Source organism: Coregonus lavaretus (genome assembly GCF_964263955.1).
Source record: "Coregonus lavaretus genome assembly, chromosome: 30".
Taxonomy (NCBI): domain Eukaryota; kingdom Metazoa; phylum Chordata; class Actinopteri; order Salmoniformes; family Salmonidae; genus Coregonus; species Coregonus lavaretus.
The window spans coordinates 27,058,477-27,175,931 of record NC_140017.1 but is presented as its reverse complement, the minus strand read 5'-3'; the positions used below and the strand labels follow the sequence as shown (position 1 = coordinate 27,175,931).

The window sequence follows — 117,455 nt, the reverse complement described above, 5'->3', positions numbered from 1 at the left end:
TGATGTTCCTTCCAGAGTGCAGGATCAAACCGTTTTTGCTGTTAAAGTGGGATGCTTGGGACAACTCAACTAAAACGTTTAGGTAAGGGTTATGGTCAGGGTTAGATCTATGGTTAGGGTAGGATCCCACTTAGCATCTTCTGGGGTCAAATGGTAGGCTATGCACAAAATTATACAATGATTCAGAGACAGGACATGCATGGGACAGTACTACAGGACAGTAGCATGCATGATAGAACAGCACCTATGAGTTTAGAATTTATTTAATGACTAAAATCAGTCATTCTAGAGCTGAGACCCTGTGACAGACACGATATTGAAACATATGAACATCATCATGCAGAGGGGACATATGCACTTTCAAAATCAACTGCCTGTCTGAAGCGTGATTAATCCGGAACTGAATGTAAAAGGGTGAATGTGTGGCAAAAATGTGAACTCAATTTCAAATAAGTGTCAAGTGTTTGGCCTCTACATTAAGGTGTGTTTTAGACCGTTCCGTGTCAAAGGCAAAGTTGAAATCACAGGTGGAACGATCATTTTGGTATGTCCTCTCCCAGCTGTTACCGGATTGAGAACGTTCTGACAAAGATGGTGGCTAAATAAAGATGTCTTACTCAGGCAGTTTACCTTTGGGGAAAAAATGTCACAATTCCGGTTTGCTTAAGGGGTGGCTCTCAATGCGATAGCAGCTGGGTCTTGTCGGCTTAGTTCATTGACCGTTTATGAACAAAATAATTAGGGAGTGGGCTGTCTCGCTTCCGTCTCTGATTGTGAGCTGTTTCCGCCGCCATTGCAGGTTTGGACTGAGATCAGTGCTTAAGCCACTGCCATCCATTCAGGCAGTGGAGAAAACGCACAAACATCCGGCGGCTACACTTGACATAAGATTTTGGAATCACGACTAAGATAATATTTCAAATAACACCTTGATTTGACGTAAATATTACTTGTCTGACTACGATTTACGAATCGGGAAGTCGTAGCTAGCACAAAGTGCTAACCTAGCCAGTTACTGTAGCTGCTTAGCTAGAATTTCAGGACTCCGTAGAAGCAAAGGATAACCGCAATGGCTCAAATACTACCTATCCGATTCCAGGAGCACCTGCAGGTATGAAAACAATATAGTTAAATACTAGTCGTGACCAGGGAGCGTAGCTATCGCACTAACGTTACACACCTCCAGATCTTTCTCGGCTGCTTGACGATTGTCGCTAACTAGTTAGCTAAGATAACTGTAGCTAGCAGTCCAACACCCGCAACGAAATGAATGACCTCTCCTCCCCCGTTGTCATGTTATGCTAACTAGCTAGCGAAAAGACTACCACAGTGACAGTCAACTAGCTAGTTAACTTTCTAGGGTTGCCATCAAACGTAACGTTAACAAACTGCTTTCGTATGATAGATACTATTTTTATTTTTATTGGCCTGCTAACTCAAACAGATGTCATGTTAAGTAATGGCTAGTTACTTAACTAGATAGATAATGTTTCTTCGTAACAGTCCATTCAATAACAGCCAGATGCATGTTGCTATGTCTGCTAGTCAGTCTGACACTGATCTTAGATTACCTTGACACTTCATTCAAGTAACGCAGGTGTTCAGTAAGCTAAATTGGCTTAATTAACAGACAGTTGTTCTATGGTCAAAACAACATAGCTAGCTAGCTAACGTTACCTAGCTAGTTAGTATTATTTAATTTGATGTAGCTAGCTATACCGCCATAAGATGATAAAAGGGTAATGCGTTTCAGTCTTTACAAATGGCTAACTACATCCCGAATCATCATCAACATAAAATCATAATCAATGAACCTGTGCATGGGCCTTAAAGCCAGTTAGCCCACTGAACTAAAGCGTAGGCATTAGTTCCAGGACAGGAGCCAACACGTTTTCAGGTCTCAGACAAGATTACTCTCTCATTATGCAAGTGTAGTTCACCAAACCACCTCTGCAACACAGTCATACAAACAATTGTTTTTTCAATAAATCATTCTAACAATGTAATTCCATTTCCTTTAGCTCCAGAACCTGGGGATCAATCCAGCTAACATTGGATTCAGCACCCTGACTATGGAGTCTGATAAGTTTATCTGTATAAGAGAGAAAGTGGGCGAGCAGGCACAGGTGGTCATCATTGATATGGCCGACCCCAACACTCCCATCCGTAGGCCCATCTCTGCAGATAGCGCCATCATGAACCCTGCTAGCAAAGTTATTGCCCTCAAAGGTAAGGACTTCCACTGACCCCAACAGCCTGACCTGTTTCCTTTGACTCAACTAATATGTACAGAGGCTGTGTTTTTAACAACTGAATTCACCCAAACTAAGTGGTTAACTACAACTTTATTGACTGCTGTAGACCATCATTTCCCTGTGTGTTGCTGTCCTAATATAAAAGGCAATTTGTGTACATTTGTGTTTGTCAGCAAGTTATTGATCTAGACCTGTCACATTCTGCTTTGCGTGTTAATGACCATATACAGGCCTGTATAATTTATATTTTGTTGTTAAAATCTGCAGTAACATTTCTTGTAATTTGCTATTTATAGTCTACATTTGAAACAATTGAACCCCTTTGTACACTGATAAAATTGTCATACTATCATGAATGCTTTGTCTATTTTTGCTTGTTTTTGCTCTTTTCGTTTCTTAATGCTTTCTTATATGTTTGCAGACGGTGAGTTGGATTTTTATATATCATGAGTTGTGGAAGTTGTAATCATGTTTGCACTGTGTTGGAATGTCTGCCCAGTACTGTATATGTTATGTTTACATAGGAAGGAGTGTTTGAAAGTAGAATGGATGCACAAGGGGTTGATTAAAAAACAGCAAGATATAGGATAAATGGCAAACAGAATATGGAAATACAAGGAAGTTCATCAAGACCTCAAGGGTTAAGGAAACAAATACCTGAGTGGCGCAGTGGTCTAAGGCACTGCATCGCAGTGCTAACTGTGCCACTAGAGATCCTGGTTCGAATCCAGGCTCTGTCGCAGCCGGCCGCGACCGGGAGACTCATGGGCGGCGCACAATTGGCCCAGCGTCGTCCAGGGTAGGGGAGGGAATGGCCGGCAGGGATGTAGCTCAGTTGATAGAGCATGGCGTTTGCAACGCCAGGGTTGTGGGTTCGATTCCCACGGGGGGCCAGTATAAAAAAAAAAAAATGTATTCACTAACTGTAAGTCGCTCTGGATAAGAGCGTCTGCTAAATGACTAAAATGTAAATGTAAAAACTTCTGTGAGTATGCCATGTGCCAATGTGCACCTTTATGTCGACAAGTCCCCCTTATTGCACACTACTGTCTCAATGGCCTAGAGATCGAGGCTATTGCACAGGCTGAGATGGTGAAACATTCCTCTGAAGCAAGATCCTTGTGATAACTTTTGATAATTTATTATTCATGCCCCTATTATGACTAAATCCAGTTTGAGAGCTGGTCTTGGCCTATAGGCCGAAGTAGTCATGGTTTGCATGATTTTGTCAGTGCATCCTTGACTGCAGTGTAAGAAACTTGCATTCAGAGAACACATTTATTGCAGATCCTACAGGAAAATCAGACTACAGGAAAATCAGATATGCAATGCAATATTTATTTCAATACTAGACTATGGTAGCCAAATTCCTTTGTAGATTTGTGATAATAATAATAATAATAATATGCCATTTAGCAGACGCTTTTATCCAAAGCGACTTACAGTCATGCGTGCATAAATGTTTTTGTGTACGGGTGGTCCCGGGGATCGAACCCACTACCTTGGCGTTACAAGCGCCGTGCTCTACCAGCTGAGCTATAGAGGACCACCCGTACACAAAAAAATTGTGATGATTAATTAATGTTGAATTGACACCCCCACCCCTGTGTATTGGTCTTTATGTAGCATAGAATGTATTCTATTTGAATTGTTTACTTGTCAGGCAAGATAAGTGATAGAATATTTGTTTTGCTCTGTGATTTGTAGTCCAAGTGTATAGCATTACACAACAGGACATGTAGGCCTATAGACTTAGGCTGTGCTTTTCAGTGGTGAAATTTGAAAACTATAGCTGGTTCATCATAGGCTACAGCCACAAGAAATGAATGAATAGGAAACTCTTTCATTGCTCCAATAATAAGCCAGAGTGGCGCAGTGGTCTAAGGCACTGCATCGCAGTGCTAGCTGTGCCACTAGAGATCCTGGTTCGTATCCAGGCTCTGTCGTAGCCGGCCACGACCGGGAGACCCATGGGGCGGCGCACAATTGGCCCAGCGTCGTCCAGGGTAGGGGAGGGAATGGCCGGCAGGGATGTAGCTCAGTTGGTAGAGCATGGCGTTTGCAACGCCAGGGTTGTGGGTTCGATTCCCACGGGGGGCCAGTATGAAAAAATAAATAATAATAATAATGTATGCACTCACTAATTGTAAGTCGTTCTGGATAAGAGCGTCTGCTAAATGACTAAAATGTAAAATGTAATTGGAAAGCCTGAAATGGAATTGGTGTCAGTCAGTGGATCCCAGGACACTTCTTGTACCTCATCACATCTGTTTGTGTTTTGTGGTCTTGCGTTAATCTGCATTCAGACCCAACCCAAACTCCCTCATTCATCTCAGGATTAATATTGGGTTAGGAATCCTGTAGAGCTGCTTGAACTCCAGATTCACACACCTGAAGTTCACTTATGACGAGGCAGATACAATGTTAGGACTTGAATAGAAGGGCCTTATACAGTGCCTTCATAAAGTATTCATACCACTTGGCTTTTGTTGTTAGTTGTTAAAGCCTGAATTCAAATTTAATCAATTTGATTTTTTTTCTCACCCATCAACACACACTACCCCATAATGACAGTGAAAACATGTTTTTAGAAATGCTTGCAAATTGATTGAAAATAAAATACAGAAATATCTCATTTACATAAGTATTCACACCCCTTTGCTATGACACTCCAAATTGAGCTCAGGTGCATCCAATTTCCTTTGATCAGCCTTGAAATGTCACTACAACTTGAATTTTGGCAAATTCAATTGTTTTGAAATGATTTAGAAAGAAACACACCTGTCTATATGAGGTCCCACAGTTGACAGTGCATGTCATTGCAGAAACTATTCCATGAAGTCCAAGAAACTGTCTGTAGATCTCTGAGATAGAATTGTGATGAGGCAAATATCTGGGGAAGGGTATAACACAATTTCTAGAGTGTTTTAAAGTTTCTAAGAGCACAGTGGTCTCCATCGTTGGGAAATAGAAAAACATATGGAACTACCCAGACTGGATAGAGCTGGCTGTCTGACCAAACTGAACAACCGGGCAAGAAGGACCTTGGTCAGGGTGGTGACCAAGATCCCAGTGACCACTCTGACAGAACTACAGAGTTCCTTGGCTGAGATGGGAGAAGTTGCCAGAAGGACAACAGTCTCTACAGCACTTCACCAATCTGGGCTTTAAGGGAGCGCGGCCAGATGGAAGCCACTCCTGAGAAAAACGCACATGACCTCACGCCTGGAGTTTGCAAAAAGGCATGTGAAAGACAGAGCATACGGCACAAGATTCTGTGGTCTAATGAGAATTTTTTCCTCTGGCCTGAATGCAGAGCGCTATGTCTGGAGAAAACCAGGCACAGCTCATCACCCATCTAACACTATCCCTACCTGAAGCATGGTGGTGCAGCATCATGCTATGGGGATGCTTTTCAGCGGCAGGGACTGGGAGACTGGTAAAGAGGGAGCAATGAATGGAGCCCAATACAGGCAAGTCACTGATGAGAACCTGCTTCAGAGTACAAACAACTTTAGACTGGTGACAAGATGTATGTTCCAACAGGACAATGACACCAAGCATACGACCAAAGCAACGCTGGAATGGCTTCAGAACAATAATGTGAAAGGCCTTGAGTGGCCCAGTCAATGCCGGTTAGACTTGAAGATTGCTCTTCACTGCTACTCCCCATCTAATTTAACAGAACTTGAGAAAATCTGCAAGGAAGAATGGGAGAAAATCCCCAAATCCAGATGTGCAAAGCTGATAGACATACCCAAGACAACTCAAAGCTGTAATTGCCGCCAAAGGTGCTTCTACAAAGTATTGACTCAGGAGTGTGAATACTTATGTAAAAGAGAGTTTTCTGTATTTCATTTTCAATAAATTTGCAACATTTCAAAAAACATGTTTTCACTTCGTTATTATGGGGTATTGTGTGTAAATGGTTGATAAATCTATTTAACCCGTTTTGAGTTCAGGTTGTAACACAACAAAATGTTGGAATAAGTCAAGGGGTATGAACTTTCTGAAGGCACTTGTTTGTAAGTTAGTTGTCAATTCACCCAGTCACTAGAGGTTGCTGCTTATTAGCCTCATCTGGATTGGTCATGTCTTTTGCCTTTTTGTATTGAATCTTTTCATAAATGAATGCAGATCTTACCATGTTATTGGTTGTCCGTTGTGGTCTTGCTTTCTACATTGCAAGTGCTGTTTTGTATGGTCATTTGGTGGTACTCGCACCGAACCATGACTACCAATATTTCTAAATCAAGTAGAATTTGGTATTACAGTATTTTCATTTCCCATATAGTCTGATGTTTGTGTGTGGGGATTATAAATTGACATTAGTGGCGATACAGTGCTAGATCATCATATCTTTTTCTGTGTGAATTTTCAGCCGCCAAAACCCTCCAGATCTTCAACATTGAGATGAAGAGCAAGATGAAGGCTCACACCATGACTGATGACGTCACTTTCTGGAAGTGGATCTCCCTCAACACAGTAGCACTGGTCACAGACAACGCCGTCTACCATTGGAGCATGGAGGGAGACTCCCAGCCAGTCAAAATCTTTGACCGACACTCCAGCCTTGCAGGCTGTCAAATCATCAACTACCGCACCGACGCCAAACAGAAATGGCTGCTTCTCATTGGGATTTCAGCACAGGTACTGAAATAGAAGTATTATAATGTATTTCTGGTTGACGCTAGCTGTAATCCACTGAAAAGTGACTTGCATTTTTATTTTTTAAATCAGTTGGTCATAGAAGTTCATCCGTGTGAGTGTCCAGACTGTAATGTACAGCAATACGCTGACCCGATAGAGGCCTATTGCTTGTTTTTTGGCTGTATTAAAGCTTGAACAGCATCATGAATGTTCTGCCCTGATAAGGCTTATTGTACCACTGGAAAAGACTGCTGTAGCACAAGCTCTTATACAGTATGTCTATTCCTTCATTTCAGCAAAATCGTGTGGTGGGAGCCATGCAGCTGTACTCTGTGGACAGGAAGGTGTCCCAGCCCATTGAGGGCCATGCTGCCGGCTTTGCCCAGTTCAAAATGGAGGGTAACACAGAAGAATCCACACTGTTCTGCTTCGCTGTCCGAGGGCAAGCTGGAGGAAAGGTAGGACTCTCTGCTCAGCATGGACATGGAATAGTCAGGAAGGGCTGTAATTGAATGGGAAAAGAAAAATGGAAGAAGAAGACCAGGAGATGTCGTTGTTGTTTTTCCTCTGAATATGTTTTTCCTTTTCTAGTTACACATAATTGAAGTGGGGACCCCACCAACAGGCAATCAGCCATTTCCAAAAAAGGCAGTGGATGTGTTCTTCCCTCCTGAGGCCCAGAATGACTTCCCTGTAGCCATGCAGGTACTGGAACCACTTCACAGTAGATGGACAAGCACTCAAACCTGTTCCATACAGACATGCAGGCCCTCAGCATTAATACCCGTTATGACACAGGTACTGAAGCCTTGTCTATCTGTCCTCTAGATCAGCTCTAAGCAGGATGTTGTCTTTCTCATCACCAAATATGGCTACATCCACCTGTATGACCTGGAGACTGGCACCTGCATCTACATGAACAGGATCAGTGGGGAGACCATCTTTGTTACAGCCCCACATGAACCAACCGCTGGCATCATTGGAGTCAACAGGAAAGGACAGGTAAGTCTCCACTGGGTAGCCGGGAGTAAAGGGGAGTGTTTTAGTCCTTTTATCAGGAGTAACCAGATACCAGTGGGCTGATCAATGAGTTTCCTGTCCAAAACACACAGAGCCATTAAATATTCAGGAGGATGGAAAGCTGATCCATGTCTGTAGAGCCCACTGCTCCAGCTCTCCTCCTCAGAAATCACAAATACTGTATACTGTACCTGTGTGATGATGCCTTGAGAGTCCCATTTACTAAACAGGGTGTGTGTTTGTGTGGCAGTGTGCTTTTGTCTCTTAAGAAGTATGATTGACATGTGCGTGTCACTTGGTGAACTTGGCTGAGGGAAGCCTTGTATATAACTGCTCTAACGGTGCCTCCAGCAGAGAGCAACATGTGAAACTCACTCACTCTCATATACAAACACACACACACTCACTCTCATATATATACACACACACACTGCTCCATGGGGATGGCTGTCTGTGTACTTCAGGAATCTGACAAGCCTAATTCACAAATGCCATTCTCTAGTCTAGCAGCAAATTATTTTTACACATTCAATTAAATTCTGAATAGATATGTGAGTTTAACAAAGGAATGATTTATCAATTTTGTTACAATTGTCTGTACATATAAACTAATGTAATATTACACATATTCATGTCTGTATAGGAGTGGAGACTCTAACCCTGTCTGTGTGTTAATGTGTTTGTCCAGGTGTTGTCGGTGTGTGTGGAGGAGGAGAACATCATCCCCTACATCACCAACGTGCTCCAGAACCCAGACCTGGCCCTGCGCATGGCCGTGCGCAACAACCTGGCCGGGGCCGAGGAGCTGTTCGCCCGCAAGTTCAACACCCTGTTCGCTGCAGGGAACTACTCCGAGGCTGCCAAGGTGGCCGCCAACGCTCCCAAGGTACTGCCAATGCACCAAAACGCCCAAACGATGACAGAATCATGATCTGGTAACTGTTTTGTGGATGATATTTCAGCTGCAAAACACATTTCTGTCCTGTGGATAATGTTTTTTCCTACTACTGTCTTCTATCCATCATATAATCACACTTTTTAAAAGTAAAAACTGTCCTCCTCTCCAGGGTATCCTGCGTACCCCAGACACCATCCGTAAGTTCCAGAGCGTGCCGGCCCAGCCGGGCCAGACCTCTCCCCTGCTGCAGTACTTTGGCATCCTGCTGGACCAGGGCCAGCTCAACAAGTTTGAGTCTCTGGAGCTGTGCAGGCCCGTCTTACAGCAGGGACGCAAGCAGCTGCTGGAGAAATGGCTCAAAGAGGACAAGGAAAGGAAACCATAGTTAATATAATAAACTGATACTATAGCTATGTTCGTTGTTACGTTTGGATGTTCAACATTGAGCTTTACAGTTTTATGTTCCAATTATGTGTTGCTCAACATATAGCACTGCTCTGGTCAAATATCCCTGTAACTATTGGGCTGGTTAGGACTTGGTTAGAAACCGTGTTGGTTAGGAATTTACAGCTTGTAGCGTGTTGTGAATTGTCTCAATGAATGAACATCGCATGTATTTTTCTACAGCTGGAGTGTTCAGAGGAGCTGGGGGACCTGGTGAAGTCAGTGGACCCCACTCTGGCCCTCAGCGTCTACCTTAGGGCCAACGTGCCCAACAAAGTAATTCAGTGCTTCGCTGAGACCGGACAGTTCCAGAAAATTGTCCTCTATGCCAAAAAGGTTAGTGGTGTTGTTTCTATTCTTATCTACTAGTCCTTTCCAATATAACATTTGACTTGACACAAAATGGAATTCTGTAACATGGTCAAATTAGATTGTGTTAAATTTTGAACTATACGATGTGTTTTCCGTATTTCTCCTCTAGGTGGGTTACACCCCAGACTGGATGTTCCTGCTGAGGAACGTGATGAGAATCAGTCCAGAACAAGGTCTGCAGTTCTCCCAGATGCTGGTGCAGGACGAGGAGCCGCTGGCTGACATCACACAGGTCAGAGGGCAAAGGGCCAAACGTCTTCACCACCTCAACCCTTCATTTATCGTCCTATTTCCCTTATGTTTACATTTTCTGAAGGAAAAAAACCTGGTTCAGTGCTGCGCTGTAAGGTGTCTGTATCAGATGATGGCTGTATACAGTAACATTAATAATGTGTGGTAGCTGATATATTGTGTCTGTCTGTCTCCCTGTTCAGATTGTTGACGTGTTTATGGAGTATAACCTGATCCAGCAGTGTACCTCCTTCCTCCTGGACGCCCTGAAGAACAACAGGCCTGCTGAGGGGCCTCTGCAGACACGCCTGCTGGAGATGAACCTGGTCCATGCCCCACAGGTACACACACACATCACATCCCATACTCACACAACACTTACACAGCAATTTTATGTTTTTATTTTAATTTTATTTAACATCGTCATAAGTGTCACTCTTATTTTCCTGTCTTCCACTGACTCGTGGACTCGATTTTAAATTAATGTATGATGTTTTTCCTCTTCAGGTGGCCGATGCCATCCTGGGCAACCAGATGTTCACCCACTACGACCGTGCCCACGTTGCCCAGCTGTGTGAGAAGGCTGGCCTGCTGCAGAGGGCACTGGAGCACTACACCGACCTGTACGACATCAAACGGGCCGTGGTGCACACACACCTGCTCAACCCTGAGGTATAGGACACTACCTAACACCCAATCACACACTGCATGGAATAGAATGTCCTTGACCAGAATGTTCATAGTCTTGGAGAGCAGTGTGTGTGTGTGTTTGTTGTGTTTTGCTCTTAAGAAACATAACCTTTATTGACTAATGTGTGCATCTTCTGTCTGTGCACTGACTCTGGATGTGTATTGACTCTGTCCTTCAGTGGCTGGTGAACTTCTTTGGCTCCCTGTCAGTGGAGGACTCTCTGGAGTGTCTTCGGGCCATGCTGTCGGCCAACATCCGTCAGAACCTGCAAATCTGTGTCCAGGTGGCCTCCAAGTACCACGAGCAGCTCTCCACCAACTCCCTCACAGAGCTCTTTGAATCCTTCAAGAGCTTTGAAGGTAAGTAGACCATACACCTAATGCAAACCACCTAGTCTTGTCCTCACCTGCATGGAACATGGTCATGACTGTCTCAACAACCACATAGTTGTTCTTCCTACCTCTCTATCTGTATAGGGACTAAGTTCTGTCTCTGTTCATTCCAGGTCTGTTCTACTTCCTGGGTTCCATCGTTAACTTCAGCCAGGACCCAGAGGTCCACTTCAAGTACATCCAGGCCGCCTGTAAGACGGGACAGATCAAAGAGGTGGAGAGGATCTGCAGAGAGAGCAACTGCTACGACCCCGAACGAGTCAAGAACTTCCTCAAGGTAAGGGAGAAACGGAGGCATACTATAACATGACATCACAGTTCAGCTTACTTCAGTCTTTATTTGTTCAATTACCCTGAAAGCCAGGTCTGGCTGTTAGTTTGATTCTGTGAGCTGATATGAATCTTTCCTCTCTTCACAGGAAGCTAAGCTGACTGATCAGCTCCCCCTGATCATCGTGTGTGACCGCTTCGACTTTGTCCACGACCTGGTCCTCTACTTGTACCGCAACACCCTGCAGAAATACATTGAGATCTATGTGCAGAAGGTACACAACCTCCTATTAACCTGCGTAGAACTTTACAGCTTTGTTATACACACTGAATTAAAGGGTCACTACCAGTGTACGATATGTTATTTTTCTGTAACTAAAATATATATGTGTGTATCAGGTGAACCCCAGCCGTCTGCCGGTGGTGATTGGAGGGCTGCTGGATGTGGACTGTGCTGAGGATGTGATTAAGAACCTGATCCTGGTGGTAAAAGGACAGTTCTCCACTGATGAACTGGTGGCTGAAGTAGAGAAGAGGAACAGGTAAGGAGCATGGGGACAGGGAGAAGGTCTCAGCCCAGACTGGCTTTATATTAAAGTGGCCTGTCTTGCGAAGACTTGTTTTTGTCCCCAACTGCAGCAGTAGTGCATTTAATTGTGACATTACTTCTGAAAGAGAAAGTAGGATGAAGTGGTGCTGTTTGACCCAGGTAAAAGTGGAAATATATCGAGTTTATGAGCGCTGAAACTTGAAGATGTATCTGTGTGTTGTCTCCAGACTGAAGCTGCTCCTGCCCTGGCTGGAGGCCCGTATCCACGATGGCTGTGAGGAGCCAGCTACCCACAATGCCCTGGCCAAGATCTACATCGACAGCAACAACAACCCAGAGCGCTTCCTGCGTGAGAACACCTTCTACGACAGCCGCGTGGTGGGCAAGTACTGTGAGAAGAGGGACCCCCACCTGGCCTGCGTGGCCTACGAGAGAGGACAGTGTGACCAGGAGCTCATTAATGTGAGTGGGGAAATAAGAAATACATTTGAACTTGACTAGTACATTGAAATGGTAATTTAGCAGTGTTTGCATATGTTTTGCCTCAAATACTGATCATCTTACATTTCCTGTATAGGTGTGCAATGAGAACTCTCTGTTCAAGAGTCTGTCTCGCTACCTGGTTCGCCGTAAAGACCCTGAGCTGTGGGCTAGCGTGCTGCTGGAGAGTAACCCGTTCAGAAGACCCCTCATCGACCAGGTATGGGCCTCTTCCTGCCTGTTAGAAACGCAAACATCATCCTCACTAAAGCCATTGTCCCAACCTCTGCCGCGATGTCCCACCTACACTTTGCTCGTATTTCTCATGATGGTTAAATTGTTATTTGTGACCCATTTTGGCTCCAAGTTTGCAGAATGGTGGCTGTATTTCCTCCATTCTGGAGTAATGAATGTTTATTATGTGTCTATCTTTCATCCAGGTTGTTCAGACTGCCCTGTCTGAGACCCAGGACCCAGAGGAGGTGTCAGTCACAGTCAAGGCCTTCATGACTGCAGACCTCCCCAACGAACTCATTGAGCTGCTGGAGAAGATCGTTCTGGATAACTCAGTCTTCAGTGAACACAGGTACTAGGGCTACTGCAGCTCTGCTACCTGTGCTCACTGGCAGACTGAGCTGTCCATTGTGTGTCTGCTCTTTCAATACCAGGAAGGTTTGGAACGTTAAACTTGTTTGTTGTTTTACTTTGTCAATGCTGAGCAGAGTTCATCTGTGTTTTTATTCAGAAACCTTCAGAACCTGCTGATCCTGACAGCCATCAAGGCGGACCGTACCCGTGTGATGGAGTACATCAACCGCCTGGACAACTACGACGCCCCCGACATCGCTAACATTGCCATCAGCAATGAGCTCTTCGAGGAGGCCTTCGCCATCTTCAGGAAGTTTGACGTTAACACCTCTGCCGTGCAGGTCAGTGGTTGAGTCTTTTGCTCTGGGAAATGGAACGTTGACCAAAAGGTTGCTGGTTCTATTCACATTGTGGGCAATGCTACTGTTCTGCCAGAATTCTACAGATGAAGAGGTGAACTTGACTAAAGTTATTTCTGTATGTTTTTAGGTTCTGATTGAGCACATTGGGAACCTGGACCGGGCCTATGAGTTTGCTGAGCGCTGCAATGAGCCTCCAGTGTGGAGCCAGCTGGCCAAGGCTCAGCTCCAGAAGGGTCTGGTGAAGGAGGCCATCGACTCCTACATCAAGGCTGACGACCCCTCTGCCTACATGGAGGTGGGTCAGGCTGCAGCTCAGAGCGGTAAGAGGCAACATATTTCCACGTAATGTCCAGCATATGACCAACATTAGGGTTTTTCAATGTAGGTTTACCATTGGAGGTGAAGGTATTCACATGCTGTATCCAATTTGGAGGAAAAGTAGTCTGAGTACCAGTCTCTGTAACATTCCACTCCTTGTGTCATATGCCAAAGAGACTGGCCTTTCTGCAATCTCAACGTTCAAAATGCAGCTGGATTTCCGGCGAAGTTGCTCATTGGTTGTAGGAAATCATTCATATTTCCCATGACAACATGTGGAGCCTCGAAATTAGAATTTAAAACAAAGTCAAAAAACAAACATTTAACTGATAGCTAGGCACGTTTTATTTTGAGGCTTAAAATCAAAGCTAAGATGTTTTGTGGTTGGAATTGCAGTATGTATTTAGTTTGCGAATTTAGATGTGAGCTAGCAACTTTTGACCAACTGGTTTAGTCTGGACAAACAAAATGGTTGCCGAGCAACCGGACACCAAAACAATCTGTTGAGAGAGAAAAAAAGTGATAGTTCCAATATTTGCATAAGGATAGCAGTGAGGTTTATTGAATCACAATCAAATCCTGATTCAAATTATAGAATGTTCAGAATTGAAGAAATACCAGTATCTGGCAAATGACAGAGTACAAGGAGTGGAATGTAATAGCTGAACAGAGATGGCAACCAGGCTAGGGGAAAAGGGCTTAGTGAAGTGAATAGAAATGTTCCCGTACTATCCTCAGGTAACTGGGAGGACCTGGTGAAGTTCCTTCAGATGGCCCGTAAGAAGTCCCGTGAGTCCTATGTGGAGACAGAGCTCATCTTCGCCCTGGCCAAGACCAACCGCCTGGCTGAACTGGAGGAGTTCATTAATGGACCCAACAACGCCCATATCCAACAGGTACGCTCCAAACACGATATACACACACCGGCACACACACATGTTTACCTGACACATCCTTCTCCATCACTGCTGACCAGTATCATACCTTTTATTTATTAAGTCTTTCTCTATTCCAGGTGGGTGACAGGTGTTATGATGAGAGGATGTATGACGCGGCCAAGCTGCTCTACAACAACGTGTCCAACTTCGGGCGGCTAGCGTCCACCCTGGTCCACCTGGGCGAGTACCAGGCTGCCGTGGATGGAGCCCGCAAGGCCAACAGCACCCGCACCTGGAAAGAGGTGTGCTTTGCCTGTGTGGATGGGAACGAGTTTCGCCTGGCCCAGATGTGTGGCCTGCACATCGTTGTCCATGCTGATGAACTGGAGGAGCTCATCAACTACTACCAGGTAAGGCCCATTTGGTTCAATTAATAACAATATTCACTCTCCTAGCAATGGCCTTACCCAGGCAAGAGTTTTTAACCCAATCATACCATAGCATGTGATAAATGTGTTTTTAATGGTCCTGTGTTGATTGAAGATGCCATGGTTGTGTTTGGCTGTTTGTCCCTAGGACCGTGCTTACTTTGAGGAGCTGATCACCATGCTGGAGGCAGCCCTGGGCCTGGAGCGGGCTCACATGGGCATGTTCACCGAGCTGGCCATCCTCTACTCTAAGTTCAAACCCCAGAAGATGAGGGAGCACCTGGAGCTCTTCTGGTCCAGAGTCAACATTCCAAAGGTAAGAGGGAGAGGAAGAACGCTGCCATATAGATGCCTATATGCAAGGAGGTTTATATGCAGAATTATCTGCGTAGTCTTCCTATTTTGATATTTGTTCATATGTTATTTGAATGCGGCAATGTGTGTGTGATTCAGGGAATGTATCTTAGTGTGCTGTTTGGGGGGGGTGAAGATAATGTTAATGTGTGTCTGCAGGTCCTGAGGGCTGCAGAGCAGGCCCACCTGTGGGCGGAACTGGTCTTCCTCTATGACAAGTATGAGGAGTTTGACAACGCCATCATCACCATGATGAGCCACCCCTCAGACGCCTGGAAGGAGGGACAGTTCAAAGACATTGTCACCAAGGTAACTGACTGACTGCAACAACACGCAAGCTCAGCAGTGACTGGATGTCATGTTTTAGATTTGCAAACATTTCGTGTTCGTCACTCAAGGTTAAGATGTACTCCTTGGTCATTGTATTAGACCAAGTATTTGTCACTGAATAGAAATCCACATCCTGCAGCTGAATGTATGATGCTTTGTCGTTCCAGGTGGCCAATGTGGAGTTATACTACAAGGCTATCCAGTTCTACCTGGAGTTCAAACCATTGTTACTGAACGACCTGCTCATAGTGCTGTCACCACGACTCGACCACACCCGCGCAGTCAACTTCTTCATGAAGGTAATGGGACGCTACTCTGTCCGTAGTTGATAGCTTCCAATCTATCTTGTATGTCAATATTTGGCATTCAGAACGACCTGCTTGACTGTCCACTGACTGAACTTTTCTCTGTCCACCTCCAGACCAAGCAGCTGTCACTGGTCAAGCCGTATCTGCGATCAGTGCAGAACCACAACAACAAGGGTGTCAACGAAGCACTTAACAACCTCTTCATCACGGAGGAAGACTATGCGGTACTAAGATATTTTAACATACGCTTTGTTTTGCATACAGTGGAGAAAATAAACTGTGAACACTGAAATGACCATTTGTGAAAAAGAAATGACTTTCTCTCTTGTTGTTATTCCTCTGTCCTGTCCAGGCCCTGCGTGCCTCCATAGACGCCTACGATAACTTTGACAACATCACCCTGGCCCAGGGCCTGGAGAAGCATGAGCTGATTGAGTTCAGGAGGATCGCTGCCTACCTCTTCAAAGGCAACAACCGCTGGAAGCAGAGCGTGGAACTCTGCAAGAAGGACAAACTCTACAAGGTCCAGCTTCTCCTCAACTTTATATCAAATCATATTTAGTCTACAGACCAGTGACCATCAGCTCATACAGATGCCCATGCTGCTGCTGTTTTTGTAAAATGTGTGGGTCATAACATTGCTTTTAGATATGTCACTGTCTGAATTCTCTCCCCTTGTGTCTCCCCTGTTTTGATGTGTATATCTGTGGTGTTTTTTGTGTGTAGGACGCCATGCAGTACGCATCTGAGTCGAAAGACGTCGAGCTGGCTGAGGAGTTGTTGGCGTGGTTCCTGGAGGAGGACAAGAAGGAGTGCTTTGCCGCCTGCCTCTTCACCTGCTACGACCTGCTGAGACCTGACGTGGTGCTGGAGACGGCCTGGAGGCACAACATCATGGACTTCTCCATGCCCTACTTCATCCAGGTCATGAGGGAGTACCTCTCCAAGGTGGGTTAAGTTGGCCACGACTCGGATGGCAGTTCAACCCATAGGGTATTTTATACAGAGTCTGGTAAGGGTTTTTTAGTGCTTAGGCTATCAGTGTCTCCAGTGAAAAGTAGATACTGTTAACATGGTGATGCAATTTGAGGTCACCTTCTTTTAGGATATTTTAAACGACCACAACTTCAGCCGATCTCATCCTGTTCTGTTTATCTCGATCATGTTACTGGTAATCATGTGTTCCTTTTTGATTTGGGTTTTCATCTCTGCTACTTTTCCATACAAATGTTAACGTCAGGAGATTCATACTGCTTAGTATTCTCCATGCCATATGTATTTGTCATATGGCAAGAAATACCAGAAATATCACTTCTTGTGATAAAACAACATGGTAGTATAGGCTATAGTCTACTGGGATCTAGGACAAACAGAACAACATGGTAGTATAGGCTATAGTCTACTGGGATCTAGGACAAACAGAACAAATTAGACCGCAAAGTAAACCAATTGTACAAAATTATGCATGTTGTATTATGCTTACTATAATTATATTTTTGAAACAAGTCTGCTGATATAAAATATCTATTTGTTTGGTGAATATTGTAATTCTAAATTAAAAGTACCACATCAACAATTTCACTAGAGCTTGCATTTGTATCAGAAGGGGCTTATTTCTACCTCTCACTGTGATGTGTCTTCTGTTTTCCCTGTTGATCTGATGATTCTACATTTGTTCTCTCTGTTGGGGGAGAGTTTCAGTTTGTTTTTCTTCTTAAGTTGCCTCTGAATTCCCTTTCAGGTTGATGCGATTAAGGAAAAGGTGAAAACCCAATCAATTTCCAGTGATTCTTTTTGACCCCCTGTAGTCTGTAGTTCGGAGGAGTGAAACTAGAGGAAACTGCATGAGTCTGTCCCCTCCCCATGTCACTGCTGCTTCTGAGTCCACACCTTGACTAGATAGCCCACCCAGAGTGGTCTGGAGTGGGGCTCTCCCACCCTGCCTCTGGGGAGCTGCTGGGAATGCTGGGGTTTGGAATGGCTCTATTAGCTATTGTTCTTTGTTCCAGGGTTGAATCAGTGACTGACCAATCAGGATTCAGGAACTCATTCACCCCAGCAACACCCAAACAGACGGATGTTTAGTTCCATTCCATTGTGGCTGTCCACATAAACCAGCAAACTCAGTAACTGTCCAGGAGCAGTGAAGGAGTGCTCTACTCTGGATAACCTACTGTAGTCAGACAATCCTCTCCCTTAGAACTGTAGATACTAATGGAAAACTACCACTGTCTGTAATATCACTGAGCTGCATTCTGCTGTTGGCTTGAGTCTGTGAGAATCTGTACCACTTGCCATTTAGTGGTCAACCTTTGTAGGGTAATGGGGTTTGATTTGTACTGAAATTAATGTTAAAACAGCCCTGGGACCACATTGAATTGTTCAATGTTGTCCTTATAGTGAAGGTATGTAGCCTCATATTTGGGCTATGCACAGCTGTAGACTGCTGTAAAGTGGGATTATAGAACATACTCTTTATGGAAATTGATGAAGTGACAATTTTTTCAGAGTTCCTTCTTATGTAACTGTTTACGGAATTAACTCTCAAAGTAAATATCCTCAACAAATTGTAACATGTATATAGATGTTTTTTTGTATGTTATTATAATTGTGTTCCTTTTATTTGTTATTACCGTATTTTCCGCACTATAAGGCGCACCGGAGTATAAGCCGCAGCAGCTAAATTGAATGATGTGTACATATATAAGCCGCACTGGACTATAAGCCGCAGGTGTTTTAATGTTTAATTACCATATGTAAGGGTTCGTGCACAGAGGGGATTGTCGGGAAAGAGATGGCTGCTTGAAAACTTCCTTTGCACAAACTGTCTCGCTCTCGTAATGTCTGTCTGTCTTGCTCTCGTTCGGTCTCTCGTTCTGTCTCTCGTACCACTCTCGGTTCCACTTTTACTTTTGCGCGCTACCTGTCTCACTCTTTTCCGGCCTCCAGCTTTTCCTGCTGGAGCCCGCCGCTTAAAGGTGGGGGGCGCGGACCGGTCATAGAGCCCATAGAGTTAAAGTTGGTGGACTGTAACCTGTAAAATCCATAGATTTAGGAGGTCTTCTAGTGGCCGTTAGCTGTAAAAATCCATAGATTAGCCGCACCGTTATATAAGCCGCAGGGTCGAAAAATGGGGAAAAAGGCGCGGCTTATAGTCCGAAAATTACGGTAGTTGCACTGTAGTTTCTTTGCTATTCCAGAACTGTAAAGTGTGGTCTCTTCAATGACAAGCAGGGTACTGTGTGTGGAAAGCGTGTAACGTATTTGTAGTGTTCAGGGCAAGCATGTGTTTACCCCTCCATAGCATTAGCAGCACTTTGGACAGGCTAGGAGACATCGTTGTTGGCTGTGCCTGCTTCTGGACGCCTTGACTGGCCGTACAAACCATCCCTCCATCCTCTCACTCCCTCCACTGTGGCTCTCTGCCTCTCTCATGCACTCTTCTAAACAGAGAAATGAACCTTACTGCTGCTTCAGCATGTCTCTTTCCCCTTCAATGAACCAACAGCCTGTTTACCTGTATCTTAAAACAACGTATTGACTCTGTTTTGCCAGACAGCAAGTATGTAGAGAACTGAACCCTACGTTGTGATCTGACAGGAGAGAAGTAAATTCATAGATGACTTATCATGGTTTTGTTGAAGTGATATTGTGAATTTTCAGGATGCATAGGTTGTGTATTTCACTTACAGTGGGTAAAAAAAGTATTTAGTCAGCCACGAATTGTGCAAGTTCTCCCACTTAAAAAGATGAGAGAGGCCTGTAATTTTCATCATAGGTACACATCAACTATGACAGACAAATTGAGAGAAAAAAATTCCAGAAAATCACATTGTAGGATTTTTAATGAATTTATTTTTTATTATGGTGGAAAATAAGTATTTGGTCACCTACAAACAAGCAAGATTTCTGGCTCTCACAGACCTGTAACTTCTTCTTTAAGAGGCTCCTCTGTCCTCCACTCGTTACCTGTATTAATGGCACCTGTTTGAACTTGTTATCAGTATAAAAGACACCTGTCCACAACCTCAAACAGTCACACTCCAAACTCCACTATGGCCAAGACCAAAGAGCTGTCAAAGGACACCAGAAACAAAATTGTAGACCTGCACCAGGCTGGGAAGACTGAATCTGCAATAGGTAAGCAGCTTTGTTTGAAGAAATCAACTGTGGGAGCAATTATTAGGAAATGGAAGACATACAAACCACTGATAATCTCCCTCGATCTGGGGCTCCACGCAAGATCTCACCCCGTGGGGTCAAAATGATTACAAGAACGGTGAGCAAAAATCCCAGAACCACACAGGGGGACCTAGTGAATGACCTGCAGAGAGCTGGGACCAAAGTAACAAAGCCTACCATCAGTAACACACTACGCCGCCAGGGACTCAAATCCTGCAGTGCCAGACGTGTCCCCCTGCTTAAGCCAGTACATGTCCAGGCCCGTCTGAAGTTTGCTAGAGTGCATTTGGATGATCCAGAAGAGGATTGGGAGAATGTCATATGGTCAGATGAAACCAAAATAGAACTTTTTGGTAAAAACTCAACTCGTCGTGTTTGGAGGACAAAGAATGCTGAGTTGCATCCAAAGAACACCATACCTACTGTGAAGCATGGGGGTGGAAACATCATGCTTTGGGGCTGTTTTTCTGCAAAGGGACCAGGACGACTGATCCGTGTAAAGGAAAGAATGAATGGGGCCATGTATCGTGAGATTTTGAGTGAAAACCTCCTTCCATCAGCAAGGGCATTGAAGATGAAACGTGGCTGGGTCTTTCAGCATGACAATGATCCCAAACACACCGCCCGGGCAACGAAGGAGTGGCTTCGTAAGAAGCATTTCAAGGTCCTGGAGTGGCCTAGCCAGTCTCCAGATCTCAACCCCATAGAAAATCTTTGGAGGGAGTTGAAAGTCCGTGTTGCCCAGCGACAGCCCCAAAACATCACTGCTCTAGAGGAGATCTGCATGGAGGAATGGGCCAAAATACCAGCAACAGTGTGTGAAAACCTTGTGAAGACTTACAGAAAATGTTTGATCTGTGTCAATGCCAACAAAGGGTATATAACAAAGTATTGAGAAACTTTTGTTATTGACCAAATACTTATTTTCCACCTTAATTTGCAAATAAATTCATTAAAAATCCTACAATGTGATTTTCTGGATTTTTTTTCTTCTCATTTTGTCTGTCATAGTTGACGTGTACCTATGATGAAAATGTACAGGCCTCTCTCATCTTTTTAAGTGGGAGAACTTGCACAATTGGTGGCTGACTAAATACTTTTTTTCCCCACTGTATATTCAAGATGCTGCTTGCTTGATCCTGTGAATTATCAGTCTTGTCTTTTACAATTCCTGCTCTGAGATGCTTAACAACTAATCAAGAGGACCGACATGATAAAGATGTGCCATATTTGCTGGTTGACAATTTAATATAAATATAATCTTTCCGTTTAGAGCATTTTTATTATTGTGGTTTCCAGTTGATTCATTGTATCTGTTTGTTGTACTTTATGGCAGGGAATGTTTATTGTTAGTGTTAGCATTGTGGTAGTGCTTGTAATCCCTGGTAGTTCAGTTTCTGTGATGTTGGCCCATATTAGAGCTGTTGAAATGGGTTTGGTTCTCTACATACAGTCCAAACACATGGAAATAGATGCATCTAGTGGCTGGATGGTGGGACCATTATACATGTTTTGTTTAGGCCTAGCTGTGTGTATCTAATCTGAAATTAGACTCATTTACAACCCTAATGCTGGTCAAGCTTGGTAGCTAGTAACACCAGTAGCCACTAGTGACAGTGCCTGACTAAAAAACCCTCCCACACCCGTAGCATGGCCTGCCTCTTGCGGCCTGTTTTAATCTTGACTTTATTCGTCTCTGCCTGTCAGGAATGGTCCCATCGGCCAGCCAGTGAAATAACCCAGAGGTCAGTTATAAGGGCGTCTCATTAGAGCTCCCCTTGCTGGTTGTGTCTGTGGTTAACATGCTCACCTCTCTGCCTGCCTCTCAGGTCGACAAGCTTGATGCCTCCGAGTCTCTAAGGAAACAGGAGGAGCAGAACACAGAGTCCCAGCCCATTGTTTATGGTACGACGACCTGACCTCTACATAACCCTGCCCCTCTATTGGTTGAATATGTTAAAATTGAGCTTATTATGCTTTGCTTTGTAGTTTTAGCACATAGGCAATGTTAACCCTTTAGAGTGTTTGTGTTAGTAGTTTTGTCATGATCTCATGCTAGTGTCCTCCGTGTTTGTGTTGCAGGCACGCCCCAGCTCATGCTCACTTCAGGCCCTGGTCAGGCCGTGCCCTCCCAGCCTGGCTACGGAGGTTACGGCTACCCAGCAGCACCCGCCGGTTATGGCCAGCCTCCCCAGCCTGGCTTTGGCTACGGCATGTGAACGCCCACCACCCCCGACCCCTGAGTCACCTGTTTGTCTCTCCTTGTGTTCCTCACCAACTTACCATGCTCTTCTATTCACAGAATAAACATCAAGCAAACCTGCGTTCATTAAATTATTTTTATTCTGCTCTCCCTTAACTGCAATGAATGACTTTTTATTTGTATTGTTTTGAACAGAAATTTGACCATTTTCTCTTCACATTCCATATTTATGACTACTGAACATTTACTATAATGATGATTTTTGTGTGTGATGTTTTTTTAATGGGTTTATGTTATGTAAGTGGACTTTAGAAAGAAGCAAGTAACCTTTTGAAGTAGTTTGGGCATCTGATTTGCACTGTCGTGAGAAGGAACTAATAGAAACTCTTAATTTTGATGTGCTGAACAGCTTACATTGTCTGTCTGTATAATGCATTTCATTATTGTATATTCTGAAAAAAGGTTACATATAATATTTGAACATATATTGCCACTACAATGGCTATAGCTAGCAACACTAAGTAACAATAGTATATTCTGCACAGGCGTGTAGCTTTATGGAGTTTTAAATGCATAGATGTATGTATCTGAGTGTGAGTGTATGTTTGTGATCTAATGATCTAAATAAGAATTTTAATCCCCCTCGCCCAATACTGGCTCTCCAGTCAACCCCAGTAGATGTTAGTCCTCCTTTGTTGGCTCCGTGTGTTTTAATCTAGGTGACCTTCTGTTGTGCTGTGTACAGTGCTTGTGTGTGAGACTGTGTCCGTGTATGTGCAGGGGGATCGAAGGCTGACTTCAGACCTGTACGTGTGTATTTACTCACCACCCTCTTTGTGCTGAGGTCTGTGTATGCCAGGTGTTGTGGTGTTGTAGGTCACCATATTTTTGTGTGTACATAAGAACGATCGTTTAAAAAAGTGGAGATCGGGCTCGTCCTCCTCCACAGCCCTGTCCCGTTTGGTTCGGTCAGTGCGATTGGCTCTGAGAACTGGAGGACAGGTCTGTGCTCCTTTGGTGTCCTAATGTCAACTTGTTTAGATCAGTAACACTCCTGTAGGTTATGTATTTCGATGGTTATTATGACGAATTAGATCTCAGTACTACAGCATACAGTTCTTTGTCAAGAATGGTCTGAAATAAAAGCCTGTATTTACCTCGATGTATTCCCAAAGTGCTTTTGAGCTGTGTGTGTAAAGTGTCATCCTAATCTCTGAACATAACTTTCTATTATCATGCATATTAACAATACAACATTGCCATATAGAGGAAATTATATCCTGTAGCTAAAGGAATCTTGGGTCCTGTATGACTGGAATCTGTTAGGCACAGTCCAATTATTTTATCCTACAAAAAAGACATGGCATAACAGAATTTGCATTTTCACATCACATTTAAGTCAAATAATCAATTTTTATTTTTACTTCAATCAGTTGTTGAATAGTTCATGTGCACTACTTCAGGTCACGCCTACAGTACAATTAAAAACGTTCATAGTTTAATGTATACAGTCATCTTTATTCAGAAATTATCTAATGATCACTAATACAAACGCGCTAGACTAGATTTCTACCTTGTACCAATTATTTTCTCCTTTCTACCCTGTCAGAAAGTGCGAAGTCTTTGATAAAGATCAGGGGTTGTGTTGTAGTATGTCAGTCATGCTAGTGAGCCAGAGCAGGGAGAGCATGCACCCTTCTCTCCACTTCATTGCAATACTTCTCTGGAAGTCCAGCAGCCCTACAAGTAAAATGATCAAACATGAATTACAAAACTCTAAACCTGACCATCCAAAACAAAGCCACCTGGTTTACTGTTGCTTTCATGTAATATCCTCTCAGTTCCCCTCAATTCTACGTACCACCTTGTCCCTGTAAATAGCTAGTCCCCACCCAGTCCCTGTACTTACTTGAGCTCCCTGAGATTCTTCTCCTTGATCTCATTGAGGCGGATGTATACGTCCCTCCACTTCACCTGCCTCCTCGAGTTTCTTCTTTGTGAAGAAGGACGGAGGTCTGCGCCCGTGCATTGATTATTGACCACTGAACAGGGAGACGATAAGATTTAGTTATCCTCTCCCCCTCATTCCTTCAGTGATTGAATCAATGCATGGGGCGCACTTCTTCACCAAATTAGATCTCAGGAGTGCGTACAACCTGGTACGTATCCGAGAGGGAGATGAGTGGAAGACCGCATTCAGCACAACCACAGGGCATTATGAATACCTGGTGATGTCCTATGGTTTGATGAATGCTCCCTCAGTTTTGCCAGTCCTTTGTGAATGAGGTGTTTCGGGACATGCTTGGTCGCGGTGTAGTGGTCTACATCGATTACATCCTGGTGTATTCCGCTACGCGAGCCGAGCATGTGTCCCTGGTTCGCAAGGTGCTGGCCCGACTGTTGGAAGATTACCTTTATGCTAAGGCAGAGAAGTGTATGTTTTTCCAGCAGTCTGTCTCCTTCCTCGGATACCGCATTACCACCTCAGGTGTGGAGATGGAGGGAGATCGCATTTCAGACGTGCGTAATTGGCAGACTACAACCACGGTTAAGGAGGTGCAGTGCTTCCTTGGCTTTTGGCAAGGTCGCAGCTCCCATTACCTCCCTGTTGAAGGGTGGGCCGTCCCGGCTCCGCTGGTCTGCTTAGGCTGACCTGGCCTTCAGCAAACTGTACTGGCCCACCCCGATTCATCACTACCGTTCGTAGTGGAGGTGGATGCTTCCGAGGTTGGGATAGGAGCTGTCCTGTCTCAACGCTCAGGTAAGCCACCTAAGCTCCGCCCCTGTACGTTCTTCTCGAAGAAGCTCAGCCCGGCGGAGCAGAACTACGGCGTTGGTGATCAGAAGCTGTTGGCTGTTGTCCGAGCCTTGACAGGGTGGAGGCATTTGCTCGAGGGGGCGAAACACTCTTTCCTCGTCTGGACGGACCACCATAACCTGGAGTACATCCAGGCAGCGAGAAGGCTGAATCCTCGCCAGGCGGGCCCTATTCTTCACCCGGTTTGATTTCACTCTATCATACATCCCAGGTACGAAGAACGTGAAGGCAGACGCACTGTCCCGGCTGTATGACACAGAGGAGAGGCCCAGCAACAACACCCCCATACTGCCGGCCTCCTGCATTGTGGCGCATTATGCATTATGCACGGATCCCTCTCCACCACAGTGTCCAGATGGGCTACAGTACATGCCTGCTCTTATCCATGATCGTCTGATCTACTGGGCACACACGTCACCCTCCTCTGGTCACCCAGGTATCGGCCGTAGAGTGCGCTGCCTGACCGGAAAATACTGGTGGCCTACCTTGGCTAAGGACGTGAGGGTGTATGTCTCCTCCTGCTCAGTGTGCGCCCAGAGTAAGGCACATAGGCACCTCCCAGCTGGTAAGTTACAACCTTTACAAGTTCCACAACGACCATGGTCTCACCTAAGTGTTGATTTTCTAACTGATCTTCCCCTCTCCCAAGGTAACACCATTATCCTGGTCGTTGTGGACCGCTTTTCTAAAGCCTGCCGCCTCCTTCCTCTGCCCGGTCTCTTCACGGCTCTACAAACTGTGGAGGCCCTGTTTACACACATCTTCCGGCACTTCGGGGTACCAGAGGATATAGTGTCTGACCGAGGTCCCCAGTTCACGTCCAAGGTCTGGAAGGCGTTCATGGAACATTACATTTACATTTACGTCATTTAGCAGACGCTCTTATCCAGAGCGACTTACAAATAGGTGCATTCACCTTATAGCCAGTGGGATAACCACTTTACAATGTTTTTTTGTTTTTTTTGGGGGGGGGGGGGTTGGAGTAAAGGGGGGGGTGGGGGTAGAAGGATTACTTTATCCTATCCCAGGTATTCCTTAAAGAGGTGGGGTTTCAAATGTCTCCGGAAGGTGGTGAGTGACTCCGCTGTCCTGGCGTCGTGAGGGAGCTTGTTCCACCATTGGGGTGCCAGAGCAGCGAACAGTTTTGACTGGGCTGAGCGGGAACTATGCTTCCGCAGAGGTAGGGGAGCCAGCAGGCCAGAGGTGGATGAACGCAGTGCCCTCGTTTGGGTGTAGGGACTGATCAGAGCCTGAAGGTACGGAGGTGCCGTTCCCCTCACAGCTCCGTAGGCAAGCACCATGGTCTTGTAGCAGATGCGAGCTTCAACTGGAAGCCAGTGGAGTGTGTGGAGGAGCGGGGTGACGTGAGAGAACTTGGGAAGGTTGAACACCAGACGGGCTGCGGCATTCTGGATGAGTTGTAGGGGTTTAATGGTACAGGCAGGGAGCCCAGCCAACAGCGAGTTGCAGTAATCCAGACGGGAGATGACAAGTGCCTGGATTAGGACCTGTGCCGCTTCCTGTGTAAGGCAGGGTCGTACTCTCCGAATGTTGTAGAGCATGAACCTACAGGATCGGGTCACCGCCTTGATGTTAGCGGAGAACGACAGGGTGTTGTCCAGGGTCACGCCAAGGCTCTTCGCACTCTGGGACGAGGACACAACGGAGTTGTCAACCGTGATGGCGAGATCATGGAACGGGCAGTCCTTCCCCGGGAGGAAGAGCAGCTCCGTCTTGCCGAGGTTCAGCTTGAGGTGGTGATCCGTCATCCATACTGATATGTCTGCCAGACATGCAGAGATGCGATTCGCCACCTGGTTATCAGAAGGGGGAAAGGAGAAGATTAGTTGTGTGTCGTCAGCGTAGCAATGATAGGAGAGGCCATGTGAGGATATGACAGTGCCAAGTGACTTGGTGTATAGCGAGAATAGAAGAGGGCCTAGAACTGAGCCCTGGGGGACACCAGTGGTGAGAGCACGTGGTGCGGAGACAGCTTCTCGCCACGCCACTTGGTAGGAGCGACCGGTCAGGTAGGACGCAATCCAAGAGTGAGCCGCGCCGGAGATGCCCAGCTCGGAGAGGGTGGAGAGGAGGATCTGATGGTTCACAGTATCAAAGGCAGCAGACAGGTCTAGAAGGACAAGAGCAGAGGAGAGAGAGTTAGCTTTAGCAGTGCGGAGAGCCTCCGTGACACAGAGAAGAGCAGTCTCAGTTGAATGACCAGTCTTGAAACCTGACTGGTTTGGATCAAGAAGGTCATTCTGAGAGAGATAGCAAGAGAGTTGGCTAAAGACGGCACGCTCAATAGTTTTGGAGAGAAAAGAAAGAAGGGATACTGGTCTGTAGTTGTTGACATCAGAGGGATCGAGTGTTGGTTTTTTGAGAAGGGGTGCAACTCTCGCTCTCTTGAAGACGGAAGGGACATAGCCAGCGGTCAAGGATGAGTTGATCAGCGAGGTGAGGTAAGGGAGAAGGTCACCGGAGATGGTCTGGAGAAGAGAGGAGGGGATAGGGTCAAGCGGGCAGGTTGTTGGGCGGCCTGCCGTCACAAGTCGCAAGATTTTATCTGGAGAGAGAGGGGAGAAAGAAGTCAAAGCATAGGGTAGGGCAGCGTGAGCAGGACCAGCAGTGTCATTTGACTTAACAAACGAGGATCGGATGTCGTCAACCTTCTTTTCAAAATGGTTGACGAAGTCATCCACAGAGAGGGAGGAGGGGGGTGGGGGGGGGGGGATTCAGCAGGGAGGAGAATGTGGCAAAGAGCTTCCTAGGGTTAGAGGCGGATGCTTGGAATTTAGAGTGGTAGAAAGTGGCCTTAGCAGCAGAAACAGATGAAGAGAATGTAGAGAGGAGGGAGTGAAAAAATGCCAGGTCCGCAGGGAGTCTAGTTTTCTTCCATTTCCGCTCGGCTGCCCGGAGCCCTGTTCTGTGAGCTCGCAATGAGTCATCAAGCCACGGAGCTGGAGGGGAGGACAGGGGACATAGAGAGTCAAAGGATGCAGAAAGGGAGGAGAGGAGGGTTGAGGAGGCAGAATCAGGAGATTGGAGGGAGAAGGATTGAGCAGAGGGAAGAGATGATTGGATGGAAGAGGAGAGAGTAGCGGGAGAGAGAGAGCGAAGGTTGCGACGGCGCATTACCATCTGTGTAGGGGCAGAGTGAGTAGTGTTGGAGGAGAGGGAGAGAGAAAGGGATACAAAGTAGTGGTCGGAGACTTGGAGGGGAGTTGCAGTGAGATTAGTAGAAGAACAGCATCTAGTGAAGATGAGGTCAAGCGTATTGCCTGCCTTGTGAGTAGGGGGGGACGGTGAGAGGGTGAGGTCAAAAGAGGAGAGGAGTGGAAAGAAGGAGGCAGAGAGAAATGAGTCAAATGTAGACGTAGGGAGGTTGAAATCCCCCAGAACTGTGAGGGGTGAGCCATCCTCAGGAAAGGAACTTATCAAGGCGTCAAGCTCATTGATGAACTCTCCAAGGGAACCTGGAGGGCGATAGATGACAAGGATATTAAGCTTAAATGGGCTAGTGACTGTGACAGCATGTAATTCAAATGAGGAGATAGACAGATGGGTCAGGGGAAAAATTTAGAATGTCCACTTGGGAGAGATGAGGATTCCTGTGCCACCACCCCGCTGACCAGATGCTCTCGGGGTATGCGAGAACACATGGTCAGACGAGGAGAGAGCAGCAGGAGTAGCAGTGTTTTCAGTGGAACATCTGGGGGTCTCGGTCAGCCTGACCTCTGGGTTCCACCCCAAGAGTAATGGGCAGGTGGAACGGGTAAATCAGGACGTGGGTAGGTTCCTGCGGTCCTACTGCCAGGACCGGCTGGGGGAGTGGTCGGTGTTCTTGCCATGGGCAGAATATGCCCAGAACTCTCTCCGCCACTCCTCCACTAACCTAACGGCTTTCCAGTGTGTTCTAGGTTACCAACCGGTTCTGGCACCGTGGCACCAGAGCCAGACCGAGGCTCCTGTGGTGGATGACTGGTTTCGGGTGCGCGGAGGAGACGTGGGATGCTGCCCACGTTCACCTCCAACGCACCGTGCGTCGTCAGAAGGCCAACGCTGACCGCCACCACAGTGAGGCCCCCGTCTTTGTACCGGGGGATCGGGTCTGGCTCTCGACCCGGAATCTGCTCCTCCGCCTGCCCTGCCGGAAGCTGAGCCCGTGGTTTGTGGGGCTGTTCAAAGTCCTGAGGAGAGTCAACGAGGTCACTTATAGGTTATTACTTCCCCTTGATTACCGTATTAACCCCTCGTTTCATGTGTCTCTCCTCAGGCCGGTGGTAGCTGGTCTGCTCCAGGAGTCTGAGGTGCGGGAGGTCCCTCCACCTCCTCTGGACATCGAGGGGGCCTCCGGCGTACTCTGTCCGTTCCATCCTGGATTCGAGGCGTCGGGTGGGGGGCCTTCAGTACCTCGTGGAGTGGGAGGGTTACGGTCCGGAGGAACGGTGCTGGGTCCCGGTGAGGGATATCCTCGATCCCTCCATGTTACGGGATTTCCACCGTCAACATCCGGCTCGCCCTGCTCCGCGTCCTCCTGGCCGTTCCCGAGGCCAGCATCAAGGGGGGGGGGTTACTGTCATGACTTCCGCCGAGGCTGCCTCCCCTCCTTGTTCGGGCAGATTTCGGCGTTCAGCGTCACCGGCTTACTAGCTACTGCCGATCCATTTATCATCACTCAATTTGTCTTGTCTTCAATCACACACACCTGGTCCTTATTCCCTCATTACTCATTGTATAAGTGTTCCCTCTGCTTCCTTGTCTGTGTGGGTGATTGTTTATTGTGGAGGTTAGTGAAGCTCGGTGGTGCTCGTGTATTTTGTATCGAAGGGAGTATTTCCTGTGTGCCTTGTATTTTCCAGTGCGCCTGTTTTGTGCCCTGGAGTGTGTTTGACGCATTTCTGCGTAAACCTGTATTTTGCAGATTAAAGCCTGTTATTCTGTGATTTACCCTCCTACGCCTGACACCTTCAACACCACCTCATCACAACCACACCATTATGTTGTTTATTATTCGTTATGCCTAACTGCATTACGATTCATTCATTAATGATATTGCAAGAGTTGCAAGAGTACAAACAGATCTGAGACCAGGCTAATTCATGAGTAATTTCTAACTGAAATTCAAAGTGGAAATACATTAGCCTGGCTATAAGAATGTTGTACTGTACAAGGAGACTTGTCTCTAACTAATAATACCTCCAGCTCATCCATCTGCATCTTCTCCAGGTTCTCCAGCATCTGCTGGCCCTCCTGCTCCTTCATCTCATTCTGCAGCATCCTGTCCTCCAGACGCTCCTCAATCTGGTTTATAATCAGCTGCTTTCCCCTATAGACACACACAGGGAAGACAGCTGAGGCGTTACAGTTTGGAAGAGAGATGTAGTGTATTTGGCTTTAAATGGGCCATTGTGTTGGTGTGTATGTGTGTGTGAGCATGTGTGCCCTCACTGGATCCTCTGGTGTTTGCGCAGCTCGTCGATCTGCTCCTGGGCCTCCAGGGCTCTCCTGCGGTCCACCTCCATCATGGCATCCAGACGCCTCTCTTCCTCCTGCAGCTCAGCCAGGGTCTGCTGCCTCTCCAGGATCTGGGCATCCCTCACCGCGTGGCACTGTGCATCCAGGATCAACTGGCCACAACAATAAGGTACCATACACGACACGCACAAGGACACAGAGATGGAAGAGTCTGGACAGGGCATGGGTAGAATAACTGGGGAAATGTGTGATATTGCAGTGATGTTGGGACTGAAGCTGAGATAAAACAAATAACAAAGAGTAGTGAAGTAAAGAGAGAGTGAGCAATGAGAGAGTGACCGGTTGATTCTCTTGCTGTACCTCATTGAGTTTCTTGACCTCGTCCTCCTACTCCATCCTCATGGTGTTGGCCCTCTCCACAGGTACTGAGCTCTTTCCTTGGCCTCGGCCTCCAGCTCACTTAGGCCCTGGTTCTTCTGACGAGACAGGTCAGCCTGGCGGATATGGGCCTTCCTATCCTCAGCAGCATCCTGGTCAGGAAAAACAGCAACATTGGAACAGTGCAGAGGTTAGTTTGATGTATTGCTGTTACATCTCCACAAGGGTGTAGTGCTGTAGCTGGGACCCTGTACTGCTGTTAGTCACCCAGCTTTCATGTGGCAAAGGTTGCTTACAAATTCATCAGGTACATTCGTCCTTTCTCACCATAGCTGCTTCTCTCTCCCTCCTCTGGGCTTCCAACGTGGACTCCTGCTCCTTGGTTGAAACCCAAGAAGCTGTTGCGATCCACTTGATCACAGTTGGGCGGACGATGACAGACAGCCCAGACGGATCCTTACTTGGGATCCTGGCAAAATGACAGCATGATTTGTTTTTATTTTGTAATTCACCACCACTTGTAAAATGTGATTGTGGGATATGTTTATTGGTGCAATGTCGGTTTATGGAACTGGATAGCATTCTCTTTTATAATAAGTAAACAGTAATAAACACTGCCAAGTGTAGTACTGGTATGTTCACAAAGCATTAGACTTGATGATCACATCAAGTAACCGAATGAGAAATTGAGGTATTGACTGATACTTGTTCAGGTCTCGGATGAGGTCCTTTGTGATTATGCGAACTGTCTCTGGTTTCTGAGTCTTCTGACTTGGAGCAGATCTGGACTGGCACCAGGGTCTGAAATGGCCACCCATCTCAGTGTCCTTGACATCGCAGGCTGACAGTGCCTTGAGTGAACAAATTCAACATACATTTACACCAATTCTCTATTTCTCTCTCTCTCACACACACACACACACAGACTTTGTACAGTTCAATTGTCACATCTTACTGCTATGTGTTTTATCTAATGCAGATCAAAGAAATGGCTGACATATGGCCCACCTGTTTTGGGGTTCCAAAGAGGCTCTCATCCACATGAGAGGTGAGGGCCGGGTGCGATAGCGACATGAATGGGAGCTACCAGAGAGCCTAGATGAACACCCTACACTCTGTGGCTGCGAGAAAGTCAACAGTGTTGGTACTGGTAGAGTTATACAGTAATTTAAAGTGTGTACAAACCAGCAAATAATTGCTAGCTGCATGTAGCTACATATGACTGTCATGAATGTAATTTTTATGTCATGCAAGATTGTGGGCCTGTCTCCGATTCTACTTACCATGATGATCGTCAGAAATAGTCCACTGTCATCAACCAAAATAAATAGGTAAAATAAATATTGACAGCAAAGTCACCATTATAAAAACACAACGAATATCCAAGGTTGTGAAGCCCCTAGTTACCTATTTTTCGGTCTTTATTATGGGAGAAGTGCTTGGCATATCGCTAAAAATAAGGTGTTTTGTTGTTGTGTATCCATGGAAATCCCCATCTTTAACAGGGAGAGTCCACGTGGCCTCTGTGCCTGCCTTCTTGACACAGACAGATGAATCATCTCGTGTCTTGGATACTTTCTATCAAGGTGAATCAGAGGTGATTTGATACAACAATGTTTGGTTTCAGTGCATACACGCATGCAGCATGTGCGATATTATATACAGAATGTACAATGCATGTTGCTATGGTGGAGGTGGTGCATCACACTTTGTGCTCACTAAGTGGCGCCAAAGTACCTAATCTCTGTAAACGAGACAACCCAGCAACTATGTAACACACCATCATGACGACAAATCGTAGTTCATGGCATTTTCGATAGAAAGTTAATGTATGTGGTGGCGTGGTTATTGAATTGAATATCGGGCTTGGTGTACAGAGATTGAAAGAAATAGCCCACTGGGCACAGACGTCAATCAATTCAACGTCTATTCCTATGTTGGTTCAAGTAATGTCATTGAAATGACGTGCAAACAACGTTGATTCAACCAGTGTGTGCCCAGTGGGAGGCAGTTTGTGTTAACAAGAAACGTTGACTAACGAGAGAGGTAAAGAGCGGAAAACAAACTGCATGCAATTTAGGAAAAAGTAAAATGTATTGTACAGAGCCTTCAGAATGTATTCACATCGCTTGACTTTTTCCACATTTTGTTCTGTTACAGCCTGAATTTAAAATAGATTACATTTTGTCACGAATTCAGCCGAGGCTGCCCCTCCTCCTTGCTCGGGCAGGTTTCGGCGTTCGTCGTCACCGGCTTACTAGCCATTACCGCTCCATTTATCATCACTCCATTTGTCTTGTCTTGTCTTGTCAATCACACATTTTACATTTTAGTCATTTAGCAGACGCTCTTATCCAGAGCGACTTACAGTTAGTGAATACATATTTTTTTTTTTTTATACTGGCCCCCCGTGGGAATCAAACCCACAACCCTGGCGTTGCAAACGCCATGCTCTATCAACTGAGCTACATCCCTGCCGGCCATTCCCTCCCCTACCCTGGACGACGCTGGGCCAATTGTGCGCCGCCCATGAGTCTCCCGGTCGCGGCCGGCTGCGACAGAGCCTGGATTCGAACCAGGATCTCTAGTGGAACAGTTAGCACTGCGATGCAGTGCCTTAGACCACTGCGCCACTCAGGAGCCAAAGATACACACGGTACTCATTCCCTCATTAGTCTGTGTATAAGTGTTCCCTCTGCCCCCTTGTCCTTTGTGAGTGATTGTTCATTGTGAGAGTGACTTTTTGTCTGCTAAATGGCATATATTATTATTATTACTTTTTCCTTGTATGTAGCCAAGGTGGATTTTTCCCTTGTGCTAGTTTCGTTTTGACGCTTGCTGCGCTTTATTCATGTACACTGAATAAACTCTGGATTTCGGTCTTTTACCTCCTGCGCCTGACTCCGTCATTCACACCTCATCACACATTTAGATTTTGTGTCACTGGCATACACACAATACCCCATAATGTCAAAGTGGAATTATGTTTTTAGAATTTTTTACAAATTATTTAAAAATGAAAAGCTGAAATGTCTTGATTCAATAAGTATGCAACCCCTTTGTTATGGCAAACCTAAATAAGTTCAGGTCAGGAGTAAAACTGTGCTTAACAAGTCACATAAGTTGCTAGGACTCACTCTGTGTGCAATAATAGTGTTTAACAATTTTTTAATTACTACTTAATCTCTGTACCCCACACATGCAATTATCTGTAAGGTCTGTCAGTAGAGCAGTGAATTTCAAACACAGATTCATCCACAAAGACCAGGGAGGTTTTCCAATGCCTCGCAAAGAAGGGCACCTATTGGTAGATGTGTAGAAAATATATTTAAAAAATAACAGACATTGAATATCCCTTTGAGCATGTTGAAGTTATTAATTATACTTTGGATGGTGTATCAGTACACCCAGTCACTACAAAGATACAGATGTCCTTCCTAACTCAGTTGCCGGAGAGGAAGGAAACAGCTCAGGGATTTCACCATGAGGCCAATGGTGACTTTAAAACAGTTACAGAATGTAATGGCTGTGATAGGAGAAAACTGAGGATGAATCAACAACATTGTAGTTACTCCACAATACTAACCTAAATGACAAAGTGAAAATAAGGAAGCCTGTACAGAATACAAATATTCCAAAACATGCATCCTGTTTGCAACAAGGCACTAAAGTAAAACTGCTAAAAATGTGGCAAAGAAATTAACTTTATGTCCTGAATACAAAGTGTTATGTTTGGGGCAAATCCAACACAATACGTCACTGAGTACCACTCTTCATATTTTCAAGCATGATGGTGGCTGCATCATGTTATGGGTATGCTTGTCATCGGCAAGGACAAGGGCGTTTGTTAGGATAAAAGAAACGGAATAGAGCTAAGCACAGGCAAAATCCTAGAGGAAAACCTGGTTCAGTCTGCTTTCCAACAGACAGTGGGAGACAAATTCACCTTTCAGCAGGACAATTACCTAAAACACAATGACAAATATACACTGGAGTTGCTTACCAAGATGACATAAATGTTCCTTACAGTTTAATTAAATAGGCTTGAAATTCTATGCCAAGACTTGAAAATGTCTGTCTAGCAATGATCAACAACCAACTTGACAAAGCTTGAAGAATTTTCAAAATAAACATGTGCAAATATTGTACAATCTAGGTCTTAGAGATTTACCAAGACAGCCGTAATAGCTGCCAAAGATGATTCTAACATGTATTGACTCAGTGGTTTGAATACTTACAGTACCAGTCAAAGGTTTGGACACACCTACTCATTCAAGGGGTTTTCTTTATTTTTTACTATTTTCTACATTGTAGAATAATAGTGAAGACATCAAAACTATGAAATAACACATATGGAATAATGTAGTAACCAAAAAAGTGTTAAACAAATCAGGTCTCTCCAGAGATGTTCGATTGGGTTCAAGTCCGGGTTCTGTCTGCGCCACTCAAGGACATTCAGAGACTTGTCCCGAAGCCACTCCTGCGTTCTCTTGGCTGTGTACTTAGGGTCGTTGTCCTGTTGGAAGGTGAACCTTCGCCCCAGTCTGAGGTCCTGAGCGCTCTGAAGCAGGTTTTCATCAAGGATCTCTCTGTACTTTGCTCCGTTCATCTTTCCCTCAATCCTGACTAGTCTCCCAGTCCCTGCCGCTGAAAACATCCCCACAGCATGATACTGCCACCACCATGCTTCACCGTAGGGATGGTGCCAGGTTTCCTCCAGATGTGAGGCTTTGTATTCAGGCCAAAAAGTTCAATCTTGGTTTCATCAGACCAGAGAGTCTTGTTTCTCATGGTCTGAGTCCTTTAGGTGCCTTTTGGCAAACTCCAAGTGGGCTGTCATGTGCCTTTTACTGAGGAGTGGCTTCCATCAGGTCACTCTACCATAAAGGCCTGATTGTTGGAGTGCTGCAGAGATGGTTGTCCTTCTGGAAGGTTCTCCCATCGCCTCAGAGGAATTCTGGAGCTCTGTCAGAGTGACCATTGGGTTCTTGGTCACCTCCCTGACCAAGGCCCTTCTCCCCCGATTGCTCAGTTTGGCCAGGCGGCAAGCTCTAGGAAGAGTCTTGGTGGTTCCAAACTTCTTCCATTTAAGAATGATGGAGGCCACTGTGTTCTTGGGGACCTTCGATGCTGCATACATTTTTTGTTACCCTTCCCCAGATCTGTGCCTCGACACAATCCTGTCTCGGAGCTCTACGGACAATTCCTTCGACCTCATGGCTTGGTTTTTGCTCTGACATGCACTGTTAACTGTGGGACCTTATATAGGCTGGTGTGTGCCTTTCCAAATCATGTCCAATCAATTGAATTTACCACAGGTGGACTCCAATCAAGGTGTAGAAACATCTCAAGGATGATCAATGGAAACAGGATGCAACTGAGCTCAATATCGAGTCTCATAGCAAAGGGTCTGAATACTTATGTAAATAAGGTTTTTCTGTTTTTGTTTTTTTATACATTTGCAAAAATTTCTAAAACCCTGTTTTCACTTTGTCATTATGGGGTATTGTATTAGATTGATGAGGAAAAACATTTATTTTATCAATTTTAGAATACAGCTGTAGCGTCACAAAATGTGGAAAAGGTGAAGGGGTCTGAATACTTTCTGAATGCACTGTAACTAAGTACAGGATCCCTAATGTAAACTGGATCTCAATTTTCCATTGGAAAAGCCTATAAGACTGTCTCACTTTAGCTACTCCATACTGTCCTACGGTTGCTATGGTTGGTAAAGCGGGACAACCAAAAAAATTATTGAACTACAAAATATAAACATAATATTGGCAACTTTATTTATTTTGATGCTACTTGATGGCCAACAGATGCAAATGTATCATTCTCCACATTTAATGTCAGTTTAATTGAGGACTTTTCCCATAATAGAAGCACGCGAGGGAGTTCCATAACTTTAATTATGCCATTGTAAAATACCATTTGATACAATAAATATGTTGAAATGACTATATCACTGGAGTCAATGCAAATCAATTTCTATCACAACTGACGATCAATTGTTAGAAGGCATTAGATTGACGGTAACAGTCAGTCAGATTAGGCAACAGGTTTTTTTTTTAAATACAAAAAAGAACACTGGCTGTTGACAAGCATATTCAGTTCATATACATATTATTAATATTTAATTCAGTGATTGAAATTACGACCCCATTCTCACTAGCCTATTCCAGAAGATGATCGATGCTTGACTGCCGTTCGACAAATACAAATATTCTCGCTATAATAATCTGATAATGTAGACTAGTTTACCCGCACAGCCTACCCGCACTGTATCTGCGAGCTGTTGGCTAGAACGCACGTGCAAAGACCAGAGTAGGCACATTTTGCTATTGAAAATGCAACGGAAACACATTTAACTATAGATTTTTATTCGGTACATGAAAATGTAAGCGAAAAAGTATATGTTGTGTGCCCTACGTCATCACGCACAGATTTGTATCTGCAACAAGTCAGTTTGGAAACACTACTGGTGGGAAAATGCGCATATTTTCATTTATGTGGATTTTAGAATATTTGCATGAAAATCTGTTGCTAATTGGATGGAAACCTAGCTAATTATGCATTTTCACACAGAACAACCCACAGTGATAATGGGGTAGTGTCTTGTGCTGATGGTCATCTCTCTTCACACACTCCCTGGGCTGAGGAGGATCCACCCTCTGGGCTTGCAGTCACCATTGGACTCTCCAATGAATCATTAACTAAGAACACTCAATAACATCCAGGCACACCGGCAGGTGAGGGGCAGTCGGGATCAGCAAGAGGTGGGAGAAAGATATATAAGAGGAATCAGGAGTGTCTTTTAATTTTTTTTTACAGACTGTTGGACAATACAAGCAGCGTTACTGGAGATAACAGCATCTGAGTAGGTCAATTCCATTCTTGCCTCTTCCCTTTGGCCTTTGTAGAACTCGGATAAGGCAGGGGAAATCAGTCTTTGAGTAGAGAAGTTGACCATTAACCCCAACTATTGATTACAGCTCTCTCCCTCTTCTAACCAGCTCTGTACTGCACTGTGGACACCAAAGTTCAGTCACTGGTGGCAGAAGTACTACACCCTTGAACAAGAGGAGCCTTTCCCCTCCTCTGTAGTTTTGTTTTATAATCCTATTTTATTTAGCACTTTTATTCTAAACTGCAAAAACCATGGCAACCGCAGGGTATGGATACTACCGCACCACAATTTTCCTGGCCATGTTTGTGGGCTATACACTGTACTACTTCAATAGGAAGACCTTCTCCTTTGTGATGCCCTCTCTCATGCAAGAGATCAAGCTGGACAAAGATGACCTGGGTAAGAGAAGCCTCACTATTGTATTTTACTCTGTTTCTGTCTTTCATGTCCCTAACAACAATTAACAACTAAAGTTTAGATACTGCTGATAGTGGTCTGACTGATTGGTTTAATTTAATCGTTCTCTGTCCACATTTCTAAGCCAGCAACAATCATATGGGGAGATATCAGTTAATGCTTTGTGTATGTTGATATTAGTACCGAAATCAATAAAACATTGTTCTGCCTCTGTATTGTGTGTACTACCCCTCAGGCATGATCACTAGTAGCCAGTCTCTGGCCTATGCTATAAGCAAGTTCATCAGCGGGGTGCTTTCGGATCAGATCAGCGCCCGCTGGCTCTTCTCCATTGGCCTGTTCATGGTTGGTGCCATCAATGTGGTCTTCTCCTGGTCCTCCACTGTGGCCGTTTTCTCTGGCCTCTGGTTCCTCAACGGCCTGGGCCAGGGCCTGGGGTGGCCCCCATGTGGCAGGGTGTTGCGCAAGGTAGGACCACAAAGTAACACTGTACTCCACAGGATATGAAGCTGTCAGACACGTATCAATCAACTGCCTGCACTGTTAAAAGATTGGTTAGTCAGTGTACTATTTTGTATATCCCTGTCCATTCAACACCAGTCATGTCAAGCCATGCAGCACATCACTAGTCTGATATTATGATATGTCATTCCCTTCTGCCCCTCAGTGGTTTGAGCCCTCTCAGTTTGGGACCTGGTGGGCGATTCTGTCCTGCAGTATGAACCTGGCTGGGAGTTTAGGCCCCATTATTGCAACGTTGATGGCCCAGAGCTACAGCTGGAGGACAACCCTGTCCATCTCAGGCCTCTCCTGTTGTGTGGTCTCCTTCGTCTGCCTGCTTTTGATCAGGAACGAGCCCAAAGACGTGGGCTTGCCCAACATCGACGCTGGGGGGGCCAAGAAGGGCAAAGCAGGTCAGAGCTGGGACCTAACCTCATCTTGTCCTGTGGTTGAAACATTGCAAAATGTGTGCGACTGTGACGTGCACAGGTTTTCGTTTGAACGCATGCCTTTTTGTGTATTGTCTGCATGGGCAATTGTGTGTAAGGTCAGTGACACTCTGTGAGAATGGACTCTGCACCCAGTGTGCCCCTCACACGCTAGCGTGAACGAGTTCAAGATCATGCACACTCTAAGTGATGTGCTAGTGTGACTGAAACCTCTCTCCCTTACCAGGCTCATCCATTGATGAGACCACCTTCAAAGAGTTCATCCTGTCCCCCTACCTGTGGCTGCTGTCTGTGGGCTACCTGGTGGTGTTCGGGGTGAAGACGGCCTGCACTGACTGGGGCCAGCTCTTCCTCATCCAGGACAAGGGCCAGTCAACACTCATGGGTATGGAAGTCTGATACATTAAGACCTGCATAGCTGCCTCTTGTTAAGTTTACCTGAATGCTGCTCTTTTTCACAGGCAGTTCCTACATGAGTGCCCTGGAGGTGGGAGGCCTTTTGGGCAGTTTAGCTGCAGGATACTTCTCTGACAAGGCTGTGGCACTAGTAGGTTGACAGTGGCATCATACATTAATTCAGAGCTCTATACAAATCAATGCAGTGTTTGTAAGGTACCGTATTTCTTTTTGTACAGCAAGGCATGAAAAGCCATGGAAACCCCCGTCATTTTCTCTTGATCTCAATGATGGCTGGGATGTTTGGTTCCATGTATCTATTCCGGGTCACTGTCACGCCAGACAGCCCAAAGGTATAGTAAGCACATTATGTTCCTCAAAACTCATTTCAGCCAATACACTATTAGTCTATGTTTGTTAGTTCATGTTTTTCTTTTTTGTGTTATAAATTCAGATGTGGATCCTCTTCTTGGGGGCTACATTTGGCTTCTCATCTTATGGACCAATAGCCTTGTTTGGCGTGATAGCCAATGAGAGTGCTCCTTCAAACTATTGTGGAACGTCACATGCTATCGTTGCCCTAATGGCCAACAGTAAGTTTATCTCAACCAAATTCTCTCAAATTCTAATGAATGCTTTTCTCAAAATTTTTTGTAAAGTATTCTGGTGTCTTGGATTTACTAGCAGTACCAGACAGGTAGTTCAACAACTAAATCCATATATCCTATTTATGAGAACCAGCCGAATTTACATCCCTGTATTGTTTTCAGTTGGTGGCTTCTGCTCTGGACTGCCGTTCAGCACCATCGCCAAGCACCATGGATGGGAAATGGCCTTCTGGGTAGCAGAGATCACCTGTCTTGTCACTACCATCAGCTTTTTCCTGCTGAGGAACATCAGAACCAAGATGGGTCACGTCCCCAAGAAGGCTGACTGAGCACTACACCTCATAACTGTCTGCTGTCAATGTGGGAAATTTAGGATAAGAATGTACATTCTTATTTATGAAGTGTTTTTGATTTGAAAAAGGCTCAATTGAATTGACGGGAGACATGGTCCTGTATATTCTTGTTTTAAGAGATGGTGAGACATGGAGTTGAGCGAGGGATTATTTATTTTCACTGAAGATGTATTCAGACAATGTTCAGATGCAAGTACATCAACCATGTTGTGTTACTTAAATCTATTTTCAATGCTCATGGCATAAAATAGATCCTAGATTCACATATTGAAAATGTGTCAGTTTGATTTTAATTTAATCATTTGAAACCAAGACACTTTATGGTCAAATGTTCTGTTCACTTTTTTTTTATGGCACTGAACACGTCTTCTTATATGGGTGTAATCTGTTTGAATAGACAAGACTTGAATAAAATACCTTATGTTGTGGTTGATTTTAGTTACTTTTAAAGGATTGCATTGGAAAGAAAGGCTAGAGATTATGAAAATGTTACAGTGGTATTTATTCATAAAGTATGTACAAAAACAAAACATTCAGTATTTACATTGTATCCCAGTATAGCATATCCTTCTCATATACAAGTTATTCAACATTAGTTCTGAAATATCAGCACTGCTTGGAGACATGCAATGTACTGTAGCTTCCCAGTCACAACAAACACAATTCAATGGATTGGTTTTTAAAAAAAAAGAAAAAAAGAAAAACAGGAGCAATTGATCCTCTGGATTTGCCTTGGTACACATCTATCAGGTTTGTTCCTGCTCAAGATCCAGGTCCAAAGTTACCAGCTTTCTCTGCTATCTCCAATGCACCCTTCAAATTCTGATCAAAGAGTTCACACCTGTAACAAGAGAGGGCAAAAAATATATCTCACCATGGTTGCTCATCAATGACTTGGCTAACTGATGAAGACTTGTGACAGAGACAGAGAGCAGATATTTGACATGTGACAGTTACCTGATAGGCATCTCCAGAGAGTAGAAGGGGTTCTTGAGGGCAAAGTCTGAATAGATCTCGTAAATCTTCCTGAGGAGTGCATCAATGCCAGACTGACGGGGGTCTGCCAGCACAATGAACTTTACACCTAATTTTTTAAAAGTTGACACAGGCAGATTTCGTTTTTTAAACCAAGAGCATTGCATGTAGGCATCGCACACAGTGACTGATAGCGGTGTATGAATGCATGGCTTTACCAGTGAGTGTCTGAAAGCAGTGCAGTTTAAACATATCAGTCTCCAGCATCTCAATTCCTGAACTGCCAACTTCAGGGGACAGCTGTGAACCAATAGCAAACAACCTAGGAAAGAGTACAACACAACATACAGCAAGATCATGGAAAAGCAAATGTCACCATCCATAAAGGATTTATTAATGTTAGAAGCTGACAGCTGTAATCACTTAAACTGTAACTACTTACGAATGAAACATTGAAGCCAGCATCAGTTTTTCATTGGAACTCAAACGAGCCCTTCCGAACCGTATGGACACCGGATAGTTTGTTGAGTCTTTCAAGTATTCGACGATCTCCTTCCCGTCCGCCGTGAACTTGCCGTTGACATCCACTCCATTGATGGACAGTAAAGCATGGCCCACTATATTAATAGAATAATGCTTGCACAATGTTAACAATAAACAGAAGCATGCACAATGCAACATTTGAGTTCCAACCATGACATTCACAACCAGTTATCACTATATAATTTTTGTAAGCCTTGATGTTATCACTTGACTGTGGCTGACAACCTACTGTACCTCGGATTCCATCACGTTGACCAAATGATACAACAACTTTCTCATCGTGGATCTTTAAAACCAAATCTAAAGGATAGCTGAATGTTTTCTCTGCTTCTGCTCTCGGTACATAATTGTCATACTGGTAAATTAATCCCCCAGCCTTATTTACAACGTACACACTGAATATCGCCATCTTTGCCTTTTTCTTCACAGCTGACAAAATTGTCACGTGACAGGAAATATTTGAGTCAAAATAAAGTAAAATTTTCAACAGAGGTAACTTTACCTGCGTGTTCATTCGTATGATTTTTTGTTTAAAGATTGCATCTATATTTATTTTGCAGATCTGTTTATTATTCATGCTAAAACCAATAAATAGAAAAAAGGATAGCAAAAACAACTACATTTCCCAGTACCGTACTTCAACATCCGCATGTACGGGTTCTCTTAGAGGCTTGTTCACGGGTTGAAGGTCCTTTCACTCCGACATCTTGACGGTGGGACATCATGGTAAGGGCATAGCGTGATTTTTCATTAAATTCGATGGCGAACAAAACATTTTACTCGGAAAATGACAGTCTGGATAGAACCGGATGCGTAGTTGGAAAATATTATTCGTCCGCAGCGTCCTGACCGTGGTTATGGATGGAATAACTCCATTTGATATTCCAGTTGGCCATGCTTCGTAGTTAACGTTACATGCGGCTGGCAGTACTGATGGTGCACTGCATGATCAGCCGACCATAAGATCATGTTGCCTATCGTGGCCCCTTTTGTAGAGATCTCAGTCCGACATTTCCCACACAAAAGAATCAATTGATCAGATTATGCAAACTGCACGCCAGTTCTCTGCAGACCACTGTTGGCCTAACTGAAGCCGGTTGTTGACTAACAAGTTAGCTTTCAACATGTAGCTAGGCCCTAGTTAGTTAGCTTAGGCTTATCTAACGTTTTAAATTTGTCACACTAAAATGTTCAAGGTTAACATCCTATTTGGTTCAATTCCAATTGAGGGACTCGTGGCTACCTGAATTCGCTAACCAACGTGTTACTCTTATCTTCTGTTAAGAAGTTAGTGCACTTAAACATTTCCAGCTAACGTTAGCTAGTTTTGGTAAAAGTGTGTTGGTTAATTCAGCATTAGTTGGATAATGGTACTGCGATCTGTATTATTCCAGCCTCCTAAGGACGCCAAAGGGAAGGGGAAGGATTCCGGGAAGTCCAAAAAGGACAAGGATCCAGCCAACAAATCTGGAGGCAAAGCCAAAAAGAAGGTATGTCCTGGTATCTTGATCTTTTTGGGGGCGTTTAGATATTACTTTGTGGTCATACTGGTTAAACTGTCAGGAGTGTGAGCAACATCAACAACCTCTCCATTTCCCCTGAGCAGAAGTGGTCCAAGGGAAAGGTGAGAGATAAGCTCAACAACCTGGTCCTCTTCGACAAGGCCACCTACGAAAAATTGAACAAGGAAGTGCCCAACTACAAGCTCATCACACCAGCAGTTGTGTCTGAGAGGCTAAAGATCAGAGGCTCTCTGGCCAGGGCTGCCCTCCAGGAACTGCTCAGCAAAGGTAAACTCTGAACCCTACTCTGATTCTCAAGCAGTGTTCACTCGTAGTGAAAGTGCGTATAGTACATGTTTGTCAGAATAGGCAGGCACCCTTTTGTATGGATTCCTTTCTGGTTCACTGCGCTGTCATGTCTATCTACAATATTATCTGGTTCAATTTTGAGCTTTGCTACAGTGAACCCGAAGTTTGAGTCTACAAGGCACGGACTCTCATGGGTCTGCCGCAGAGCCAACTGGTAGATACTTTTACAAAGCTGTTAAGCCAGCATTTCAACAACTCTTACTACAAAGTGAACATGTTTTCTAATGTACATCAGTTCTGTTCTCTTTAAAACATCACTTCTAACCCCAGTCGGCAGAAGTCCTCCTTCGGGGGAAGAAGATACAAGCATTTCGCTTCACCCACAATAACATCTGCTAAATATGTGACCAATAAAATTTGATTTTGAAGATACTGTCGTTTTGGTAAACATTGGCGTTGATCAGTGACTACCAAGACTGGCACTGCAACTTGATGTCTGCTCTTTCAGCATCATGTCTTGTGGATATTGTCTTAACTTGTCAGGGCAGTGAGTGGGTCAGTTGGTAATGTGGAACCATAGAATTTCAATATCTGTACAAAATAACTGACACGTTCCATTCTGCCACCCCTCTAGGCATGATCAAGTTGGTGTCGAAACACAGATCGCAGGTGATCTACACACGTAACACCAAGGGTCCTGAGGAGGAGGGTGGCGTTGTGGTTCCGGACAAGCCTGAGAAGCCAGAGAAGCCTGAGAAGGCAGCAAAGGCAGCAAAGGCAGAGAAGGAAGAGAAAGCATAAACCGGTATGTGTTATGCTAGTAGGCCTGATGGAACTAGCCTACGTTCTATTAAAAAGAACTGAAGATTCCTCACTGCAATTCACTGTTGCTGATATTACCTGATGTTAACAGGCCAGGTTGGAGGACTACTGCTATGAATCACATCTAAAACCATCTTGTCTTCTTCAGGTTGTGCTGTTGTAATTCCTGCATTCAGATGTGTGATGTAAGGTGAATAAAATTCTGAAAAGATACATTTGCCGTTAATTTTTTTATTTCCCTTGTAGTATTCTCTTACTCTCACTGATGTCTGTGTACTCATAATTTTGAAGAGACTTTATAGCTCCAGATGTAGGGCAGAGATTCATTCATATTGTTTCATGACAACTCTAATTGATATACAGTGATCCCTCGCCACTTCGCGGTTCACTTATCGCGGATTCGCTATTTCGCGGATTTTCATAATGCATTTTTTTTTTTTTTTTGGTGCATTGTGCTCTGCATTCTGATTCGCTAAAAACTCACTCCCGCTTCTTGTATCAAAACATGCTACGAATTGTGCTATCATTTTGTCGTCTCGTGCAGTTATGTGTACGTACATAAAACAGCTTGGCAAATTTACATTAAGTTGGCCAAATTATCTTGTAATTTCGAACATCTTCTAAACCCATAATGTCGACGAAACGGCCTACACGTGAGTCACTGTATTTGTATACATGTAATAGTTGCTAATTGTAAAAAAAAAAAAGTTTTCTATTTCGCGGATTTCACTTATCGCGGGTCATTTTCGGAACGTAACCCCCGCGATAAACGAGGGATTACTGTATTGTAATGTACACAGCAATTGATCTAGCAATATCCAGAAGGTAATGCCATTCAATCCACACAGGACTACAAACCTTGACTTTGAACAAATTGGGGTTACAATATCACATAACAATGTTGCCTGTGCATAAAAACACTTTAACTCACTTGAACTTCATTATGACTGTCATTGGCAAATAAAATCCAGGACAAATAACACAACCTGCCATTGACTGTTGGTTGTTTTTCAGTCTTGCCCTCACATCAAATCAGTTTGAAAATGTCATCCTGGTGGGAGAGGACAGGGCTGTGGAGTGCAACATGAAACTGAAGTGTTGTGGTGGTATTACGCTGTCAAAATGGTGCTTTGGGGACAGAAGACGAGCGGGCTGAGGCGTCACCCTGCCGAGGATGTGTTTACACCTCATTTAGTGTGTTGTGTTCAATTAGTATCAACGCTTCCCTTTGTAATGGGACTTGCCCAATCCTACCTTTGTGCTTTCACTTGAGCTGTATTTAATTTTGTCACCCATTAAATTCAGTAGGACATCCAAGTTCATGCCATGATCATGTTCCTGCATTCCATATAAGGTGGATTGTTTCCAATGCTTTTCTCGTAGGGCTACCCGGGATCCTTGGAACCCTACCGTAACCTTTTTTACATTTCAACTTCAATGGGGGTTCGGGGATGTCCCAAGGATCCAAGATAACAAGGGAACAATGCGTTTCTGCTTTCATCCATTTGAGTCAACAATGGATGTATGTATAGAGCTACAGGCAACTGAAGGGTATGAACTAAAACTTCTCTGCAGTCTGCCTCAGCTTAGGGGCTTAAGCTAAGGGTGTGAGATGCAGGGTAGCCTGATTGATGCTTTCGCTTGTCATTGCACAGCTCTACCTCGAGCTGGCTGCAGGACGCACACTGACAGATTCACAACCTCATCTGCCACTATGATGTCCTCTGGCATCCTGCCACGGAGAGAGCAAAAACATTTTTCCTTTTAAAATAAATAAATATTATAGTCCTTTTCATAAGTGATTGATTCATATGAATAACTATATGTATGCTACGGCGGCCAAATGTAACAATATGCACGTGTAATTGTTTATCTCACCAACTCCGGAATAACTTTCATTTAGTTTATTATCCAGATCTGTTCATTTTGAAACTAAACCATCAGATCAAATGGCACTTTTGTGTTGAGTGGTGGTTTAAGAAAAATAAAAAAGTATCCACATCAGCTCTGGACTGGAGCACATTTTTTTTTTTACACATTGTCAAATTACCAAAACATGCATTTAAATTAATCTATTTTACCTAAAAACAGATAAGCACATGCACCCAGCCATTTGTGTGTTTGTATTCACTGGTAGCAATTTCTCATGTCTTCAGATATGACAGTAGGATGAATCAAGGTTGAGTGAAATTATACAAAGCTCTATGCATAACTTCCCCACACTGCTTCCATTTCAACTTCTGCTACAATAACACACCCCTATCAATACAAGTTTTGTTAGTCTTTTGTACAGGATACGCATGGTAAATATCGTCCAACGAAATGCTTACTTGCAGGTTCCTTCTAGACAATGCAACACCAATAATACAAGTTAAGAATAATGACCGTGGAGGCTGCTGAAGGGAGGATGGCTCATGATGGTTGGAACGGAGCCAATATAATGGCATCAAACACACATAAACCATGTGTTTGATGTATTTCATACCATTCCACTTATACTGCTCCAACCATTACCACAAGCCCGTCCTCCCCAATTAAGGTGCCGCCATCCTCCTGTGTAACATAATGTAAATTGTAGTAGAATAGAATAAACATTTTAGCATGAGTATTTAATACATGCTGTAAAGATGTGGTCTGCCTGTCTCTTCTGTCACTGACAGCCCTCCACAAGATCAACTAGGTCTACCTGTCATACTGAAGCTGTCAAGAAGACCACCGCCAAACTCCCATGTCAAAGCTATAACTGAAGCCTCGTAAATTAGACTCAAGCGCATGCTTTTCCAGACACACTGTTATTCATGAAAGCTACGGGCACAAATCAGATTCCAGATAACTGATTTCCCCCGTCGACACTTTTGAATGTATTTCCCAGAGTCCCAGACACTGCTGTATCAATGAGCAGTGGCTGCTCAGAGAGACACATGATTTGAGAGGATAATCAACAGAAGGGAAGCCCAAGGTAGAGAGAGAGGTACATTGGATATGCAGGAAGTGGGAGCGCCGTCTCGTGGTGATTAGTTGGGGCAGTTCCATGGCTAGATTTATGGCACGCAGCTGTTGAACGCCTGACACATCCGAGGCAAGGGCTCCACCGCTGCTACCCCTTTTGCTGCTGTTGCTTCAGAGGAGCTCTGTTTGCTACCGGAGAGGAAGCTGTGTCTCAGCACACAAAGGTAGGCAACATGCTCTGCTTTCTTAACTACTTAATGTCATTGCTACTGTACGAGTCCGTGCTCTGTGAATATCTGCAGCTTTTGAATGCTCTAGTGTTTCAACTCAAGTCTTTACAGTCTAAACTTTGACATGTCTGTATGTGTCTGGTGGTGACATTGGTGTCCTGTTTTGCTTCTTTGTTTTTATTTTAGATTTGTGATTTTCATAGAAAGAGAATCTTCAATTTAAATGTAAGTGTATTTATTTCCCCAGAATTATTGTTTCATGTGCTGGTAATAATTTTACCATACATGGTCAAGAATATTGAAAGACAGACATTTTTTATGTCATTTATAATTTATGTTCATTGATTAGTTTTGCTCATGTTATGTCCTGTGGCTCTTTTAAAATGTAGAACCCAATGCTATGCCCTATGTTTAGAAGTGGAAGCATTATAGCAGATGGGAGATATGGACACAGCAGCTTAGACAGAGACAAAACACTTAGCAGAGAACGGAGAGGGCTTGGTTTTCAATTGACTTCTTTCTGACAGCTCATATCTGAGCTCCTCTGAGTATTGTTTTTTCCCCAGCAGTCTTTATAAGTGAATATCCTCCAGCTAACAATTTGAGAAAGTAATTTGTAACTCACTATTAAGTTCTGCTGGTGCCTGATCAGGTCAAAGTGGGGTGCTAAGAGAAGCCTGGAATCTCAATTAGAGTCAGACCCTAGTGATTTAGACAGGCAGTCAGCAGTATACACAGTACTGCTACAGCCCTTTAGCTTCATATGAGTGAAGACAGAACAGGGCAGTAAAAGTAGCATCACTGGTTTGAGGTTAATGGACAAGGGCTCCAAGATAAAAAAGCATCGGTAAACGTCAATGAGGTGAACTCAATACTCTTCATCACAGGAGGACAGTGAAATCTTTTGGGACTATTGGACTTTTGAAATTAGTTTAAAAACCCTTTCATGTGATCGGGCTTCATAAAGAATTGCGTTCAACTACTAGGCTTGTGTTCTGTGAAAGTGACATGACTAGCATTTTGTTTCCTATAGCACATTAGCTGAGGAGGATTCTTTTTGGCAAGGTTGTTTAAGGAATGTTTATTTGGGTTGCTATGATAGGATTGGTCTGTGGCTGGTACTCTGAAACTGGAGCCTGAAAACCTTCAGCCACCAGGCTGCTCCCCCTCTGTTGTTTTAGCAGTAGACATCCTAATGCTTCTCTTTAAATTAATTAGGTAGAGAAGATTCATTAACACCTCAATTAACATTTCAGAGTTATTCAACCTTTATTATTCATTTAGGCACTTTTAGGCACTCTACAAAACATTATTACAGTGTAATAAAAAATAAAAAAAGAAGAAAAATAATAAAAAGTGGTTGTCCCACTTGCTATCATAAGTTGAATGCAACAATTTGCTAAATGATGTAAATGTAATTGTTTTAACATGTATGCACTTTCTTAAATTCTTACTGCCAACACACTACATGGACATCTGTCATTTATATTCTATGGGGCCGTTTTTTAAAGCAAGGGTATAAGCCCTGTGTACATGGTTATTTTCAGTCAGATGTAGTTTGTATTCACTATAAGACGGGTCAAGAGGAAACCAATTTTGGGAACTGTTGAAATCCAATTTGTCATTATGATTTATCCTGATGACTCAGTCAAATTAATAATACAAAGAACATTGGTATGCAAAATAAGCATTTCACACAACAAGGTTTACTTCCACAATTCCCTTGTCGAGGTGATCCTTTGGTTAGGTATTTTTGTTACATAATTTGTGTTGTTGTGAAATAAGGGCTATTTATCACTGCTGGGCTGTGGAGACAGTGTGACAGGTTCCTGGGGAGAGGTGGATCCTGGTGGGGAGAGATACTCTGTATCCTTTATGCCAACACGCTTGCTGCCTTTGCAAGTTTACATGTTTATGGTAACAGCGGCAGGTAGATTAGTGGTTAAGAGCGTTGTGCCAGTAACCGAAAGGTCGCTGGTTCTAATCCCCGAGCCGACTAGGTGAAAAATCTGTCGATGTGCCCTTGAGCAAGGCACTTAACCCTAATTGCTCCTGTAAGTCGCTCTGGATAAGAGCATCTGCTAAAATATAAAAATGTAAAGCAGGAAAAAAGCTTTTTGAATCCACAATGACTAGGTGTTTATCATCTTCTCTGAAAAATCTCTTCCTATGGGACGGACCCAAGCAGGGAGCATGTATACTATTCATCCATTTACCTTTGATATAGTCACTAAGATATACAGTTGAGGGAGCAACATGTTGATATTAATTAATCATTCATTTATCTGAAAAGCCTTTGGCAAGTTTTTTGGAATGGGAGGTTACACATTTTGAGTTTTATTTTCCACAGAAAACTTTAAAACTTTATTTTTATACCAAATGTCTTAACAAACAAAAATGAGGAGTTATAATAAAAACAAAGAGCTATAATAGTACCACACATTACCAGTTAACTCCCCCAGCCTCTCCAGGTAAACCTTATCATTACATTTACATTTTAGTCATTTAGCGGACGCTCTTATCCAGAGCGACTTACAGTTAGTGAGTACATACATTTTCATACTGGCCCCCCGTGGGAAACAAACCCACAACCCTGGCGTTGCAAGCGCCATGCTCTACCAACTGAGCTACAGTGGACATTACTGGTTGGGAGCCAGCCAAATTACACTGAGGTGCTGTACTGGCTTAGCATCTGTTCATGTCAGGATAGAATTATAGTCCACAATGAAAAGTTGATCTTTAAACATGATGAAACCATGTTTACTCCTGCAATGAGGCAGAGCATCTGTCCATATGTAAATCTACCAAGCTGCTATGTCTCCATTCCAGACTGGCATGAAACAAATCAACCAGACAGTCAGTTTACCATTTGTTTAGTTTTTGTCAACAAGTTGAGATGTCAGTATGAAGTAAACAGCAGATCTTGGGGAAACTTCGATGATACAGAAACTATGTTGTGTGGAATGGTTTGTTGATTAAATGTGTGCATTTTGCAGTATTGGTGTCGACCATTGGAGGCTGGTGAGGGGAGGACGGCTCATAGTAATGGCTGGTGATGGAGTAGATGGAATAGAAAGAAGTGTTTCATTCCATTCCATCTACTCCATTCCAGCCATTACTATGAGCTGTCCTCCCCTCACCAGCCTCCACTGGTGTCGACAGAGATTAAATGAATTGAACAGATTCATTCATTTGTATCACCTTTATTGGTCACATTTAATCATTTTGTCTGTGTATTCTTTACACAGACACTCAAGGAGCGTTGAACATGATTCTAGGATTCAGTGTGGAGATTATTTGGTGAAAGGGCTTGTTTCATTGTCATTGTTCGTGAAAGGCATTTTATTTAGCTACTGCCTACAACTCAATACATTTTCTTCAGGCATTGACTTGAATGAAAGTATAAATGTTGATTAATAAATTAAATATGATACCAGCTCTGGCTCCATTCCTGTAGGGCAAAAAGCTATATGACTATGTGCTCAGCCCTCACAGCCTATATTCTCAGCGCATCCTTGTGAAATATATGACTCATGTTGTCTCTGCTCTTATATGACATAAATATGAAGAAGCAGCAATGCCTTTGCCATTTAGATCTCTGGTACTGTTGATTTATAGGACCATGCATTCCGATAGAACCCAAGAATCACGCTCTGTTCAGTTCTATTTGGTCTGGACTTAAAACGAAAGCCAGTGGAATGAGGACGAGTTTTCTCTCTCTTACTGTTAGCCATCTTTAAGTAGATGTCGGAAATATACTAAAGTTTTCCATCCGTGTTCTGGCCAGATATCCAGCAGATCATTAGTGACGGAGGTGTTTAGAGTCATAAGAACAGGCATTGTACTGTACATGGTTGCTAATGCTATGAGGCAATTTCCATAAGATGAAGCATGATGATGGTGATTATAAAGAGCTGCCACTTCAGGTTGATGTATAGTCGATGTCAGACATGTCCATTGATCTAAACTACCTCTTTCCATGTCCCTGTGTATTCCCCAGCAGATGGTGAGGGAGCAGAATGTCACCACCACCCAGGACAGCAGTGTCCCTGCCCCGGTCCCTGACTCCATCCATAAGATCGGGATCTACGGTTGGAGGAAGCGCTGCCTCTACCTGTTTGTCCTGCTGCTCATCATCATCCTCACCGTGAACTTTGCCCTCACCATATGGATCCTCCAGATCATGTGGTTTAACACAGTATGTGGGGTCATTGACATCGCTCTCCAAAGACCACTTAGCTCTAGTTCATTAATAACACATGCTGCCTGACCTTTACAGTAGACTACATACAGATTGTTGGGTGCTTGTATGGACAAAACGTCATATAATCTTTCCTGCATCAATGAAAATGTGAGATGTTTGTTAATGAGACCTTGTCCACATTCTGATTGTGCCCACATTTTAGACAGGTGTAGACAATCAAAGGACACATTGTGATCTGATTGTGATCAGATCATCCTGCCCACCTCCTTAGGTAGTCAGACATGCATTGTGTCTGGATATCTTACAAGTGTAGACAGATCTGGACAGAGAAACCATTAAAATCATCATTGTTCCACCCTCTAAAATCCTTGACAGGTGGCACCATTAACTGATTACATCAATATGTATCTTACAATAAATACATATTATTTTACAAGAATAGCTGTGAAATAATTTACATATAGGAAGAGACCAGGAAATCTGGTCACAATGCAGACGGATAACAGACACATTTTAATACCATGTGTAGACACATTTCTGGAAATGTGGGCACAATCAGAAAGTAGACAAGATCAGGACAAAGGACTCATGTTAGCACCAGGTATAAACGGGGCTTAGGAGTAACTGAAACAACACAACGCACCCTGGGAATATAGTGACTGCATTGGCAGAGAAAACACATCGATCTCTGCTGCTTTAGTTTGAGTTTACCCTCAGTCCTGGAGGGTATAGCCACATGTCTCTTATCCTTGGCATCCAATGGCTGCCTGGTTGAATGAATCAAATCCAATATTTGCCCTCTAGCAAGGTAAGCTTAGTTATATACACTTTTCATGATTCCTCCATCCTTTTGGAATATAGCCTGAGAGAAGTAGTTATTAGATGGAATTGAAATCAGAGATTCTGCTTTTGTTTCACGGCCCCGTGTAGCTCAGTTGGTAGAGCATGGTGCTTGCAACGCCAGGGTTGTGGGTTCGTTTCCCACGGGGGGCCAGTATGAAAAAAATGTATGCACTCACTTAACTGTAAGCCGCTCTGGATAAGAATGTCTGCTAAATGACTAAAATCTAAATGTAAATACTATTGGATCATTATCAGTCACTATTGCCTGGGGTGCTATGAATCATATATTCACTGCAGTGTGGTTAACTCCCAACACTGTACCCAGCAGAGACCATCACCTAAAAAGATTCACTCACCCTCCAGAATTAGAAACAACACATGATGTCACAAAAATCCTTGGGGACACTATGGTTATGGTTAGTGAGTTAATTTCTTGTAGGATACCCTGTGCAATGCCTTTTCTCTGATGCATTGCTGAGAAAATTATTTCTGCTTGTCATTTCAGGAAGGGATGGGACATCTAAAAGTAACATCGGACGGAGTGAGGCTTGAGGACGGCGAGTCAGAGTTCCTCTTTCCTCTCTACGCCCAAGAGATCCTCTCCAGAGAGGTAAGCAAACAGGCTCCTCTTCCTTCTTCTCTTCCTCATCCTCCTCCTCCTCCTCAAACACCCACACCCAGTCCAATAGGTTTGTGTGGAATAAAGTGGTATGGCTTCCCAAGCTCTGACTCACTGTCAGGAAACCATAGAAATCAAAGTTTGTTGAGCGGTTCCTGTTAAGAACGCTGGGCAATTACATCAAAACAACTTTCCTGAGGTATAGTCATTAAATACTGTGTATTTTGATATCACTCTCTTGCATAGTTGGGAAATGTGTCTTACTCAATAAGCTTTGGCAGTCCCTGTGGATGCACAGTGCAGCGAGTTCCTTATTAACCTCCTGAATATTTGTGGTGGAAAACAGTTGATGGTGTGCAATCCAGCAGCAGATGGTAACACTTTGCAGCAGTTGTTTACATGTTATGGTTTTTCCTCATTGTGCTTTGTGTCCCCTCACTCTATCTTTATGAGCTTCATTAAAAGGGCAATGTATTCACCATTTATAGACTGACACATTCATCACTGAAGTCAACAGTTTCTAATGAGATTCAGTGTTCATTATACACAACCTGCTTTTCACGAGTCGGCCAAATAGGCTACATCTCTTTAGCCCATTGTAACTAAATCATGTTTTCTGGAAGGTAAGAGTGATGACCAGGTACTTGAACCTGTGAGCATAACGATACATTTTGTAGCATTTATTGGCAATGCATCATTTTGGATTGTGCCCCATGTTCAATTACAGTCCTGTCCAGTGATATCTGATAATGACGTGCACAGGGTGCTCATTTTGTCACGTCTCCTCCTGTTGCTCCCCTCCGGCACTCTGATTCGCCGGTCTACTGAGCCACCGGTCTGAGCTCAACACCTCGGCAACACCGGAATGGAAATCCAACGCACCCTAATCACCTCCAGCGAACCTGCACCTCATCATCTCATCACCACCCCTGTTTAGCCCTGGACTGTTCTGGATGATGTTGTGTGTGATTGTTAAGCTTTGTGTAGTTTATTCTATGTTTGTTATTTTTCTTTCTCATTGTTAAGTAAACCTTGACCTTGTTAATTCCTGCGTCCTGCCTCTTCGTATACTCAGTACTCGTCACACATTGATGATCCAAGAGTTATTGTTTTCCAGGACTCCTCTCTCCTGGTGCACTCATCTGAAAACGTCACCCTCAATGCCCGCAATGAAAATAATGATGTCACAGGAAGTCTATCCGTAGGTAAGAGGACAGAAAACACACACTTGCACACAAACAGCATGCTGGCAATGTTCATAAATTGCACTATTCTACTGATATATGGAGACTTCAGAAATGTCATTCATGGACTTGTCCTGCAGCTGTACTGTATGTAATACAACATTAGCAATGTTAAAACCCCATTTAATCAAAACACAGCTTTCTATCATCAGTACCAGAATGGGCTATCTGTTACACCAAGGCCCTCAGGCCTACAGAGACGACTATTTGTGCACCTTTTTATAGCTGTCCAGCGGGGTTCGTTGAGGAGTGTGCCATAATTAGAAGGGTAACAAACGACTAAACGAATTACGGTGTTTCACGAGGCTGTTATGTATTCTTGGTTGTTATGCCATAAAAGGCATTGACCTATCTATGTGACTCTCTGAAGGAAGTTTAAGGCTTTTAAAGACCAGTTATTTGGTCTATTCCCCCTCAGACGTAAGTAGTTTGGAAAGAACATCTTGTTCTGTTCTTCTAAAGAAGATGGTATTGAAGTGTATTAAATATCTCACTTCCCAGAGTCAGTTTTACAGTAGGTATACCTGCACCCTGGCTTTATTTCCTATTAGAGGTGACAAAGTGGAAAAATTCATTCAAATGTTAAAGCTGCGTGCATTGTTTACATGTTTTAGTGATACAGCATATGATATCTCAATTATGCTAAGCCTATGTCTCCTAGTCCCACTGCTTTGACTGCTTCTGGTTTCTAATAATTCTCCCTGGTGTCATTTCAGGTCCAGATGTGGCCCAGGGAAATGCACAGAATTTTGTCATCAGCTCCAACACCAAGATGCTGTTTTCTGCCGACGACAAAGAGGTGGTTGTTGGGACAGACAAGCTCCGAGTCACAGGTACAATCATGTCTGCAGTTTCAGTGTCACACCACTTAGCCATACATGTGTATACAGCATTCCAGATAGGACCTACAGTGCATTCGGCAAGTATTCAGACCCCTTGACTTTTTTCCACGTTTTGTTACGTTACAGCCTTACTCTAAAATTGATTCAATCGTTTTTTCTCCTGCTCAATCTACACATAATACCCCATAATGACAAAGCATAAACAGGTTTTTAGAAATATCTGCAAAAATAAAAAATGGAAATATCACATTTACATAAGTATTCAGAGCCTCTCCTCAGTACTTTGTTGAAGCACCTTTGGCAGCAATTACAGCCTCGAGTCTTCTTGGGTATGACGCTACAAGCAAGGACATTCAGAGACTTGTCCCGAAGCCACTTCTGCGTTGTCTTGGCTGTGTGCTTAGGGTCGTTGTCCTGTTGGAAGGTGAACCTTTGCCCCAGTCTGAGGTCCTGAGCACTCTGGAGAAAGTTTTCATCAAGGATCTCTCTGTACTTTGCTCCGTTCATCTTTCCCTCGATCCTGACTAGTCTCACAGTCCCTGCCACTGAAAAACATCCCCACAGCATGATGCTGCCACCACCATGCTTCACCGTAGGGATGGTGCCAGGTTTCCTCTAGACGTGACCAGTGGCGGCTCCTGAAAAAATTCTCAGGAGGGGCAATTTTTCTGATGATTTAGGTGACCTACACACGTGCACGAGTCCGTGCACGCGATTCCAGATATCTTTACCTCTGAATAAACTGCCTTTATTATACCATATCCACCCTGTCCAAAGTCTCTACTTGGTCTCAGTTCTCCAGTAAACTTGTGATTATCAACAGTACACAACGGTAACAAACAATTGGGGGAACTCACGGGGCAGATAGTAACCACTTAAAAGGAAGCGATTCCCAAACCTTCCATAACAAAGCCATCACCTACAGAGAGATGAACTTGGAGAAGAGTCCCCTAAGTAAGCTTGTCCTGGGCCTCTGTTCACAAACACAAACAGACCCCACACAGCCCCAGGACAACAACAACAACAACAACAACAACACAATTAGACCCAACCAAATCATGAGAAAACAAAAAGAGAATTACTTGACACATTGGAAAGAACAAACAAAAAAACAGAGCAAACTAGAATGCTATTTGGCCCTAAACAGAGAGTACACAGTGGCAGAATACCTGACCACTGTGACTGACCCAAACTTAATGAAAGCTTTGACTATGTACAGACTCAGTGACCATAGCCTTGCTATTGAGAAAGGCCGCCGTAGGCAGACCTGGCTCTCAAGAGAAGACAGGCTATGTGCACACTGCCCACAAAATGAGGTGGAAACTGAGCTGCACTTCCTAACCTCCTGCCAAATGTATGACCATATTAGAGACACATATTTCCCTCAGATTACAGCGATCCACAAAGAATTCGAAAACAAACCCAATTTTGATAAACTCCCTTATCTACTGGGTGAAAAACCACAGTGTGCCATCACAGCTGCAAGATTTGTGACCTGTTGCCACAAGAAAAGGGCAACCAGTGAAGAACAAACACAACCCATATTTATGTTTATTTATTTTCTCATTTGTACTTTAACTATTTGCACATTGTAACAACACTGTATATATACATAATATGACATTTGAAATGTCTTTATTCTTTTGAAACTTCTGAGTGTAATGTTTACTGTTAATATTTATTGTTTATTTCACTTTTGTTTACTATCTACTTCCCTTGCTTTGGCAATGTTAACACACGTTTCCCATGCCAATAAAGCCCTTAAATTGAATTGAATTGATAGTAAGGTCGCAATGACACAGAAAGCAGTTCAATGTCGGGGTACAGAGTCGCTCTCTTACCAGGATCGCGGTCCGCTCTGACCAGGGTGAAGGTGGCCGGCTCCACTTCTCTGTCCGGGACTCATCCAGCCAAGTCTCCCAGCTGTATTGGGATTCAGCTGCCAGCAGCGTTTTCATTATTTAGTCTGTTCGTAGCGGGTATGTACACGATCAACAAGATCAGTCCAAAACCAACCACTGGAAATCCATGGTTGGCAAAATGTTTGTAAACTAAGTCTACAAATTAAAAACATAAAATAACGCCGCACTGCAGGTCGCAACAGAGACGCTTCTAGCCGCCATTGTCTTAGTTACGTTCAACGTTACGTCACGTATGACGAAAGCGCGTAAGTGCAAGCCCACAGACACCCATAGAGAATGTATTGAAAGCTTTGAAATGTGAAAAAAATAGATTTTACATGACAGGCTATGAGAGACTTCTGGGCGATTTTCAACTTGACTGAAATCGCCCCAAAAACGGGCGGGGCCATTTGAAGCACGACTTTAGCCTGATTTGACATTTAGTGGCTGGCAGATCAGACGTGAACACTGATAACTGCTGTTGCCGTGATATAATTGATTAGAAAAAAAATCCCTTCCTTTTCCCGTTTGGCAGTGCGTCGCCCATATCGCCCTATTGAACAAGCCGTCCCTGGACGTGACGCTTGGCTTTCAGGCCAAAGAGTTCAATCTTGGTTTCATCAGACCAGAGAATGTTGTTTCTCATGGTCTGAGTCCTTTAGGTGCCTTTTGGCAAACTCCAAGCGGGTTGTCATGTGCCTTTTACTGAGGAGTGGCTTCTGTCTGGTCACTCTACCATAAAGGCCTGATTGGTGAAGTGCTGCAGAGATGGTTGTCCTTCTGGAAAGTTCTCCCATCTCCACAGAGGAACTCTGGAGATCTGTCAGAGTGAGCATTGGGTTCTTGGTCACATTCCTGACCAAGGCCATTCTCCCCCGATTGCTCAGTTTGGCCGGGCGGCCAGCGCTAGGAAGAGCCTTGGTGGTTCCAAGTTTCTTCTATTTAAGAATGATGGAGGCCACTGTGTTCTTGGGGACCTTCAATGCTGCAGAAATGTTTTGGTACCTTTCCCCAGATCTGTGCCTCGACACAATCCTGTCTCGGAGCTCTACGGACAATTCCTTCGACCTCATGGCTTGGTTTTTGACATGCGCTGTCAACTGTGGGACCATATATAGACAGGTGTGTGTGTGTGTGTGTGTGTGTGTGTGCCTTTCCAAATTATGTCTAATCAATGGAATTTACCACAGGTGGACTCCAAGTTGTAGAAACATCTCAAGGATGATCAATGGAAACAGGATGCACCTGAGTTCTACTGCGAGTCTCATAGCAAAGGGTCTGAATACTTATGTAAATAAGTTTTTTTTGTTTTTAACACATTTGCAAAAATGTCTAAACCTGTTTTCGCTTTGTCATTATGGGGTATTGTGTGTAGATTGATAAAGATTTTATATTTATTTAATCTATTTTACAATAAGGCTGTAACGTAACAAAGTGAAGGGGTCTGAATACTTTCCGAATGCACTTTACAAACATTGTTTTCATTAATCTTCTTGTAATTTTAAAGGAATGAGAGCAATGTGCTGAATCACTGAGTTTTTTTCTTACATATTAAAGTCATTACTTTTTATTTGACATCATAATTACTGGACTGGATCAGTTTGACTTTTTCAGAAAAGTTGTTCTTGAAAAGGTATTGAAAGTCAGAAGCTCATTCATCTGAAATTACAGGAAAGGTGACAAACACTGCTTTTTAATTGAAGTTTATTTATAATTAAAGTATATTTATAATGTAAATTGAAGCTAACTAATGCTGTATGCTCAAGTTGCCTATTTTCCTTAAATATCTTAGTTGTGTCCAGTTTTAGAATTGATGAGAGGTCAGTGCCCTCATGCTGTGTGGGGTAATTAGCTGAAGAGAGTGCCCGTTGATAGCTTCATTATATCTCGGTCATCTGGAGCCTGACGGACCGCTGGACGGTGACGGTCATTTCACTTTAGCAAGACACTGAAGCTCTATAATGCAACAACAGAAATCCTGAGCAGAAGTTAACACAACCTTGGCCAGAAAACCATGCACCAACAGAACAAAGCTAAAGATGTGTATACTGTTGAAATAGCACTCTAAGACCTAGTGAGGCTCTATAGTGTGATGTCTAGTGAGTAGCTTTGCATGCTATGGTAACATACGATTGGCAAAAGTTGATGGTATTGAAGATGTAATTAGATGGCCAAGGGAGCTGTCATCCACAGTGATTAAAGCACTGCAAACATTCCCTCTTTCCTTCAAGCCAGGTGGTGGGAGGTGACTCTGAGCCTGTGCATATGTCATCCTCTCACTAACACCAGTTGACAAGCAACTAGGGAAACTATTAAATAATAATAAATAATATGCCATTTAGCAGACGCTTTTATCCAAAGCGACTTACAGTCATGCGTGCATACATTTTTGTGTATGGGTGGTCCCGGGGATCGAACCCACTACCTTTGCGTTTCAAGCGCCGTGCTCTACCAGCTGAGCTACAGAGGACCACATTGACTGCCAAGAACTGTAGAACCACTCACAGTACATAGCATAATTAAATAGAACACTATTTAATGACTGTAAGTCACTTTGGAAAAAGCGTCTGCTAAATGGCATATGATATTATATTACAATATGTATCTCCAATGATGTTTCATTGTAATTGACTATCAACTTAATGAGGAGCACCTTGTGTGTTGGTTTTTATTTAGGTCCAGAAGGTGCCCTGTTTGAACACTCTGTAGAGACGCCCCTGATCAAAGCTGAGCCCTTCAAAGACTTGAGGTAGATGTTGGATCTAATAATCACTGACCTCTTGGAAGAGGCCGATGTGAAATATTAACTCATAATTTCATGCAACTTGTTGTTTCATCACAGTCAGTCATATGTGGAACTGATCAAACTGATGTTCTCCTGTGTGTTTCAGGCTGGAGTCTCCAACCCGCTCTCTCAGCATGGATGCACCAAAGGGAGTCTTTGTCAAGGCACTGGCCGGGAACATCGAAGCGGCATCTAACATGGATGTTCTATTGCATTCCAGTGAAGGACTGGTGAGGCAATGTGTGATTTACTTGCTATTGACTGACAGTACTGTACTTACATTTTACACTACATGTGACAGAGACATGTACATTGGACGCAGATGCTAAGCTACAGGACTGTTTTGCTAGCACAGACTGGAACATGTTCCGGGATTCTTCAGATAGCATTGAGGAGTACACCACATCAGTCACTGGCTTCATCAATAAGTGCATCAACGACGTCATCCCCACTGTGACCGTACGTACATACCCCAACCAGAAGCCATGGATTACAGGCAACATCCGCACTGAGCTAAAGGGAGGAGCTGCCGCTTTCAAGGAGCGGGACTCTAACCCGGACGGTTATGAGAAATCCCGCTATGCCCTCCGACGAACCATCAAACAGGCAAAGAGTCAATACAGGACTAAGATTGGATCGTACTACACCGGCTCTGATGCTCGTCGGACGTGGCAGGGCTTGAAAACTATTACAGACTACAAAGGTAAACACAGCCGCGAGCTGCCCAGTGACACAAGACTTCCAGACGAGCTAAACCACTTCTATGCTCGCTTCGAGGCAAGCAACACTGAAGCATGCATGAGAGCATTAGCTGTTCCGGATGACTATGTGATCACGCTCTCCGTAGCCGATGTGAGTAAGACTTTTAAGCAGGTCAACATTCACAAGGCCGCAGGGTCAGACGGATTACCAGGACGTGTACTCCGAGCATGTGCTGACCAACTGGCAAGTGTCTTCACTGACATTTTCAACATGTCCCTGACTGAGTCTGTAATACCAACATGTTTCAAGCAGACCACCATAGTCCCTGTGCCCAAGGACACTAAGATAACCTGCCTAAATGACCACCGACCCGTAGCACTGACGTCTGTAGCCATGAAGTGCTTTGAAAGGCTCACATCAACACCATTATCCCAGAAACCCTAGACCCACTCCAATTTGCATACCGCCCTAACAGATCCACAGATGATGCAATCTCTATTACACTGCTCTTTCCCACCTGGACAAGAGGAACACCTACGTGAGAATGCTATTCATTGACTACAGCTCAGCGTTCAACACCATAGTGCCCTCAAAGCTCATCACTAAGCTAAGGATCCTGGGACTAAACACCTCCCTCTGCAACTGGAACCTGGACTTCCTGACGGGCCGCCCCCAGGTGGTAAGGGTAGGTAACAACACATCTGCCACACTGATCCTCAACACGGGGGCCCCTCAGGGGTGCGTGCTCAGTCCCCTCCTGTACTCCCTGTTCACTCATGACTGCATGGCCAGGCACGATTCCAACACCATCATTAAGTTTGCCGATGACACAATAGTGGTAGGCCTGATCACCGACAACGATGAGACCGCCTATAGGGGGGAGGTCAGAGACCTGCCCGTGTGGTGCCAGGACAACAACCTCTCCCTCAACGTGACCAAGACAAAGGAGATGATTGTGGACTACAGGAAAAAAAAGAGGACTGAGCACGCCCCCATTCTCATCGACAGGGCTGTAGTGGAACAGGTTGAGAGCTTCAAGTTCCTTGGTGTCCACATCACCAACGAACTATCATGGTCCAAACACACCAAGACAGTCGTGAAGAGGGCACGACAAAGCCTATTCCCCCTCAGGAGACTGAAAAGATTTGGCATGGGTCCTCAGATCCTCAAAAAAATTATACAGCTGCACCATCGAGAGCATCCTGACTGGTTGCATCACCGCCTGGTATGGCAACTGCTCGGCCTCCGACCGCAAGGCACTACAGAGGGTAGTGCGTACAGCCCAGTACATCACTGGGGCCAAGCTTCCTGCCATCCAGGACCTCTATACCAGGCGGTGTCAGAGGAAGGCCCTCAAAATTGTCAAAGACTCCAGCCACCCTAGTCATAGACTGTTCTCTCTGCTACCACATGGCAAGCGGTACCGGCGTGCCAAGTCTAGGTCCAAAAGACTTCTCAACAGCTTCTACCCCCAAGCCATAAGACTCCTGAACAGCTAATCATGGCTACCCAAACTATTTGCACTGCCCCCCCACCCCCACCCCATCTATTTATGTATAGTCACTTTAACTCTACCCACGTACATATTACCTCAACTAGCCGGTGCCCCCGCATATTGACTCTGCACCGGTACCCCCGCACATTGACTCTGCACCGGTACCCCCCTGTATATATAGCCTCCCTACTGTTATTTTATTTTACACTTTTTTTGTTGTCGTTTTATTTTACTTTTTTTATTATAATAATAATAATAATAATAATATGCCATTTAGCAGACGCTTTTATCCAAAGCGACTTACAGTCATGCGTGCATACATTTTTGTGTATGGGTGGTCCCGGGGATCGAACCCACTACCTTGGCGTTACAAGCGCCGTGCTCTACCAGCTGAGCTACAAAGTACATGCATTGTTGGGTAAGGGCTGTAAGTAAGCATTTCACTGTAATGTCTACACCTGTTGTATTCGGCGCATGTGGCCAATAAAAATTGATTCGACTTACTCACTGGCCTTGATATCTATAAATAGCAGTGATGCTGTCCCCTAGTGGCATGTAAATGTATGTATTTCAGCAGTGGTGTGTTCTGCGTCTGACCCCGCCCTTTGTGTGTTGTCTGTGTAGGTGATTCTGGATGCCGAGACGGTGCGTCTGCCTAGTCTCCCCCTGGGACATGGAGGGGTGTCTGGAAATGCTCAGGGACTCTACGAAGTGTGTGTCTGTCCCAGCGGAAAGCTGTTCCTGTCCAAGGCTGGGGTCACCTCTACGTGCAGCAAAAGCCAAGAGTGCTAGCGTGTGTCTTTGCCATCAGATTATACCATGGTGAATGAAAATGCCTTCATATTGGGTACTCTGAAACACTTTCAAATGAATCCTCAAAAAAGCAAAAAAACAACCACAACTTTTCATATCTGAACAAAACTGCCAGTTGAACTGCAGGCATATCCTCCTAAGTAATTTATCCATGGTGCATTTATTGATTGAAGTTTGAGAATATTTTACTATGTAACTGAAACAGTGACATGACAACTTTATACCACATTAATAAGTGGCTTACTCATGCAGTATAGTTGTTGATAACATTTTATGTTTACACTGAGTTGAGATTATTGTTTATTTTATAATTACAGTATTATGGCTGGGCAATGAGGAGCTGGTTAACAGATTACATCCTATGCAATATGTTTTTTGTGGTGCAATAATATAGGACTTTATGTGGGCCCAATTTCCTGGACCCAGATGAAGCCTAGTCCACAATGGAGAATCTCCCATTGAAAGTGATTTTTAGTGTAGGCTTAATCTGGGGCCGGGAAACCGGCCCTTAGGGTATTAATATATTGTGCAAATGGAGAGAAAAGCATGATATGATCTAGTCTGTAGATACACTGAGTATACCAAACATTAGGAACACCTTCCTAATTAGATTATAGTCAGTCAAACTAATCTGTATATTGGGCGCAACTTTGGTTTTAGAAGTGGGGGGAACATATTCTTTTTTTATCCAGTCGGATAAACACTCCAAACAGCCTACCCGACCGCTCGGAGGCGTCCACATGGTCCTAAAGCACACAGTTGCCTCGTTTTGTATCACATTCCAATGATAAAACTGGGGGGGGGGGGACAAAAATGCAATTTCAGAATGTGGGGGGGACATGTCCCCCCGTCCCCTTTGAAAGTTGCGCCCCTGATTGTAAGTAATAACTTTTTGGTAACTAAGCCCCTTTTTCTACTTACCAAAGTCAGATGAACTCATGGATACCATTTGTATATCTCTGCATGCAGTTTGAAGGAAGTTTTAAGGTACTTTCTGGAGCCATTGCGAACTAGTGCAATGACTGGAAGTGTACAGGAACAGCTAGCATGCATTTTCATCACTCTCTCAAATGTGCTATATTTTCTTTATCAATACATGATTGTGTTTCTATCTCCTGCCTTGGTATAGGTCAATAAATTAAGTAGGCTATGATGTCACACTCCTAATCCTATTGCACTGCAATACTGTAGCCTACCCATAGCCTACTGTCACATATCAAGGCTACCGGTCTATTTACTTTCGTACATGCTTGGCTATTGAATTAGCGATTGATAAATGGTAGCCTACTATTTGTTGTGTAGTGCAAATAATTTAAACCAGTTATGTCAGAAAAGGAGACGTCCTGCATTATGATTATGATTTCGGCCTATATAATAAAAGTAAAATAAACACAGACGACATGCTGCTATGCAATCTCCTTACCAATGGCAAATGCATCTGTTTTATCATTAGGCCTATGTTTGAATATTTTTATTAGCCTACCATCATTATAATTCCTGTGCATCAAACACCTCCCATTTTCCCCAAACAAACAATAAGCCTATTTTTTGTGCACATGAGCCTTTGATAAATGAGGCCCCTGTAGCCTACTTCCCACAATAAGTTGAGTGAATTTTGGCCCATTCCTCCTGACAGAGCTGATGTAACTGAGTCAGGTTTGTAGGCGTCCTTGCTCGCACAAACTTTTTCAGTTCTGCCCACACATTTTCTATAGGATTGAGGTCAGGGCTTTGTGATGGCCACTCCAATACCTTGACTTTGTTGTCCTTAAGCCATTTTACCACAACTTTGGAAGTATGCTTGGGGTCATTGTCCATTTGTAAGATCCATTTGCGACCAAGCTTTAACTTCCTGACTGATGTCTTGAGATGTTGCTTCAATATATCCACATACAGTGGGGAAAAAAAGTATTTAGTCAGCCACCAATTGTGCAAGTTCTCCCACTTAAAAAGATGAGAGAGGCCTGTAATTTTCATCATAGGTACACGTCAACTATGACAGACAAAATGAGGAAAAAAAATCCAGAAAATCACATTGTAGGATTTTTTATGAATTTATTTGCAAATTATGGTGGAAAATAAGTATTTGGTCAATAACAAAAGTTTCTCAATACTTTGTTATATACTAGGGGTGTAACGATTCGTTTTAACAACGATTCGATTTGTATCACGATTCGTGGTTGTCGATACGATTCAAGGACGATATTGGTTCATTTAGAACGATACGATCCGAAATGATTCAGTGACTTGAAATCGATTCAGTAACCTTTTAGCCAAAAATTCAACCAGTGTGACTGAAATAAATACCTGGATACTGGACAGTGCAGGTGAAGTTTCCTAGATTCCTGTTTCTTGTAAGGACCGCAATGGTGGCTTGATAATTTCTCGCTCGTCGGCTTCTCCTCTGTCGTCCGCCATGCTATGTTTTGTTGTCTTTGCGCCTTTGCGCTGCTGCTGGCGCGGGGCGATGACGTCACGGATAGGCAGACTGAATCGAGTAATGTTTAAAGCCTTTATAATTAAAAGTGCTAAGAAAAAACATTCATATAAAGTCTGACGTGCTTAAATCCAATGGGTTATTTCCTAGTATCGATACAATCGATTTATTACATTTTAAAACGATGTTAGATTGATATATGTTGTCCAAAAGGCCAACTCGCCGAGCACAGATCGATGTAGTTGGATCATAAGAATATAAATCGCTACATCGATGTAGTAGATGGATCGTTACACCCCTATTATATACCCTTTGTTGGCAATGACACAGGTCAAACGTTTTCTGTAAGTCTTCACACACTGTTGCTGGTATTTTGGCCCATTCCTCCATGCAGATCTCCTCTACAGCAGTGATGTTTTGGGGCTGTCGCTGGGCAACACGGACTTTCAACTCCCTCCAAAGATTTTCTATGGGGTTGAGATCTGGAGACTGGCTAGGCCACTCCAGGACCTTGAAATGCTTCTTCCGAAGCCACTCCTTCGTTGCCCGGGCGGTGTGTTTGGGATCATTGTCATGCTGAAAGACCCAGCCACGTTTCATCTTCAATGCCCTTGCTGATGGAAGGAGGTTTTCACTCAAAATCTCACGATACATGGCCCCATTCATTCTTTCCTTTACACGGATCAGTCGTCCTGGTCCCTTTGCAGAAAAACAGCCCCAAAGCATGATGTTTCCACCCCCATGCTTCACAGTAGGTATGGTGTTCTTTGGATGCAACTCAGCATTCTTTGTCCTCCAAACACGACGAGTTGAGTTTTTACCAAAAAGTTCTATTTTGGTTTCATCTGACCATATGACATTCTCCCAATCCTTTTCTGGATCATCCAAATGCACTCTAGCAAACTTCAGACGGGCCTGGACATGTACTGGCTTAAGCAGGGGGACACGTCTGGCACTGCAGGATTTGAGTCCCTGGCTGCGTAGTGTGTTACTGATGGTAGGCTTTGTTACTTTGGTCCCAGCTCTCTGCAGGTCATTCACTAGGTCACCCAAAATGATATTGTGATCATTTTGACCCCACGGGGTGAGATCTTGCGTGGAGCCCCAGATCGAGGGAGATTATCAGTGGTCTTGTATGTCTTCCATTTCCTAATAATTGCTCCCACAGTTGATTTCTTCAAACCAAGCTGCTTACCTATTGCAGATTCAGTCTTCCCAGCCTGGTGCAGGTCTACAATTTTGTTTCTGGTGTCCTTTGACAGCTCTTTGGTCTTGGCCATAGTGGAGTTTGGAGTGTGACTGTTTGAGGTTGTGGACAGGTGTCTTTTATACTGATAACAAGTTCAAACAGGTGCCATTAATACAGGTAACGAGTGGAGGACAGAGGAGCCTCTTAAAGAAGAAGTTACAGGTCTGTGAGAGCCAGAAATCTTGCTTGTTTGTAGGTGACCAAATACTTATTTTCCACCATAATTTGCAAATAAATTCATTAAAAATCCTACAATGTGATTTTCTGGATTTTTTTCATAGTGGACGTGTACCTATGATGAAAATTACAGGCTTCTCTCATCTTTTTAAGTGGGAGAACTTGCACAATTGGTGGCTGACTAAATACATTTTTTCCCCACTGTAATTGTCCTTCCTCATGATGCCATCTATTTTGTGAAGTGCACCAGTCCCTCCTGCAGCAAAGCACCCCCACAGCATGATGCTGCCACCCCCGTGCTTCACGGTTGGGATAGTGTTCTTTGGCTTGCATGCTATCCCCTTTTTCCTCCAAACATAACGATGGTCATTATGGCCGAACAGTTCTATTTTTGTTTCATCAGACCAGAGGACATTTCTCCAAAAAGTACGATCTTTGTCCCCATGTGCAGTTGCAAACTGTAGTCTGGCTTTTTTATGGTGGTTTTGGAGCAGTGGCTTCTTCCTTGCTGAGCGGCCTTTCAGGTTATGTCGACATAGGACTCGTTTTACTGTGGATATAGATACTTTTGTACCTGATTCCTCCAGCATCTTCACAAGGTCCTTTGCTGTTGTTCTGGGATTGATTTGCACTTTTCGCACCAAAGTATGTTCATCTCTAGGAGACAGAACGCGTCTCCTTCCTGAGCGGTATGACGGCTGCGTGGTCCCATGGTGTTTATACTTGCATACTATTGTTTGTACAGATGAACGTGGTACCTTCAGGCGTTTGGAAATTGCTCCCAAGGATGAACCAGACTTGTGGAGGTCTACAAAAACATTTCTGAGGTCTTGGCTGATTTCTTTTGATTTTCCCATGATGTCAAGCAAAGAGGCACTGAGTTTGAAGGTAGGCCTTGAAATACATCCACAGGTACACCTCCAATTGACTCAAATGATGTCAATTAGCCTATCGGAAGCTTCTAAAGCCATGACATCATTTTCTGAATTTTTCCAAGCTGTTTAAAGACACAGTAAACTTAGTGTATGTAAACTTCCGACTTCAACTGTATGTGTTCTACTACTTTAGGGAATATTTATAGTTCTTTTTTTTTTTTAGCTTCTTAGTTATCTTGTCACGACCTTGACTGTAATATAGATTCTAATGTGTTACTGTTCACTGTTAACCCATGTTGTATTGCTTCATGTGTGTTCGCTTGTTGTCCTTACACAGTACAGCATGAACATTTTAAATATTCTAAAATTGTCAGTGAAGTTGATGTTTTGATAAATTGTGGAACATGTGTGCCAGGTTTTGTATGTTTGAATAAAACATTTGTGCTATTCTTGTAAAAAACTCCTGTATTTTTAACAGAATAAAATGTATATATCATTGTTTGAAATTATGTATCTGAAAATACATTTTCCATGAACATTATAAATACCAGGGCAAAAAAAAGGATAATCAATTTCTTTATTTTAAAAGTTCCATGATCATCTTCTGTCTTGCGACAATTAATAGATTTGAAGCTTTTCTACAATGACATCCAATGCGTATTTCTTTGCTTTCCATCATGTATAACACTGATGCACTCTAGTGGAGCACTTCTGCAACAGTAGCACATCCTAAAAATTCCCCAGCCATGGCTCAAAGAGACAAAATAGTCAAACATGCAGTATTTCCTGGTCTTTGGTCACATGTCCATAGACAATCCCATGCCACTGCCTTTAGTCACAGAATGCATGCCCATACGTTGGGATACTTGTTACATCTCCAGTGTTTCTGTACTTAATTCCTGTTCCAGTTATAACAAATTCAATAGTTACACCATTACAGTGCAAATAAAACAAAACATATTACAAATATATGTGTATATATATTACATATATATATATATATATATATATATATATATATATATATATATATATATATATATATATATATATATATATATATATATATATATACAGTGGGGAGAACAAGTATTTGATACACTGCCGATTTTGCAGGTTTTCCTACTTACAAAGCATGTAGAGGTCTGTAATTTTTATCATAGGTACACTTTAACTGTGAGAGACAGAATCTAAAACAAAAATCCAGAAAATCACATTGTATGATTTTTAAGTAATTAATTTGCATTTTATTGCATGACATAAGTATTTGATCACCTACCAACCAGTAAGAATTCTGTCTCTCACAGACCTGTTAGTTTTTCTTTAAGAAGCCGTCCTGTTCTCCACTCATTACCTGTATTAACTGCACCTGTTTGAACTCTTTACCTGTATAAAAGACACCTGTCCACACACTCAATCAAACAGACTCCAACCTCTCCACAATGGCCAAGACCAGAGAGCTGTGTAAGGACATCAGGGATAAAATTGTAGACCTGCACAAGGCTGAGATGGGATAAAGGACAATAGGCAAGCAGCTTGGTGAGAAGGCAACAACTGTTGGCGCAATTATTAGAAAATTTAAGAAGTTCAAGATGACGGTCAATCACCTTCGGTCTGGGGCTCCATGCAAGATCTCACCTCTTGGGGCATCAATGATCATGAGGAAGGTGAGGGATCAGCCCAGAACTACACGGCAGGACCTGGTCAATGACCTGAAGAGAGCTGGGACCACAGTCTCAAAGACAACCATTAGTAACACACTACGCCGTCATGGATTAAAATCCTTCAGCACACGCAAGGTCCCCCTTCTCAAGCCAGCGCATGTCCAGGCCCGTCTGAAGTTTGCCAATGACCATCTGGATGATCCAGAGGAGGAATGGGAGAAGATCATGTGGTCTGATGAGACAAAAATAGAGCTTTTTGGTCTAAACTCCACTCGCCGTGTTTGGAGGAAGAAGAAGGATGAGTACAACCCCAAGAACACCATCCCAACCATGAAGCATGGAGGTGAAAACATCATTCTTTGGGGATGCTTTTCTGCAAAGGGGACAGGACGACTGCACTGCATTGAGGGGAGGATGGATGGGGCCATGTATCGCGAGATCTTGGCCAACAACCTCCTTCCCTCAGTAAGAGCATTGAAGATGGGTCGTGGCTGGGCCTTCCAGCATGACAACGACCCGAAACACACAGCCAGGGCAACTAAGGAGTGGCTCCGTAAGAAGCATCTCAAGGTCCTGGAGTGGCCTAGCCAGTCTCCAGACCTGAACCCTTTGGAGGGAGCTGAAAGTCCGTATTGCCCAGCGACAGCCCCGAAACCTGAAGGATCTGGAGAAGGTCTGTATGGAGGAGTGGGCCAAAATACCTGCTGCAGTGTGTGCAAACCTGGTCAAGACCTACAGGAAACGTATGATCTCTGTAATTGCAAACAAAGGTTTCTGTACCAAATATTAAGTTCTGCTTTTCTGATGTATCAAATACTTATGTCATGCAATAAAATGCAAATTAATTACTTAAAAATCATACAACGTGATTTTCTGGATTTTTGTTTTAGATTCCGTCTCTCACAGTTGAAGTGTACCTATGATAAAAATTACAGACCTCTACATGCTTTGTAAGTAGGAAAACCTGCAAAATCGGCAGTGTATCAAATACTTGTTCTCCCCACTGTATATATATATATATACAGTGGGGAGAACAAGTATTTGATACACTGCCGATTTTGCAGGTTTTCCTACTTACAAAGCATGTAGAGGTCTGTAATTTGTATCATAGGTACACTTCAACTGTGAGAGATGGAATCTAAAACAAACATCCAGAAAATCACATTGTATGATTTTTAAGTAATTAATTTGCATTTTATTGCATGACATAAGTATTTGATCACCTACCAACCAGTAAGAATTCCGGCTCTCACAGACCTGTTAGTTTTTCTTTAAGAAGCCCTCCTGTTCTCCACTCATTACCTGTATTAACTGCACCTGTTTGAACTCGTTACCTGTATAAAAGACACCTGTCCACACACTCAATCAAACAGACTCCAACCTCTCCACAATGGCCAAGACCAGAGAGCTGTGTAAGGACATCAGGGATAAAATTGTAGACCTGCACAAGGCTGGGATGGGCTACAGGACAATAGGCAAGCAGCTTGGTGAGAAGGCAACAACTGTTGGCACAATTATTAGAAAATGGAAGAAGTTCAAGATGACGGTCAATCACTCTCGGTCTGGGGCTCCATGCAAGATCTCACCTCGTGGGGCATCAATGATCATGAGGAAGGTGAAGGATCAGCCCAGAACTACACGGCAGGACCTGGTCAATGACCTGAAGAGAGCTGGGACCACAGTCTCAAAGAAAACCATTAGTAACACACTACGCCGTCATGGATTAAAATCCTGCAGCGCACGCAAGGTCCCCCTGCTCAAGCCAGCGCATGTCCAGGCCCATCTGAAGTTTGCCAATGACCATCTGGATGATTCAGAGGAGGAATGGGAGAAGGTCATGTGGTCTGATGAGACAAAAATAGAGCTTTTTGGTCTAAACTCCACTCGCCGTGTTTGGAGGAAGAAGAAGGATGAGTACAACCCCAAAAACACCATCCCAACCGTGAAGCATGGAGGTGGAAACATCATTCTTTGGGGATGCTTTTCTGCAAAGGGGACAGGACGACTGCACCGTATTGAGGGGAGGATGGATGGGGCCATGTATCGCGAGATCTTGGCCAACAAATTCCTTTCCTCAGTAAGAGCATTGAAGATGGGTCGTGGCTGGGTCTTCCAGCATGACAACAACCCAAAACACACAGCCAGGGCAACTAAGGAGTGGCTCCGTAAGAAGCATCTCAAGGTCCTAGAGTGGCCTAGCCAGTCTCCAGACCTGAACCCAATAGAAAATCTTTGGAGGGAGCTGAAAGTCCGTATTGCCCAGCGACAGCCCCGAAACCTGAAGGATCTGGAGAAGGTCTGTATGGAGGAGTGGGCCAAAATCACTGCTGCAGTGTGTGCAAACCTGGCCAAGACCTACAGGAAACGTATGATCTCTGTAATTGCAAACAAAGGTTTCTGTACCAAATATTAAGTTCTGCTTTTCTGATGTATCAAATACTTAGGTCATGCAATAAAATGCAAATTAATTACTTAAAAATTATACAATGTGATTTTCTGGATTTTTGTTTTAGATTCCGTGTACCTATGATAAAAATTACAGACCTCTACATGCTTTGTAAGTAGGAAAACCTGCAAAATCAGCAGTGTATCAAATACTTGTTCTCCCCACTGTATATATATATATATATATATATATATGGGTGCCAGCAACTGTACCTTTCATTATTTAATAGATTGTCACTTTTACAGTTACCATTAAGTGTATTATACAGAAGGAGGGTTCACTCAATTTATTTGGGGGAATTTATTAACTATGGCACTGCGTACATCAAGATATACATTTTCCCCTAGTAAAGTTTGTCAAAGATCTCTTCAAAGAATTCCCCGTGGCTGCTCACCTCAGGATTATTAGAGGTGTAATAAGACATTAAACAGATATCAAATAAAATACATGACATTTGAATGTACACTACATGACCAAAAGTATGTGGACACCTGCTCGTCGAACAGCTCATTCCAAATCATGGGCATTAATATGGAGTTGGTCCTCCCTTTGCTGCTATAACAGCCTCCACTCTTCTGGGAAGGCTTTCCACTAGATGTTGGAACATTGCTGCGGGGACTTGCTTCCATTCAGCCACGAGCATTAGTGAGGTCGGGCACTGATGTTGGCCGATTAGGCCTGGCTCACAGTTGGCGTTCCAATTCATCCCAAAGGTGTTCGATGGGGTTGAGGTCAGGGCTCTGTGCAGGCCAGTCAAGTTCTTCCCCACCGATCTCGACAAACCATTTCTGTACAGACCTCGCTTTGTGCATGGGGGTATTGTCATGCTGAAACAGGAAAGGGCCTTCCCCAAACTGTTGCCACAAAGTTGGAAGCACAAAATCGTCTAGAATGTAATTGTATGCTGTAGCGTTAAGATTTCGCTTCACTGGAACTAAGGGGCCTAGCCCGAACCATGAAAAACAGCCCCAGACCATTATTCCTCCTCCACCAAAATGTACAGTTGGCACTATGCATTTGGGCAGGTAGCGTTCTCCTGGCATCCCCCAAAGCCAGATTTGTCCGTCGGACTGTCAGATGGTGAAGCGTGATTCATCACTCCAGAGAACATGTTTTCACTGCTCCAGAGTCCAATAGCTGTGAGCTTTACACCACTCCAGCCGACACTTGGCATTGCGCATGGTGATCTTAGGCTTGTGTGCGACTGCTCGGCCATGGAAACCCATTTCATGAAGCTCCCGACGAACAGTTCTTGTGCTGACATTGCTTCCAGAGGCAGTTTGGAACTCGGTAGTGAGTTTTGCAACCGAGGACAGACGATTTTTACGCGCTTCAGCACTCGGCGGTCCCGTTCTGTGAGCTTTTGTGGCCTACCACTTCGCGGCTGAGCCGTTGTTGCTCCTAGATGTTTCCACTTCACAATAACAGCACTTACAGTTGACCGGGGCAGCTCTAGCAGGGCAGAAATATGACGAACTGACTTGTTGGAAAGGCGGCATCCTATGACGGTGCCACGTTGAAAGTCACTGAGCTCTTCAATAAGGCCATTCTACTGCCAATGTTTGTCTATGGAGATTTCATGGCTGGGTGCTCGATTTTATACACCTGTCAGCAACGGGTGTGGCTGAAATAGCCGAATCCACTAATTTGAAGGGGTGTCCACATACTTTTGTATATATAGTGTTGCAACAATATGCTTCCAGTGTATTTATAGTCCCAAAAATCATTCATGAAAATTTAATCACGAAAAGAGTAAAGACAATTGACGAAAACAAGCACCACATGAGGATGCCACCTGCAATATTCCTCTAATATGAAAAGATCAGACAATCAAATGAAACAAAGCTCGATTTAACTTTGTCAAAATAAACATGTTACATTATCTAGCCATAGAACACCATGGTTCTTCGTTACGGTAATCACCATTTTTCTTAAGGACGAATCCTTGCCCGAAATCATTTTGGTCAGCCCAATCCATAGTTAATCATTTTGACCCATGATGTTTTCAAAGCAGGTAACTGCTTTCTTGTCATGAGTACTCCAAAAAGTTCCTGATGTATCATACATACTCGTCAGCATACAGATCATTACAGTAGATGTAGTGTACAATTGTGCTCCTAAAAGACACCATTCAAAGTCTGATAAACTGACAAACAGTTCAGTGGAGACACATTCAATGATGATAACACAGAATCTAAAAGTATAGACATATGAAAGCTAGATGTAACAATCATTTTCTATTCAGTCTAGTTCTCCCAATCTGCTGGGGTGTCACAAGCGCTCTACAAGTGCAAGTACCGGAGGTGTTTTGAGAAAGTGCTTTGTCCATTTACAAGCAGAACACATGATACAGAGCATTTACAACTTATACAAAAACAAAAAAATAACAACCAACCATCAAAATATTAAATAATTATGTTTTAAAAGTACAAATATTATTGTAATTTTGTTGGTTCATTTTCAGATGTTGCAAATAGAACCCATCGCATGACAACAGTGACAACATGAGAGAATTGTCTAGAATCAATCAACTTGACTTTTTAGATGGTAACAAACAAAGTACAGACAAATGGTTGTCTATGGCAGGAAAAATATACTTGTATAAAAGGTCAAGTAAAAAAGCAGCATAGTTGTACTCAATTATCTGAGAGCAAATATATTCAACATGGGTCTTTGGTTAAAAAAAGTATTGCTGGGGCATTTGTATGTACAGCATTGGAGCTAAATATCATTTGTGTCTTTGTAAAATGGTACAGCCACGTCAAATTACTTTCAGACAGCTCGGTGTTAGGATATGAAGAGCCATACATGTATACATTGTGCCAATATTGGTTCTGGCGTACTGTATATCTAAGCTGCCAGCTGGATACTTAATTTAGCCTCAAAACAATAATATACATATCAGTATTGCACACAGCCACTATAATCTTCTATTGTTCAGAGGACCTATGCATATTTATTTTATTTAACATATCTGATATGTTCCAATAGCATGGCAGAATTAGATTTTTTGCTGCACAAAAGTTTCAAGTTTGATGATGATCCGTGCTGTACATTCCATCACTCTCATTGCAACCTCAGACGTGAATCTGTCATTGGGGATCTGGGGAAAGGGTAAGAGGTCAGGATAGCGAGTTCTTAGGCTGTCCACGCCATATCCCTCCAAGATGTTGACATCCTTGGCAAGTCCTGTTAGCTGTGGGTTGTACTCCTCCACTTTCTGTGCCAGTGATGTGGGTTTCACATCCTTGTCTGACTTCCCTCTGACAGAATAGTCGGCAGCTATCAAGGCTAGTTTCGTAGCCAGGTAGCATTTGAAACACACCCACTCATTGGCATTTTTGTGAAGGTCATTCCGTGCAGCAGAAAAGTTGGCTCTTGCTTGCCTGAGCCACCTGCGGGCTTCCACAGGATTGCCAACAGACTTGAAGGTCGGGGGCACAAAGAAGCGATTAGAATGTGACGAACCTGCATAAGTAGTGAACTGCTCCCGGAACTGCTGTTTCTCAGACCTATGGCTTGTTGCCTCTTGGTTCCACGATGTGTAAAATCTTTGAAATGAAAACTTCTCTGACTGGAAGCGGGTGGAAGACTTTGAGAAAGTTCTCCTGGATGCTCTGTCAGTGTTCTGCTGATCTGTCAGAGTCTGCTTCTCCATCCTGTTGATTTCATTCTGTAAGTGCTTGAAGACCTCTGTAGCTACATCTAGATTCTCTGCATTCTTGTCTGGATGCCACTTGAGATACAACCGGCGAATTATCTTCTTCCTTTCCGTTTCAGCGAGCTTCCAAGCTTGCTCAATAACTAAGGTCACGTCTTTTAGGATTTCTGGCAATGCACTAAGTCTTATCTTTTTGGGAGATTGTTTTGTGGGAGGGACTTTGTGATTTTCCTTTCTAGTAAAAAGGGGAGGCACCAATCGTGGACCAGGACCAGGAGAGCGACATTCTGGCGGGGTTGTTGGAGTCGATGGGGCGCTGCTGTCTCGGATATGAGTACTTTCCTCTTGTCTAGAGAATTTGTACAGATCAAGAGAACTTACTATTTTGTACTCACTATATCCAATGTCAATTTGGAAGCATTTCCCAAGGAAGCTTGGGTTGTCCTCCTCTTCTTTCTCCACTTCTTGAACAATGATGGCATATGTATATGTGGGCTGATATCCGCCATAGACATCCCCTCCTTCAGAGTCCACAAGGTAACCCACATATTCTCCTGGGTAAAACACATTCATTGGATCCATGAGGAGTATATGGTGTATCTCAGCTGGTATGGGTGTCCCAGGGAGAGGAAGCTCGAGTTTTGAGGGCTCTGTGGAGTCATACTTGACGCCAAGGTTGTCCAGCTTCTCTGTGATTCTGTAGATGTCGTTACAGCCCAGCATAGCAATTAGATAGGAGGTGTCAGATATCAAGTTGTCTGTTGCAGATTTTAGTGTCATCGCCAGCGCTAAGAGAAAATTAATGTCTTTGCTGTCTGAGTGTTGGATGTAGAGATGAATCACAGCTGTCCCGTACCTTTTCAGGAAGGCAAGTGTTTCACTCCGGCTGTGTGGGATAGGGCTGCAACCTTTGACTCTTAGTGTTGTCTGGAGTTTCTCAAAACAAGACACCTTCAAACCCTCACAAAGTGCTTTGCACAATCGTATGGCTTTTTCCTCATTCACAAGGAATGCATTGTCATTTTCATGCTTCATTATTCGTATCAGTCCTGTGATGAACTGTTCTGATGACAGTAGAAGCTGAAGGCGACCCTGAAGCGAACAGAAAGCTCCAAACTGGCACATTTTGGGAGACTCCTCATCCAGCTGCTCCTCAAGGATACTACTCAGGAGTCTTGGCCTTAGCTTCTGTGGGAGCAGCATGATCAGCTTTGTGTGGAAGGAATGATCCTTGCCAAGATAACACTGACTCATGTCCACAAGCATCTGAACGCCTACATTACCCTGAATTCTGCTCTTGTAGTGTGGGGCATCGTCAAACACTAAACTGTTGGATTTGGCTAATCTACCATCGTGACTTGGCAGGTAAAATATCAAATCTCTGAGGCTCTCAAGGTCTTTGCGTATTTGAACTGGGTCATTCTGTAGGCTTTTGAATAGCCCTGAGACAGCCCTTTTCACAGTTCTCATTTCATTCGGGTCAAGCTGCTTACCCTCTGAATTTCTGTAAATGCGGCACAGCACTTCAACGTATTGTTTTGTTGATACAACATCCTCTGTGCCCAAAAGCTTAAACAGCTGATGAAAGATGCCAAGCTCTAGTGGTAGTTTGTATAGGTATGGCTTGAAGTCAGATTCATTGTCCAAGTTGATGACAACCTCCTCTGGCTTTAGAAGTTTCCAGCCCTCCTCAACCATGACAAAACTCACCCCTCGTAGCTGGAAGCGAAATTCTCTTTTATCTGCATTGAGAAATTCGTAGGTGGATCTCAAGACTTTGTTTCTTGTTTTCACCATGTCATCGTCAGGATTGGATATGTTGCAGATATTTTTGCAGTTGCTTATCACTTTGTCCAAGGGAGGTTCCAAGTTGACACTTAACATGGTCAGCACTAAGTCCAGTTGTTCTTGGCCAGTCAGCGTGCTTCCCTCCTGGTCTTTAATGGCTACTGGTGTGGCCTTCTCTGGGAGAATGGGACATGATGTCCATAGTAATTGAATGATATCAGTTTGCTTGAATTTTGGATTGACTTGAGACCCACTGAAACGTATCAGAGGGAGAGTGCCATTCATCTCTTGGAATTGAGCATGAAGCCGGATCAGCTCAGTGGGTGCACGCTCAGGACAAAGGAATGCTATCATTGACAGCTCTTTGAGGAAAGCGCCAACAAATAGGTCTGTCCTCTCATTGAATATGTGGTTAAGGAGAACATCAACAATCATTTGGGCTTTTTCTTTGGACCAGTTCTCTGTTTGAGCTTTGATGCTGACTTCTTTTGCATACTGGAGAATTTGCTGCTGAGAGACAATGTGTTTGAGACCTATATTCCTTAGGAATGTGATCCATGAGGTGAGAAATGCTGTCCCATTTTTCGGCTTTGACACTTGCTCAACCTTCTTGAAAAAGTCATTGGGTATGAATGCTTTTGGAGGGAGCATCACTTCGAACACCTTCACTGTTTGATCATAGAACATTTTGGTAGACTTGAGTCTGTTGGTGTAGTCATAGATGAATGACAGACCTTCCAGTTTCTCATACAGATGATCCTTCATCCCACATGACTCCTCCATTGCCATAAGTCTCTCCTTCAGATAGACAAGGTGCTCAATTTTGGCCTCGTATGACAAGCTGTCAAACTTTGGTAGGAGATGCCTCAGGTAGACTTCCAGATCATCAATTGGGGAACATCCAAGGAAACTGTACAGTTCCTTCAATTGTGGATTGTCTGCGAGAAAGGCGAAGGATGTTGTGTGGGCCCATTTTTCCATATCTGCAGAGGGAATGCTTTTTGCCAGAACATAGCATGACCCAAAGTTTGCAATGCTGATGTATCTGCCACTGACTGCTTTAAAGCATGGGAGCAGTTTCAGAGTTTGAGCGTCTTCTTGGGTGAGGTTGATCAAATTGCAGTTGAAGTACAACAGAAGAGCCTCAAACTCTTTGTCAGCTAAACTTCCTGTTTTGAAAGCTGCCGTCTGAATCATGTACTCCAGTGCTTTCAGGATGCTGGATGGATTGTCTATGTTTGCTGTATGCTGTGCCAGAAAAGGCAGGACAGGATTCTCTTTGAAGCCTATTTTGTTGATGGCAAGCTGAATGCATCCACCTTTCATTAGGATGTGAAAGACTTTGTCATTTTGCCCGTTTGGAAAGATAGCTGCGCTTATCAAACTCAGGGGTAGTAACACGTCGTGATCAGGGACAATCAACTTGTTGCTTGAAACCATGAATTTGATTCCTGGCAGCAAAGCCCAGTCTTTCAGTAGGTCGAGTACAGTCTCAAAATTTGGTTTGATGCCTGCCTGCTCTTCCTTGACTGCAATGTTCTCACTGATGAAGTGCCACGCACCTTTCAGCCAAGACTCACTGACGTAGCTGTCTCGCCACTTCACAGGGATCCTTGTTCTGTATTCACGCGGTAGAACAGAACTCAACAGTTCCCCAAAACTGCTGATGTCGAAGACCTTTGCAACACCTAAATTCATCAGGATATTGTTGTACTTCATGTACAGTGTGTTCATGAACAGCTCTTTCCTTGATGAGACCAGTTCATGGTGTGTTGACAGAAACTTTGGTTTCTTGGAATCAAACACCTGGAGTATGTTGTCCATTGTCATCATCAGTGGTAACCCCTCTATGTTGATTTTATCCTCCTCTACGTCTTTGAAGCAGTAGTCAACCAGAAGCTTCAGGCTGTGGAAGAGCTTGTAATTTGACTGCTGGAGTCGACAGGGAAGTTTCCCAACTTGGCAAGATGTGTCTGGGGATGAGAATGTGAGGAGAAAGTTTCGTACATCCTCTGGGGTAACATAGCTCACGGGAATGCCTGCATCATCCAAACAGAAGTAAAGATTGGCTGTTTCGTCACAACTGTGGACCAAGTTGAAGCCCACATCCAAAAGCAGGGCCTTGAGTCGGAAGACATTTTCTGCAACAGACTTGCGTGAGGAGATGTTGTATTCTGTGTTTTTCAGATGTTGAAGTTCATCCTGCAGCAGATTGTCAAAGAATGCGCGACCTTTGTTTGCAGAGGATGTGTTCACCCAGGAGATGTATATGGCAGAGTGCATGTCTGTGTTGTCAATGTGGGGAGCCCTAACGACAGGAAGGAGACGTTTCAGGTCAGCATGAATGCAGGTGTACACTGCTTTGACAAGACAGTACCAATCTGGCTGGATGTCAAGTCTGTTGACTGGGAAGAAGTACAGGAATTTCCTCAAAGTGTCTTTGACGATGTGAATTGGTGTTCCCTGTAACACAGTCATGGTGGGATCGGGTCCTGGGAAGTATCGTCTTTTCAGCTGAATCAAAAGCTCCACATAGGCAGGAGCTATCAAAAATGTCATCAAGTTGTTGTTCCAGTCACTCCTCACTCCTACTCCATTGTCATCTCTCCATAGGTTTCTCCTGGCAGAATCTAAGGCAAAATGACCATTAACATGAAAGGGCAAGCCAGTCTCCAATGAAAGGGGCAGAAAGCAGAATGCTCTGTGGGGCTTCTTGTAGTTGTGGCTTACACATGCAGCCACCCCTCCACGTGGAAAGAGAGTAATGTCTTCATTTTTGTGGGCTGAAATCACACCCTTTGAGACTTTCTCTATGCAGGAGAAGCCAGATCGATTGCAGACCATCCAAGTTGTTCGATTGCCATCTGAGTCCTCTATATCAATTGAGTAGGTTATCTGCTGGACTGGGATTTGAGTGAGCTGCTTCTTTTTTGTCACACTATCCACCACTGAGGCATGAAATTGCTTGCGTTTTAGACGGTCACCATCTGTGATTTTAGCAGTCACAGAGTATAGCACCTTCAGGTCACCTGTAGCTTTCTCTATTTCACAGATGGAAATTTTCTCCATGTGGTTGAGGAACATGAGGAGTTCTGCCCCATCGGTTTTTAGTTTATCCAGAAGGTTTTGCACCATTCTGTCTGATGCAGGAACAGAGCTGATCTCTGATATTTTGGCCATTTCTGTTGAGCGTATGGGGAATCTGAACATTGTGCATCGTTCAAGCCTGAAATGAGATCCCAGGTAAAGATTTAGCACATCAGAGAATTGAGATCTGAAGTCAGAATCCAAGTCCCTAAACATTCTTCCAGGACTAACAGATGTCGCCCCGGGTGCATATCGTGCATGTGGATCGAAGATGCAAAGAATATCATTGTTTGAAATGAAAGACGGGCAGTCTGTGATGTGATACACAGAGTTGAATCCTATGCCATATTGTCCAGTTTTGCCAGGATTTGCTTCTTTTGTTCCTCTTCCTAGGTTCTGGATTCCTCTGACATCATCCTCAGTGAAAGGCTGATTGTTGTAGACACAGAGTGATGGGCCTTGCATTGGCAACCATTTGTCATCAAATATTCTGTCTGTGGGGTGGGTTCTTGGATCAAAAACAAAGTAGATTTCAGTGGCTTTAGCATCATCTGCATTCTGCAGGAGCTCCTTTAGCATTTCTTTTTCTGATGGGTAAGCGTTGAGGATACTTTTAATTCTACTTGTGAGTTTCTCTTTTTGTCCAAACTCACTTCCAAGTGTAGTGAAGCAGATATTTGAGGCATACCTTTCCAGGGCTTTGTGACGTTTGGGAACTGCTCCTAATTTCACAGCAACCTCTCTTGGAATATCTGCATGGCAATATTTCACAGTTGTGTCTCTGACTTTGATCCAAGGACAGTCATTGTAACACAGAGACTTTGATGGCTGCAGTGTAAGATGGGTGTCAGGAAGGAGAATTTCCCCATAGGTAGCTTGGCAGAATTCTTGGTTTTTGTCTCTGATTAAGCCCCATATTCCTTCACTAATGATTCTGCGAGAGAGCTGAAAGTCATCCTCAGAGAGGGATCTTCTCCCACACTCCCTTTTCACTAATTCAAGGACTGCTGAAAAGTTCTCAACTGTGAAGCTTGACTGAACCCCAACATTCTCAAAGAGCTCACGGCAACTGTTTCTGTACTTGTTGGGAAGCTGGTAGAGATATGGTGCTGCATCAAAGTTCTGGTAGAATGCAACTTTGGAGGGCTCAACGTAAGTGTTCTCCACCAGAATGGAGCAGAAGGTTTTCAGTTCCTCATTGATCTGTGTCTTTGCTTTGGCATCCTGGAGCATTTCTTCATGTAGGTATTTGTAGCAGGCATTGGTGATATTTTCCTGATACAAAGTAACTCCGTCAAATGACTTAGCAAGTTCCTTAAGTTGACTGACAACTAGTCCAACTGTTGGCTTTCTTATCAATCCTAGAGAGTCTTTTACAGCCAATGTGATCGGACCGCACCCTTTGAAAGATGGAGAGTTCTCATTAAGGATGGGTTTCATCAAGCACACTGTGTCCTGGTGGTCAGTCGTAAAGAGCTCTTTGGCAGAAAACATGGTGGACGGGGGGAAAGTATTCCCATGCCATGGTAGTGAAAACCCTGCAGGCTTTGTCAGAAATGGAAGGAACTTTATGTCCTGTAGCTTCTCCAGTTGTTTACCTGCTCCTGAGTCTGCCATTTTCAGCTTCTCATCACTGAGACTGAGAATAATGCTGCTCCGAAGACATGCAGCAGTGTGATCATTTTCATTTAGATCGAACACAGATTCAGCACGTTCAATCAAATCATCCCAAGAGAGGTCATCTTTGACCATTCCCAGCTGTACTAGCTTGACCAAGCACACTGGATTCATGTAGTCTTTTGAGGTTCCTTCTGGAAATCTTCCATCATCAGCGTTGTACAGTTTTGCAACTCTTCCTTCTGGATGGATTAGTCTGGATGGTATGACTAATTGCTGATTGGGGCCAGAGCATGGGATGCATGGAGTCTCTCTAAGAATTGATGCAAATTCGTCCAGTTTGCCATTCAAGACATAATGCATTAGTGGGTCACGAAGTTCTTTGTCGATGTCTTGGATATGGGGGAAAAATACATCTAAGAAGAACTGCTTTTCAGTCAGGGTGTTCTCTATCAGCTTCCCTTTGCATCCAGCATCATCAAAACCTTCCTTGACCCAGTCAGGCAGCTCAACAGCACAGAGGTCTTGCGAGCCGCTCTTCTTGAGATATTTTAGGAATATCTTGAAGGCAGCAGGACCAATGTCTGGTCTACAGAGCAGGGAGTCATCTAGGAATCTGACATACTTGATTGATACCCAGGTTTTGCCATCTGAGAAAACTTTTGCATGGTCCCTGTCCCCCCCTTTGGCGATCTCTTGATAGACTCCTTGGCTGATCACTGTGAAATCATCGTGTACTACACTTGGATCAGGCCATGCTACATAGTAGCTGTAGTCAAGCAGTTCTCCACTTTCTGCCATTGAACGCAGCATATTGAGTGCTGCTAGGTATGCCTGGACGATCACGTGTCTCATGAACACTGAGTTCCAGTGTCCTTTGGTGTCTGTCTTCCAGATCTCTTTGCGGTTAGATGTCACAGCAAAACAGCCGTTTATGTGGACTGGCAAACCTGTTTTGATTCTGAGAGGTAAATAGCAAAACACCTCTCCTATCGGGTTGATGTGATTGGTGTTATCCTTCACTGTCCATTTTCGATTCTCCTCCTCTGAGAGCAGAACAGCTACACCCCCACAAGGCACTAGTCCAAGTCGTTTTCCGCTCTCACCAAGTGAAAATTTGAGAGCTTCGGTCACATCCATACATGAACAAATGAGCCAGTTTGTGAGATCAACTGCCTTTTGCGGCATTTCGTCTGTGAGTCGTCTGTTTTTTCCGTCTTTGGCAGCCATTTCAAAGTATGAGGAAGGATCCTCCTCTGAACCTCTGAAAAGGGGTGACTGGAGATCAACTATGCGCTTGAACACATTGTGAAACTCCTCCACCACAATGCGTATGATACAGCCAGACTTGGGAGTGTCAGCTGGTACCCTGTTGGTGGCTGCTACCTTTTTCATGACTTTTGCTGCAGATTTCAGGATGCTCAGAGGTCCATATGCAGCTTTGGATGACCATACACTTTTGTTGATAGTAACAACATCCTGTGCTGCTGCTGGATTGGGCTCTTCATATTTCAGGTACTTCAGTACCATGGAGCCAACATGCTGAGTGAAGAGAATGAGCCGGTGGCCACATATGCTGAACTCATCAACAAGTGAGTAGATGTCTGGGGTGTTGTAGTAGACACTGCTGATTTCACTCACTGATGCTTCTTGCTCAGTCCTGAAGGGGAGTCTGAACAGTGTTCCATCGTACTTGTATGGAGACTCTTGTGCAAGAGGAAGTTGGCAATTGAAGACATTGATGAAGGGTTTGAATTGATTGGGGAACTTTCGCAGCCGTTTCTGTTGTTTGCTCCAGTTGATCTTAATTCCCGGGTTTGACCTGTCTTTAATGTGCTTGCTGATGTGGTTGATGTTTGGATCGAACATGATCATGAACTCTCTGCTCATTATGATGGGGATGTCAGTGATGTGATAAACTGAGTTGAAACCTAGGCCAAATTTGCCAACTTTGTCTGCCTCACATCTCTTCATTGACCCACCTAACCTTGTTATGTTCAGAAAGTCAGTGTCAGAGAATGTAGAGTTGTTGAATGACCACAAGGAGGGGCCATGGCATATAATCATGCCAGGGTCAAGCAGGTTCTCTCGAATGTCAATATTCTTCCGCATGTCTATCAGGAAGCTACACTCTGTAGCACTCGCATCATCAGCATTTTGAAGAAGTTCTTTGAAAATATCTGCGACAGATGGATATTCTTCTAGAATGTTCTTTATTCTCACTGTCAGAGGCTCCCGTTGGCCTGATTGTTCAAAGCCAAGGTTTTCTGGGTTTATCAGTCTCGTACTCAAACATGGCACGTTCAGCCATTCTGCTGTTTTCATGGGGATGTCATCATGGACTAAAATAATGGGCTCTGATGTATCATCAAGCAAGTCATGTAGATCCTCCACTTTAATGTCGCAGTAGGTGCATTCATGAATGGGTTTCATGGCCAGTTTGCTTGGATCCTTGTAGCAAAGGATTGGTACATACATGTCAATGTCCACAGAAATTTGACTGTTATACAGCCATCTCAGAATATTTATCAGGAGGAGGAGATCATGCTTACTTTCCTCTTTAGTCATTTCTTCCTCACACCTTTGCCTTACTGTTTTGATCACATCGAACACATGGCTTGGGACAACCTCTTCGACAGAACCACAGAATTTGAAAAGTTTGTGAAACTTTGCAATGGTCTTTGGCAAAGAGTACAGGTAGGGTTGCAAATCAAGGTCAGAAATGGGTTTTAGAACTGTGTGGCTAGGTGATGAAAAGGTCTTGCCAGTCCACACCCAATCAAATGGCAGTGACTTCATTGCCTCTCTTGCATCTTCAAGGTGTGCTTGCATGAAGTCATAAATCTCAATAAGGATCTGTTGGAATTGATACCAGTCTTCTGTGGTAAATGCTTGAGATCTGTGCCAGTCATTCACTGCCTTTAAATGCTGTAACACTTGATCAATCTGTGGCTCTATAGATAACTTCAGGGCCTTCTTCATGCCGGCAGAAGTGCGCTCCACAAGTGCAACTGAAGAACCTACTAGCACTGCATGGGATATATTGCACATTTCTGAGAATGAGCAGATGTTATGGGTGTCTCTCATCCAGGCAAGGGACTTTGGGTAATTTACAGGTCTGTCCTTGCAGACTGGCACCCATTTCAGTTTTTTCAAGGACGTCTGAGCTTCTGAAGACTTTACCAGCTTGGTTTGTCTATTCAGTATTTGCAGCAGTGTTTTTGCTTTCTGTATAACTGGTTCCCATTCTGGCTCATTGCCACCTTGTAATTCCTCGATCTTCTGTGCCACCTGAAGTACATCTTTTTCGCTGAGTTGTACTTCATTTTTCAGTCCAAGTTGTCTCAGTGAATGTAGCATATCAGGAGATGATGTGTATGTACTTGTGGGAAACCTATTCTTCTCCTCCATGTAGAAAAGATTCTGTAAAATCTCCAGCTCAGGGTCAAAAAGGTCTGTAGCTGCAACAGATTTCCCTGCAGATGTATGAATGAACTTCAGAGCTGAAAGCCATCCAATCACAGCTTTGTTTTCATTCTTTAGGAATGACAGATGCTTAAGGGCCCAGAGCATGATTTTAGTGATATCCTCTTTTGAATAAAACCCTTTCTCCATGTCTTGAACAACCAACTTCAAGCAGTCAGTGGTTTTCACCTGTTCCACGTTCAGCATCTTAATGAGACGAATGGATGCCTCATCACTGCAGCCCACAACATTGATGGATAGTTTGACGTTTGGTGGATACTTGGAGGTATGGTGTAAAGCCCTGGCTCCTCTCAGTGAGGTATATGTTGGGATGCCTTTCTCTGAACAGGGCCCTACTTTCTCAAAGATGGTCAGCTCCAGGAGGATACGCTTCTCTTTCTCTGTGATGTCAGACAGCCCTGCCAGGAAGTCCCTCAGTGCTACTTTCTGTTTACTTGAGAACGATGAGACCAGGCTGGCCACTCTCTGGGTTGACGACCTGTCCATGATTTGCAGTAGCATACTGGGAGATGAAGGATGGATGTAGTTCTTCAACAGAGGATGCTGCAAACACAGGTCCAACTTTTTCATCACTACTACTCCAAGTTTTTTCATGATTTCAAGAAGGCTTTCAGAAAGTGGGGCCTCCTCCTCATCCACAATGATAATAGGGGATGGAATTTTGAGACGATGGAGCTCGATTGAGTCCACACTTTCTTCCAGGGGCACATTTGGGATCAAAGGCATGTCTTCAAACGTACTAAGGTCATCAGCAAAGTTAATATACAGATGCTTCCAAACCATCTTTAACCAAGAGCGTGTAGGATGCTTCTTCTCTCGGTTCCCATGGTCCCACTGGACTGTGAAGTCTCTGGTAGGCCAGACTGTTGAGAGGATCTCCTTTATGAGTCGAGCTGACCGTTCAGGTGTTAGCACTTGTACCTGAGTGCAGGGTCTTCCTGTAGAAGACAGAAAAACACAAGTTAATATAAACCTTAATGATGACTTTCTCAATGATAATTTATAGGAACTACATATATAGAAGCCCAAAGTTTCATTTAACAATGTTTGTCCTGCAGGCATTCTAGGTGATTTATTAGCTTTACTGCACAGCCCAAGGTTCATTCCCATCAACACCACCTGTATCAACAAGATATATTTGCATTTTGTACCTGCAATGTAGTAGGGATCAACAGGACATTAGAAAATCAAGTTGAATCAAATATGATAATTTGCATCAAGACCATATGGGCTTAATCAGGCAAACAACAAGCATTTCATTACAAATATTTATACTTAATAGAATTTGATTAACTACAACACTCAAAAAATCCAAAGCACAGCAAACCATAACAACTACATTAAGTTATCCGTGGCAAGCATAACATACACTTAACAAGCTAATATTTAGTAGACTCAATGTCACATCACAAGACTGCCATCAAATTCTGCAATGAGTTCTAACTAAATGACTGATACACATAAAGATTGTGCGAATTCCTGCAGCAAAGACAAAGTGCGTTCCAGTGACATGTTAGAATTCACACTGCCAGAGAGACACACTTGTCTGGGAACTCACACAGCTAAACAAATACAAAAACATTATGGGCACTATGAAATGTGACGTGTTTCAAATTAGATGGAAGGGAACATACTATTTCAAATGCTCCCACTTCCAAAAATGTATTCTATTCAGACTTTATCAATGTTGAGGCAATGTTAGCTACTGTTCACATTAAATGTATGATACAGATTAGATTAGAGTTTGCATAGTGCCCATTAAAACAATGTATTGGTTTGGGTTAATGTCAAAAATTATTCCGGGACACAACACCACATGTCAAAGTACCTACCTGAACACCCCCAAAGAAATTGTTGCACTGCAATTACATTTAAATTACATGTTTTAGACATTTAGGTTAGCGCGTTGATAACTATTTCAACTTAAATGTAACTACAGTGAGGGAAGAAAGTATTTGATCCCCCAGCTGATTTTGTACGTTTGCCCACTGACAAAGACATGATCAGTCTATAATTTTAATGGTAGGTTTATTTGAACAGTGAGAGACAGAATAACAACAAAAAAATCCAGAAAAACGCATATCAAAAATGTTATACATTGATTTGCATTTTAATGAGGGAAATAAGTATTTGACCACCTCTCAATCAGAAAGATTTCTGGCTCCCAGGTGTCTTTTATACAGGTAACGATCTGAGATTAGGAGCACACTCTTAAAGGGAGTGCTCCTAATCTCAGCTTGTTACCTGTATAAAAGACACCTGTCCACAGAAGCAATCAATCAATCAGATTCCAAACTCTCCACCATGGCCAAGACCAAAGAGCTCTCCAAGGATGTCAGGGACAAGATTGTAGACCTACACAAGGCTGGAATGGGCTACAAAACCATCGCCAAGCAGCTTGGTGAGAAGGTGACAACAGTTGGTGCGATTATTCGCAAATGGAAGAAACACAAAATAACTGTAAATCTCCCTCAGCCTGGGGCTCCATGCAAGTTTTCACCTCGTGGAGTTGCAATGATCATGAGAACGGTGAGGAATCAGCCCAGAACTACACGGAAGGATCTTGTCAATGATCTCAAGGCAGCTGGGACCATAGTCACCAAGAAAACAATTGGTAACACACTAAGCCGTGAAGGACTGAAATCCTGCAGCGCCCGCAATGTCCCCCTGCTCAAGAAAGCACATATACAGGGCCGTCTGAAGTTTGCCAATGAACATCTGAATGATTCAGAGGAGAACTGGGTGAAAGTGTTGTGGTCAGATGAGACCAAAATGGAGCTCTTTGGCATCACCTCAACTCGCCGTGTTTGGAGGAGGAGGAATGCTGCCTATGACCCCAAGAACACCATCCCCACCGTCAAACATGGAGGTGGAAACATTATGCTTTGGGCTTGTTTTTCTGCTAAGGGGACAGGACAACTTCACCGCATCAAAGGGACAATGGACGGGGCCATGTACCGTCAAATCTTGGGTGAGAACCTCCTTCCCTCAGCCAGGGCATTGAAAATGGGTCGTGGATGGGTATTCCAGCATGGCAATGACCCAAAACACACGGCCAAGGCAACAAAGGAGTGGCTCAAGAAGAAGCACATTAAGGTCCTGGAGTGGCCTAGCCAGTCTCCAGACCTTAATCCCATAGACAATCTGTGGAGGGAGCTGAAGGTTCGAGTTGCCAAACGTCAGCCTCGAAACCCTAATGACTTGGAGAAGATCTGCAAAGAGGAGTGGAACAAAATCCCTCCTGGGATGTGTGCAAACCTGGTGGCCAACTACAAGAAACGTCTGACCTCTGTGATTGCCAACAAGGTTTTTGCCACCAAGTACTAAGTCATGTTTTGCAGAGGGGTCAAATACTTATTTCCCTCATTAAAATGCAAATCAATTGAAAACATTTTTGACATGCGTTTTTCTGGATATTTTTGTTGTAATTCTGTCTCTCACTGTTCAAATAAACCTACCATTAAAATTATAGACTGATCATGTCTTTGTCAGTGGGCAAACGTACAAAATCAGCAGGGGATCAAATACTTTTTTCCCTCACTGTACATCCTGTGATTCCCAAAAATCAAATCAAATCAAATGTATTTGTCACATGCGCCGAATACAACAGGTGTAGACCTTACAGTAAAATGCTTACTTACAAGCCATTAACCAACAATGCAGTTTTAAGAAAGAATATCAAAAGAAATCACAAAAAAATACATTATAAAATAATAAGAACTAAAAGTAACAAATAATTAAAGCGCAGGAATAAAAATAACAATAGCGAGGCTATAAACAGGGGGTACCGGTACCGAGTCAATGTGCGGGGGCACCGGTTAGTCGAGGTAATTGGGGTAAAATGTACATGTAGGTAGAGTTATTAAAGTGAATATGCATAGATAATAAGCAGAGAGTAGCAGCAGCGTAAAAGAGGGGTGGGAGGGGGGGCAATGCAAATAGCCTGGGTAGCCATTTGATTAGATGTTCAGGAGTCTTACGGCTTGGGGGTAGAAGCTGTTTAGAAGCCTCTTGGACCTAGACTTGGCGCTCCGGTACATCTTGCCATGCGGTAGCAGAGAGAACATTCTATGACTAGGGTGGCTGGAGTCTTTGACAATTTTTAGGGCCTTCCTCTGACACCGCCTGGTATAGAGGTCCTGGATGGCAGGAAGCTTGTCCCCAGTTATGTACTGGGCCGTACGCACTACCCTCTGTAGTGCCTTGCGGTCGGAGGCCGAGCAGTTGCCATACCAGGCAGTGATGCAACCAGTCAGGATGCTCTCGATGGTGCAGCTGTAGAACCTTTTGAGGATCTGAGGACCCATGCCAAATCTTTTCAGTCTCCTTAGCGGGAATAGGTTTTGTCTTGCCCTCTTCATGACTGTCTTGGTGTGCTTGGACCATGTTAGTTTGTTGGTGATGTGGACACCAAGGAACTTCAAGCTCTCAACCTGCTCCACTACAGCCCCATCAATGAGAATGGGGTTGTGCTCGGTCCTCTTCTTTTTCCTGTAGTCCACAATCATCTCCTTTGTCTTGATCACGTTGAGGGAGAGGTTGTTGTCCTGGCACCACACAGCCAGGTCTCTGACCTCCTCCCTATAGGCTGTCTCGTCGTTGTCGTTGATCAGGCCTACCACTGTTGTGTCATCGGCAAACTTAATGATGGTGTTGGAGTCGTGCCTGGCCATGCAGTCATGAGTGAACATGGAGTACACAGGAGGGTACTGAGCATGCACCCCTGAAGGGCCCTCGTGTTGAGGATCAGCGTGGCGGATGTGTTGTTACCTACCCTTACCACCTGGGGGCGGCCCATCAGGAAGTCCAGGATCCAGTTGCAGAGGGAAGTGTTTAGTCCCAGGGTCCTTAGCTTAGTGATGAGCTTTGAGGGCACTATGGTGTTGAACGCTGAGCTGTAGTCAATGAATAGCATTCTCACATAGGTGTTCCTTTTGTCCAGGTGGGAAAAGGGCAGTGTGGAGCGCAATAGATATTGCATCATCTGTGGATCTGTTGGGGCGATATGCAAATTGGAGTGGGTCTAGGGTTTCTGGGATAATGGTGTTGATGTGAGCCATGACCAGCCTTTCAAAGCACTTCATGGCTACAGACGTGAGTGTTACGGGTCGGTAGTCATTTAGGCAGGTTACCTTAGTGTTATTGGGCACAGGGACTATGGTGGTCTGCTTGAAACATGTTGGTATTACAGACTCAGACAGGGAGAGGTTGAAAATGTCAGTGAAGACACTTGCCAGTTGGTCAGCGCATGCTCGGAGTACACGTCCTGGTAATCCGTCTGGCCCTGCGGACTTGTGAATGTTGACCTGTTTAAAGGTCTTACTCACATCGGCTACGGAACAGCTGATGCTCTCATACATGTTTCAGTGTAACTTGCCTCGAAGCAAGCATAGAAGTAATTTAGCTCGTCTGGTAGGCTCGTGTCACTGGGCAGCTCGCAGCTGTGCTTCCCTTTGTAGTCTGTAATAGTTTGCAAGCCCTGCCACATCCGACGAGCGTCGGAGCCGGTGTAGTACGATTCGATCTTAGTCCTGTATTGACGCTTTGCCTGTTTGATGGTTTGTCAGAGGGCATAGCGGGATTTCTTATAACCTTCCGGGTTAGAGTCCCGCTCCTTGAAAGCGGCAGCTCTACCCTTTAGCTCAGTGCGGATGTTGCCTGTAATCCATAGCTTCTGGTTGGGGTATGTACGTACAGTCACTGTGGGGACGACGTCATCGATGCACTTATTGATGAAGCCAGTGACTGATGTGGTGTACTCCTCAATGCTTTCGGAAGAATCCCGGAACATATTCCAGTCTGTGCTAGCAAAACAGTCCTGTAGCTTAGCATCTGCTTCATCTGACCACTTTTATATTGACCAAGTCACTGGTGCTTCCTGCTTTAGTTTTTGCTTGTAAGCAGGAATGTCATTATAGTTGTATAAATGTTATTTTAAAATGTAACTGTAATGGATTTTACTTTGATATACTAGTTTGCATTGATAGCAGAGGATACAATCAATCTGCCAAGAGACTGTGATGACGAGGTGGCGATTCTGAGGATGAGCCCCCAGAGCACTCATGGGTGGCTGCAGTAGCAGACAGTCAATAACTCCAAAAGCCACTGTAGGGCAGCGATCATATAACACCGCTGAGGTAGGGGAATTCTAGTGTCTCTGGCAGAGGATCATACAGATGTCGTTCTGCATGGCTATGTGTGAAGGGTCTATTGTGTGAGACGACCTTCTATGTGACCCACTTAATGAAGTGTAATGGGGATAATTCAATCTCTGATGCATGCAGCAGCACCCAAGGTGGTGTCCTAGCTATGAGGTGGCAATGACAGACCAGCAGAGAGCCAGAGAGGTGTCAGGAAAATGACTTAGGCTTTGAGTAAAGTAGAAAGTTGGAATTGTGTCAACTCATAAAATTAAAAGGATAAATCTGATAATGGATCAATATTATTCAGGATTGCAATATTTTTCTGAAAGGCAATATTCCAAATGAATCCATAACGTCTATTTACAGAAATATACTAGATACAGTTAGAACAACATATTATTACCTCACTCCTTCAATCTAGCTACCACTGGCAGTCAGAATGATGGAGTGCACCTCTCTGCCCTGGCTAGAACTTTCAACAGTTTCACAGACAACTCCTAGCTCAACATGAAGAATCCTTCAATGCCATATTATGTCCAGATTATACACACTGTGAAAACGATGTTTGATTCACACATAATGAAATAAAATATCTGATTTGATTTGTTATGTGGCGGTCAGGATGTGGACACATTGTGTTCTCTGGACCGTGCAGCAAAGGGCTTTAATGGACAAATCTGTTAATTCAGCATATTCCCCCTGACTGGCTCCTGGCCCTTTTGGCACACTCCTGGTTGGGTATGGGAGCGAGCATGTCCAGGATCTGATAGCAGTGAGTGGAATGTGAGGCACAAAACCGACTCCCCCATCTGCCAGCTCACACACACACTCAGCAGTTATAAATTATCTATCAGCAGTGCACCAGGTTTAATGTCCCACGGGGGCAGCAGGGGAATGGGGTGACCAGGAGTTACTACTACCTGGCTAAGAACCTTACACATCCCTCACAGAACACAGCCTGAACTAGGCGGTGAAGGCAGTGAAGCTGCCTTGTAACCGTTTGAATCTACTGTATGTTGAGCTATAGTTTAGACTGCATGTCTTCTAAATTCATCTATTTTATTTCCTAGAAATAATGTTGGTGTCCAAATATAATATTAGGATTAAGGTGGCTCCTCTGATGACAGACACACACCAGATATAAAAATTAAAGTCATTTTAGTGGGACATTCATGTAACATGTGAGTGGGGGTTTACCTCTGCTTTTGGCTGCATCCTTCAGGCTGCTCATAACTGATGGTTTAATGCCCTCCAGTATGAATCGTCCCTCCAGTCCAGGGTAAAGAGACCTTAACACAAAACAAACAGAGAGTACACACTGTTATATATTAGCTCACAGGCTGCAATCTAGCATATCGCTGACAGTCAACAATACTTGCATTCAAATACAGTGAGGGAAAAAAGTATTTGATCCCCTGCTGATTTTGTACGTTTGCCCACTGACAAAGACATGATCAGTCTATAATTTTAATGGTAGGTTTATTTGAACAGTGAGAGACAGAATAACAACAACAAAATCCAGAAAAACGCATGTCAAAAATGTTATAAATTGATTTGCATTTTTATGAGGGAAATAAGTATTTGACCCCTCTGCAAAACATTACTTAGTACTTGGTGGCAAAACCCTTGTTGGCAATCACAGAGTTCAGACATTTTTTTGTAGTTGGCCACCAGGTTTGCACACATCTCAGGAGGGATTTTGTCCCACTCCTCTTTGCAGATCTTCTCCAAGTCATTATGGTTTCGAGGCTGACGTTTGGCAACTCGAACCTTCAGCTCCCGCCACAGATTTTCTATGGGATTAAGGTCTGGAGACTGGCTAGGCCTTAATGTGCTTCTTCTTGAGCCACTCCTTTGTTGCCTTGGCCATGTGTTTTGGGTCATTGTCATGCTGGAATACCCATCCACGACCCATTTTCAATGACCTGGCTGAGGGAAGGAGGTTCTCACCCAAGATTTGACGGTACATGGCCCCGTCCATCTCCCCTTTGATGCGGTGAAGTTGTCCTGTCCCCTTAGCAGAAAAACACCACCAAAGCATAATGTTTCCACCTCCATGTTTGACGGTGGGGATGGTGTTCTTGGGGTCATAGGCAACATTCCTCCTCCTCCAAACACGGCGAGTTGAGTTGATGCCAAAGAGCTCGATTTTGGTCTCATCTGACCACAACACTTTCACCCAGTTCTCCTCTGAATCATTCAGATGTTCATTGGCAAACTTCAGACGGGCCTGTATATGTGCTTTCTTGAGCAGGGGGACCTTGCGGGCGCTGCAGGATTTCAGTCCTTCACGGCATAGTGTGTTACCAATTGTTTTCTTGGTGACTATGGTCCCAGCTGCCTTGAGATCCTTGACAAGATCCTCCCGTGTAGTTCTGGGCTGATTCCTCACCGTTCTCATGATCATTGCAACTCCACGAGGTGAGATCTTGCATGGAGCCCCAGGCCGAGGAAGATTGACAGTTCTTTTGTGTTTCTTCCATTTGCGAATAATCACACCAACTGTTGTCACCTTCTCACCAAGCTGCTTGGTGATGGTCTTGTAGCCCATTCCAGCCTTGTGTAGGTCTACAATCTTGTCCCTGACATCCTTGGAGAGCTCTTTGGTCTTGGACATGGTGGAGAATTTGGAATCTGATTGATTGATTGCTTCTATGGACAGGTGTCTTTTATACAGGTAACAAACTGAGATTAGGAGCACTCCCTTTAAGAGTGTGCTCCTAATCTCAGCTCGTTACCTGTATAAAAGACACCTGGGAGCCAGAAATCATTCTGATTGAGAGGGGTCAAATAATTAAAATGCAAATCAATTTATACAATTTTTGACATGCGTTTTTCTGGATTTTTTTGTTGTTATTCTGTTTCTCACTGTTCAAATATACCTACCATTAAAATTATAGACTGATAATTTCTTTGTCAGTGGGCAAACGTACAAAATCAGCAGGGGATCAAATACTTTTTTCCCTCACTGTATGTGTTTCTTTGTGGTTTTGCTAAGGCATAGAGAAAGTCTGAGGACTTTAATTCTGTACCTGGGGTATTCTTCCGAAGCCATGTAAACTGCATCCTTATCACTGACAGAGGAGGAGAACGCTGCAAATGTCTCATCTTGCAAAGGCAGCAGCTCTAGTCCAATGAGGTCGCTGTAACCTTTGTCGCTGAGGACAAACTCCAGCAGAAGCAGCTTCTCCTGAGAGGACCCTTTGTGTTTGTCCTTCCTGATCACCTGCCGCACCAGAGAAGGGGTCACCTTCTTCACAGAGGCAGGCCCCTTTACGTACGTGTCCAGGACCGCGTCCACAGCGGCAGGCACTCTAGCCACCTGCATCCCTGAGCTTTGGAGGTAGCTGATCACCGTCTCTGTGATGTCCACATCTGTGTCCAGCTCTGAAAACACAGCCTCGTCCACATGGATCCAGCTGTTAGTGAGAGAGTAGATGACCTGCTGCTGTAGCAAGTCATGAAACAGAGGCTCCAGTATGGGCTTCCAGCGAGGTTTGATCCGGTTGGTGTCTGGCCAGGCCCCATAAGTACCTCTAGGTAAGAGGGGGAAGTCTTGGTCCTTCTTGGTTTGGATCCTCTTGATGGCCTCCATGATGAGGGTGAAGTAGGCCCTGGGGATGATGGTGACGATGAGGAGCTCGTTCCAGAGCGCTGCAGGGTCCCTCCACTGGTCCACCTCCCGCCATTTGATACTTCTGCGATTGTCTGTGAGGCCAAAGAAGCCGCTGACATGGACCGGCAGCCCTGTCAGGCTCTCCTCTCCAGGGGGGAGAGGCAGGAAACAGAAGGCTCGCCCCGAGAAACCAGACGTGGCGCCCTTGTCCTCGTCATTGCGGGTGAGAGGCAGGGCGATGCCGATGGTGGGGATGAACTTCAGGTCATCTGCCAGGGAGTCCAGGTCACTGCACAAGCCCCGGCCCCCCACTCCGTTACACACCAGCCAGGTGGTCCTCTGGATCTCCTTGGCTGTCTCATCCTGGGTCTCGATGTTGACCTGGTAGGTGGCGCATGTGACAGTACTGCTGGGCACTCCGTTGCTATAGCTGTCTGTGGCCAGGCTCAGGGTCTTTAGAGAGTTAGGACGCTCTAGCTTGTCTTCTGGGTTCTCTCCTGCTGTCACCTGGAAAAGCATGCGTTCTGTACCGTCTGACTCATGCACATGCAGGGAGACCTTCTGAACGCTCTTGAGGAAGAGAAGCACTGTGTCAGCATCGGCTTTGAAAGACTCGAAAAGCTCCAGCACCTTCTCTTTGTTGTAGATGTTGGTGCTCAGCTGGGAGGGCTTAATGCGGAGCGGGAAGCGGAACAGAGTTCCAGAAAAGCTGCCGTCCTTGATGGGTTTACCGGAGTTTCCAAATAAGCCGATGTAGGGTGCAAACTGGTCAGTGAGCTCTGTGATCTCCTTCATATCTGTCTTCAGGTTCCAACACTGCCCAGACTCATGGGCACCAAACAGAGTCTGGTGAGGGTCCAGCATGCCGATCTGTTCTCCACTAAATATACTGGGGACATCTGAAACATTCAAACAAGATTTCTTTATTTATTGATTAAAGGTAACTTTAAAAACGCGCAGATTGAAAGCAATATCAAACATAATGCTGAATAATCACCTTACTCATATGCAGGTAAAATAATATTTCAATAAAAGCCTCACCTGTTATGTGGTACACAGAGTTGAACCCAATACCAAATCTTCCAACTTTCAAAGGATCCTCTCTCTTTCTGCTCCTTGCTATCTCCTGAATTCCATTCCAATCTTCAGTCGTGAACACTGCATCATTGTACACATACAAGGCCGTTCCTAAAATCAAAACAAGAAATAAGATCATCCAAATAAGATCATCATCTTGATGACAGTTTTTAGATGTTTGCTGCTGCTATGGTAAAACCAACAAAACAGCACAATATCTCACTACTCTGAGACTTTTCTTACTGAAAACAAAAATGTCACTATATCTGGTAAACTGAATAATCTGTGAGAATGAATAAAAACCTACCTTGATACTGAGCCATGTCATGTGACCAAAGTGACTCCACTCCATACTCTGTCTCATCATACATAAACTTAACCTCTGTGGCTCCAGCATCCTCAGCATTCTGTATCAGCTCCTTCAGAGAAAAACATTGAGCTCATTTAAAACATCTTAAAGGTTAAGGGCCTTGTTTTGTAACATTAAGATACATACATAAATACACACATACATACATACATACATATATATACATACATACAGTACATATACTGTACATACAGTACCAGTCAAAAGTTTGGACACAACTACTCATTCCAGGGTTTTTCTTTATTTTTTTACTATTTTCTACATTGTAGCATAATAGTGAAGACATCAAAACTATGAAATAACACATATGGAATCATGTAGTAACCAAAAAAGTGTTAAACAAATCAAAATATATGTTATATTTGAGATTCTTCAAAGTAGCCACCCTTTGCCTTGATGACAGCTTTGCACACTCTTGGCATTCTTTCAACCAGCTTCATGAGGTAGTCAACTGGAATGCATTTCAATTAACAGGTGTGCCTTGTTAAAAGTTAATTTGTGGAATTTATTTCCTTCTTAATGCGTTTGAACCAATCAGTTGTGTTGTGACAAGGTAGGGGTGGTATACAGAAGATAGCCCTATTTGGTAAAAGACCATGTCCATATTATGGCAGGAACAGCTCAAATAAGCCAAGAGAAATGATAGTCCATCATTACTTTAAGACATGAAGATCATTCAATCCGGAAAATTTCAAGAACTTTGAAAGTTTCTTCAAGTGCAGTCGCAAAAACCATCAAGTGCTATGATGAAACTGGCTCTCATGAGGACCGCCACAGCAAAGTAAGATCCAGAGTTACCTCTGCTGCAGAGGATAAGTTCATTAGAGTTAACTGCCCAAATAAATGCTTCACAGAGTTCAAGTAACAGACACTTCTCAACATCAACTGTTCAGAGAAGACTTAGTGAATCAGGCCTTCATGGTCAAATTGCCACAAAGAAACCACTACTAAAGCGAACCAATAAGAAGAAGAGACTTGCTTGGGCCAAGAAACACGAGCAATGGACATTAGACCAGTGGAAATCTGTCCTTTGGTCTGATGAGTCCAAATTTGAGATATTCGGTTCCAACCGCTGTGTCTTTGTGAGACGCAGAGTAGGTGAACGGATGATCTCTGCATGTGTGGTTCCCACCGTGAAGCATGGAGGAGGAGGTGTGATGGTGTGGGGGTGCTTTGCTGGTGACACTGTCTGTGATTTATTTAGAATTCAAGGCACACTGATGGAGTGCTGCATCAGATTACCTGGCCTCCACAATCACCCGACCTCAACCCAATTGAGATGGTTTGGGATGAGTTTGACCGCAGAGTGTAGGAAAAGCTGCCAACAAGTGCTCAGCATATGTGGGAACTCCTTCAAGACTGTTAGAAAAGCATTCCTCATGAAGCTGGTTGAGAGAATGCCAAGAGTGTGCAAAGCTGTCATCAAGGCAAAGGGTGGCTACTTTTGAGAATCTAAAATCAAAAATATATTTTTTGGGTTACTACATGATTCCATATGTGTTATTTCATAGTTTTGATGTCTTCACTGTTATTCTACAATGTAGAAAATAGTAAAAATAAAGAAAAACCCTTGAATGAGTAGGTGTGTCCAAACTTTTGACTGGTATTGTACATAAATACATACTATACATACAGATATAAAGAAAGATGTTATATTCATACAGGGTATTGTGCATGTCAATATTATTGCTCTGAGTGCATTATCACACTATTACATAGTCACAGAGCATCTGAACCATCATCTTCACAGTAAGGTTAAACCTTCAGGAGCCTTTCCTTCCCCCAGAGGTATTGCATCTTCCAGGGCAGTGTGAAATGAGTGGAACGTCGCTAGGTAATGAGCTTCCATTGTCTTAACAGTGAGAGTAAGTGTCAGGCCTATTTTTGGATCCAAACCTATGTGTTTTCCTCTCAAGAGTATAATCACCTTTGCCTGGATGTAATACTATTAGGCATGGTTGTTTATCATCACCATCAATGAGTCCATGTGTTGGGCTACTATGGACTCTTACAGGGTACATTAGGTTAAAGTCAGACACCATTAATACATTGTACTTACTTTCAGAATCTGTCCACCTTCAGGATACCTTCTTAGAATATCTTTCAAAAACTTGACTAATGGTGGTGTCGTCTGTCCAAATCTCCCTGTAAAATAGCAGTGAAATAAAACGTCATGTGAAACATATACTACTTATGTAGAACTAATCTAAAGGATTATGAACATCTATGTGAAAAGTGTATGGATTAATCCCAGAACTATTTACAGTAATCTATTATCTTACCTCCCCCTTTCAGGCCGCTTCCCTCCAGTGTCATGCATACTTCAGGGCTTCCCGTGGGCACCAGGGTCCCAATCTGTACTTTATCATCCAGCTGAAGTTGGGGGAGACAGAACACACCATGAGCAGCAGGCAGGCAGGCTTACAGTAAGACCATTATCTCTCGCTCTCCAAGGTGAAAACCCTCATCTGTAGCATCACTCGCTTCGCTCAGCACTTCTGGCACAGGAACAAGCAATCCTGCACGACGAGCCCTGCTCTGCAAACCAAACCTCCCATCACAGAGGCTGTCTGACTACTCACATACTGTAACTGACTGACTAATACTGATTGTTACTTTTTCTTGCTGGCCATGGTTTGTACAATATTGTGTTACTGATACAGTGGGGGAAAAAAGTATTTAGTCAGCCACCAATTGTGCAAGTTCTCCCACTTAAAAAGATGAGAGAGGCCTGTAATTTTCATCATAGGTACACGTCAACTATGACAGACACAATGAGAAATTTTTTCTCCAGAAAATCACATTGTAGGATTTTTTATGAATTTATTTGCAAATTATGGTGGAAAATAAGTATTTGGTCAATAACAAAAGTTTCTCAATACTTTGTTATATACCCTTTGTTGGCAATGCCACAGGTCAAACGTTTTCTGTAAGTCTTCACAAGGTTTTCACACACTGTTGCTGGTATTTTGGCCCATTCCTCCATGCAGATCTCCTCTAGAGCAGTGATGTTTTGGGGCTGTCGCTGGGCAACACGGACTTTCAACTCCCTCCAAAGATTTTCTATGGGGTTGAGATCTGGAGACTGGCTAGGCCACTCCAGGACCTTGAAATGATTCTTACGAAGCCACTCCTTCGTTGCCCGGGCGGTGTGTTTGGGATCATTGTCATGCTGAAAGACCCAGCCACGTTTCATCTTCAATGCCCTTGCTGATGGAAGGAGGTTTTCACTCAAAATCTCACTATTCATGGCCCCATTCATTCTTTCCTTTACACGGATCAGTCGTTCTGGTCCCTTTGCAGAAAAACAGCCCCAAAGCATGATGTTTCCACCCCCATGCTTCACAGTAGGTATGGTGTTCTTTGGATGCAACTCAGCATTCTTTGTCCTCCAAACACGACGAGTTGAGTTTTTACCAAAAAGTTATATTTTGGTTTCATCTGACCATATGACATTCTCCCAATCCTCTTCTGGATCATCCAAATGCACTCTAGCAAACTTCAGACGGGCCTGGACATGTACTGGCTTAATCAGGGGGACACGTCTGGCACTGCAGGATTTGAGTCCCTGGCGGCGTAGTGTGTTACTGATGGTAGGCTTTGTTACTTTGGTCCCAGCTCTCTGCAGGTCATTCACTAGGTCCCCCCGTGTGGTTCTGGGGTTTTTGCTCACCGTTCTTGTGATCATTTTGACCCCACGGGGTGAGATCTTGCGTGGAGCCCCAGATCGAGGGAGATTATCAGTGGTCTTGTATGTCTTCCATTTCCTAATAATTGCTCCCACAGTTGATTTCTTCAAACCAAGCTGCTTACCTATTGCAGATTCAGTCTTCCCAGCCTGGTGAAGGTCTACAATTTTGTTTCTGGTGTCCTTTAACAGCTCTTTGGTCTTGGCCATAGTGGAGTTTGGAGTGTGACAGTTTGAGGTTGTGGACAGGTGTCTTTTATACTGATAACAAGTTCAAACAGGTGCATTAATACAGGTAACGAGTGGAGGACAGAGGAGCCTCTTAAAGAAGAAGTTACAGGTCTGTGAGAGCCAGAAATCTTGCTTGTTTTTAGGTGACCAAATACTTATTTTCCACCATAATTTGCAAATAAATTCATAAAAAATCCTACAATGTGATTTTCTGGAAAAAAATTGCTCAATTTGTCTGTCATAGTTGACGTGTACCTATGATGAAAATTACAGGCCTCTCTCATCTTTTTAAGTGGGAGAACTTGCACAATTGGTGGCTGACTAAATACTTTTTTTCCCCACTGTATGTAAACCATTAGTCTAATAGTTGAAATGAATGAGAATGGCGCCGGAGGAGATGGCTGCCGTTTTACGGGCTCCTAAACAATTGTGCTATTTTGTGTGTTTTTTCGCATTGTTTGTAACTTATTTTGTACATAATGTTTCTGCCACTGTCTCTTATGACCGAAAACAGTTTCTGGATATCAGAACAGTGATTACTCACCTCAAACTGGACGAAGATTGTTTCTTTAAAGAGTCGGACGCAAAGGATTTACTGCTGATACCGGACCAGGCCCAAATCCCTGTCATTTGCATGAAGAAAAGATGCCGATACAGGGGACGCAGGTCCGGGTGCCTTGTAAGAATTTGTCAGCGAATAGGGTAACCCGCCTCTACCATCCGTCCTATTGGCCAACGTGCAATAATTGGACAATAAACTGGATGAGCTCCGTTCAAGACTATTCTACCAACGGGACATTAAAAACTATAATATCTTATGTTTCACAGAGTCGTGGCTGGACGACGACATGGATAATATACAGTTGGCTGGTTTTTCCGTGCATCGGCAAGACACTCTAGACCACCATTACTCCACACACAGAGACGCGTATAAAGCTCTCTCTCGCCCTCCACTTGGCAAATCTGACCATAATTATATCCTCCTCATTCCTGCTTACAAACAAAAACTAAAGCAGGAAGTACCAGTGACTCGCTCAACACAGAAGTGGTCAGATGATGCAGATGCTAAGCTACAGGATTGTTTTGCTAGCACAGACTGGAATATGTTCCGGGACTCATCCGATGGCATTGAGGAGTATACCACATCAGTCACCGGCTTCATCAATAAGTGCATCGATGACGTTGTCCCCACAGTGACTGTACGTACATACCCCAACCAGAAGCCATGGATTACAGGCAACATCTCCAGTGAGCTAAAGGGTAGAGCTGCCGCTTTCAAGGAGCGGGACTCTAACCCGGACGCTTATAAGAAATCCCGCTATGCGGTGTAAATACAGGACTAAGATTGAACCCTACTACACCGGCTCCGACACTCGTCGGATGTGGCAGGGCTTGCAAACTATTACGGACTACACAGGGAAGCCCAGCCGCGAGCTGCCTAGTGACACAAGCCTACCAGACGAGCTAAATTACTTCTATGTGCGCTTCGAGGCAAGCAACACTGAAGCATGCATGAGAGCACCAGCTGTTCCGGACAACTGTGTGATCACGCTCGCCGTAGCTGATGTGAGTAAGACCTTTAAACAGGTCAACATTCACAAGGCTGCAGGGCCAGACGGATTACCAGGACGTGTACTCCGAGCATGCGCTGACCAACTGGCAAATGTCTTCACTGACATTTTCAACCTGTTCCTGGCTGAGTCTGTAATACCTACATGATCCAAGCAGACCACCATAGTTCCTGTGCCCAAGAACACCAAGGTAACCTGCCGAAATGACTACAGACCCGTAGCACTCACATCTGTAGCCATGAAGTGCTTTGAAAAGCTGGTCATGGCTCACATCAACACCATCATCCCAGAAACCCTAGACCCACTCCAATTTGTATACCGCCCCAACAGATCCACAGATGACGCAATCTCTATTGCACTCAACACTGCCCTTTCCCACCTGGATAAAAGGAACACCTACGTGAGAATGCTGTTCATTGATTACAGCTCAGCGTTCAACACCATAGTGCCCACAAAGCTCATCACTAAGCTAAGGACCCTGGGACTAAACACCTCCTTCTGCAACTGGATCCTGGACTTCCTGACGGGCCGCCCCCAGGTGGTAACGGTAGGCAACAACACATCTGCCACGCTGATCCTCAACACGGGGGCCCCTCAGGGGTTCGTGCTTAGTCCCCTCCTGTACTCCCTGTTCACCCATGACTGCGTGGCCAAGCACAACTCCAACACCATCATTAAGTTTGCCGACGACACAACGCTGGTTGGCCTGATCACAGACAATGATGAGACAGCCTATAGGGAGGAGGTCAGAGACCTGGCAGTGTGGTGCCACGACAACCTCTCCCTCAACGTGATCAAGACGAAGGAGATGATCGTGGACTACAGGAAAAGGAGGGCCGAGCACGCCCCCATTCTCATCGACGGGACTGTAGTGGAGCAGGTTCAGAGCTTCAAGTTCCTTAGTGTCCACATCACCAACAAACTTTCATGGTCCAAACACACCAAGAAAGTCGTGAAGAGGGTACGACAACGCCTATTCCCCCTCAGGAGACTGAACAGATTTGGCATGGTTCCTCAGATCCTCAAAAAGTTATACAGCTGCACCATCGAGAGCATCCTGACTGGTTGCATCACTGCCTGGTATGGCAACTGCTCGGCCTCCAACCGCAAGGTGCTACAGAGAGTAGTGGGTACGGCCCAGTACATCACTGGGGCCAAGCTTCCTGCCATCCAGAACCTCTATACCACGCGGTGTCAGAGGAAGGCCCTAAAAGTTGCCAAAGACTCCAGCCACCCTAGTCGTAGACTGTTCTCTCTGCTACTGCACGGCAAGCAGTACCGGAGCGCCAAGTCTAGGTCCAAAAGGCTTCTTAACAGCTTCTACCCCCAAGCCATAAGACTGTCGAACAGCTAATCAAATGGCTACCCGGACTATTTGCATTGATCACCTCACTTTTTTTACGCTGCTGCTACTCACTGTTTATTATCTATGCATAGTCACTTTACCCCTACCTACATGTACATATTACCTAAATTACCTTGACTAACCTGTACGCCCACACATTGACTCGGTACCGGTACCCCCTGTATATAGCCTTGTTACTGTTATTTTATAGTTGCTCTTTTATTTTTTACTTTATTTTATTTAGTAAATATTTTTCTTAACTCTTATTTTACTTAAAACTGCATTGTTGGTTAAGGCTTTAAGGGCTTGTAAGTAAGCATTTCACGCTAAGGTCTGTTGTATTCGGCGCATGTGACAAATCAAATTTGATTTGATTTGATCATGTGCAATCACAAGAACTCAGCGACTAAATTCAACACAGGTCAGGCACTAGGCCAGGACTAAATTAACTTTCCATTTAACCTTGTGAGTGAGAGTTCATTAAGGTTGTTGGTCTTAACCTGCCAGTGAATTACCAGTTGTTTAGCCAATGAGAAGTGTATAATAATAGCACAAAATGGTGTAAAAGGTTGAACGAGAAGGCAGGGCTTTCAATCTGATTGAAGCAGGCATGAATCATAGTATATGCTGACTGACCATAATAGGCCTACTAATACGATACTGGTAGTGGTGCAATGTCCTACTTCTGAGCTTGAAAAGCTTCAAAGCCCCTAATTCTCCAAAGAACTGGAATGTTTTCAGTTGACATTCAAAGTGTTTTTCTTTCCTTCTGATGATTACTGAACCATCTTAGTTAATGTTTTTTTGAGAATCAGCTGACTCTCAGAGGCACACTGAAGAATATGTTTGGGGAATATGGAGACTAAGACTGAACTTGTTACTGCCTTTAAGTAAGACATTCCCAAGCTAAGTATGGACGCTGGGACAGAGCCAACCCTTCAGATAGATAGCTTCGTTCATAATCAAATCAAATAAACTAGATCTCAACTTGCATAAAAGTCAGTCAGACACCCTTCTCAACTCTGTTGGACTGAGCAGAGGGAGGGCTCCCTGTGGGTATTGCAGCTGATCTAGGATAGTTTGTGGGCGTGGCCTGTGGCTAATTTCTGAGGGTGACATCAGAGGGGCTGACCAGGGATCCACCTGCTCCTTTCCCTCAGTCAGTAAAGGCTCAGCTGAACAGTGGGTCCTGCAATCATGTTAATCATGGCATACATAACAACCCACGTTTTGCGACACAACATAGAATACAATGCTGCTAAACTGTAAACACGTACCTAATACAGATCATGTAAATGTTGATCAAAGTTATGAATAGCTACAAAACGTCATGTGTAACGTGATAAGAGCATAAGTGACAAAGCAAGTTGTCTGCACAGTCATGCTTCCTATAATATGAGCCAGGTCCACAGGAGGGCTTCCATAAAAGACAGAATGGGAGCTGAAACTCTATCCCATACTGCACATAGCCACCAAGACCATGGAGTGTGAATACCTGAAATGATTCCTGACACCTGCCCTTAGCAGTAGGCCTACCATACTTTCTGTAGGACTTTAAACAAACTATACTGAACAAAAACATAAACGCAACATGCAACAATTTCTAAAATTTTACTGAGTTACAGTTCATATAATCTATGGATTTCACATAACTGGGCAGGGGCGCAGCCATGGGTGGGCCTGGGAGGGCATAGGCCCACCCACTTGGGAGCCAGGCCCACCCACTGGGAAGCCATGCCCAGCCAATCATAATGAGTTTTTCCCCACAAAAGGGCTTTATTACAGACAGAAATACTCCTCAGTAACCTGTCCAACGCCCCGTCCAACACCCCCCCCCCCCCCCAGACCAGAGTATGTGAGCGGAGTGGAGCTGGAGCAGAGCGAGGAGTGGTGCGTGCCCAATTTGACTGGAGCACGGAGCGAGATTCCCAAAGTCTGAAGCATCGGCCTTCTCGCCCGCACCAATTTCGCTCCAGTAGCGCTCACTTCACGAGCTCAGGGCATGCCCGGCCCAGAATGCATTTGTAGTCTACTTGTGGGCTGCTATAGCCCCTTGCTTTAGCTACTGTCATGGAGTTCGCTAAATATTTTCATAAAGAAACTGATAAAACAAACAGGTGCAAAATCAAGGTGACTTACAAAAATGAGGACCAAGAGCAAGAGAGGGAGTGCGGTGATGTAGTGTCCACATCTAAAGAATGATTGTGGAACCCGAAAGCATGATGGTGTACTTACTACGTGCACATGCTAAAAGAAAGGAACGAGGTGGGTAGATAACTGTGTCATTGTAGCAAAGTATTTATAAACAAAAAATCTGATCTCCTAAAAGATTTGTTAATTTTTGTTATATTATCTATAGGCCATAAACAATAGGCCATAATTGATTTTGGCCCAATAGGCCTGGCATATTCTCACTTTCCAGGAGCTTTTCGTTTTGATTGGGTTATTTTGCCTAAAAACCTTTGGGCCTACCTATAGAAAAATAAATAAACAACAACTCTGCATCTCTGCCCAGTCTGGCAAGAGGGCCAAAAGGGTGTTTAGCATCCCCAGTGGCTCTGTAAGCGTGGAGAGGATATTCTCCGCTGCCGGCCTGCTCTCCAGAAACCAACGCATGAGCCTGAAGCCACAGACTGCCCAAACTCGTGTTTCAAAACATGTATTCAAAGGCACTGTTGACTGAGCCTAATAAGGCATTTTTCGTTGCACAATTTATAGACTATATATAGCCTAATGATTTAATACAACGAAACATTGTTTAAGTGCTGAGCGCTTTATGTCTCTACCAGCCTATTTTGTCGCAATCGCAAATGCTTCACAATGTATTTCTTTGTAGGCTATAGCCTTGAAATGATTTAAATAACATAGCCTAAATAATTCATTTTCGTACCTTCTTTATGCTCCCTGTCTGGTTCCTGACCTATTTTGAGTGTTTATATGCTGTTTAATATGACATGTAGCCTATTTGAAATGATGAGCGCTTCTTACATTCAGCTTTTCATGTTAATAAAAATAATTTTCATTCAAATCATATGGTTTGATTTCAATAGGCTACTTCAAAACCAAATGGTAGGTTCAGGTTGTCACAAAAATAGATGGGTGTTGGTTAATTTGTGATTTTAATGAATGGAGCAAATTTGGAGCAGTAGTTTTTTTTCCTGTGACCACAGAGCATTTTTTAGCGGAGCGGTTGGAAAGGTCCTGGGCTGTCGTGGTTAAACGTGGTCTGCAGTTGTGAGGCCGGTTGGACGTACTGCCAAATTCTCTAAAACTAAGTTGGAGGCGGCTTATGGTAGAGAAATGAATATTAAGTTATCTGGAAACAGCTCTGGTGGACATTCCTGCAGTCAGCATGCCAATTGCACTCTCCCTAAAAACTTGAGACATCTGTGGTATTATGTTATGTGACAAAACTGTACATTTTAGAGTGGCCTTTTATTGTCCCCAGCACAAGGTGCACCTGTGTAATGACCATGCTGTTTAATCAGCTTCTTGATATGCCACACCTGGATGGATTATCTTGGCAATGGAAAAATGCTCCCTAACAGGGATGTATACAAATTTGTGAACAACATTTTAGAGAAATATGTTTTTTGTGCGCAACAAACATTTCTGGGATATTTTATTCAGCTCATGAAACATGGGACCAACACTTTACATGTTGTGTTTATATTTTTGTTCAGTATAGTTGCCTAGCCTAACAATAGTTGAGACCTGTCATCAAGATAATATATGTGAATGTACATATCTGAATAAGTTAGTTAGTCTAAATCTCATATTAGAGAATACATCACAGGCTACATCACATTTTTAAAATGTATTAAATATTATTATATTTGAGTTACGATTTTTGGTCTAAAATGACTCATTCCATGATATACACACAACCTCCAATAGATGGCGCTGTAGCCTGGCAGTGCGCTCTGTATTTGGGCCTACAGTCAGATTCAGAATGCGCTCAGTCATCATAGCCACTTCATTGCTTGACGACTTTTGACGTGAAAAATGCTGCGAAAATGAGAAAATGAGAAAAGTGGACTCTGAATGTCGTGTTTTTAAAGAAGAATGGACAGCAAAATACTTTTTTACTAATATTGGACATAAGGCCAAGAAAGTGTTGCCGTTTTTAAGGAATATAATCTCAATTGTCATTTTTCAAGCAAGCATGCTACTACGCTAGCAATCTGTCCTCTCAGGAAAAGGCAAGGAAGGCCTCAAAACTTGCCACAAACTTAAAAGCCCAACAAAATACATTTACTAAATGGTGCTCTACTCAAGACTCCGTAACTAAGGCAAGCTACGTAGTGGCACATAAAATCGCATAGCATAGCCTTTTGCTGAAGGGAGTTTGTGAAAGAGTGTATGGTGGAGACTGCTGGTATACTTTGTCCTGAGAGTAAAAGCCAATTCGAGAAAATTAGCTTATCACACAGAACCATCACCAGGCGCGTGGAAGTGATATGTGAGGAGCTAATCTCAGAGTTGAAGAAAAAAGCAGATGGCTTTGATATTTTTTCTATAGCACTGGATGAGAGTACTGACATCAGAGACATCGTTCAACTTTTAATTTTTGTTAGAAGAATAAATGAGAACTTTGAAATAACAGAGAAACGTCTTGCGATGGAATCAACGATGGAAACAACCAGGTGCACTGACTTATATGACAGGGTGTCTGCCTGCTTGGAAAAAATGTATCTACAGTGGAGCAAACTGACAAACGGATGGATCACCAAATCTAACCGGTATAAACATTGGCCTACTAAAAAGATTACAAGGCAAAGTAAAAGAAGAAAGCCCTAACTGAATTGATATTTCTTCACTGTATTATTCAGCAGGAAGCCCGGTGTAAAAGTGAGTTAAAGCTGGAAAATGTTGTCAAAGTGGTTGTAAAACTTGTCAACTTTATACGGGCAAGGGGGCTTAACCATTGTCAGTCCATTCAGCTGCTCAATGATACAGAGGCAGAGCACCAGGACTTGTTGTATCATTCAAATGTGCTCTGGCTAAGCCTGGGAAAAGTATTTTGCCGTCTGTGGGAACTGAGAGGGGAGATAGGTATGTTCCTTGATACGGTTGGTAAAGCTGACGACTTCTCAGAGTTGAAAGACACAGACTGGCTGGGCGACTTTGCTTCGGTGTAGACATATTGGGGCATCTGAACGATCTAAATGTGAAACTGAAGGGAAATTGTGTTTTGTGCATGAACTGTATTCCAACGTGAAAGTATTCAAGGCCAAACATGTTCTCCAGACAAATGAGCAGCCGGTCTCTCGCTCATTTTCCGGCACTGGCCGCACTGAACGCGACTACATCGCAGCAGTGGTGGAAAAAGTACCCAATTGTTATACTTGAGTAAAAGTATATATACCTTAATAGAAAGTTACTCAAGTAAAAGTGAAAGTCACCCAGTTAAATACTACTTTAGTAAAAGTCTAAAAGTATTTGGTTCTAAATATACTTGAGTATAAAAAGTAAATGTAATTGCTCAAATATACTTCAGTATCAAAAGTAAAAGTAAAAGTATAAATCATTTCAAATTCCTTATATTAAGCAAAGCAGATGGCACCATTTTCTTGTTTTTAAAATGTATGAATAGCCAGGGGTACACTCCAACACTCAGACATAATTTACAAATGATGGATTTGTATTTAGTGAGTCTGCCAGATCAGAGGCAGTAGGGATGACCATGTGTTCTTTTGATAAGTGTGAATTGGACCATTTTCCTGTCCTGCTAAGCATTCACCATGTAATGAGTACTTTTGGGTGTCAGGGAAAATGTATGGAGTACAAAGTAAATTATTTTCTTTAGGAATGTAGTGAAGTAAAAGTAGAAGTAGTCTAAAATATAAATAGTTAAGTAAAGTACAGATACCCCCAAAAAATACTTAAGTAGTATTTTAAAGTATTTTAACTTAAGTACTTTACACCAATGCCTCGCAGTGCCGCACTGAGACATATAGTAGCACTTTGGTCGACCTGCATGCTGAGTTTTCCCGCCGCTTCTCAGACTTCACCAAGATTGAGACTGAGCTGGAGCTTGTATCATGCCCCCTGTCTTTCAACAGTTAGAAAGCACCACCAGACACACAATCGGAGCTCATCGACATCCAATGTGACAGTGTTTTTAAGGAGAAGTACAAAACAGCAACAATAGACCAGTTCTATGGCTCACTGAATGAAACAAAGCTTCCAAACAATAAAAAGCACGCCCAAAGGATGCTTGTTTTATTCGGGTCCACATACAGTGAGGGAAAAAGGTATTTGATCCTCTACTGATTTTGTACGTTTGCCCACTGACAAATAAATAATCAATCTATAATTTTAATGGTAGGTTTATTTGAACAGTGACAGACAGAATAACAAAACCAAAAATCCAGAAAAATGCATGTCAAAAATGTTATAAATTGATTTGCATTTTAAGGAGGGAAATAAGTATTTGACCCCCTCTCAATCAGAAAGATTTCTGGCTCCCAGGTGTCTTTTATACAGGTAACGAGCTGAGATTAGGAGCACACTCTTAAAGGGAGTGCTCCTAATCTCAGTTAGTTACCTGTATAAAAGACACCTGTCCACAGAAGCAATCAATCAATCAGATTCCAAACTCTCCACCATGGCCAAGACCAAAGAGCTCTCCAAGGATGTCAGGGACAAGATTGTAGACCTACACAAGACTGGAATGGGCTACAAGACCATCGCCAAGCAGCTTGGTGAGAAGGTGACAACAGTTGGTGCGATTATTCGCAAATGGAAGAAACACAAAATAACTGTCGATCTCCCTCGGCCTGGGGCTCCATGCAAGATCTCAACTCGTGGAGTTGCAATGATCATGAGAACGGTGAGGAATCAGCCCAGAACTACACGGGAGGATCTTGTCAATGATCTCAAGGCAGCTGGGACCATAGTCACCAAGAAAACAATTGGTAACACACTACGCCGTGAAGGACTGAAATCCTGCAGTGCCCGCAAGGTCCCCCTGCTCAAAAAAGCACATATACAGGCCCGTCTGAAGTTTGCCAATGAACATCTGAATGATTCAGAGGAGAACTGGGTGAAAGTGTTGTGGTCAGATGAGACCAAAATCGAGCTCTTTGGCATCAACTCAACTCGCCATGTTTGGAGGAGGAGGAATGCTGCCTATGACCCCAAGAATACCATCCCCACCGTCAAACATGGGGGTGGAAACATTATGCTTTGGGGGTGTTTGTCTGCTAAGGGCACAGGACAACTTCACCGCATCAAAGGGACGATGGACGGGGCCATGTACCGTCAAATCTTGGGTGAGAACCTCCTTCCCTCAGCCAGGGCATTGAAAATGGGTCATGGATGGGTATTCCAGCATGACAATGACCCAAAACACACGGCCAAGGCGACAAAGGAGTGGCTCAAGAAGAAGCACATTAAGGTCCTGGAGTGGCCTATCCAGTCTCCAGACCTTAATCCCATAGAAAATCTGTGGAGGGAGCTGAAGGTTCAAGTTGCCAAACGTCAGCCTCGAAACCTTAATGACTTGGAGAAGATCTGCAAAGAGGAGTGGAACAAAATCCCTCCTGAGATGTGTGCAAACCTGCTGGCCAACTACAAGAAACGTCTGACCTCTGTGATTGCCAACAAGGGTTTTGCCACCAAGTACTAAGTCATGTTTTGCAGAGTGGTCAAATACTTATTTCCCTCATTAAAATGCAAATCAATTAATAACATTTTTGACATGCGTTTTTCTGGATTTTGTTGTTGTTATTCTGTCTCTCACTGTTCAAATAAACCTACCATTAAAATTATAGACTGATCATGTCTTTGTCAGTGGGCAAATGTACAAAATCAACAGGGGATCAAATACTTTTTTCCCTCACTGTATGTGTGTGAACAAACGTTCTCAGTCATGAATTACAACAAATCCCGTCACAGGTCAAATTTAACAAATTACCACTTGTCAGCTGTTCTGAGAATCTCTACATCAAAGATGACACCAGACTTTGATGCCCTTACCAAGAGAGGTGACCAGACCCATTGTTCACATTTAGACTCAAATAACCGTGACTGGGGTAGGCAAGGATTATGCTTTTTCATGGTGATGGTTATGCAGTGAGAATTATCCAGCAATGCACTTGGATACAGGTAATAACTAATCAGTCAGATTTGGGCTGAGGTGATTGGATAACAGTAAATATGGCTCACAATGGAGATGATAATTGTTCCTTAATATGCTTTCAAAAACAGACCATTCCAAATGAAACGGATGCTCTTACCATATGTTTAACTCAAATTTTAGAATAGTTTTTTTTTTACACATCTTCTGTTACATTTTGCATGTCTCCAGTCATATAATATATATATATTTTTAAATTTGCATATTGTGACTGTAAGTTTGATTGTACTTTACAAGGGTAGAGACGCAGGATCTCTGTGTGTGTTTGACTGTGTCTGTGATGTTATAAATTATATCAATTTTGTGAAAAGTAGAGATGGTACAAGGGTAGAATTGTTTTGCAAGCATATGTACACCTACAGTAGACTAATAGTTGCGTGTCAATGTGAAAATGAATAAAGGCTTCACATGTTTTGTCACGCATATAGTATGTGGCCCTTCACTTGGTTTCAAAAACTCAATGTGGCCCTTGAGGCAAAAGGTTTGCCCACCCCTGACATAGAGCCTACTTTTGCAAGACATGAAAAAGAACTGTGTCTGTAATCATAGGCACTCTTGATCACCATGACTGGAATTCTATCAAGAGATGAAAACCAAAGGGCCTTGAGACTATTGAATCAATACACTGTCGTATCAGACTGGTGATAAACCAAAAAAACGTAGTCCTCTCAATTATGAAATTGTTAATGGTGAAGATTACGTCATTGTAATGTTGTTGTGGCAATGGAGCCATTAAATACTTTGGAACGTTATCTTTTGGGAAAAATATTAATCAAAGAAATACATCATGTTATTCCCTTAGCCACTGTAGTAAGGACACATTTGACCAGGTCAATGCACAGAATGTGCGGTAATGAAGATGGTATTAACATGTTCCTATATTGAATAAGGACACGTGTTGGAAAGAGACAGGCTTGACTGCACAAAGAAATCGACACTAAACAAACATGGAATGTCATGAGATCTAATCCTGCCCTAGCAACACAATGGTTATTTACTCAGCAGCACTGGCTGTGATACAATCCCTAAATCCCTACATTTCTGGATGTTGTTGTTGTTATGTAGTCAAACAAAGTGGCCAATGTTGCTTACTAGTAGAACACATATTTTCTGACAATCTAACCAGCACTGATGTAGCCTACGTTGACATCAGGTGTGCTCGTAAATTCACTATGGAGTGCAAGAGTGCGCTCAGAGTGCGCTCTGGGCGTTCGTAATTTCAGAGCTTGTCAGATTGTCCATTCGTAAATTCAGAGCGTTTCGCTCTCGGAGCGTTCAGACTACTTCCAGACATAAATGAGAGAACACCTCCCTTGACCATTTTACTCGCCCTAGCAGAACTGGTTAGGCTGTTTTCATGTTATCTAGAGCGTTGGTGACTGTAACTGTGCTGCTGGCAACAATTTAATTAAGTTTTGTTGCCGACGTTTACTGACACCGGTCATATTCAACGGGTGTTGAGCGTTTGTAAATTCATCAGTTATCCTGCGCTCTTCCACACTCAGACGAGAGTGCTCTGAAATTGGAGTAGATAGCCAGAGTGAATTTACGAACGCACCCTCAGGACGGAGCACTTTAACTTACTCTATTAAATACCTTTTTAATACATCACAAAACAATAAACAATGAGTATGAGAAGCAGACAAGATTAACCAATAGTGTCTCACACAGGATGTATGCACAGAAGATGGATGGTCTCTTGTCAATGAATCTTACCATTGTGCTCTCATGCCAAGCATTTCATCTACTGTAGTCAAACTATGCCAAACTACATTTGTAAATGTTCTGTAATTTCAGCAAATAGCTACAATTTGTAAAATTGCTTTTTTACCCACCACTTTCCCATTGTGAACCAGCTGCTGCTCGATGACAGGCAGGTCGGTTTCTTCATAGATGAGTTGCTTGATGTCCCTGACAGCTGCAGAATGAGGGACCTGGTAGGCCCTCTGGCCAATATACTCATGACGGACTGACACCCATGGCAACCTAGAAAATACACAAGAAATCCATATAATAGTTATTTCTTTGTCCTGGAAAGAATAGCACTGCAAATAGACAATGCAAATAGTCTGGGTAGCCATTTGATTAGATGTTCAGGAGTCTTATGGCTTTGGGGTATAAGCTGTTTAGAAGCCTCTTGGACCTAGACTTGGCGCTCCGGTACCGCTTGCCAAGCGGTAGCAGAGAGAACAGTCTATGACTAGGGTGGCTGGAGTCTTTGACAATTTTTAGGGCCTTCCTCTCACACCGCCTGGTATAGAGGTCCTGGATGGCAGGAAGCTTGGCCCCAGTGATGTACTGGGCTGTACGCACTACCCTCTGTAGTGCCTTGCGGTCGGAGGCCGAGCAGTTGCCATACCAGGCAGTGATGCAACCAGTAAGGATGCTCTCGATGGTGCAGCTGTAGAACCTTTTGAGGATCTGAGGACCCATGCCAAATCTTTTCAGTCTCCTTAGGGGGAATAGGTTTTGTTGTGCCCTCTTCACGACTGTCTTGGTGTACTTGGACCATGTTAGTTTGTTGGTGATGTGGACACCAAGGAACGTGAAGCTCTCAACCTGCTCAACTACAGCTCCGTCGATGAGAATGGGGATGTGCTCGGTCCTCTTCTTTTTCCTGTAGTCCACAATCATCTCCTTTGTCTTGATCACGTTGAGGGAGAGGTTGTTGTCCTGGCACCACACGGCCAGGTCTCTGGGATAATGGTGTTGTTGTGAGCCATGACCAGCCTTTCAAAGCACTTCATGGCTACAGACGTGAGTGCTACGGGTCGGTAGTCATTTAGGCAGGTTACCTTAGTGTTCTTGGGCACAGGGACTATGTTGGTCTGCTTGAAACATGTTGGTATTACAGACTCAGACAGGGAGAGGTTGAAAATGTCAGTGAAGACACTTGCCAGTTGGTCAGCGCATGCTCGGAGTACACGTCCTGGTAATCCATCTGGCCCTGCGGACTTGTGAATGTTGACCTGTTTAAAGGTCTTACTCACATCGGCTACGGAGAGCGTGATCACACAGTCGGCTACGGAACAGCTGATGCTCTCATGCATGTTTCAGTGTTACTTGCCTCGAAGCGAGCATAGAAGTAATTTAGCTCGTCTGGTAGGCTCGTGTCACTGGGCAGCTCGCGGCTGTGCTTCCCTTTGTAGTCTGTAATAGTTGCAAGCCCTGCCACATCCGACGAGCGTCGGAGCTGGTGTAGTACAATTCGATCTTAGTCCTGTATTGACGCTTTGCCTGTTTGATGGTTCATCGGAGGGCATAGTGGGATTTCTTATAAGCTTCCGGGTTAGAGTCCCGCTCCTTGAAAGTGGCAGCTCTACCCTTTGGGTCTGTGCGGATGTTGCCTGTAATCCATGGCTTCTGGTTGGGGTATGTACGTACAGTCACTGTGGGGACGACGTCATCAATGCACTTATTGATGAAGCCAGTGACTGATGTGGTGTACTCCTCAATGCCATCAGAAGAATCCCGGAACATATTCCAGTCTGTGCTTGCAAAACAGTCCTGTAGCTTAGCATCTGCTTCATCTGACCACTTTTTTATTGACTGAGTCACTGGTGCTTCCTGCTTTAGTTTTTGCTTGTAAACAGGAATCAGGAGGATATAATTATAGTCAGATTTGCCAAATGGAGGGCGAGGGAGAGCTTTGTACGCGTCTCTGTGTGTGGAGTAAAGGTTGTCTAGAGTTTTTTTCCCTCTGGTTGCACATTTAACATGCTGGTAGAAATTAGGTAAAACGGATTTAAGTTTCCCTGCATTGAAGTCCCCGGCCACTAGGAGCGCCGCCTAGACGGCATGGCATTCTTCATTTGGTAGGTCACAGGCATAGAGCAACGTCAAGCTTACATGGTGATGTTCAGGGAAGATATTATTCTGGCAGTCCACTGATTCTATCTAATTCCATCACAAACTGAAATGTGTGTATAATTGTAACTACATGTTTACTTGGTCATCCTGAGTTCACGAGACCAGATGGCTCTTCTATGGATATGTAAAGAGCACAGAATACTGGTAGCACTTAAACATAGGGAACAATGGGGTCAGCAATGCTTGCTTGCAGTTTGTATTGATTAAAGAGAAACCTAAGTCACATCCATCTGTTATCTAACATTTCAATATTGCTTGTGTTTCAGCTAAGGGTTTTCTCCTCTGCATGTGAGAAATACTGTCAGAAAAAAGACCACCAATCCCAAAAGGTTCAAGATGGTGATAGGCCATATTTGCACTCAAGTACAAATATCAGCACTTTCCCGAAAGAGAATAGCTAGATCCTGACAATAACATATTCTAGTGTAGTCATAACACTGTTTATAACACTATTTAGGCTCTGTCTGAGTCACTAAATGCAGAGATCTGTATGCATATATTTACTTATGCAACAAATATTGATTGTGCAGGCAGCAATAAAGGGTAATAGCTTTGCCTATTCTGCAAACCACTTGACTCAAGCTGCCATCTCTGCAATGTCCATAGTTCTACAACAAATGGGTAGGGCATTCAACAGTGGATGGATGGAACACGACATATTCTAGACAAAGGTTCACTATAATGGCAATGTGTCTTCTATAGCCGCTTCAGAAACTACCTTAGGCCTATAATTTACAGTTGATTGTGACATCTCATACCAGGGTGTCAAGACAGGTGCTGAATACTACAATGTATAACTAACTGGTGATAGAGAGAATAACGGTGAGTTAACACCTCAACATAGTTTAACAGCAGTTGACAGCACGTTTGATTGGGTATCTTGATGAATAGGCCTACTTCAGCCCCCATGTTTAAATCTGAAATGTGTAAAAATCGAACTTACCATGCATCTCGACAGTTTGCCATCACTTCTAAGCCTTTTTCGTGCTATGTCCCCGCGTACACATTCATTGGACTTCTATCTTCTGCACTGAGCGCTGGGAAACTCCACCCGGAAAAAGACTGTCGTGTAAACAAACAGGACCGTTATTTTCTCACAATACACCTCACAACGTTTTCACTCTATCGACATATCTACTGTAGGTTTATTGTTATTCGTTTACATTCCATAGGTTAAGTACAGTTAGCCAATGTTGCGGTTGTAAGAAGCTTTATTTAGCCATTCCACCTCAATGGGTCCTCCGCTAAGGCTACAATGTATCACTGCGGTGCTCAGTTCTCCGCTATTCAGTAAAACGGCTACTCACTTTTATCCCGCCAAGACATTCGTTTCATGATCTTGTAATCCAGCTGTATCTTTTCAATAAAATCTGCGTTTCTGAAAATTATAGATAAGAAAGTCGTAAGCGAGCAAAATTGTGAGGCTACTTCCTACATGGTAATTCCTTCAAAGGCGCTGTTTCTAATAATGTCTTATCAGTGCATGTGATAACTGCGGCTGTTGCCCGTTGGCTGGTGGGAAGCTAATGAACTCTGGTAGTTGTAGTCACGACAGTAATAAAATTAGAAACACATTGCAGTCCCTCTCAAATTGCGTCCATCTAGCTACTTTCTCATAGAAACC

General features: G+C 43.7%; 6 protein-coding genes and 1 pseudogene across 10 annotated transcripts; 4 read left to right on the top strand and 3 right to left on the bottom strand.

Moving 5' to 3' along the window:
* Positions 1-786: 786 nt before the first annotated feature.
* LOC311105943 (clathrin heavy chain 1-like) lies at positions 787-23,366 on the top strand. Its single transcript, XM_084148179.1, has 31 exons — positions 787-1,111; positions 2,022-2,229; positions 6,637-6,905; positions 7,202-7,363; positions 7,497-7,610; positions 7,734-7,907; positions 8,614-8,811; positions 8,993-9,193; positions 9,451-9,603; positions 9,749-9,871; positions 10,074-10,211; positions 10,378-10,542; positions 10,740-10,920; positions 11,067-11,230; positions 11,373-11,498; positions 11,623-11,765; positions 12,001-12,235; positions 12,351-12,473; positions 12,694-12,839; positions 12,999-13,182; positions 13,331-13,523; positions 14,260-14,417; positions 14,537-14,809; positions 14,976-15,143; positions 15,341-15,490; positions 15,679-15,810; positions 15,933-16,043; positions 16,172-16,342; positions 16,546-16,767; positions 21,831-21,906; positions 22,084-23,366. Exons 1-31 carry the CDS (start codon positions 1,070-1,072, stop codon positions 22,218-22,220), a joined length of 5,040 nt encoding a protein of 1,679 aa, XP_084004305.1. The 5' UTR covers positions 787-1,069; the 3' UTR covers positions 22,221-23,366.
* Positions 23,367-23,868: 502 nt separating this feature from the next.
* LOC311106186 (cilia- and flagella-associated protein 45-like) lies at positions 23,869-32,664 on the bottom strand (annotated as a pseudogene). Its single transcript has 9 exons — positions 32,659-32,664; positions 31,887-31,999; positions 31,584-31,729; positions 31,206-31,347; positions 30,861-31,030; positions 30,474-30,652; positions 30,222-30,351; positions 24,114-24,178; positions 23,869-23,944 (listed from the first exon to the last, which is right to left on the bottom strand). The product of its transcript is annotated as a cilia- and flagella-associated protein 45-like (transcript).
* A 4,950-nt stretch (positions 32,665-37,614) lies between these two features.
* On the top strand, positions 37,615-40,940 carry LOC311106084 (glucose-6-phosphate exchanger SLC37A4-like). 2 transcript variants are annotated; one of them, XM_084148387.1, is made up of 9 exons: positions 37,615-37,758; positions 37,895-38,187; positions 38,441-38,673; positions 38,873-39,119; positions 39,382-39,540; positions 39,617-39,702; positions 39,791-39,904; positions 40,006-40,144; positions 40,322-40,940. In XM_084148387.1, exons 2-9 carry the CDS (start codon positions 38,040-38,042, stop codon positions 40,486-40,488), a joined length of 1,293 nt encoding a protein of 430 aa, XP_084004513.1. In that variant the 5' UTR covers positions 37,615-37,758; positions 37,895-38,039; the 3' UTR covers positions 40,489-40,940. The 2 variants fall into 2 exon arrangements, with proteins under 2 accessions (XP_084004513.1, XP_084004512.1); XM_084148386.1 differs by having other exon boundaries at positions 37,615-38,187.
* A 57-nt stretch (positions 40,941-40,997) lies between these two features.
* Positions 40,998-42,445, bottom strand: LOC311106085 (trafficking protein particle complex subunit 4). Its single transcript, XM_084148388.1, has 5 exons — positions 42,265-42,445; positions 41,930-42,104; positions 41,706-41,809; positions 41,470-41,596; positions 40,998-41,353 (listed from the first exon to the last, which is right to left on the bottom strand). Exons 1-5 carry the CDS (start codon positions 42,437-42,439, stop codon positions 41,275-41,277), a joined length of 660 nt encoding a protein of 219 aa, XP_084004514.1. The 5' UTR covers positions 42,440-42,445; the 3' UTR covers positions 40,998-41,274.
* Positions 42,446-42,689: 244 nt separating this feature from the next.
* On the top strand, positions 42,690-44,876 carry LOC311105625 (small ribosomal subunit protein eS25-like). The gene is made up of 4 exons (XM_084147827.1): positions 42,690-42,756; positions 43,425-43,520; positions 43,637-43,820; positions 44,476-44,876. Exons 1-4 carry the CDS (start codon positions 42,754-42,756, stop codon positions 44,640-44,642), a joined length of 450 nt encoding a protein of 149 aa, XP_084003953.1. The 5' UTR covers positions 42,690-42,753; the 3' UTR covers positions 44,643-44,876.
* Positions 44,877-47,777: 2,901 nt separating this feature from the next.
* On the top strand, positions 47,778-64,711 carry LOC311105611 (gamma-sarcoglycan-like). 3 transcript variants are annotated; one of them, XM_084147810.1, is made up of 9 exons: positions 47,792-47,836; positions 48,029-48,067; positions 51,843-52,040; positions 53,395-53,499; positions 54,626-54,713; positions 55,469-55,585; positions 60,172-60,244; positions 60,387-60,510; positions 63,102-64,711. In XM_084147810.1, exons 3-9 carry the CDS (start codon positions 51,846-51,848, stop codon positions 63,267-63,269), a joined length of 870 nt encoding a protein of 289 aa, XP_084003936.1. In that variant the 5' UTR covers positions 47,792-47,836; positions 48,029-48,067; positions 51,843-51,845; the 3' UTR covers positions 63,270-64,711. The 3 variants fall into 3 exon arrangements, with proteins under 3 accessions (XP_084003938.1, XP_084003936.1, XP_084003937.1); XM_084147812.1 differs by lacking the exon at positions 48,029-48,067 and having other exon boundaries at positions 47,778-47,836; XM_084147811.1 differs by lacking the exon at positions 48,029-48,067 and having other exon boundaries at positions 51,846-52,040.
* A 7,645-nt stretch (positions 64,712-72,356) lies between these two features.
* On the bottom strand, positions 72,357-116,797 carry LOC311106142 (sacsin-like; the record flags this gene model as incomplete). The annotated part of the gene is made up of 9 exons (XM_084148469.1): positions 72,357-86,715; positions 93,118-93,209; positions 94,953-96,435; positions 96,578-96,724; positions 96,921-97,032; positions 99,043-99,128; positions 99,266-99,356; positions 113,797-113,947; positions 116,775-116,797. 9 exons carry the CDS (start codon positions 116,795-116,797, stop codon positions 75,140-75,142), a joined length of 13,761 nt encoding a protein of 4,586 aa, XP_084004595.1. The 3' UTR covers positions 72,357-75,139.
* Positions 116,798-117,455: the final 658 nt, after the last annotated feature.

Excerpts from the sequence above, each read along its gene's own strand:
- LOC311105943 (XM_084148179.1), top strand. The coding sequence starts at position 1,070 with ATGGCTCAAATACTACCTATCCGATTCCAGGAGCACCTGCAG. Across the intron at positions 9,194-9,450 it reads AATGGCTCAAAGAGGACAAG|CTGGAGTGTTCAGAGGAGCT; the intron begins GAAAGGAAACCA and ends ATTTTTCTACAG. Across the intron at positions 15,811-15,932 it reads CAGTCAACTTCTTCATGAAG|ACCAAGCAGCTGTCACTGGT; the intron begins GTAATGGGACGC and ends GTCCACCTCCAG.
- LOC311106084 (XM_084148387.1), top strand. The coding sequence starts at position 38,040 with ATGGCAACCGCAGGGTATGGATACTACCGCACCACAATTTTCCTGGCC. Across the intron at positions 38,674-38,872 it reads GTGGCAGGGTGTTGCGCAAG|TGGTTTGAGCCCTCTCAGTT; the intron begins GTAGGACCACAA and ends TCTGCCCCTCAG. Across the intron at positions 40,145-40,321 it reads CGTTGCCCTAATGGCCAACA|TTGGTGGCTTCTGCTCTGGA; the intron begins GTAAGTTTATCT and ends TATTGTTTTCAG.
- LOC311106085 (XM_084148388.1), bottom strand. The coding sequence starts at position 42,439 with ATGGCGATATTCAGTGTGTACGTTGTAAATAAGGCTGGGGGATTAATT. Across the intron at positions 42,105-42,264 it reads TCAACGTGATGGAATCCGAG|TGGGCCATGCTTTACTGTCC; the intron begins GTACAGTAGGTT and ends CTATTAATATAG. Across the intron at positions 41,810-41,929 it reads CTGGCTTCAATGTTTCATTC|GTTGTTTGCTATTGGTTCAC; the intron begins GTAAGTAGTTAC and ends ACTCTTTCCTAG.
- LOC311105625 (XM_084147827.1), top strand. Across the intron at positions 43,521-43,636 it reads GAGGCAAAGCCAAAAAGAAG|AAGTGGTCCAAGGGAAAGGT; the intron begins GTATGTCCTGGT and ends TCCCCTGAGCAG. Across the intron at positions 43,821-44,475 it reads CCAGGAACTGCTCAGCAAAG|GCATGATCAAGTTGGTGTCG; the intron begins GTAAACTCTGAA and ends CCACCCCTCTAG.
- LOC311105611 (XM_084147812.1), top strand. The coding sequence starts at position 51,846 with ATGGTGAGGGAGCAGAATGTCACCACCACCCAGGACAGCAGTGTCCCT. Across the intron at positions 55,586-60,171 it reads AGACAAGCTCCGAGTCACAG|GTCCAGAAGGTGCCCTGTTT; the intron begins GTACAATCATGT and ends GTTTTTATTTAG. Across the intron at positions 60,511-63,101 it reads TGCATTCCAGTGAAGGACTG|GTGATTCTGGATGCCGAGAC; the intron begins GTGAGGCAATGT and ends TTGTCTGTGTAG.